The 144,179-nt window shown below is 43.8% G+C and overlaps 1 protein-coding gene, 1 long non-coding RNA gene and 3 pseudogenes across 2 annotated transcripts; 1 reads left to right on the forward strand and 4 right to left on the reverse strand.

Moving 5' to 3' along the window:
* Nucleotides 1-2,039: 2,039 nt before the first annotated feature.
* Nucleotides 2,040-15,194, reverse strand: LOC139701599 (urocanate hydratase-like; annotated as a pseudogene).
* Nucleotides 15,195-17,509: 2,315 nt separating this feature from the next.
* LOC114089969 (carbohydrate sulfotransferase 13) lies at nucleotides 17,510-22,702 on the forward strand. The gene is given in 4 exon segments (XM_027931980.2): nucleotides 17,510-17,600; nucleotides 20,743-20,825; nucleotides 21,876-22,344; nucleotides 22,347-22,702. Coding segments are annotated over 4 exon segments (999 nt in total).
* Nucleotides 22,703-32,782: 10,080 nt separating this feature from the next.
* LOC139701600 (vomeronasal type-1 receptor 105-like) lies at nucleotides 32,783-33,705 on the reverse strand (annotated as a pseudogene).
* Nucleotides 33,706-41,364: 7,659 nt separating this feature from the next.
* LOC139701499 (uncharacterized) lies at nucleotides 41,365-76,720 on the reverse strand. The gene is made up of 3 exons (XR_011704032.1): nucleotides 76,589-76,720; nucleotides 42,783-42,912; nucleotides 41,365-41,427 (listed from the first exon to the last, which is right to left on the reverse strand). It is a non-coding gene; the product is annotated as an uncharacterized lncRNA (long non-coding RNA).
* Nucleotides 76,721-104,341: 27,621 nt separating this feature from the next.
* LOC114082477 (vomeronasal type-1 receptor 94-like) lies at nucleotides 104,342-105,260 on the reverse strand (annotated as a pseudogene).
* Nucleotides 105,261-144,179: the final 38,919 nt, after the last annotated feature.

Genomic DNA, 144,179 nt, shown 5'->3' on the forward strand with positions numbered 1-144,179 from the left:
ATGAGTGGATAAAAAATGTGGCATTTATACACCATGGAGTATTACACAGCACTAAAAAATGACAAAATCATGGAATTTGCAGGGAAATGGATGGCTTTAGAGCAGATTATGCTAAGTGAAGCTAGCCAATACTTAAAAATCAAATGTCAAATGTCTTATTTAATATAAAGAGAGCAACTAAGAACAGAACAGGGAGGAAGAGCATGAGGAAAAGATTAACATTAAACAGAGACGAGTGGGGGGAGAGAAAGGGAGAGAGAAGGGAAACTGTATGGAAATGGAAGGAGATCCTCATTGTTACACAAAATTACATATAAGAGTTTGTAAGGGGAAAGGGGAAAAAAACAAGGGAGAGAATTAAATAACAGCAGATGGGGTAGAGAGGGAAGATGAGAGGGAAGGGGAGGGGGGATAGTATGGGATAGGAAAGGTAGCAGAATACAACAGTCACTAATATATCATTATGTAAAAATGTGGATGTGTAACCGATGTGATTCTGCAACTTGTATTTGGGGTAAAAATGGGAGTTCATAACCCACTTGAATCAAATGCATGAAAGATGATATGTCATGAGCTTTGTAATGTTTTGAACAACCAATAAAAAAATGCAATAGTGAAGCTCCAGAGAGGCATTTTTTACATTCATGTTTCACAATTAAATAACAACTCGGAATTCCACACCTGGCCTCCTACTCCAACAGAAGACCTCGAATTCAGGATACTCAGTGATCCTCTAGAAGCACAGAAGACTTTGCAACAAGATGGCCTCAGTTAGTGAATAGCTTCTGCCCAAGGTATCAGAATAAGACTCCTGATAATTCTTCTTTTTTCATCTGCTTGCTAATAAAAGTTCTTCTAATAAAATAAAATAAAATATAAAATAAAAAAAAATAAAAAGGGGCTGGGGATGGGTCTCTGTGGTGAAGCACCCCTGGTGTTCCATTCCTAGTACCAAAAACACACACACACACACACACACACACACACACAAAGACTCAATATCAGGAATGGGGAAAAACAAATAGCTTACCAAATGAGATATGTAGCGCTCAATTTTGAAAAGAGAAAAGAATAGGGGATCTCATAGACTCCATGAAATGGGAGGATTGAACTAGAAGCGATCCAATAATAGAAAACAGGAGAGGAACGGAGTGGGTGCTTTGGTGGATATTGGAAGCATTAATGCATGTCCTGGAATAAAAAAAATAAATAAATCAAAGAATTCATAAGATTAAGGGTGTATAAAAAGGACACTGTAAAAAGATTGGGGAAGCCTCTGCATCCGAAGGGCTTGGGATCAATAGGCTCTGTAGCCTGCAAAATGTGGTTTTCAAACCAAAGATCCCATAGGCAGAGGGTGAGAAAAAAATATATATATATAAGTGGTATCTAAGGGGGTGCAGATGTTCCCCACCCCCACCCACCTTGTAATGGGGGAAAATGAGAAATTAATTTCATGAAAAGGATCCTTTTGCACTTCCTGAATTAGTGGATGTTGGAAATTGGAATAAATGCCAAAGATGCACTTATCCAGGTGTGTGTGTGTGGGTGTGTGTGTGTGTGTGTGTGTGTGTGTGTGTGCGTGCTCTGGACCTTGAAGGCACATGTCCAGAGCCCAGGAAAAGAAACTTATGAAAGTCCCTGGATCCTGGGGTCCCCACCTCTGGGAATTGATCCTCAGGCAAAGGAACCAACCACAGCAAAAGCGTCCCAAGGATTGAACCCAGGGGTGCTTAACCCCTGAGCCCCGTCCCCAGCCCTTTTTCTATTTTATTTAGAGGCAGGATCTCCCTGAGTTGCTTAGGGCCTTGCTAAGTTCCTGCAGCTGTCCTCCAACTTGCAATCCTCCTGCCTCAGCCTCCTGAGCCACTGGGATGATAGGCTCTTTTTGATCCCCACCCCCCAGGAACTTCCTATATTTGAGGGTGGCAGTACCATGTTGATTTGCTGGCAATAGTTCACAGGGGGTTCCTGTTCCTCCACATGTCTCCCCAGCCACCTGGTCTAAGGTCCCAGTCTTCTGTATCCATCTCTCTTTCCTAGGGCAAGGTGGTGGCCACTGCCCCTCCCAGGGGCTCTGACATGGTCACATGTGGTCCCGTGTCTGTGCCCTGTGAATGCTCATACAAGCAGGATCCCAAATCAGCCTCCCCCAGGAACATCCAGTTCTCCCCTTGGAACCCAGAGGGATGCCTCTCCAGGTGGTGCTTGGCCGCCTCGCAGATCCAGCGGACATTGTCCATATATTGTAGTTTCACAGACTCCGTCTTTGCTGTAGAGAGGAAGTGGGGTGGCGTGGGCAGAGGGCACCCCTGCCGGAGTCTTGGGCCCTCCTGGTCCAGGTTGCTTGCTACAGATGCCTGCTCTGACTATGTCCCCAAAACCAGGAGTCGAGGCCAATCGTACCCTGGAACCTCTGACATGGTAAACCTTTTTGTCTACCACGCCGATTTTCTCAGGCCTTTTGTCACAGTACTGCAAAGCTAACGAATGCACTGGCTTCCTGCTAATTCCACCTATAGGATCCTGACCCGCACAGCGGAGGACATCTCCTGGGGACAGTGTGTACCTATGGCCGACCTCCCCACCCCAGGACATTACCTCCCTCAGCGATGGCCTTCTCCAGCACAGATGTGGCTAGCTGATCCATGACAGCCAGGGCCTTGGGGTCCCTGGATGTGCAGACCCAGCGGAAAGGCCCGAATCCCTGGGAGAATATGTCCCTGTAGAGACAAATGTCTCTTCAATGGTGTGTGTGGGGGGTTCCCAGGTTGATGGCACCTCTGGCCAGGGACAGGGGTGCGACTCCGGGGAACACGCCAACCAGAGAGACCGGAACAAGAACAAGCAGCATTCATCTCAAACTGCTATCGGTGATTTTGGTCCAAAAAATTCCACGTGGTTGCTGTAAAATCATGGGAAAACCCATCACCAGGTGTGAGAGCTGAGAAAAGAGCCCACGTGGGCTTCAGTGCTTGCCAGGCTGGGTGGGGGCACCTTCCCAGGGGGCTATCCCCCTGCATCCTTCTCCAGGCTGAGCCCAGCTCCATGCTGAACTCGAGAAGGTGACCTTCACCTTTTTGTTTTAAAAAATATTTTTCAGCAGGACAGGGTGACCCACATCTGTCATTCCAGCAGCTCGGGAGGCTGAGGCAGGAGGATCCCAAATTGGAGGCCAGCCTCAGAAGTCTGTGACAAGGACAAGGACTGAGGATGGTTCTGTGCTCGGCCCTGGGAGAAAACTCTGCAGGGCCGCCTGGGGCTGCCTGTGCCTGCGGTGACCTCTCTCCAGGGTCACGAATTCCCACATTTGCCCCCAACAGCACCACAGAAGCCCACTTAAGGGAGAGGCTCTTGAAGTCTCCGGGGCTCCGAGAAAGGGACCTCACTGTCCTGCCCCTTGGTGCCCGCCTGTCTCCTCACCAGGTCCTGACAAAGTCTCTCGGGGCTTGGTTCCTTGTCATCATGGGAACCCTGTGATCTAGTACCTGGTCGCTTTGGGGCTACATGAGGGTCTCACAGCACATGACCTTGAGGGTGGTTGGTTGGACCCAAACGCCACATCCCAGGCCCTGAAAAGGACTGGGCTGGCACTGGATACCTGGAACTGGTGGCCACCCCGTCACTTACCCCATAATGTGCTGGACGTAGGAGGGGTAGCGGAATTCTGTCTTATTGGCCCCCTTCTTCTCCACATCTGCTCCTACGGACAGAATGCACATCCCCAGGGTGAGCATCCACATGGCCACCACATGGTGACGTCAACAAGGGGCTCAGGGAAAGGCTGGGGAAGGATCATCAACGTGATTCTTTTTTTAAACAAGTCTATGTACAAATACAGCCAATAAACCCTGTGTTTACATATATAAATATAATGCAATAATTTAAAAAAGTAATAATAATAACAGGGTGAGGTTGCGCACGCCTGTCATTCCAACAGCTCAGGAGGCTGAGGCAGGAGGATCGCGAGTTGGAGGCCAGCCTCAGCAACTTAGCGTGGCCCTGAGCAACTCAGGGAGACCCTGTCTCTAAATAAAATATAAAAAGGGCTGGGGACGGGGCTCAGTGGGTAAGCGCCTCTGGGTTCAATGGTTCAATCCTTGGTAAATAATAATAATAATAATAATAATAATAATAATAATAATAATAATAATAATAACAACAGATAAATGGAGGTCTCAGCCTCCTGAACTGCTTGGATAACAGGCGATCGCCACCTAGCGGGCCCCCCGTGCATCTTTGAGCACCTTTGGACCCTCTGCTCTGCACATGGATCTCCTGTCTTAGAAAGAAGTTTGCATCTTGAAAGAGGGAAATTGCAGGGTCAGGGACAGGAGCTCATCCCTGAGTGTTCCACCTGCTCTCTGACCAGCAGTTAATGTTCTTCAACTATGTGGAGAAACTGAGGCCCAGAGAGGCCCAGATGCACACCTGGCAGGACCAGCTTCTGGGAGAAAGGCCCTGGTAGAGGCTTAGGGGAAACTCCCAGGGCGCTGGCTCGGTGGCAGGTGCAGCAGGAGGAGGGGACCCTCCCAGCCCTTCCCTCTGGCCTACCCGCTCGCTGAGCCTCTAGGAGGAAGGCGTTGCAATAGTCCCAAAAGAAGAAGTTCTCCTGGGCCAGCCAGTTGATGGCCTCCTCAGGCTGCAAGGGAGGGGCCTTGGCTCCACCCCGTGTCCCCGCCCTCCAGGCCCCGCCTACCGAGCCCTCTGGGTCCTTCCAGGGTCCAAGCCCTGCAAGATGCCAACGCCCCCAAACTCCCCTGACTCCATGCATGTGCTGGGGTGTCCCCATTGTCTGTCTAAACCCTCCTCACCCAGGTGACAGCCCCCAAGCAAGTTCCTCCTTGTCCCCAAGCTCATAGGGGACCAGAATCAGCTGGATATTGGGCAGGGATTTTGCAATTTTTTTTTCTGGTCTCAGGAATGGAACCCAAGGGTGCTTAACCACTGAGCTTCGTCTTCAGCCCTTTTTATATTTTATTTAGAGACAGGGTCTCCCTGAGTTGCTTTTGCTGAAGCTGGCCTCCAACTTGAGATCCTCCTGCCTCAGCCCCCGGAGCCGCTGGAATGACAGGTGTGTGCCACCGTGCCCGGCCACAAATCTTTTCGTTTGTCCCCAAGCATTCCCTGAGTTAGGTGAGCCCATGACCCCATCTGACAGGAGGCAGAGGCTCAGGGATGTTAAAGTCCTGCCCAGAGTCCTGCAGCTGGCCACTGCTGAACCAGGGGACAGCCTTTCATAGTGGGCAGAGGAGGTGGGCTGTCCCTGCCCGAAGGTCTTGGAGTCCCCCCCTCCCCAGCAGCCCTGGGCCTCCCCCACCTCTCCTGGACCAGGCCTTTGAACTCAGCAGGGTTGGAGGCCATGAGCCTCTGAGCCTCTGTAAAGCCCAGCTTCACCGGATAGTAGCCGCCATTGAAGGGGTTGTGGCAAGATGTTTGGTCTGAACCTAGGTCCACCAGGAGCTACCCTGTGGTGTCCAGTTCACGGAGGAGGCACTCCCTGGGGGAAGGGGTCAGTGGTCAATGCAGGGAGGGTGTGGCTCCTTCCTTGGGGATTGGAGGCTGGGTTGGAGGCCGTCCAGAGGGAGCTGCACCCCGGTTCCCACCCATGCACCCTGCCAGCAGAGCCCACCATCCCCTGGTGAGGACCAGTGGGAAGGCTGCCAGGGACTTGGGAGAGGACGAGGACCATCCGTCTTTGCAAATATCTGGCCAGCTGAGGGATGCCAGCTGCATTGGGTGCGGGGTGGGGGGTGTTCTGTGGAGTTCCTGAGGGTGCCCAGCCCACCCCTCGCTCACCAGAGATCCACCACGTTGCCATGGTAACCGAGGCTGAGCACCACCTTCTTTTTGCTCGCTTCCCTAGAAGGACCCCAGAGCAGAGCAGATGGCAAAACCGAGCGGCCCACAGCACAGCTGCCCCCCCCCCCTGTTACCGCTGTTGACCGGTGACGAGTTCTTGCTTCCCCAATGTTGAAGAATAACACCAAAGAAGCATGCCGAGGCAAGGTCAGAGTAGAAATTAGAAGTTTATTAAAGGACAGCAGAAAAGACTTCTCCCGGAGGAAGAAGGGGACCCAATAGGTGGAATCCGTGGAAGGGATGTTGTCTCCCCTTTTTATAGTTCTTTCAGTGATGGAATGTAGGTGGGAAGGACCGAGGGGTGGGACACAGGTGGGCCAAAGAAGTAATCTGGTCAGGAAGGACTTCTGAGTCAGCACCTTTTTGCTGGGGGCTGTTCATTAACCTTTCTTTGAGGTGGACTTTGGCCTAGGGCCTTTTTGGGACTTCATTAACATTCCATGAGTTGTCCTGTGTTTTCCCTGAGTCACTCTCCGCATGGTCTCCAGCATGGTCTCCATTTTAGATTTCACTCGATATTAGACCCATATTACACCCGATTTACCTAACTACACTGACTACCTAACTTTAAATCTGGCTTCACCCCCACCCCGACAAACTCGCACCCCTCCCCTGGGACTCTGTCCTCTGTTCAGGACACACAGTATATATATATATATATATATATATCCCCTGAGCCCCGTCCCCAGCCCTTTTTTCCCTTTTTCTATTTTATTTAGAGACAGGGTCTGGCTGAGTGGCTTAGGTCCTCAGCTAAGTTGTTGAGGTTGGCCTCTGACTGGCGATCCTCCTGCCTCAGCCTCCTGTCTCTGGGATGACACGTGTGCACAACTCCTTCTGAGGTGGCTCAGTGATTTAGGGCATTATGACTCTCAGCACTCTCACAGAGATCGCTATTGCCCTCCTGGGTGTCCTGAAATTATATGATTCCCTAAAGACAATTCTCAAGATTGTTTGGGGGAAACAGGAGGACAAGAAAAATCAAAGCTGATTTTGGCAAAAGGAAGATGAGCATGGATCATAGGCCCTGTGGGCAGCAGAGGTGTCAAAAGCAACAACAGGCGTGTCTTGAGCTGTGGCCCTACTGAGTGTGTAGACTTTCTGTACTCTAGACAGAGAGAAGCCTGTGGCAGCCAGACACCTCCTCTTCCTCCAGAGGGCGCTGTGGTGCACGCCTCTCATTCCAGCAACTCAGGAGGCTGAGGCAGGAGGACCTGCAAGTGTGAGGCCAGCCTCAGCAATTTAGAAAGAGACTGGGATGTGGCTCAGTGGTAGAGCACTCCTGTGTCCCCTCCATGGTACTGCCAATAGATAAATATCCCTCCCATGACGTGCCAACTGTGGCTGGTCCCCAGGCCACCCAAAGCAGCCCAGTCCAGCCCCCTGCAGCCCAGTACCCAATCCTCACCTGAGTCTCTGGATGCACTGGTCCAAGCTGTCAGTCACTTCCATTAGCCACCCTTGCTGGTGATGTTTGACAAAAGCTGCTTTATCAACCTGGCGCCTTGAGACACAGGGCCACTCAATGACAAATCGCCCCAGCATGTCACCCTCCACTCAGAAGGTGCCCTCGCCCATGCAGACCACTTGCTCTTGTAATAGTCTCAGGAGACACAGCGAGGTCCCTGCATACTGTTCCTCATCCTGGCTCCCTTCCCAGCAGAGCCCAGCTTCTGTAGAGGGTGACTCCACACAGTCCTGGGGACAAACCCACCCACGGTAATCACAGAACACTAGCCACCGGTCCCCTCCTGCTTCCTGCGTAAGAACATCTGTGTGATCCAAGACCGACCAAGGAGAAAAAAAGAAGGGGTTTCAGCTGGGTGCGGTTCCCCATGCCTGTCTTCCCAGGGGCTCTGGAGGCTGAGGTAGGAGGATCGCAAGGTGGAGGCCAGCCTCAGCAACAGTGAGGCCCTAAGCAACTCAAGGAGACCCTGTCTCTAAATAAAATGCAACATAGTGCTGGGGATGGGGGTCAGGGGTCAAGAGCCCCTGGGTTCAGTCCCTGGTAGAGAAAAAGAAAAAAAGAAGAAGGAGGAGGGGAACAAGAGGAGAAGGAGGAAGAGGAGGAAAAAGATGAGGAGGAGGAGGAGAAGGAGGAGGATGAGGAGCAGGAGGAGGAGGAGGAAGAGGAGGATTAGGAGAAGGAGGGGGAGGAGGAAGAGGAGGAGGAGGAGGAGCAGGAGGAGGAGAAAGAAAAAGAGGAGGAGGAGAGGGAGGAGGAGCAGGAGGAGGAGGAGGAGCAGGAGGAGGAGGAGGAGGAGCAGGAGGAGGAGGAGGAAGGGAAGGAGGAGAAGGAGGAAGAAGAAGAGGAGGAGAAGGAGGAAGAGGAGGAGGAGGAGAAGGAGGAAGAAGAAGAGGAGGAGGAGAAGGAGGAGGAAGAGGAGGAAGAGGAGCAGGAGGAGGAGGAGCAGGAGGAGGAGGAGGAGGAGCAGGAGGAGGAGGAGTAAGGGAAGGAGGAGAAGGAGGAAGAAGAAGAGGAGGAGAAGGAGGAAGAGGAGGAGGAGGAGAAGGAGGAAGAAGAAGAGGAGGAGGAGAAGGAGGAGGAAGAGGAGGAAGAGGAGCAGGAGGAGGAGGAGCAGGAGGAGGAGGAGAAGAGAAGGAGGAGGAGGAGGAAGAAGAAGAGGAGGAGGAGAAGGAGGAAGAGGAAGAGCAGGAGGAGGAGGAAGAAGAAGAGGAGGAGGAGGAGGAGAAAGAGGAAGAGGAGGAGGATGAGAAGGAGGAGGAGGAGCAGGAGGAGGAGGAGGAGAAGGAGGAGAAGGAGCAGAAAGAGGAGGAAGAGCAGGAGGAGGAGCAGGAGGAGGAGGAAGAGGAAGAAGAATAGGAGGAAGAAGAAGAGGAGGAAGAGGAGGTGGAGAAGAAGGAGGAGGAGGAGGAGGAGGAGGAGGAGGAGGAGGAGAGCAGGAACAGGAGAAGGAGGAGAAGGAGCAGGAGGAGGAGGAAGAGCAGGAGGAGGAGCAGGAGGAGGAGCAGGAGGAGGAGCAGGAGGAGAAGGAGGAGGAGGAGCAGGAGGAGGAGGAGGAGAGAACAGAGAGTTCACCTCTGCAATCACTGCGATGCAGCCCAGGGTGACCGCCACCTTGGCCTGAGCCCCACTCATCCCACCCAGCCCCGAGGTGACGAAGACCTTCCCAGCCAGGTCCTCGACGCCCAGGTACCGATGCCCAGCATTGAGCACCATCAGCTGCAGAGAGGACAGGTAAGGTCCCCGCTGCCCACTCCCAGTCCGTCCACATCCTGGGACCCAGCCCCCTTGGCCACAAGTGCCCCGATCCTCACCACGGTGCCGTGGATGATTCCCTGGGGTCCAATGTAGCAGTAGCTGCCAGCTGTCATCTGCCCTTACCTGACCACAGAGAAGCAGTGGGGGGAGGGCGCTGAGGCAGGTGACAGACACAACTTCCCTGCTTTTAGAGGCTTCAAGTGAACGTGGGACTGTCCCCAGGGGTAGCCACACATTCTCCTTTAATAACAAAAAGGTGCTGGTGGCTCATGCCTGTTATCCCAGCAACTCAGGAGACTGAGGCAGGAGGATCGCAAGTGGGAGGCCAGCCTCAGCCAGTCAGTTCATTTTCTACAGCGATTATCCTAGAGTGACATTCCCCAAGCCACAAAGATGTACCAGGGCAGGATGGTCCTGTGGCATTATTTATGACCCACACCAGGAGGCGAGAGGGTAAGTGGATCATGATGTCCTGGGACAGGTGACAGAAGGACACTTGAGACCCAGGTATTCTGGAAGGTACAGAGTCCCTGACGTCCTGCCAAGGGCAGAAGGTCAAGGTGCAGGGGCAGCCTGCAGTGGTCCACCTACCTAACGAGATGCTCACACAGGGGACACCTGAGATGAGCCAGGAGCCACAGTTGACTGGGGAAGGACAGAGGACGGGAGAGAGGTTTCCGTGACAATGATTCATGATCACGCCCTGGGCAGGCACAGGAGGAAGCAAAACTCTCCTGGGGCCACAGTGACATCCTGTACCTGTCACCAGGTAGAGGTCTGTCCTCTCATCACGGTCATTCCTTAGTGTCCCCAGGCCACCAGTGCAGGGTCCCCAAAGACACCCAAAGCCTCCTTATATAAAACAGGGTATTTTCCAAGAGTCCACACACAATCCTCCTGGATACCTTTGAACAATCTGCAGGTGACACAGCACCCAGTAGAGCTGGCGGCATAGTTGATATATTGTTCCATTTAAGGGATGATGACAAGGGACAAGTCTGTACGGGGTTATCACAGAATTTTTTTTTCTTTTTTTTGGTACTAGGGATTGAACCCAGGGGTTCTGAACCCCTGAGCCCCATCCCGAGCCCTATTTTGTACTTTATTGAAAGACAGGGTCTCACTGAGTTGCTCAGGGCCTTGCTTTGGCTAAGGCTGGCCTCCAACTCTTGATCCTCCTGTCTCAGCCTCCTAAACTGCTGGGAAAAATGATTTTTAGAGGAAGGCTGGCTCATGGGGGAAAATGCCACAGGAATAAGCTGAAACTTACATGGTGACCCCCAGGGCAAAGAGCTTCTCATACTCTGTCCTGAAGGAATAGCTGGGGATGACCTGGAACAGAGAGAGGGGGCAGACGCTGGGGACCCACAGGCTGGGGGCACAGCAGAGAGCTCTCAGAAACGGTGCCCGCATGGCGTCCCGGGCACTGGGCTCTCTTCTGTGCCTCCAGGACCCCTCTTTTGGAACCCACTATGCCATTGGTGATGACCAGCCTCGGGGCACCAGGGCTGCTGGGGAAGAGGCCCAGTGGGTGTCCGCTGTACATGACCAGCGTTTGATCCTCTGTCATCTTCGACAAGTAGGACATTGTCAGTGAGAACTGGGAGAAGAATAAGAGTGTGAGTGTCTGTGTGTACCTACCCAATGCTGGGTCCCCAAGCCACATCCCAGTGGCCCTGACCTCCAGGTTTCTATTATACTCCAGGGACTCCTGGGGCCTCCAAAATGCTTCTGCTACCCGTTATTTATTTTGGGGTACCGGGATTGAATTCAGGGGTGCTTAACCACCAAGCCCCATCCCCAGTCCTATTTTGTATTTTATTGAGAGACAGGGCCTCCTTGAGTTGCTCACGGCCTCGCTTTTGCTGAGGCTGGCTTCCAACTTGTGATCCTCCTGCCTCAGCCTCCCAAGCCCCTGGGATGACCAGTGTGCACCACTGTGCCCGGCTCCTGTTCATTCTTAGAGCTGAAAAGTCCACTGTCCTGAGTGGGAGTCTTGGGCATTAGGGATTAGGGCCTTGGGGGTCTAAACTCTTTCTAGGTTGGGGTGGGGATGAGGCCACATGGCCACAGTACCTTAGCCCAGTTGCTGAACACTTGTCCATTTCCTCCATAGGTGGCCAGCTCCTGGGGATACTAAGGAACAGAAGGCATTGTGTGAGAGAGGCCTGGGAAGGACCTGTGGGGCTGTGGACAGGGAGAAGAAGGACACTCATTCTTTGGCCTGGCTCAGAGAGGCAAGGAAATGGGGTGAGGCCCTGGGACACCCATGTCTGTAAGAACGTTGGCTTGTGTGACTGGGGTCAGGGCTAGGGATATATTAGGATAAATATAGCACAAAATCTGTTCCTTTGTATTTTCTTATGTGGCTGTCAGAAAACTGAGCAGGGCACATTGGTGCATGCATGTAAAATCCCAGCTACTTGGGAGGCTGAGGCAGGAGGATTGCAAGTTGGAGGCCAGCCTCTCAAGAAACCCGAAACCACTCCAAATTACAGGCATCCTTTGTGTGACTCTTGAGGTCATGGAGTTACAGCTTTCAGGGGGTTCAGGGACCCCTGCATTTGTCTGGCAGCGTCTGCTGAATCGATACTTAAATTCCAAGCACACAAGGTCACAGTGTGTCCCTGGCACCAGGCCATGGTGTCCCCAGCCCCTACGTGAGCCACAGTGGGGTCCAGGTAGTTCATGATCATGTGCATGATGGTGGTGGCCACTCTTGTCCGACTGGGGTACTGCTGGATTGGGTAGGCCCTTCAAGGAAGGTTCAGTCACCGGGGTGGGCAGGCCTGGCTCCCCTTCCTGCTGACCTGCAGCATCCACCAACCCATGGTCTTTGGATGGAATCCACCCGGGGCCCTCGGCCCCTGAGCCCCATCCCCAGCAAGACCGGGTCTTGCTGAATTGCTCAGGGCCTTGCTAAGTGGTCGAGGCTGGCCTCCAACTGGTGATCCTCCTGCCTCAGCCTCCCCGATACAGCCACCATGCCCGGCCCTGTTGCTCCCAAATCAAACAGGAAGGACGGTCTGTGCCCATCAACACACACCTTATCTGGATGGTGGGGCAGAAGTGGTACATGTAGATGTGCCCGTACAGCTGGAGCTCCTGGGCGAAATCCGGGGCCAGCAGCTTCTGGATGTCGAGTGGGAAGTAGCGTAGGGCATTCCTCAGGGCCAGCTGAGCAGGGGACAGGGAGAGGCAGCTGGGGTGACGGGCTTTCTTCCCTTCCCACCTGGAACGGCTTCGCTCCTTCCCACTGACCCACCCTTGGACCTCCAAAGCCTCACCCTTGGCTCATAGGCACAGTCACCTCCTCCAGGGAGGCCTCCCTGATTGCATCACCTCTACCGTCATGCAGACAGAACAAGCTCCTCCTGCTCTGGCTCATCACAGACCATCTCTTGGCCTCAGGACTCTTAGCTGGAGGCTGGTGACTGGGAGGTAGGGAGTGAGGCTGCAGTCTGAAGGGGAAGGCAGGTGTCCTCCACCCAGTGCCTGCTGTGTGAGTGGCACAGAAGCTAGCTCCCTCTCCACTGGGCAGCCTCAGGCCAGGCACTGGGAGGAAATCCCCGATGCCAGGGCAGAGCCTGAAGCCAGGACCAAGAGGTCAAGGGAAAGGAGAGCCCCAGAGAGGCCATCTTGCCCAACTAGGGAAAGAGCCCAAAGCCCCATGCTCTCCAATCACTCTTTTCCCTTCTGCCTGCCGCATTCCAGGTCTGCCCCAGGGCCTTTGCACTTACCCTCCTCCCCATCTTCTCTTCAGGTCTCAGAGCAGTAATCTTCCCCACCCCTTTTTTTTAATCCCCACACCTCTGAATGTGAGGAATTTTGGGGGGATACTGGGGATTAAACCCAGAGGCGCTGAACCCCTGAGCCCCGTCCCCAGCCCTGTTTTGCATTTTATTTAGAGACAGGGTCTAGCTGAGTTGCTTAGGGCCTCATTAAATGGCTGAGACTGGCCTTGAACCTGTGGTCCTCCTGCCCCAGCCCCTCAGATTACACCCGCCTCTGGTTTCTTTAATTTCACTTTCTAACAAAAAAAGTTTACTTCCTTATATGGATTTCCCAACTTGCCACTAGGTGGCCACGAGGTCCAAATCCCATTCTAAAGGCCACGTGGGCTTCATTCCTGGGCTGGACTTGACATTTCACTAAAGCCCTGGACAAGAAAGACCAGCTTCTAATTCCATAATGTTAATTTGTATCAAATATGTTTTTTGGGGGGTCGGGGATATTGGGGATTAAACTCAGGGATGCTAACCACTGAGTCCCCTCCCCAGCCCTATTTTGTATTTTATATAGAGACAGGGTCTCGCTGAATTGCTCAGGACCTCGCTGTTGCTGAGGCTGGTTTTGAACTCGCGATCCTCCTGCCTCAGCCTCCCAAGTTGCTGGGGTGGCAAGTCTCCCTGATTTTATTTTCTTTTTAAGGACATAGAGACATCTTGGGCATCTCAGCTGTACTGATTGCATGTGGAAGGAGAGTTAAAAAAATAATAATAACCCCAGTCACAGCGACTTGGGAAGCTTAAGAAGAAACTTTTATGATATGCCATTTGCTTAGCTTATAAAATAACCTTTTAAAATTGTTGAAAACCAATGAAACACATTAAAAAATAAGCCCAAGTCAATGTGTAAAGGAGGTGGTGATGAGAGTCACAGCATTTGGGGACCAGCTGAAGGCTGCTCACCCCACACCTAGCTGTGGCCCCCATCCAACTCACAGCCCCACAAGTGGACTCCATTCCCAGGGTTTCATGTCCTTCAAACCAACAGTGACACACAGGAGCAAAGCCATGGGGCTCAGCCTCCCAGCTCCTGGGTGTCTTTCTGCCATCATAAGTCACTGCAGAGGCTGATCACCATCACACAGCCACCACTAGCAGGTCCCTCCGGGCCTCAGTGGCTGAAGGTCCAGACACCGGCTCCCAGCAGGTAGGGGACCCAAGGGTAAAAAAGATCAACTACCCGCTGGACACCTGGGAGCTGAGCCAGATGGGCGGAGCCAAGTGGAGCCACGCCCCTGGGATACCAGCCCCGCCCCTGGAGTAAAAGCCCCGCCCCAGCAGCATCAACCCGGCCCCTGTGGTGGCAGCCCCCCTGCTGCATCAGCCCCGCCCCCTGAGGCATCAGCCCTGCCCAAGGCCCGAGCTCCCCAGGATCCTCCCTCCAATCCCTTCCCCTGCCTCTTTCCAGCTCCTCCCAGCCCCTACCAGACCACAGCGACCCTCAGCTACCCTCCAAGCACCACCCTGACTTTGGGTGGGGTTCAGGGGAAAGCTTAATGGGCAGCCAACCAAGGGGTCTTTGTCTGGAAAATGGTAGGGTTCCTCTTTTCATCTTTGTGCTAATTTGTTTTCCACCTCCCTTACAGAGGCCCTAAGCAACTTAGTGAGACCCTGTCTCAAGAAAAAAAAAAAAAAAAAAAGGGTTGGGGACTGAGCTCAGTGGTTAAGAGTCCCTGGTTTCAATCACTGGTACTACAAAAAAAAAAAAAAAAAAAAAAAAAAAAAAAAGAAAGAAAGAAAAGAAAAAAGAAAAAAATTGTAAATAAGTAGGTGGAAAACTCTATATAGGGCCACACCACTGTCCCCAGCCCCCTTGTGCCCCCGGGTAGGATGCTAGCGGCAGCTTCTGTGCGCATGCTGCCTTCAGCAGGCTCCAAAGGCCAGTGTTTGGGGCAGGGCAAGGTACACAGGCCCGTTGCTAGCTCTGGGCCATTTCACACTCAGCCCGTTTGTCCTCCCACTACAGGTGGCCTGTGTGCCACCACTTGCTGGCCCGGTGACCTTGAGCTTCAAGATCCTCATCTGCAAAGGATGATGGTGATTCCTGGCCCACATGGCCTGTCCCCCGCTCCTCTGAGAGGGCCCAGCGGCTGGGTGAGGGACTGAGTAGGGGGCAGGAGTAGAGGGTCTCCATGGGGACATCCGAGGGCACCTAGGGGACACCAGGCCCCCTCAGGCTCCAGCTGAATTCTTACCTGCTCTTCTGCAGGGCTGAGGCCAGGGGTCTTGACAGGGGCGTGGGGCACCCCAGGCCAGCATCCCCAGTTCTCTGGCAGGGGTCACAGGGGCAGGCCCGAGCACAGTGCCTGGAGGCTGGACATGTCTGGCTGAGAGTCAAGGCCAGTGCTGTGGAGAGGCCAGGAGGAGACTGGGCAGTCAGAGGCCAGCAGTGTTGGGACCTGTAGCCTCAGGGCCACCTCCTCCAGCCCCTCATTGGACCCAGGGCTAGAGGAAGGAGCCACCTGCAGGTCACAGGGGCAAGTCCTCTGGTCCCTGATTGATAGGCGGGCTGCCTGGGTGGTGACGGGGGGAGGGGCCAGCTTCCTACTGGGGACAGGGGGTCCCCTGGTCCTTTCCAGTGGGTTCGCCTGGAGGGTGATGCTTTGTGGAATATGACTCTGGGAAGCTGGTCGGACTCCAAGTGGGGGTTGCTTTGGCAATTTTATGGGGGTGTGACACCACTGTCACAATCCATGTTGAGTCCCAATGGTCCTGGGAAGGGACACCTGGGTGTGACTCCAGCTCAGCTCCTGACCAGGCACGTGGCCTTTGGCCCTGTCCCTATGTATTAAGTGGGTGGTAATTAACTGCTCAGGTTGCAGGGACAGGAAGTGTCCAAACACCCTGTGAAGGGAACAACAATAAGGTCACTGGCTCTCACCTTCCAGGGCTTGTTTTTTTTTTTTTTTTTGGTCCCAGGGATTGAACCCAGGGTGCTTAACCCCCTGAGCCTTGTCCCCAGCCTTTTTATATTTTATTAAGAGACAGGGTATCACTGAATTTCATAGGACCTTGCTAAATTGCTGAGGCTGGCCTCCAACTCATGACCCTCCAGCCTCAGCCTCCCAAGCTGCTGGGATTGCTGGTATGCACCACCGTGCCCGGCTAAGCTGCCCATCTCTAATACACTTTATTTTCTTCATGTCACCATTCATATCCATCTGTCCCTATTTTCTATGTCCTCGTATATAACATAAAGTCAATGAGAGCAGACGCTGTGACCGTCTCGTTCTTTCCACTGGTGCCTGTGCATACAGGGGGTTGCTACCTGTGGAAGGAATGAAAGAGGGGCAGTGTCTGTTGGGGGACAGCAGATGTGGAAAGGAACTTCTCAGGGAAGTTCCCGAGACTCTGGGCCTCTTGCGAGGCCTCTTAACCTTCCTCCCCCCAGAACCTTCTAGTGGGTCTCCCCATCTCCAGGACCATCTCTGAACACAGAGAGGCGAGATGTTGTTCTCAACTGTGGCCACCATTTGGCAGCCTGGAGCCAGGACACGCAGCAGGACTCCAGGGGCTGGACCTGGTACCTGGGAGGGCAGGTGGGGAAACTAATGAATGGGGTTAGGTTATAAGTGGGGTGGCAGGGGACATTGATGGCTTGGAAGCTCTGGGTCCTGGACCAATCTGGGGGTGACCGGGAGGTCACCAAGGCTGGAAGAGTACATGATAAGGAGTGTCTGGTTCTGTCTGTGAGTTGGGTTTCCTGTCACTTGAGAACCATGATCACCAGTTGAGGCCACATCTTCAAGCCACCACAACTATTATTTACTCCATCTTCTGCCTCTTCTTTATTTTGGGTCCCAGGGATTGAACCCCGGGGCCCTCAGCCACTGAGCCCCATCCCCAGCCCTGTTTTATATTTTATTTAGAGATAGGGTCTCCCTGTGTTGCTTAGGGCCTCGCTAAGTGGCTGAGGCTGGCCTCCAACTTGTGATCCTCCTGCCTCAACCTCCCAAGCCACTGGGACTACAGGTGTGGGCCACTGGCCCGGCTCCTGCCTTTCTTTATCTTTCCAGGCAATTTCTGAGATCTTCCTGGTGCCTGAACTATTGAGTGACACAGATGAGGCACAGCAGGATAGGGGGGCATGTCCCAGGGGGTCCCTTCCCCTTCCAGAGGCTGGGCAAGATCTGCAGGAGCCGGAACTCAGGCAGGATGCTGCCATCTGGTCCGGAAGGTAGGGGACAGGATGGTCCATGGGGGAATAAGGGACACTCTTGTGCCTGATCCTGGGGATGGGGCTCCTGTAGGACTCAGGTTCAGGGGCCACTCCCTTAGGCTCCTGGGCTCACCCCAGACCAGCCCTGGGCGCTGTTGTAAGGAAACCAAATGCCAAGGGACAGTAGCTAGGAGGGACCTGCTCCTCCCACTTCACCACTGGTGAAGACTTCTTGTGACACCCCAGGGCAGGGACTTTCTGGCAACGAGTTCCCACCCGCCCAGCCTCTAACCTGGGCGAGCTGCTGACCTATTCCGTGGGGGCAGAGTCCGAAGACTTGTGTCCCCACCTGCCATCGCCCGCCTCCCCAGTCCCCAGGCTCCTTGGAATGCACCACCCGGACAGGCAGGGCGGGTCCTGGAGCCTGGCGCCAATGTCCCCGCGCTGTGTAGGCCTGTAGCCCCTTAGTGGTGCAGCATGGGTTGGCGCTGCTCCTGGAGGCGGCGCGCATTGGTGGTCGCGGGTCTGGGCGCTGCACTGCTGCTACTGCTGTGCACCCTGCGCCCTGGTGAGTGACAGCCCGGGTGACAGCCCGGCTCCCGCCACCCCTCCATGCTCTGGGTCCCAACCCCCAACCCCACAGCATCCTGTCCCCTGGAGATCGCGGGGTCACCTACTGCCCCTTCAGTGGCTCTGAAGGCAGGAGGAGGTGGAGAGCATTTGGCCACCCTGGAATGCAGTCCACCGGAGGTAACCGATGGGAGCAGGACTGTAACCGTGAGGGGACACTGGACTCTCTTCAGTCTTCAGCTGTCTATTTGAATCCTTGGCCCTGCCTCCTGGAGTCCCCTGCAGTCCACACCCTAGGAACACTTGGTGCTTCTCTGGACCCCCCTCAGGTCTGGTCTGGCTGGGAGAACTGGGCGGCCAGTCCCCACTGTGCAGTCCCCAGCCACTCCCTGGCCAGGAACAGGACAGCGTGTCTACTTGGAGTGCTCAGAGGTCCTCCTTGAAAATCTCCCAGCAGCCCATTTCATAGAGGAGGAAACTGAGGTCAGAGTGGACCACAGTGTAGATGGTTAAGTGGTAGCTATGTAGTCTGTCTGGAGCTGGGGGTTACTCAGTGGCCTGATCTTGGTGACTGTCATTTCCCTGTATGTGTGTGTGGAGGGGGGATGTCTGGGGTCTCTTCTGGCCTCCCACATCCCCACTGTGGTCTCTATGAAACCCTTGGACCCTCCAGATAGCTGTGTACCTCAGGGAGGGAGGGACAGCAGGACTCTGGGATCAGGGTGACCCAAAGAATGAGGCCCAGGGAATATTTACCCACAGAGGGACAGAGGGCCCGGGCTGGTGGCCTAAAGGCCACTCAACAAGCCCTTTTAAGTGAGGCTGTGTCTAGGAAGGTGTAGGTGTCTGTCACAGCCCACAGCAAAGGCACAGTCAGCCCACACCCGGGTGCCCTTGGGGATAGTACTGAGCTCCTGCAGCTTTGGGATGAGGACCTGCCTGCTCTGGCCCTGCCTCACCTCTCTCTGGGACGGAGGCCAGGGCTGGTCCAGGGTCCAGGTGTGCAAAGCCAGGGGGAACCCTGGGGTGCCCACCGGGCCTCTGCCCACTCCCCCAGCCCCTCTGCGACTCCCTCCATGACTGGATGCAGCTGGGGCCTCTCTGGGCCCAGGAAGGAGCTGGAATCACCTATATATAGGGAGACAGGGCCTTCCTAAGTGGCTGAGGCTGGCTTTGAACTCAAGATCCTTCTGCCTCAACCTCCCAAGCCACTGGATGACAGGAATGCACCACCCTGCCCAGCTGTTTTTATTTTTTACTTTGAGACAGATCTCATCAACTTGCTGAGGCTGGCTTCCAACCTGTGATTCCCCTGCCCCAGCCTCCCAAGTCACCAGGTCACCTTCTGAGTTCTGACCCTTCTGACATCCCTCCTCCCACCAACTGGGAGACTGGCTTGTGTGGGATAAGGAAGACAGAGATGACACTTGCTGTGGCACACAACTGTAATTCCTGTGACTAGGGAGACTGAGGCAGGAGGATTGGGAGTTGGAGGCCAGCCTCAGCAACTCAGTGAGACCCTGTCTCTAAATAAAACACAAACTATGGCTGGGGATGTGGCTCTGTGATTAAGGCCCTGTGTTCACGGAGATGTCCTTCCACATCTTCCTTCCTGGAGAGGGTGAGGGAAGGGGCCCAGGGACCTCAGGTGCTGGGGACAATGGGCATCCTGAGCCTGAGCAGAACAGGGTCTTGGAGACTCCGTTTGGGAGCCCTGCAGTGTAGGTGCTGCTGGTCAGCCAGGCTGTGGTGTGGCTGTCTGCTCGCAGCGTCTTGCAACACTTCCACTAGCCACAACTTATTAACTGGAAACTGGGTGGTGTGACCTTTGCCCACAGCATGGGGAGTCTCCAGATAACTTGTCCCCTACCCATGGTGGCCTCTCCTGGTCTCTTTGACATCCCTGCTCCCTCCTCCAGCCCCTCCCCCGCCTCCTGTTTCTCCATTTTCAAAGCAAAAACGCCCTTCTCTCCCCAGCATGGTTCCTGGTGGCTGCCATGAGTCACCCAGGCCTTAGCTCAGGTCCAGGCCTGTCGCCCTAGGAGGGACATGGAGCTGAGGACACTGGCCCAGGCTGTCCAGGTAATGGGAGTGGGTCCCCTGGTGTGGCCCTGCTGGAGGGTCTCCGGGGGAGCTTTAGGACACCCCTCTTTAGATCCTCTGTCCTTTCTATCCCTGTCTGTGGCCAGCCTGCCCATCTGGGTCCTGTGGTCTGGGTGCTGGGCGGGCATGGGTGTGGGTAGGGCTGGACCTGCCCTGTAATCAGTGGCCACAGCTATTTTGGACTTTTCTCTGATGCCTGACCACTTGTCCCCACTGCCTGCTGGCCCTTGGGGACTGCTGCAGGCTGTGATCTGCCCAGGAAATAACAGGCCCTGGGCAAGGGCGGGGCATCTGGTCCAAATTGCAGGGCCCTGGAATAGACGGGCTGCTCTCCAGAGCTGCCCGCTCCCAGCTGTGGCCCTGGACACACCCCTTCACTAAGTGACCTCAGGCTAGAGGGGCAACTCTCATCTGCAAAATGACAATAAGAACCCGCCTTCTCTCTAGGTGGTGAGGTTCCCCCCTACAAGCTCAGCCCAGGGGACAGCTGCTGTACCTGGCCAGCAGCCGTGGCTACCTGGGGCCTCTCTGACTCTGAGGGACCAGACAACATGGCTGCCCTCTCCTGGTGAGTGTGTTGTTCTGGGAAGGCAACCACAGGTTCCCCAGAGGTTCCTGAGTCCCAGTCTGGTGATAGAAATCCAAGTTCTAGAACCATCCTTGACCCCCAAGGGTCTCAGGCAGGTCTCTGCCTCCTCCCAGTGCCCTGGTCACAGGGGAGTCTGGCTTTTGTTCCAGGGACACATGGCATAGTCTGGGGTGTTGAGGGAGCCTGAAAAATGTGTTTTGAGACAGGGTCTCGATAAGTTGCTGAGGCTGCCTCAGCCTCCCAAATAAATAAAAAGGGCTGGGGACGTGGCTCAGTAGTTAAGTGCCCCTGGGTTCAATCCCTGGCACCAAATTATTCTATAGTGTTAGGGAGACCAAGAAACGTAGGAACGAGATTATGTTCCCAAGTCCCAGATGTGTCCAGACCCCCGAGTCCACGGCTTGCTCACCCCATACAGCACTGACACCTCTTCTCTGTGTCCCCACAGCATTTGAAAACATGTCCCTGGGCTCCATTTGGCTTAGAGGGGAGAAGAAGAGTCCCCTGCAGTTACTCTGTGACCTGGAACAGGTAGGTGGACAGAGCCAATCCCACGGCTGCATCCCCAGCTATGGGGACCCAGAGTGCCTGCGTGTACCTGCTGGCAAACAGGACTGGATCCGGGGCATGGGGGTCATGCTCCTTAGCTCAGGCTTTGTCCAGTGAGTGACAAGGGCAGGTCTTGGGGATACACTGAGACCCCTGGGGTCTCCACCCACCCTTCCTGCAATCCCTCATCCCTCCAGCCCCATAATTTTAGGAGCCCCACCCTCTTCTTGGCCTCCAGCAGAGGACCATGGGATCCACTGCGCATGCTTGTAAGGCCGTTGCCCATACTCAGCTCCCAGTGCGCACTGTGCGCACACCCCCACCATCTCCCTGTGCGCTGCTTATTGATTTAGGATGGAGTTACAGCCGGAAAAGCCCATTGTAAGTTGAAAATATCCTTTGTTTTGTTTATTTATTTATTTATTTTTATTTTTTGCACCAGGGATTGAACCCAGGGGTGCTTAACCACTGAGCCCCATCCCCAGCCCTTTTTAAACTTTAATTTTTATTTAAGAAAATGGTTTGGCATCGGGGATTGAACACAGGGACACTCAACCACTGAGCCATGTCCCCAGCCCCTTTTAAATATTTTTAATTTAGAGACAGGGTCTTGCTCAGTTGCTTAGGGCCTCGCTAAGTTGCTGAGGCTGGCCTTGAACTCGTGATCCTCCCGCCTCAGCCTCCAGGGCGCTGGGATGACAGGCGTGCGCCACCGCACCTGGCACAGCAAGGCCACTTGGACATCATTCTTCTCTTGTCCTGTCCATTCTGAGCGCCTCTCCTGATACTTGAGGGTGTCTCCAGTGCACGCGATTGGTCCCGTCCTTCTCAGAGCCTCAGCAGGGTTAGGTCCCATTGGGCCCGCTCCAAGTCCAGGTCTGATTCTCCTGCTGGGATTGGTGGCCGCGATCGGTGCCAGGCCCGGGGTCTAGTCCAGGTTCGCGAGTCCCTGGGCGCGCCTCATCTGGTAGCCCCAGGGCCCAGGAGCTCACTGGGGCCAGCAGCTCTGATGCGTGTCCCTGTCACCCGCAGGGCCCGCTCTCGGCCCTAGCGGAGGTGCACCGGCAGCATGCCGACCTGCTCCGCCGAGCCTGCAGCTGTCACATGCTCCGGCAGCGGCTGCTGCAGCCAGAGGACCTGCGGCACGTGTTGGTGGACGATGCGCACGGGCTGCTCTACTGCTATGTGCCCAAGGTGGCCTGCACCAACTGGAAGCGAGTGCTGCTGGTACTGAACGGCTGCGCCCTTGGCGACGCGCGCGCCATCCCCGAGCATGAGGCGCACGCGCCGGGCAGCCTGCGCTCACTGGCCGAATTTAGCCCCGCGGAGGTCAACCAGCGCCTGCACGCCTCTGTGCTGTTCATGCGTGAGCCCTTTGAGTGCCTGGCGTCCGCCTACCGCAACAAGCTCTCGCGACCCTACAGCGCCACCTTCCAGCGCCGCTATGGCATGAGCATCTTGCGACGCCTGCATCCCTGCGCCCAGCCTGAGGCGCTGACCCGCTGCCCGACGTGCGCTTTGCTGAGTTCCTGACCTACGTGCTGGACCCGCGCACGCGGCGCGACGAGCCCTTCAACGAGCATTGGGAGCGTGCCCACGTGCTCTGCCACCCGTGTCGCCTGCACTATGACATCATGGGCAAGTTCCAGACGCTGGCCGAGGACCTGGCTTTTGTGCTGGGCCTGGTGGGCACCCAGGACCTGAGCTTCCCCGCGCTGCGGGCGTTGCCTGCGCGTGATCTGGCTGCGCGCCTCTTCCAGGACATCAGCCCCTTCTACCAGCGGCGCCTCTTCGATCTGTACAAGATGGACTTCCTGCTCTTCAACTACTGGGCCCCCTCCTACCTGTGGCTGCGCTAGGGTCCCTGTGGTGGCCGCAAGAAGGGCAGTGCTTTCCCGGCAGGGCCTGGGACGTGGCGGCTGCGTGGGGGTCTGCGATGGGCCCGAGAAAGACTCCCCCTTTGAGAACCACTGCAAACACATTTACTGAGCCAGCCACCCATCTGGGTGCAGGTCCCCCGTGGCCAGATTGGGGTACTGCCTGGCTCAAGTGGCTGTAGACCTGTCACCCTGCCTCTGCCTGTTTCTTCTACCTGCTCCAGGTGACAGGTACCTTCCCAAGCCGCTTGGGTGGCCAAGAGTTTATAATCCATTTTTTCGTTTTTAGGCTGCAAGTGGCCAATTTGAGGGTCAAATCTGACCCAATCCTGCTCATGGGGCCATAGAGCAGAATGCTACCTTGTGGCTCTTGTGGCCCCAACTAGTGCCCTTGCCCACCTAACCCACCTGGGCAAGGACAGACCTGGCCAAGGGGAGAAGATCTCCATTGGGCCAGTCTCAGGATCCAGAGTGAGCTGCCTTCCACTCCGCGGGTCACAGATAGGTCCCTTGTGGCTGGCCCCGCCCTGAGTTCCCCTTTGATCTCAGTCTTTACAGATGCTACATCTTTCTGGGTGCCAGAGGAGCCCTGGGCACACCTTGGTGGCAGATTACATAGGACATTGGTGGGGCTGGGGGTGGAGGAGTTCTGTTTTAGAAATAAAAGTGTTTTGTTACTTTTTGATTGGATGGAGTTTTTCTGCCTCTCTGGTGCCTTTGCTGAAGGGACCTGGGGCTGTCAGATCTTGGGAAATCCCCGAGTTTCCCTTGCTGCTGAGTGGCCTAGGAAATCCAGATGGCCATGAGGGTTTGGAGTACAGTGGTCGCAGAACCTGACTTAATCTGCAGCAGTCCCCAGGTGTGCAGAGGGGGTGCCCTGGGGCAGCAGGAGTGCTAAGTGCAGGTATGAGGGTCCATCCAGTGACAACTTGGAGACAGTCTCATCTTTCACTATGACCAGGCTAAAGATTCAACACCAAACCAGCTCAGCCAAGCCCTGTCCTTAGAACCACTGTGTGTGTGTGTGTGTGTGTGTGTGTGTGTGTGTGTGTGCATGTGTATGATTGGGTACTTGTTTGTCGGGCCCTTGAAGACTGCAGGGAACCAGGAGGTTCTGGAAGATTCTTCCTGGTGTCCTCTTTGGCTGTCCTCAGTTCTTGATCCTTTCTGGGTGGAGCCAGGTCATCTGGCCACTGCCCTCTCAAGGCAGGATCCTCAGTGGATGACCCAAGAGAGTCTTGTGCTCAGAACTGGGTGACACAGGAGGTGCTCGGGTGGCCTTTCTTTTGACACCCCCTTTGCTGGTAACTATTAAGACAGTCCTCCTTTCTTCAAGTGACAGACAACAGGAACTAAAGGTCACATGGCCTTTTTTATTTTTTGGGAACCAGGGATTGAACTCAGGGACACTTGACCATGGCGCCCCGTCCCCAGCCCTGTTTTGCATTTTATTAAGAGACAGGGTTTCACTGAGTTGCTTAGGGCCTTCCTTTGGCTGAGGCTGACTTTGAACTCACGATCCTCCTGCCTCAACCTCCTGAGTCACTGGGATGACAAGCGTGGGCCACTGAGCCTGGCAAAACCCCTCTTAATCTGTCTTGTAGATCATTCCAAATCAATATACAGAGTTGGTTCTTCACTTTTAAAGTCTACACAGTATGTCTGAGTAGGTATAAATATCTGTAGTTTCCTACTAGTAGTGTTTGGTTGTTTTGAGGTCTTTCACTATTTCTGACAGTACTGGAGTGACTAGCGTGTCCTATCATCTTGACTTCCATGTGTATTTGGATCAAGTCCTTAGTGACATTTGCTTTATTTCTCTTTTTTTCTGGTTCGGGGGATTGAACCCAGGGGTGCTTAACCACTGAGCCCCATCCCCAGCCCTTTTCATATATAGGGTTTCATGAAGTTGCTTAGGGCCTCACTTAAGTTGGTGAGGCTGGCCTCCAACTTTGGGTCCTCCTGCCTCAGCCTCCGGAGACATGTGCTTTCTTCCTGAGCCTTACACCAGTCCTGCAAGATGATACATAATGACACCACTTCTACACACCAGAAAAGAGAGGCTCTGAGACAGTGACCAGTCCACGCAGAAGTGGGATTTCAATGTACAAACTTTATTACTATGTACACATGTGGTAGATGTGGTTCTTGGGGAGGCAGAGAGGTCCTGGTCTCCCGTGGCCATCAGGGCATTCCCCTCACGACAGACTCTGCAGCTTCTGCCCAAAGCATGCCAAGGAGAAGGTGGCTGAGAGGAAGGTCACCACAGACCTGGGGGCATTAGGAGAAGCCCCTTGATGGCTGATTTGCTTCCCTGAGCCAGGGGTCATTAGTGTCGCTGTGCAGAGGGAATGGCGGTTGTCCGGCTTGCTTGGGGAAGTGGAGGCTCAGTAACTTGTGTTCCCAAAGGTGGCACTGGGGTGGCTGTGGTGGCGATGGGTAGATGCTGGCTGATGCGGTGTGCTGTGGAGCCCTGAGCCTAGGGAGCCAGCCACATCCACACCTCACCCCGGGAACACAGCCAGTGGGGTCCAGGGGTGGCAGAGGGGGCTCCCTCGGGGTGGTTTTAACAAGAGCGGCTATGACCTGTCCTCATCTCTCCCACCGAGCCTGATGACCTGCTGGCTGCCCAGGAAGGCCAGAGTGCACCACAGGCTCACCTCCTGTGGCCACCAACACCCAAGCCCAGATCTGGCAGGTCCCTGTGGCCTCCTGTGCCCCCTGCCCGGCGCATGGCCAGGGGTCCTCAAGTGCTACCCATGCATGAGGTGATGGGCAGGGACACCTCTCTTCACCAGACCCTTTATAGGCCACCCTCTTTAGTAGATACATGTGGGGACATGTTGGCTGGCACTTCCACCCAGGGAGACCCACCCGCTGCCTGTCTCTTAGGGATTGAAAGTGGCCTGTCCATCTCTCTAGGAGGGACCTTACATTATTCCCTCATGGGGCATCAGCATGTGAAATCCCTCAGCCCCTCCTTCCCCAAGCTCCCTGATGCCCCACCATTTTCGCTCCCTGCCCTTCTCTGAAGGCCGGCCTTCATGGCTCCCAGGGGGAGGCTCAGGCAGGAGGCCAGAAATGAGGGACAAGGTGGGGACCCTCTCCCACATGTAGCCACCAGGCACTAGATAGATCACATTTCACCTAAGGGGGGTTCCATTCAGGGTCTGTGGCAGGACTTGGGAACCTGATGGTCCTGCGGCTCCATGAGAAGGGGACAGTGGGGCTTAGGGGAAGAGGCCGAGGTGCATGCTGTGTGGGAGAGGCCGGGACACCAGGTAGGGCTGGGGCACCAGGAAGCTGGGGTGCAGGCCTTTGTCCCAGACCCTCGGGATCATGATGCATTGTCGCCGGCAAGTGAGCCCTGTTGCTTTTGGTGTGTGTCCTGGGTGGTTCTTTCCTATACTGCGTCCTGGGCTGGCCTGTGGTCACTGGAGGGCTGCCAGGGCGGGACTCACCCTGGGACAGGGATGGACCTTGTGGCCACCAGCTTCTTCTGCACGGGCAACAAGTCCCTGGGGGAGGTGTTCCTGCTGTCCCAGACTTTCAGGGACTCGGTGGTGGGCTCTGTCATCCACAAGAACCTGCAACACGTGTCCTCTTGTGGAGGTGGCCCCCCGAAGGCGCGTTCGCTCTTCTGGAACTTTCTACCTGCCGGGCACCCTTCTGCATGCTTGACCTGGGCACCTCTCTGGAGGCCCCTCAGCCTGGGCTGGGATAAGGTGGGGGACAGTAGGCAACAAGGCAGCTCAAGACTGTCCCCACAGCAGGGCTCCTAGGGCCTGGGCACGGGGGACTCTGCCCCTTGAACACCCCAGAATGCCCTGGTGGTGGGGCTGGGGGCACAGGGGACTTAGGGGTCTGGGCTTTGGGTACTTGTATGGAAAGTTGTTGGTGAATCTGTCTTGGGTCTTGCTCTTGGGTTTCTTATGTTGGGGACACCTCTTGTGGGTTCTCGGTTCCATGGTGCAGGGTGTCAGGACGGGACCCTTTTAGCCATGGCTGGAAGGCAAGGGGTATTCTCTAGAGAAGGGCAGGATGGGACACAGTGCTGCAGAGGCCTTGCTTAATTCTCCCCCTCTGTGGAGGACATGACATCATCACCTCCAGATTTGGGGAGGGACATGGAAGCTCTGAAAGGCCAGTGCAGGGGACAAGAGGGCTTTGGGTGGGTGCTGGAATACGTGGCCTCAGAAAGTTTGGGTGGGCAGAACCCAGAAGTCCCTCAAAGACATTCCATGGTGGCCATACTAGTTGCCTACGTGAGGGGCACGGGCCTAGCACCTTGACTCCTTCGGCTTCCCAGGGGTGGGAGTCCGGGGCAGCCCTCTGACCTCATGAGCATCCATCCTGGATCATCTCAACCACTGGCCACTTGCTGCTCCCCAAAATGACTTGGGGCTATCCTTCCTGGCCACATTGGCTGCCAGAGCTCACCAGGCAGCCCCATCCCCAATTCTGAGCACGACCATGGTGGGGCATGGGTCAGACAGTCCAGGAAGGACAACAGGAGGGTTGCTATGGTTTCCCCAAGGCTGGACCCCTGGCCACAAGCCTCCCTTGGGAGGCTCAGCCAGAAGGGAGGCCCAGCCCCAGGGGGGACCTCAAGCAGATGCCGGGCCACTGCGCTCTGGTTAGGAGAGGCCATTGGGGCGGACGTTGACCATGGTCCTCACTGTCACCCCATGGAGGGAGCCTGCACTCCATGGCTCTGGCCAGGAAGGGCCCATAGAAGCCTCTGAGGTCACAATCAGGGCAACAGCTAAATCCTGAGTTTTGCTGGCCCAGGGAGTGACCGTGGACAGCAGCGAGAGGGTGGAGACTTCACTGTGGCTGACCTGTCCTGGCGGACCTTGTCATGACCCAAGCTCCAGCCCCCAGGTACCACCAGGCAAGGGTCTGGCCTGGGCCTTGGGCTCTGCAGCCTGAATTCCTGTCTTCTGCCTCTCTGCTCCCCAGTTACCGTCATCTGCCAGGGGACAGTGTTAGTACCACCTCAAGGGTTATGGGGGGCATCGGATGTGGTCACACATGTCACGTGCTTAGAATGATCTGGTGTCCTGGGGAGGCCTGGCAAGGCTGAGAATAGCTGGTCAGAGCTGCCTGTCCATCACCCCTGCATGGATGAGGGAATATGGACCAGGTTTGGAGTGTCCTTGGGCTAAGATGGTTCTTCTGGAAGCAGGAGGTAGGAAGAAAGGAGAGGCAGGGAGCAATGGCCCTTTCTGCTCTGAGGTCACTGGGCCTTGCTCAAGAGTGTGAATATGAAGGCTAATGTACACGTGTTGGGGGGGGGGGGCTCTGAGAAGCGGCCCTGAGGACAAGGAACTCACTGAGGGAATCCTTCAGCAGAAGGAGGTGGAAGGACAGGGGGTGTGGGGAGAGGCTGGACCAGGACAGGAGCTGTCCAGCCTGGTCCTGGGCAGCCCCTGCACCTCCAGGAGGGGCCATCTTTTCTTGCGCCAGGTAGTTGATCTTAGGTGTGTGTGGGGGGGTTGTGGAGTAGTGGCCCTGAGCAATGGCCTCCTGGCATAGGGGACCTTGGGTGACCTTACTCTCCTGTTGATGAAGACTAAGAACAGACTGAGAGGGAGACAGTGAGTGGGAGGGGTATAGGTCAGAGCTGTTAGGAGACTCCCAGGAGATTGCTTTCCCCTCCCTCCCTCCCTCCCTCCCTTCCTCCATTTATGTTTCTTTTCTCTCTCTCTCTCTCTCTCTCTCTCTCTCTCTCTCTCTCTCTCTCTCTTTCTTTTTGGTACCAGAGATGGAACCCAGGGGTGCTTAACCACTGAGCCCCATCCCCAGTCCTTTTTACTTTTGTATTTTGCGACAGGGTCTTGAGGAGTTGTTGAGGCTGGCTTTGAACTAGAGATCCTCCTGCCTCAGCCTCCCGAGCTGCTGGGATGCCAGGCCCAGGCCCCCAGCCTGGATCACCAGGAGACTTTTAAAGGGAAGTAAAATGAGATGTTTCAGGGAACCTCACCAGGGCTGTGCAAATCTTCAACTTAACTTTAGGTTTGCCCGTTTCCTCTCTGGGCCAGAGGATCCTGCCAGCTTCCTAGACAGGGGCTTGAAACGTACTGCAGGAAAGGGCATCTTTGGTGACACACACACTGGCTGGGGTAACGGGGGATCAGACACTCCCTTGGGCAGCCCACTTGTTTCAGTAAATAGATTCTGGAAACTTCTTCTTCCACCATTTTCCAAAATGTCACTCCACTTCTTTCATTTTTAATGGTTGAGTAGATTCCATTATATGGACACACCAAAATTTGCTTAATCATTCACTCATTGAAGAACATTTTTGGTCCTTCCCACACTGGGGCTCTTGAGAATAAAGTGGGTTGGGTGTGGTGGCTCAGAACTGTAAACCTAGCTACCTGGGAGGCTGAGGCAGGAGGATCGCATGTTTGAGGCCAGCCTCAGCAACTTAGCAGGACCCTGTCTCAAAATAAAAATTTAAGAAAGACTGGAGGTGAGGTTCAGTGGTAGAGTCCCCCTGGGTTCCATCCCCAGTACAAAAGAAAAAAAAATCAATAAAGAGATGTAAATGTTCATGCACAAACATAAATGAGCACAAGCCTTCATTTCTCTGGGATAAGTGTGTATCCATTGAGTTTTCATTTCCACTATCAAAAGGTAGGATTTTAGGGCTGGGGCTGGGGCTCAGTGGTACAGCACTTGCCAAGCATACATAAGGCATTGGGTTCAATTCTCAGCACCACATGTAAATAAGTAAACAAAATGAAGGTCCATCAACAAATAATAAAAAAGTATTAAAAAATCATGGAGGATTTTCAGAGAATTCTGAAACTAGTATCACTCTAAAGCCAAAAGAAGACAAAGACCCACAAGGGAAAGGAAACTTTTGACCAATATCTTTCATGAACACAGATGTAAACATTCTTAAAAAAAAAAAAAAAAAAACTATTGGCCAATTGCATACGAAAACACATGAAAGAGAGAGTGCATCATGATCAAGTGGGGTTCATCCCAGGGATGTAAGGTTGGCTCAACAAACAGAAATCAATCAATATGACTCACCACATCAAAAGACTTAAAGGCAATCATCACATGATTATCTTAATAAATGCAGAAAAGGTATTTAACAAAGTACAGCACCCATTCATGTCAGAAAACCTAGGGATAGAAGGAACATCCCTCATAATGTAAAGACTGTGTATGAAAAAACCCAAGCCAATTGTGAATGGAGAAAAATGAAAGCATCTCTTCTAAAGGCAGGAGCAAGGCAAGGATATCCACCTTCACCACTCTTATTTAACACGGTCCTTGAAACACTAGCCAGAGCGATTAGGCAAGAAAAGGAAATTAAAGGGATACAAACAGGAAAAGAAGAGCTTAAATTATCTCTGTTTGACAACAACATGATCTTATATTTAGAACATTCCAAAAAATCCTACCTGATTTACAGAACTCATAAATGAATTCAGCAAAGTATCAGAATGAAAAATCAACAGCAGATTCATCATTGGAGTATAGGAATATGAGTGTTTTAAAAGTGGCCACCCTCCCCACAAGTGAGCTACAGTTTCAGTGCAATCCTTATCACAAGGCCAGTGATATTCTTCATGGAAGCAGAAAAAGATCCTAAAAATTCATATGGAGATGCAAAGACCTGGAGTAACCAAAACCATCTTGAACAAAAGGAAGAGGACAGAGGACATCACAGTACCTCGTTTCAAAACTTACCACAAATCCATAGTAGTTAAGACAGCAGGATATTGACATTGAAACAGACACACAGACTAACGGAACAGGCCAGAAATGCACCCACACACCTACAGTCAAATGATTCTCAAGAAAGTCTCCCCAAACCTACAGAGGATAAAATACTGCCTCTTTATTAAATGGTACCAGAAAGACTGGATTAACATGGTAGACTGAAAAACGACCTGCTCTCTCTCAAGCCACCCCGGATCACACTAAGATGGGTCAAAGACCAACATGTAGGACCTGAAACTGTAGAAGGACATGGGTACATGTAGGTTTTCTGGTAGGACCTCCAAAGCTCAGAAAACAAAAGCAGAACAAACACTAGATCTTCAGCTCCCTGCCCAGGGCACGTGTGATCTCCAAAGGGCTTAAGGGTCTCCTCACAATGACCCTGCTTGGTGCAGCACACAGGCCTCTCAACAGGCAGCCCTTAGCAGGCAGCCCTCATCCCTGGCATCTCTGCCATCCTGAGCCCACTCAGCAGCCCTGATGCCCTCTACCAGCTGCATCCACCTCTTCTGCTACTAGCAAGGACTCTGACATTGTGCACACTAAGCAGCATTGTACGAGCAGTGCATCTGCAGTTTCTTCTCTGAGGAGAGTCTTCTTTGAAAAAGTTGACACCTCTGAGCCTGCCATGGACGGCTTCTTGCTGATTTCTGATAGACCCTAAAAGCATCTTTCTTACCATCCTTGTGCAAAGTACTTGGCTTCTTTTAAAATAGTGACATCTCATTAGTGACCCTCTCCTCCTTGACAGGACTTTACAAGTGCTTCTTTTCTGACCAAACGGTGGAGGCTTCCATATCTTTCTGATCTGCTTTTTTTTTTGCTTCGAATCCTCATCATGAATCTGGCATAAAGAAGCCAGCCATGCTCAGGCCACAGCCTGAATGTTGTGTTAGCTAGAAATGTCCTCTGCCAGTTAAGGACCCCACCATCTTTAAACTCAGCCTGCCCCACAGTCTTGGTAGCACGAGCCAAATGTGAACAAGTTCTTTGCCAGAATTGCACGGGTGGCCTGTCCTGATTTCCAGGAGAACTCTCACTCCTGTCTGAGGACTCATGAGCACAGTCTGTACTGTCCACATGCCAGTCAGTGCCAGTTTGGTTTTAAGCCCACACCATGATCACCCGTGAAGCTCTGCCTGTGGAATTCTAGACTTTCCCTAGCCTGCTCCACCAAACTCTTCCAAACTCCTTTCATAAATCCATTGCAAAGGCTTTTGAAATACATCATCTGTTAGAGTCACAGAAAGGACCACGTCTTGTGTACCACTACTGGGAAGGAACCTTTTGGTTAATTTTTCACGTCTGTGAAAAACACCAGAGAGATCAACAACTTAAAAGGAGGAAATATTCTTTTGTTTTGGTTCACAATTACAGAGGTTGCCATCTATGGCCACTTGGCCCTGTTGCTTTGGGTCTGTGGTAGTGTCGTCCATCATGGTGGGGAGCGTGGGGTGGGACAAGGTTGCTTTCCTCGTGGTATCCACAAACCAGAAGGGAGACAGGGAGGGGCCAGGGTTCAATATTTACTTCAAGGGCAAGCCCTCTATGATCTATATTCCTCCCAATAGGCCTCACATCCTAAAGGTCTCATTTCCTCCCCACAGTGCCACAGGCTGGACATGAGTCCTTCAACACCTGGGCACCAGGCATTCCAGACCCAAATATCACACTGTGCTAAACCAGGCTGTGCCCAGTTGAGATACAACTCACCGTTTTCCCTTGAAGTCCTATTCAGAAAGTAAATATTTGTGTGACAGGTGAAAGTAAGTGTTCTATTACTCATGATGTCTATGCCATCTATATGTATTGAGGTAAATCATCAAAATGCAAACAGCACATTCTATATCAGAACTTTACCAAAAGACAATGTCTAGAGGGCATGAGGGTGCCCGCCTGTCATCCAGCAGCTTGGGAGGCAGAGACAGGAGGATTGCAAGTTCGAGGCCAGCCTCGGCAACTTAGTGAGGCCCTAAGGAACTCACTGAGACCCTGTCTAAATAAAATATAGAATAGGACTACAGATGGGGTTCAATGGCCGAATGCCTCTGATTTCAATCCCCAGTATCCCTTTACAAGAGCATATATATATATATATATATATATATATATATATATATATATATATATATATATATCTGAGTGTGTGACCTGCTGTTTACATATAGATATATACACATAGAAATCAAGTATGTTGTATATGGTGTATATGTACACATAATATATGCATGTACATAATGCTCTGATGAACTGTTGTGCAGCCAGTGATATTAGCTGATCTTACCAGAATGTATTCATGCCTGAACAATTGAGCATTTAAGGACCTCCCCATAGGGACTTGAAAAAATTAATTATGCATTTTTCAGTGCAAATGAACACCAAAGGACTGATTGTGGCATAGGTATGAGCCACAAAGATTTGGATGCAATAAAGAATTTGGTCATTTTTCCATATAATTCTTGAGGAGGAGATGATGTAGTCCAACACAGACATGAGCATGAAGAGTCCCATGAGCAGCAGGATGGTCCTGGTGGCCCTCAGTTCTGGGGAGGCTCTCAGGGACAGGCTGGTGCCATGGAGGTGCTGGCACTTCCTCTTATGCCTACACAGGAGAGCCACGATGTACCCACTGGACAGGGCCATGAGCCCCATGAGGAAGACTTCCCAGAAGGTAAACAGGGTGGACACCATCTGCCGGATCCAGTAACTGATGGGCCAAACAGAGCAGGATTCAGTGGCATACATCTGATCCCATGAGATCCAATTGGGGGTGGCGATGATGGAGACTAAGAGGTGACTGCTAACAGACATGTACAAGACACACAGGAAAATAGGGGTCTCAGGCTGTCCTGAGGGGACCTGGGTTTGAACTTTGCCAAGGGGGAGCCTCTGGAGCTGAGGCTGATGGCTTGTAGGACACTCAGCTGGCAGGAGGTGCAGATGGAGAACCCCCTCATCAGCCTGTGCAGGTAGATGACGGATTTACAGGTGATGTTATCCCAGAATCTCCAGAGAGACATAAAAATATGCGTAGCTATGAAGCCCATTACGGTCAGCAAAAGCAGGTGGATCAGGGCCAGGAGAGCAATGGGTAGGTCTGTGGGCTTGGGCATGTACACCAGAAGGAACGAGAAAACATGGAAGAGAAAGAGAATGGTGTTGGCCAAGACCCCAATGCCAATTTCAGACAGAAAGGCATCCCTTAGGGCAGGAATTCTGTAAAGGCCACCTTTGCTCATCTTACAGGGGGTGGAAGGTGTTCTGTCAGGGTCTGTGGAGAAATGGAAGGGTGATTCCTCATGAAAAGGACAGTGAACTTCATCAGTTAGAACAAGACCGCTTGCCTCAAGGATAGGTGGATTTTTATCTGCACAACTGTGTAGTTCATGCTTTACAAGTTCTGGTGGATTTCAGTGGGAGGATTGCAGACCAGTGGAAAGGAGGCCCCCTGAGCAGAGACTAAATAGATCAGACTTGCATAGGTTAGGGTGCGTCAGTGCTGTCTTGATTACAGTGGATTGTTTTTTGAGGGGTACCAGGGATTGAACCCAGGGTTGCTTAACCTATGAGCCCCATCCCTAGCCCTTTTAATATTTATTTAGAGACAGAGTCTCACTGAGTTGCTTAGGACCTCACTTAGTTGCTGAGGCTGGCCTCCAAATTGGGATCCTCCTGCCTCAGCCTCCCAAGCTGCTGGAATGACACCACTGTGCCTGAAAATTAATTTCTTTGTAATAATTGCTCAGCTATCTCCCATATTAATACAGAGAGAATAAAATATTGCCAGAAAAGAGTACTTTGGCAGTCTCTGTACAAAGAACTCTGATAGCTGTTCAGGTGTTTCCTTTGAATGCTCCAAGATAGCTACACATATTACTCATTCTTAATTATCATGCCAGGATAATTGATGTAGAGAGCAGAGTCTACCAAATATAAGCAGAAAGTTCAATTTTTCTCCCTATTTCAGCACTTGGAATAGGGATGGTAAAAAGAAACATACTTTACATAGATTCAGGGTCGTTCCATTTTAACATCTTAAGAAAAGGAGAAGTGTCCAAACAGTCCCTGAAAGATGGGTCTCCATGGGACTCTAAACTGTCACCTCTCTTTCCAAGAAGCAATGGTATTTCCCCACACTTAAAAGGTAACACATAAAAACTGTACTAGAAAACTTGGTGAGGATGTCCTTACAGAATACATCTGGATGGAGCTGTTCTGAGCAGGTGTGAGTTAATCCCTGACCCTTAGGGCACAGATCAGGAAAAGGGTCACAATGTAGTTCAGTGACAGTCATCATGTGTCTTTCCTGTAGTGTCAGGAAAGATCTTTCTGGCTATCCAGTGGTCTCCATTTTATTAGTCTTTTTTTTTTTGTGTGTGTGTGTGTGTGTGTGTGCGCGCGCACAAGCACGTGTGTTGGAGTTGGAAACCAGAGAGCACTGAGCCACATCTCCAGCCTATGTCCCCCTTTTAGATCAATCACAACTCTATCACTGAAATATACACACAGGGCAGTCACAGTGATGCACACGCGTCGTCCCAGTTGCTCAGGAGGTTGAGGGAGGAGGATAGCAAATTGGAGGCCAGCCTCAGCAACTTAGCAAGGATATAAGCAACTCAGCAAGGCCCTGTCTCTAAAGAAAAATACAAGATGGGCTGGGATGTGGCTCAGTGGATAAGCCCCCCTGGGTTGAAGTCCTTATACTAATGTGTATGTGTGTGTGCATAGATACACATATATATGATTTAGATTTTCTAATGTCTTATAAAGGATGGAATACAGCTATGTCTGTGATATGTTATTTTTATGAAAGGAATTTTGGTGGCTATGAGCACTTCAGAGAAAGAAGCCAAGAGCCACATTCTGGCTGTGACCTCTCCCAGCCCCGCTTCCTGACAAACCTGCCCACCTAGCCTGTCCTGTAGACCAGGAGACAGGACAGAGGCTCTCTCCCCTCAGCAGGATGAGCTGGGGACACTCCTCAAGTAAGGTCTGTCTTAGCAGTGTCAACGCTGACCCGATGCTTGGGTGGCCAATGGTCACATGCAAAAATATCTGCATTTACACACAAGGGCAAGCCAGATACTCTCAAGAGACCTGAAATTCTGTCTGTAAGGACATGGAGCCCAGGGAAAGTGACACGGATTTCTGAAACAGCTCAGATTGAGAGAGGCCACAGTGGGGAAGAGGAGTGATAGATTAGGTGGGCAGATCAGGAAAAGCCAAACATATGTGGAGTAATCAATGTCAAAGAGGGGGCCGGGCTGGGGCTCAGTGGCAGAGCGCTCGCCTTGCATGTGGGAGGCTCTGGGTTCATTCATCAGCACCACATAAAGTAAAGGCCTCTGTCCATCCACAACTACAAAAAAATATTTTTAAAAAATATCAAAGAGAAATCTGAGCATTCACTTGCTATATCTGAAGGCAAAGGCCGGGGAGTCTTCCAAAGAGACATTACACCGTTGGGACATCTTTAATTACCTGCATCAAGGATGCAGTCGCTCTAGATGTTGCACAGGTGTGCAGTTCCCCAAATCACGGCCATCCTCTGATGCATGATGTAATCAAAAGGACCTGTTCAGATCAGGGACCATAACACAGTTGGTGAGGAGAGAAATGGAGAGTGGCTTGGAAGGAAGACACCCCTCAGCAGACCCCAGTGCAGGTTCGGGTGCTTCTGATCTTAGGGAGGGGCTATTAATATCAATAAAATATACTTCAGGGAAATAAATAGTATTTCATTTGGTCATTATTAGCTAACTCACTGTCACCATCATTCTCAGTCTCATCACCTGCTGTATACTAAGCCAAAAATGGACAACAGGTAGTGGAATGGATGTGACAGAACTTTCCTGAACATATGTGAATACACCACAGTGCATCTGAAATCCCAGTGGCTCAGGAGGCTGAGGCAGGAGGATCATGAGTTCAAAGCCAGTCTCCACAAAAGTGAGGCCCTGAGCAACTTGGTGAAACTCTGTCTCTAAATAAAATACAAAATAGGGCTTGAGGCAGGGCTCAGGGGTTGTGTGCCCCTGAATTCATCCCTGGTAAATTCCCCTGATTCTCCCTCAAATCTCACTGCTGTGTACGTCCACAGGACTAGGGTCCTAATTAGAATAAGATACATGCCATGCTTGGATGAAGATATCACAACAGAGTCTGCTGTCCTGTGTAACTAAAAAGGACCAGTAAAAAACATGCGTGAGGTAGCACTTACCATAAGCCTAGAATCCTATTGGTGAATACAATGGGGATAGGTTTGCAAAATGAAATGAATGTGGGAGGTGAGACGGGTCCTGCTTAGTTCACGAGTGTGAGTGCATGGCTCCCTTTTGTCCAGTGAGGAGGTCCCCGGAACAGGGTAGAGGAGCAGGAGGCTTTGGGACTGTGGGCTCCGAGCTCAACCTTATGGTGCAAGTCAAGGAGAAAAACTAGGAAGAGCACTGGGGAGAAATGGTGTGTTCTTCAGTGAGGGCAGGGCCATCACCAGGCAGATGTCAGGGCTGTGTGCAGAGCTGTTCTGGAATAAGGGAACCCCAGGGATAGGGGGAGCAAAACCCTGGAGAGGGCTTGGGTCCACGGATGGTGGCTATTGCTGATGAACTAGGGTAGGGGTAAAAATCGGGGTAGCTCCTTTTCAGGGATGTAAGGCTCCCAGGTTACCCTCTGCCCTTGGTGAGAATTTCTGTGTGTGTGTGTTCATACCAGGGATTGAACCCAGGGATGCTTAACCCCTGAGCCCTGTTCCCAGACCTTTTTGTATTTTATTTAGAGACAGGGTCTCGCTGAGTTGCTTAGAGCCTCACCAAGTTGATGAGGCTGGCCTCCAACTTGTGTTCCTCCTGCCTCACCCTCCTGAGCTGCTGGGATAACCAGCCTGCACCACCACACCAAGCTGAGATGGGGTTTTGAACAAACAGTGCTATTTCCTTCTAAAGAATCTGAGATCATATTTGCAATTTTTTGAGCTATAGAAGTCACATAACCATTCTGTTTGGGTTCTGAAGATGAGATAAGAAAAGCTGAGCATGTTTTTAAAATCTGAAACCGAGACTTCTCACTTACCTGATGACCTGCATCAATAAGGTTTATTTTAAAATCCTTAGATAACATAAATCCTTGGTAACATATGAGTACAAGTCAAGCAAAGTCTTTAAATTCAGAAAATAATAAGAAATTATTCCTTAGGGTTAAAAAGCAATGAATTATTTCTGAGTTATCAAATTTAAATATACCATCCAGGCAAGGTGGTGGTACACCCCTGTAATTCCAGTGGCTTGGGAGGCTGAGGCAGGAGGATCACGTGTTCAAAGCCAGCCTCAGCAACAGTGAGGCCCTAAACAGCTCAGTGAGACCCTGTCTCTAAATAAAATACAAAAAGGGCTGGGGATGGGGCTCAAGGGCTGAGGGCTCCTGAGTTCAATCCCTGGTACCCCCAATGTTCAAATTCAATATACTGAGAACAAACATTCTATTTGTATTCTAAAGAAAACAGTCCTCTGTGAATGCCTGTTACTGCAGGGTTGCTATCCTGGGGCCACTAAAGTCTGGCGGACCCAATTTGTCCCCTCCCAGTCACTTCATAGAAGCCCCCTCCCCACTCCTTGTGCATTCACAGGGCACAACAGCACTTACCCAGACAGACACACAGGGGACAGTGTGACCTGAGAAGAACCTACGTGGCTTTAAGTAAAGGACGTGTTTAGTTCATCTCTCTGAAGGCCTGCAATTTCAGGGCCCGCAGAAAGGTGACAAGAGGCCACTGAGGAGAAGTGAAGATGGAGTCCCTGGTGGCACATTCCAACCTGTGTCTCAGCTTCACTTTATGATCTGCTGGGTGAGAGCCACCTGGGGAGATCAGTGACCAAAGTTTCTCTACATTCCCTGGAGATATCTTCTATCTGGAGGAGCAATGACAACTGGTCAACCAGGTCCCACTGACCCAGTACCAATGTCCCTGATATGGTCTTAGGATGAAATGGCGTGTGATGTCCCTACTGTGGAGGGGGAGATTCCTGGCACCTCCTGTGTGTTTGCAGTGGCTCTGGGGGTCCTCTCCCTGCAGTGCATGGGGGCACCCTCCTCCTGGGTCCCCCCCCTTGAAGTAGTGTGAGTTTTGTGTCCAGGATTTGCAAATCCCAGCTAAGGTTTTCAAGATGTGATTGAAATTGAAAAGTTAATTTAAAAATCAACAGTTATAAGCAGTGAACTCACTCACAGTAACAAAGCAATCCTAGAATTTGAATGAAAAAGTAAAAGACCCCCAATAGCCCAAACAGTTCTCAGCAGAAAGAGCAATGCAGACAGCCTCAAAACATGGGTCTTCAAACTGCACCACAGAGGAACCAAAATAGCATGTGACTGGCCTAGGAGCCCACAGGGACCAAAGTACTAGAGTAGAAGACTTAGGGACAAATACAGTCCTCAGTGATTGACAAAGTTTCCCAAACCACAGCTTGGAGAAAAAGGACAGAAATCTAGACTTCACTGGCAACTGGTCCCCATCTGTCACTTTGCATTAAAGTCAACTCCAAGTGGATCAAAGACCCAGGAATCAGACCAGGACACTTTGAAAGCATAAGGCCAACATTCCATAATGTCGGTATGGGCAATGACTTCCCCAGGAAAACTTCTAACATTCAGAAAAAAAAAAAAAAAAAAAAAACACCACGTCTTCATCAATGGGATGGCTCTCATTTAAAACCTTCTGGGCAGCACAGGAAACCTACCAAAAGGAATAAAATCCTTTGCAAGTTAATCTTACAACAGAAGGTCAAAATCCAGAATCCAAAGGTCCAGAAAAAAAATCCAACCCATCAATGGGGCCAATGGACTAATTGGACGTTTCTCAAAAAGAAGAAATTCAAAGGGTCAGCAATACATGAAAAAATATTCACAAGTTTAGCAATCAGGAAAACGCAAGTCAAAAGTACATTGAGATTTCATCTCGTTCCTGCTAGGAGGGATCAAGATTCTAAGTGATAACAAATACCTGGCAAGGGTGCAGGGGGAATGAGTTACCCACTGCTGATGGGATTTGAAATACGTATGACCATTACGGAAATCACTACGGAGGTTCCTCAAAAGCCTAGGAAAGGAGCAGCCATGTGACCAGCTCTACAACCCTTGGTATTTTTCCAAAAGAATTTAAGTCAACCTACAGATTGGGAGTGGAGAGATCCCATTTCTGAATGGTAAAGTGATCTTCTCACACTGAATTTCAAGATGAAAGAGAGGACAAAACTAGGTATGTGAACCAAATGTAGAATGTCTACATAAGTTGCAAGAGGTTTATGGACGGTAAATCTCATAAGGTTCATGTATGTGATTGAGCTGCATATAATCAGCACAAAGTTACTCAAGTAAGTAAAGTAAGATTAACCTTTAATATGCTAATTCTCTAAGTTTAGAGATAAGGGCACTTTAAAATATTGATCTGCTTTTATCTGTCAAGATAATTTCTTGTGTCAGTAAGGTTTTATTATTTAGGGATTAGGTTCTGTGCCCCTTTTAAAGTCTTTTCTTATTTTTATTTTTTTAAGTTAATTTTTAAGTTGTTGATGGACTTATTTATTTATTTATATGTGGTGCTAAGAATGAACCCGGTGCCTCACACATGCGAGGCAAGTGCTCTATCACTAAGCCCCAGCCCTAAAGTCTTTTCAATAATTACTTCATAGGTGGTTAAATAAACAACTCTTACGTATACATCTGAGAATTGTGTCAGCCTTGTATAAATTTAGTTTGTTTGTTTTTTGGGGGCTGGGGATTGAACCCAGGGGCACTTGAGCCCCCATCCCCAGCCCTATTTTTGTGTTTTATTTAGAGACAGGGTCCCACTGAGTTGCTTAGCACCTCATTTTGCAGAAGCTGGATTTGAACTCGTGATCCTCCTGCCTCAGCCTCCCTAGCTGCTGGGATTATAGGTGTGGGCCACCTTGCCAGGCTCTAAGTTTTAATAGAAAACTTTAAATTTAGTTTCTTAAAAAATATTTTTTCAGGGCTGGGGTTGTGGCTCAGTGGTAGAGCACTTGCCTTGCATGATGCTTGATGCTCTGGGTTCGATCTTCAGCACCACATAAAAATAAACAAATAAATAAAGATCTTGTTTCTGTCTGCAACTGAAAAAAGTATATAAAATATTTTTTTCATCTTTTTATTTTCAACATACATTATTTGAGAAACATTTCTCCTGTAAAGATGGACATGTGTCCTTTACATCTTTTTACTTGACTTCCTGTGGGAGGCTGAGGCAGGAGGATTCTAAGTTCAAACACAGCCTCTGCAAAAGCGAGGTGGTAAGCAAGTCATTGAGACCCTGTCTCTAAATAAAATACAAAAATAGGGCTGGGGATGGGGCTCAGTGATTGAGACATTTACCTTGTTTACATTCCTGGCCTAATTTTGTGAATTACAGTTTCAATAACAACTTAAATTTCAGCCATAATTATATAATGGTATCATTTTGATCTGCTTGATTTACCTGGTACTGTCTGGGCTCCCATTTGTTCCTGGTTATTGCTGCTCAGTGGGCTAAAGGCGTTTCCCAGCTTGGTAGTCCCAGCAGGTCCACATGTGTCCTTGGTCGACAGGCAGGAGGGGGCTTTCCTGGCTCGATCTATTATTGTGGCTGAATTCACCCCTGCAGGTGCTGCCAACTGCCTGTTGTGTCTCTGCCGAAGGCAGAGTCTTGTGGTCTTCTGGAGAAAGAGGCTTCCATTTCCAGGTGCCTGCTGTAGACCCCCTATAGCTCACAGCTGCAGAAATCTCAGTCCATAGATGACTGACTCCATTCCTTGGGGCTTGAGGTGAGGCTGACCTTCTTGGTGGAAGAGTATGACAGAGGAAAGGACGTCTGGACGTGGTCACCAAGAGGCAGAGAGGAACAAGAATGGTGGAATGTGATGGACAGCATTATCCAAAGTCCATGTACGAAGACACGAATTGGTGTGAACATACTGTGTATACAACCAGAGAGATGAGAATTTGTGCTGCATACATGTAATACGAATTGTGATGCATTCCACTGTCATTTATTATTAAATCAATCATAAAATTTTAAAAATATATAAAAAAATAAATGTATCCACACACACACGCATACTCACAAAAAAGAGGCAGAGGGAGAATTTAAACTTAGTTAATAAACTTAATACGGGCATCTGTGTAATTGTGACCTGAATCATTACTGGCTTCTCTGTATATAAGATATACTCATGGTACTCAAGTGTACAAGCCTTTTAAAATGTGGAGCTTAGAACATTTGTACCAATTTGGAGTTCTTCAAAATGAAATTGTCTGTAGCAATCGTCACCTTCAGATTTATACAGAGAAAATCAATTTGGTCGGTATTATGTCATTTAATACGTTGTAATTGGATAAAGGTATTCTAAGTTAATTGCATGGAAATGGAACGAGACCCTCATTGTTATACAAAATTACATATAAGAGGTTGTGAGGGGAATGGGACAAAAAACAAGGAGAGAAATGAATTACAGTAGATAGGGTAGAGAGAGAAGATGGGAGGGGAGGGGAGGGGGATAATAGAGGATAGGAAAGGTAGCAGAATACAACAGTCACTAATAAGGCATCATGTAAAAATGTGGATGTGTAACCGATGTGATTCTGCAATCTGTATTTGGGGTAAAAATGGGAGTTCATAACCCACTTGAATCTAATGTATGAAATATGATATGTCAAGAGCTTTGTAATGTTTTGAACAACCAATTATATATATATATATATATATATATATATATATATATATATATATATATATATATATGTGTGTGTGTGTGTGTGTGTGTGTGTGTGTGTGTGTGTGTGTGTGTGTGTGTACACTGGCTAGAATGAAGCACACTTAAAATGTTCAAAAGATTTTTTTTTTTGTTGTTAAGTTGACTGTGATCTCAAACAGGGATATAATACATCACTAAGTAGAGTTTGGGATAAAAAATATGCTTTTGGTGCAAGTTCTTATGCAAACTGAATATGTTTTTGCTCATGTTTACTTCATTTTGTATTTTCTCTGTACAACTTTGTAACTGTCACCTCTTGGTGTTTGAAGAAGCACTACTACTAATAAACCAACCTGAGTAAGGTTGAGACAATAAGCCATTACTACAGAACCAACAGAATATAAAGCTGACTTCCAGCATGAATAGTGACCCCACTTAAATAGAAGGGGTCACTGTAACATTATAGACACGGAGGTTACAAAAATACATAGAAATGCCTAATAAATAACACAGAAAGCTCTGTCTAAGTCACAAGTGTCTTCTTAGTCAACTTGAGACCTACAGGTGTGCCTCACCTCCTGCACAGGTGCACTTGATCTATTTTTTTGGTTTGTTGGTTGGTTTAACCATGATGAGCTGCTGCCCTGACACATGCTCTGGAGTTCACAATTCACATCCAGCCTGGTAGTGGGTTTTAGTCAAGACCTGCAAAGGAGACAAGCTTAAATGGAGATGGAAAGGCCCTCACCAGGTGCTCCTGATCACCACGAAGGCTACCCAAACTGCTCAGAAGGAAAGAACCCTTTACCATGGAAAGAACCTTTAACCACGTTTTAACGTTAATATGGCTCGGGTGCCTGGCATTGAGAAAGGGTGCAAGAGCCAAAGTGAAAAGAAGACCAAAAGGCCTACAAAGAAAAAAAAATGCAGATTTTATGTGAAATACATAGTGGGGGGGCATAATCAGAACACAAGATTCAGCCTTCACTGGGGTGTAAGGTCCAGTCATGTGCAGTTTAACAATAGCTTTTGATTTGCCCTCTGGATTTTCAAAATTAGCCAGTTGCATGAGTGGTTAGCCTGAGCTCCTCCTATCAGAGTGGGTGCAGTGCTGTATTAGGGTGAACACAGGTGGGCTCTCTGCCCAAGAGCACACAAGGCTGGCATGCAAGATTCTTTCCATTGGGTTCCATGGCACACCCTTCTGCAGATGCCAAGTTCACCTTGCTGGCTACTTCCAAACATGTGCTTGATTCCTTAGGACAGCCAAGGATTTCCAACACTTTGTGGAAGACATTTGTGGCTGTTTTTTTTCTTTAATGATCTCAACTGTCCCTAGGGTAAATACTGTCCAGGTCACACAAGATCCAGATGCAGACACTCACACTTTCTTTCTTCATAGATAGTGACAGTTTTGCCCACATCCTGATGGTGTTACAGTCTGTTGAATTGAAGTTAGAATAAATTACTCAAAAGTCAGACACCACATTCCACCAATCCAAAGTCCATGTATGAAGACACAAATTGTAGTCTACATACATTATATACAACCAGAGATATGAGAAATTGTTCTGTATATGTGTAATAAGAATTGTAAAGCATTCTGCTGTCATTTATTTTTTAAAAAATCAATAAAAAGACAGACAGCATTGTAGTCTCAGCACTAATCTGAATCTTTGAGCAGAACACAGCACGGCAGAGCTGTGTATCCAGCTACTCAGGAGACTGAGGCAGGAGGATCACTTGAGCTCAGGAGTTCAAGACAAGCCTCTATAACACAGCAAGATTTCACCTCAAAAAACAAACAAACAAACACAAAACTCCAATATGTGAATATCATCTAGTATACAGAATTTGTAGCTAATATTGAAGAAGGCAAAAAGAAATCCACCCAATGCCTTCTTCTTTGGTTAAAGTAGACATTTCAGGAGTCAGTAGAAATAGCAGTCTCCTCCCGACTTTGGGACCCATGTCCTTGAGAGTCCCCACAGCACTCTCCACATGCTACCCCAGAAGGAAGGTGATGGCTTGGGTCTCCTCCAGAGGTTGACCTTTTGGGGTTCAATCCAGCATCCTGAATTCTTTGGTTAATGCTCTATCACCATAGGTCAAAACACATGGCCACCTGGCATTCAGCTGCATTTCTAAGCTAGACAGATGCTGGACGGGGGTTGGCATTCCAATCTCCAGCTGTCTGTAGCAATTGCTGTGATACCTGTGTGCCACTTTAACATGACATCACTGTTCTGTCAGAAATACCATTGGCTAAGTGCTATTGCCCAAGACCTGTGGCCTAACTGTCACTCAAATCATGATTTTCTCCACCTATTTCCTCTGCAATTCACTGACTTTATTTATCTGGGTCTTTGTTTCCTAATGTAATGAGGGGAAAATAACACTAATACCTTCAGAGCCTCACTATGGCTACTAAGAGTTAATATATACATGTAATGTGTGTGCACACAGAAGGTAGCTGTTACTCTAATTTTTCCCCATGGCATGCTTCATACATTTGCAGATCATCTTCGTGCAGGAACCAGGCTAATCTCTGAAGCCTTCCAATGAGGCTGAAAGAGGCCTCTAGTTCGAGGTTGCAAGGCCCACAGAAAAAGAACTGGAATGTAACTGAGATCTGTTTACCACCTGAGCTCTCTCCTGTACTGATTCCTGATTACCTACGCTCACTATGGGCTTATCATTCAGAGGCAAATAAAATAATATTGAAAAAATAAATATATGAAAATATGAATGAAAAGAAATACGAGGAAGAAAAAGGGACAATTGTGATTTGAAAAACGTGTGGAGTTAACATTGAGGGAATTGATGATCTTAATTGATGTTTGTTTCTCTAATGAAAGAAAGAATCAAAACACTAATTATATTTAGGCACACAGAGTTGTACTTATGCATATTTTTTCCCTTGCTATGATGAAGAAAAGTAGTTCTTCCAACAAGAATTTTTCCAGCCAAGGGTGAGCACACTTTGTGTAATGTGGACAGTGAATGATATCTGCTTTTGTGATCCATAGTAAGGTTATGCATACTAAATCGGTGAATTAGTCTTTTTTAAAATTTTCATACCAGGGTTTGAATCCAGAACCACTTTACCACAGAGCCCTTTCCCCATTCCTTTTTATATTTTATTTAGACACAGGGTCTCACTGAGTTGCTTTGGGCCTTGCTAAGTTGCTGAGGCTGGCCTCCAACTTGCAATCCTCCTGCCTCAGTCTCCCAAACACATTTGTGGATATTCAGAAGTAAAGTGGGAGGTGAGAAAAGTAGGGGTTATCTGGCACTGTGTAAACATTTCCTCTCCTTCCCCAGTGTGGATTGGAAGAAATTGATGATTCGTTTTTCAGCACAGATCAGCAACAAGGCACTGAGGGTAGCATAGCCATTGCACACCAGCATCTGGACCCCCAGGTGGGTGGGATCCTCGCTGTGCATCTGTCCCAAACACACAGTCTACAAAGTACATGAGCACAAAGGGTCCCATGAGGAGCAGGATGGTCCTGGTGGCCCTCATTTCTGGGGAAGCTCTTGGGGACAGGCTGGTGCTGTGGAGGTGTTGGCACTGCCTCTTATGCCTGCACAGGAGGGCCACCATGTACCCACTGGAAACGGCCATGAGCCTGAGAAGGAAAATGTCCCAGAGTATTCCTGTCATGGAAAAGAAGGTCCTGAAATGGTGACCTGTGGCGGTGACAGTGCAGGACTCAGAGACAAACCTGAAAGTTGCTGTGTCATTGGAGGTACCACCCATGGAGACCCAAATGCGACAGTGAAGAACATGTTGAACACCCAGAGGGTGAGCAAGGTCCACACACTGCACTGTGGGGACATGTGCTTGGACTTGTTCAGAAAGGAACTTCTGGGGTTGAGGGTGGTGGCCTGCAGGACACTCAGCAGGCAGGTGGTGGTGACAGACAGGCTCCTCATCAGCCTGTACAGGTAGATGATGGCTTTACATATGAATTTTTTCCAAAAGTCCTGAACCCCCAAAATGCCTAGGTTCAGGTGTGCCCTGATTATGAGCATCAGCAGATGAATCAGGGCAAGGTGAGCAATGGCCACATCCGTGGGCCTGGTCCTGCACTGGAGAAGGAACATGAGGACATGGAAGAGGAGCAGGAAGATGTTGGCTGTGATCCCAATGACAATTTGGAGGCAAAAGGTATTTCTTACAGCAAGAAAAATGTAAAGTGTGCTGGTTTGGGTCATTTTTTTTATTCCCTGGGGAGAAGAAGCAGATGGTCAACACCTTAGAATAAAAGGAAGGTCAACTCCTCCTTGCCACCATCACCAGCTTCTACATCCTGACTCCCAAGACTGCCTTCTTCAAAACATGGGGGTCCCCTTGACACCCCCTCCCCAGTCCTCTCAGTGCTCAGACACAGCATCTTCCATGGGTCTCTTTGCTTTCATGGCCAGGGTCAACATTGATCTTCCTGGGCATGTGCAACCACCTGACCAAAAGATGAGTATGTGGCATTTGAAGGGGACTCCAGTGCGACAGATTGCAGGGACGTCCACAGAGAACTCTCAAGGAAAGGGTGTCAAGGGGACAGCCTCATACAGCTCTGTACCTCCAGTGTCTGGGTTGTTCATCACCAACTTACAGACCAGATATCAAAATGTTGACTCTGCAATCAGAATTCTTGCATTTATTGATTAATATATATGTTTTGGTACCAGAGATTGAACCCAAGGTTGCTTAACCAATTATATTATTTTATATATATTTAATTATACCAGAAAACCACACCTAAGTGAACAGAACCATCAGTTATTAGCATGATCATATTCTAAAATTTCTTTTCTTTCCATTCTATGGCACATGGAAAAAAGGGTGAAAAATAATCACAATTTAAACACTTTCTTTTTGTACCAGGGATTGCACTCAAGGGTGCTTACCCACTGAGCCACATTCCAGTCTTTTTTACTTTGTTATTTTGAGTTAGGGTCTCACTAAGTTGCTTAGGGCTTTGCTATGTTGCTGAGGCCAGCCTCAAATCAGTAATCCTCCTGCCATGGCCTCCCAAAATTACAGGTTTGTGCCACTACCTCCTGCACAATTTCAGCTATATTTGGGGTGATAATTTTCAGTGTTTTAATTAGGAGATGGGAATCCAACCTCATGCTGAGAGAGGAGTTTCCATAGAGAGTGAGCTTTCATGTCTTCTCTTAGCTAGGAGTGATATTTCTCCAGAGAAGGGAGAGGAAAAATTACACCAGACAATTTGGTAATGACATCCTTATGAAATATTTTCCTATAGAGAAAAGGTATTTACTTTATTTCAGTTTTAATGTTTACATTGAGACCCATAACATATTGCCACATTTTATCATCTGAAAAAGAAGAAGGCAAGAGTATAAGTTATTTTCACAGCTACCTAGAAAATTAAAGTTGGATAAAAATCAGTTTAAGGGTGAGCAAAATGTCAGAGGGTCAAGACAATTTAAGTCCTTCAAAACTAGTTAAATAATTGCTTTGAAATCTTTGAGGAAATGCCATTGTCTAAAATTAAAATTAAGTAGTCATATTAGGAAAATTACAGCTCTTCCAAATGATTAAATTATTAAATATATATATATTTCTCCATTCACATCTTCAGCAAAAGAAGATGTGCTCCCTTGGTATGCTCAAGAAAACAAAAGAAAAATGCTAATATAGTGGTCTAGGAGTCTCCACATTTTAAAAATCACAGATGGTTATTAGTAGGCACAGTGCTACATGGTTTCTCTGACTTCTGTGTAGCTAAATATAGAAATGCTTATTTCTGGATGTGTATTTGAAGAAAGTTATAAGATATACCCTGACATTTTGATCCCCAAAGTCCCTTAAAACAACATAAACTGGATATATAACATTTGAAGATGCCTCTTAAAAAATCACAGAAAATGAAATAACTAGAATTCCCTTCTATCATGTTACGAAATACAAATTTTCTTTAATTTGGTTTAACAAAATAAAATGTGCAGCATCAGAATATCAGGACGAATAGCGTATCGGGTCCTCTGTGGATGGAGGGCTCAGGACTGGGTTTCAGCATGGCCCAGGGGACACAGCCCTGCCAGCATTGTCATGGGAGGGAGGGACGGATTGTTGAGTGAAGGGAATTGTATTTTCAGAGGAGCTTGACCTGAAATCCAGTGGAAAACTTTTTTCTATAGGAGAAACTTCCTAGTTAGAGTTGGAAACCTTTTTTCCTGTCTCCTCAATGCTGTTGAAAGGAAGTGGCAGTGTCAGATGCTGTCACGGGTCCCCTGTCACAGGCATTAGCTCCCTGCAGCACCAGGACACAGCAGGCAGAGATGTATCTTGCTGTGTGCACACTGTGCAAGTCACACACATGTGTATCAGTGAGACCCACAGTGCCCTCCATGGTTCACAGGTAGATGTTTTATAAAGAATGCAATGTTGATACTTCTGTGATGATTTATCAGTTTTATTAAAAAACATTCAGAAAAAGTGGACATTTCATAAAAGCAAGTTAAAAAGAATCCTCTGAGCCTGTGCCCTCTCGGCTGTGCCTCACCCCACTCACAGCTGCCAGGATCACTCAGTCTAGGAAATTGGGGTGCAGACACAGGGCCTGTCCATCATCAGGATGGCCCAGGATGCCCTCCTCAAACAGAGCTCTGGGGAGAGAGGGGCTGCAGCAGGTCCTGGCTGCCCTGGTGTGCTGAGCCCCAGGTCATGACTTGAACCCTGGAGGAAACAAGCCATCCTTAGAGTGGAGGATCTGAACACAATGACATACAACAGAGAAAGATAATGTGGAAAAGAAGTTGAGAAACAGTTCTCATTTGAAGAGCTCACAAAGGGAGGAACAAGAAAAGCTTAAGTTTAGAGGGTGAAACCTAAATGGACAAAAACGTGTGAATGGAGGTTTGTTTCTTTAAGAAATCATCCCTAGGGTCCCTTAGAGCTGATGGAGTGAGGTCCCTTTGAGGGAGATGTAACACAGCAGTGACTCCTCTCCTGTCCTGACCAGGGAAGCCTTCACTTAAACATTTTGCATCTTGCCACTGTTCAAATCATGGACAACCCTGATATCTATCTATCTATCTATCTATCTATCTATCTATCTATCTATCTATCTCAACAAATGGGCCAGACACTAGTGATCGATAACAAAGTCGGAGAAGCCTGGCCATTGGCAAGGACAGCAGTGGATGAGGAGGAGGCTATCAGTGGAGCCCAACACCAGCTTGGGGTGCCAGAGCTGTGTGTGGAGAGACACAGGCTGCAGGGATGGGGGACATATCTGTTTTCTCGGGTGCAAGGTTAACACAGTCACATGTGTTGTGTAACCACTGGGATGCATGTTTTCATTTAGTGATGTGCATTACCTACAGAAAGGGAATATTTGGTTTTTGTTTCATCCAGATAAGTTCACCATGACTTCCCCACTAACATCTCCGTTCTACCTGATGTCCTGTTGAGGGGACACCATGGGAACTTTGGAAGCCAGGAAGGGGCAATTGCTACTCTAACCACTTGGTTTTAATAGTAAACAACTGCAGCCCCTGGTCCCTGCTCCAGCTTGAAACCCCTGGCACCGGATTTAGCCCTTCACTTTGGTGATTCATGAATATTGTTAGTTTTTTTTTTTTTTAAATAAGAAATGATTATCTCAAGTAATTCACTTCAGGTTCTCATCTATTTCTCAGATGGAAGTGAGTTTAACGTATGGCTCTATCAGATCTATATTTTTTGATGTTTCCTAGAGCATGATGGGTTTACTTTTGTGAGGTGAAAACTGAGACAAAATATATCAGCATAAGACAATGCTATTTGATGTTTTGTAGGAATGTGAGGCTCAACTCCCTCTATAAGTCAATGATCCGCACAGAGAACATCATTTCATTCTGATTAATTGAAAAGTACTTCAGTGTGTATAACTTTCTCACTCATTATCTCAGGTAGTAAAACTGAATGCTGAAAAAATATTTTGAACTGATTTATGGAGACAAGAGAATGAAAGTCAAGAGTGTAAAATAAAATTATTTTCCTTGGTGAATATTAATATGAGCTAGTAAGATTATAGCAGAAGATAGCAAGACAACTTAGTAATGTGAACTTTGAGATCTGATAGAGCCATACATTAAACTCACTGCATCTGAGAAATCGATGAGAACCTGAAATGAATTACTTGAGATAATCATTTCTAAGTCACCAAAGTAAAGGGCAAACTGTAGTAAGAAGAGAATTTCTCTTTGAAATCTAGAGAAAACAGTCCTCTGAGATGTTGAGTGTGGGTAGAGCTGAGGACATAATTCAGAACTACCAAAGAACCTAACATACAATTGGACTATTTTAATTCTTCATCACAATCACAGAAGCCCACTCACAAACTGGTGCTGCACCTTAGCAATAGAAAAGCACTTACCTAGGAAGGTAGCATGGGGAGTCAGGAGACCTGTGCTGATCCTGCACCATTTTAAGGAAAGGAGGTCTTTAACTCACCTCTCTGTAGGCCTTTAATTTTAGCATCTGAAGAAGGTGACAAGATGCCACTTGGGAACGCAAAACTGTGGCTTCCCCAGTGGAACATGTCACTTACTTTTACTTTGGTCTCTGCTGGATAATAGAAACTGGGGGAGAGTCGAACTCAAAACTTTTCTCAAGTCCCTGGACACACTCATGTGAGGATCTCACAGCTCCCAGTAATGTGGACTATACCCATATTCTCATTTTTTAAAACCTATGTTCAAATTAGCTCAATCCTATTCCACATATTGTAATGTCTCTCCTCTGGGGTGAGTGATTACTGAAAACTCCCATGCATTCCCAGTGGCTCTGAGGGTCCTCTCCCTAAAATGTGAGGCTGTCATCCCTGGTCCACTCTCATAATGACCATTTGGTTTGGGGTATTATGTCTCCTAAGGTTTCCAAACTCAGCTTCAGGTTTGCATTTCTGTTTCAGGTTAAGAAAGATATTAAAATATTAAAATATCCATTCTGGCCATGAAGACAAAATATATAATTTTGAAAATAAAGCTCACCATGCAGAGAAGATGTTATAAGATATGTGAGTAGAATTTCCAAGAAATATGAGATAACATGAAAAGACCAAACTAAAGATTTATCAGGATAAATGAAGGCAGAGATTTAAACCAAAGGAATGCACAAGTTTTCAATGAAATAGTATCAGAAAATTTCCCAAACCTAACAAATTAAGTGCAAAATCAAATACAGGAGGCTTACAGGACCTCAAATATGCAAAATTAAAACAGACCCACACAAAGGCACATTATTATGAAAATGCCTACCATACAAAATAAGGATAGAATTTTAAAGGCTTTCAGAGAAAAACGAAGTGTCACATTTAGAGGGAAGTCAATCTGAATCTCAGCCTGTTTTTCAACCAAGACCCCAAAAACTAGTATGTCTTGGAATAATATATACTGAGCACTGAAAAAAGTGGATGCTAGCCAAGAGTACAATACCCAGCAAAATAAAATCTCAGAATTGACGCTGAAATAAAAACCTTTCATGACAAACATAAGTTAAAGAAATTTACAAGACTAGAAAGAATGCATAACAAAATATACTCAAATATTTCTTGAAGGAGAAACGAAAAATGTAAGTGAGAAATAATCAAAGGGAAGGAAGGACAAACTAATTCAAATGAAAAGCCAAAAATAAAGTAAAATGACTGAAAATACAAATCATATCTCATTAAAAACTTTGAGTTCTCATAGGACTCAGCCAATTCCATGACACTTTCAAGGAAGAGTTAACACCAACACTCCTCCAATTATTCCAGGCAATAGAAGAGGAGGGAACCTTTTCAAACTCAATCTATAAGCTGGTATCACCCTGATACCAAAACCAGACAAAGACACCTCAAGAAAAGAAACCTCAGACCAATATCCCTGATGAACTTAGATGCAAAAATTCTTAATTAAATTCTGGTAAACTGCATATAAAACCATTTAAAATATCTAGTGAACTAAGACCACGAGGGGTTCATCTAAAGATGCAAGTTTGGTTCAACGTAACGGAAATCAATAAATGTAATACATCACATCAATTGACTTAGAGACAAGAATCATATTATCTCAATAGATACACAAAAAAACTTTGATAAAGTACAACAAGCATTCATGTTCAAAATTCTAGAAGAACCAGGAATATAAGGAACATATATTTTAAAATCTGTATATGCTAAACCCAATGCCAACATCATCCTAAATGGAAAAATTGAAAGCGTATTCTCTTGAAATTCTGGTACAAGTAAAGGATGCCCTGTTTCACCATTTCTTATTCAACATCATCTTGAAACTCTCGCCAGAGCAGGTTGACAGAAGAAAGAAATTAAAGGGACATGAAGAGAAAAAGAAGAACTCAAATTATCCTTATTTGCTGATGAAATGATTCTATATTAGAGAAATCAAAAATCTCCACTAGAAAACTTATAGAACTCACAAATGAATTTAGCAAAGTAGTGGAATGTAAAATCAACACCTATAATTCAATTGCATTCCTATGTATCAGTGATGAATTGCCTGAAAAAGAAATTAGGAAAACTATCCAATTCACAGTAGCCTCAAAAAAATATTTGGGAATCAATCTAACAAAAGAGATAAAAGACTTCTAAAATGAAAACACAGAACCCTAAAGAATAAAATTGAAGAAGACCTTAAGAGATGGAAAGATCTTCCATGATCTTGGAGAGGCAGAATTAACATTGTCAAAATGGCCACACTACCACAAGTGCTACACAGATTGAATGCAGTTCCTATTAAAATCCCAGTATCATTTTCCATAGGAATAGAAATAATCAGTTATGACATTCATTTGGGAAAAAAAAAAAAAAAACAAGAGGCCCAGAATAGCCAAACCAATCCTTAGCAAGTAAAATGAAGCAGGAAACATCAGAACACCAGACCTTAAATTATACTACAGAGCTAGAGTATCAAAAACGGCATGGTGTATGTGCACCAAGCAGACAGGTAGACCAATAATAAGAACAGAAGACACAGAGACGAATCCCCAGAAATACAGTGACCTCATATTAGACAAAGTTGCTGAAAACACACATTGGAGAAATGATAACTTCTCAAAAAAAATGGAGTGGGGAAAACTAGAAATCCACATGTAGCCACATGCAATTAAACCTCTGTCTCTCAACCTGCACAAAACCCAACTCTAAGTGGATCAAGAACTTAGGCATTAGACAAGAGACCCAGAGACCCAAATCTACCTCATGTTGGCTTAGGAACCAACTTCCTCAATAAATCTCCTGAAGCGCAAAAAAAGTTCAATCAAGAGTAAATCAATGGCATGAAACCAAACTCAAAAGCTTCTTTACAGCAAGGGAAATGATCAAGAATGGGGAGAGAGGGTTTACAGAATGGGAGAACATCTTGGCCACCCACATCTCAGTCAGAGCACTAATCTCCAGGATATAACTCAAAAAACTGAACACCACAAAACCAATAACCCAATCCATAAATGGGCAAAGAAAATGAGCAGACACTTCAAAGAGAGAGAAATACCAATGGTAAACAAATATAGGAAAAAATGTTCAACATTTTTTGAGTTTTTTGTTTTTTCTAGCAATTAGAGAAATGCAAACTAAAACTCTACTGAGATTTCATCTCACACCAGTCAGAGTGGCAATCATGAAGAATACAAATAACAATAAGTGTCGGTGAGGATGTGGGGGAAAAGTTACACTCATCCATGGCTGTGGAATTGCAAACTGTTGCAAATCTGGAAAGCAGTGTGGAGATTCCTCAGGAAACTGGGAATGGAACCACCATGTGTCCCAATTACCCCTCTCCTCAGCATACACCCAGAGGACTTAAAATCAGTGTACTATAGTGATTCAGGCACATCAATGTTCACACCAGCTCAACTCACAATCACTCATGTGGAACCAACACATGTGTCCTTCACCCAATGAATAGGTGAAAAAATGTGCTACATACACACCGTGGAATATTACTCAAACTAAGAGGAGTGACACGCATTGCCAGTCAGTGGATGGAAGGGGTGACTGTCATGCTAATGGGAGTTATTCAATTTCCCCAAACTAAAGGCCCAATGCTTTCTCTAGTATGCGGATGATATCTCACAATAAGTGAGGGGTAGGAAAGAATGGAAGTACATTGGATTTTTCAAAGGGGAATGAAGGAAAGGGAGGGGCAATCTGAATATAGAAGACAGTAGAATGAATTGGACTTTACCTTCCTATGTGCATACGAATAAATGACTCACAAAAATTTTTGTGAAATTCAAAAATAACTCTTATTTGTTAGGGGTTGCCGCAGTCTGGCTGAGCACAAATGCCACAGTCTGGCTGGGCACACAATCACGAGCCACCACACAGCTTGTAGATTCAAACAGCAACTCTTTATTCCCGAACTCACACCAGCCATCTACAATCACATTCTGGGGAAATCCACGTTCTCTGCCCAAATCCACATCCACTGGGCTTCTGTCTCCCAAAAAATACTGTCTGAATCCCGTGAGAACTCAAGGGGAAATCAGGCAGCAGGATACACCCTATTCCCAGCAGGAATAATTTTAAACCTTAAACATGGAACCTAAACCGGGAACGCCCTAAACCCGATTATCCTAAACCGGGAACATCCTAAACCCGGTTCTGCCCTGGTCCTTGAGCAAGGTCACCTACATGCAATGTCACTGCAAAATGTCCTATTTCCACGAGTCCTTCCACTAAGCAACATGGGGTACGCTGGCAAGGAAATTGTCATACCTACTTGGCTAATGGCTCCCAGCATCTCCCCCCTTCTGATTAATTAAATAACAAGCAATGTGGCTTAAGGACCGTGCCTGGTAGGTTGTCCAATTCAACATATGGTTCTTACCCGTCATCGGAAAACTGACCTTTAGGCGTCAGCCTCCTGTCTTAGGTTGATACCACTGCAACTGGATCATACCCGTCACTGACTACCGTCCAACATATAGCCATTGGCCCCCAAATTTTAGACCATCACTAGCAGAAGGGAGGAGGATACAGGAATGCCACGATACCAAGCCAATTGACGGCTCCTTGGGAAAAATTGCATCACTGGTGACACCATCAGCAAAGATATGCCAGCACTACCACAATTAACATGGGGTGCGCTGGCAAGTAAATAAAAATTGCATCACTGGTGACACCATCAGCAAAGATATGCCAGCATTACCACAATTTGCTGCACCAAATGATAGTTACATAGTCCAGGCAAGTTCTGTAAGCAGTTCAAAGCGGAGGAATCTATCAATATGTCCATTTCCTCCCAAAATCCGTTTCCTCCCAAAGTAAGTTGACTCCTTGATTGAGCATTACTTGTTGAGTTATATTCATTGATGTATCAGTTTATACAGTTTACTGTGATAGCTATCATAGAAGCTGTAGTTTGGTTTTATCTTTGTCTTCACCGGCACTGGGATGAAGATAGGAATTCTGGCAATGATGCTAAAGAGACATTATCCTGAAAAGAATTATTAAATATAATGAAAAGGAAAGGTGAATGTAAACAAACAGATCTGTTAACCTACTTTAAAAACAATCCTTAACAGCTTTTTACCTAATTTAAATTAGTAAACAAACAGATCTGTTAACCACCTTTAAAAATAATCCTTAACAGCTGTTTACCTAATTTAAATTAAACCATTTACATCACGTGAATAAAAAAATAGCAATAATTCAAATCCATTTTTTCATGAGTGCTCCTCATATAAGAAATATGGACATACGCACATATAGACATACAACACAAAACACAAATGTGCACACAAATGTACAACACATAAGAAAATAGTAAATGCCTTGTAGCTTTACCTGGGTGAAATCTCCATTGCAATGTTTAAAAACTCCACAGTCAAAAAAATAAAACTGATCAGAAAAACATTAACCTAGGTTTGTATGAGCTCAAAAAATAAAAATAGAACCTTATGATGTGGAGAAATGCGATAATAAAATAGCTATTGAAAAAAGCATCCTGGTTAATCATTGTCGCAGATGTAAGAATGGCCAAGCTGGAGTTCTGGATATCAGCTGTTATGGATTTGAGTCAAATCATCTTCTTTTCGATCTGTAGAAATTGTTTTAGTTAATCTCTCTGGAATCCAAATTGGCTGCTGTTCTCCCTGTGGAAAAAAACAAACAGACCCCCGACTCCAGACAATCACTGGGTCAGGACCTTTCCATTGTCCTGTTAGAATATCTTTCCAAAGTACTTTAGGCTTATGTACATTTTTTGGATACATATGCCTTTCCGCAGCACTAAGTCCTGATGAATCCAAATTTAAAAAGCTTAGAGTAAAAAGCGTTATTTTAAGTTTAACTTTGGGGGATATATATCCCCTTCCAATTCCCTCTTTTTGCTTTAATAAGTACGTTTTAATAGTTTGATGAGCTCTTTCAACTATGCCTTGTCCCTGTGGATTGTATGGGATTCCTGTTATATGAGTAATACCAAATGATGAGCAAAATTGTTTAAAAGAGGTAGAGGTATAGCCAGGACCATTATCGATTTTTAACTGTTTAGGAATGCCCACAGTGGCAAAATTTTGTAAGCAATGAGCTATAACATCTTTAGTTTTTTCTCCGGCATGAAGGGAGCACATCAAAAATCCGGAAGAAGTATCGACTGTAACATGTAAATATTTTAATTTTCCAAATTCTGGCGAGTGTGTGACGTCCATCTACCAAATATGGTTAGGTATCAGTCCTCTAGGATTGACTCCAAGATTAACTTGTGGTAAAAATGTCACACAATTTTGACATTGTTTTATTATATGTCTGGCTTGTTCCTTAGTTATTTTAAAACGCCTTTGTAAAGTATTAGCATAAACATGAAACCGTTTATGAAAATTTGTAGCTTCTTCAAATGTAGAGAAAATATGTATGTCATGTGTAGTTTTATCTGCTAAATCATTGCCTAAACTAAGGGCTCCAGGCAATCCTGTATGTGCCCTAATATGTCCTATAAAGAATGGATCTTTTCTGTCCAGATTAGACTTTGTATAGTGGAAAACAAAGAGAAAACAGTAGAAGAAGGGGAAATCCTACCAGCATCTTCAAGAGATACTATAGCATTAACTACATACTGACTATCAGAAAATAAATTAAATACAGAATCTTTAAACTTCACAAAAGCTTGTAAAACTGCATTAAGCTCTACCTTTTGAGCTGATTGTTTGGGTACTAAAAATGTAAAAGTTCGATCTGGGGTAACTACTGCTGCTGTACCATTATTAGACCCATCAGTGAATATATTTGGAGCATTCATGATAGGTGTTTTTCTTGTCATTTTAGGAAAAACTACAGGATGCTTAGACCAAAAAGACAACAAAGGATTAGATGGTAAATGATTATCAAATGAAACATTAGATTTACACTTGATTATTGCTCAAGTATTTAACTCATTAGCTAACTCATCAATTTGATCCATAGTATATGGAGTAATAATTTTATTGGGAGAAATTCCAAACACTCCCTACGCTGCTTTTATTCCTTTGAGTATTAATTGTCCTACAGCCTCAGGATACCTAGTAAGAATAGTGTTAGGAGAATAAGATAAATGTATCCACAATAATGGACCTTCTTGCCAAAATACTCCTGTAGGAATATTATTTGTTGGTAGTACAATAAATAATAAAGGCAAACTTATATCAATTCTATCCAAATGTATATTTTCCATATATGTTTCAATAATTTTTAATGCCTTTCTTGCTTTAGGAGTTAACATGCGGGGTTAATTTGGATCTGATGGACCTTTTAGAATATCAAATAAAGGTCCCAACTCTCCTGTTGGTATACCTAAATAAGGCCTTATCCAATTTATGTCTCCCAATAACTTTTGAAAGTCGTTAAGTGATTTGAGTTGATCTACTCGTATTTGAATTTTTGGTGGACGGACCATGGTTGAGGATAATAGAACTCCTAAATAATTAATTGGAAAATTTAATTATACTTTATCTATTGCTATTTCTAGATTATAATTTTTAATAAGTTTGTAAGTGGCATAACATTCCAGTAAAATGTTTTATCTTTATGTGCCAATAATACATCATCCATATAGTGAAATATTTGTAGTTCAGGATTTTGATTTCTAAGTGGCTGGATTGCTTTGTTAACATATATTTGACACATAGTTGGACTGTTAGCCATCCCTTGAGGGAGTACTTTCCATTCATATCTCTGATCAGGACCTTCATGATTTAATGCAGGGATAGTAAATGCAAAACGTGGACTATCCTCGGGATGAATTGGAATTGAAAAAAAAAAACAACAATCTTTAATATCTAAAACTAAAACATAACAGGTTTTTGGCAAAGCAGACAATTGAGGAATCCCTGATTGAGCAGGTCCCATAATAACCATCTCATTATTAATGGCTCTTAAATCTTGCAATAATCTCCATTTACCAGATTTCTTTTGATGACAAAAATGGGAGTATTATGGGGAGATATGGAAGGTTGTATATGTCCTTCTGCTAATTGTTGTTTGACCAGATCATGGGCTACTTGTATCTTTTCTTTAGTCAAGGGCCACTGAGGAACCCACACTGGTCTTTCTGATTTCCAAGTAATTTTGATTGTCTCAGTGGCCCTTTCTGAAAATCCAACCCATGTCTGTCTGTTCCTTGATCTATTTGTATTGGTGCTGCTATACCTTGCCCTTGTTTTCCTAATCTTTTTTCTTTCCAAAAGCCTTGTCTAACCCTAGTAGTGGGTGCATTAGGATTGATGTTATTTGTTAATGTCACACCTAATTGATCTAGGACATCTAGTCCCCATAAATTTATAGGAAGATGATCCAATACATATGGCTGTATAGTTCCTTCACATCCTTCAGGATCCTTCCAATCTAATATCATAGAACTTCTATGGGGCTTAGTCGCCACTCCTAGGCCTCGAAGAGTTTGAGTGGCTTGTTGTAATGGCCAATGTTTTGGCCATTCTTGACGAGATATGATGCTAAGGTCAGCTCCTGTGTCCAGTAGCCCATTAAACTCATGACCTTGAATATTTAGTTTTAGCATTGGGCGAGAATCTAAATTTAAAGACAACATAGCCCAATCTACACCTGTGGAGCCTAATCTCCTGGAACCTCTTTCTACACTATAACTAGGAAATTTATTACATAGGCTGGGTATTATTAACAACCGTGCTATTCTATCTCCAGGTGAAATTACTGATATACCTCTTGGAGAACTAGCTATAATTTTTATTTCACCTACATAATTGGGATCAATTACTCCAGGACTTATCATAAGTCCTTTTAATGTAGATGAACTACGTCCCAATAATAAGCCTACTGTTCCTTGGGGAAGAGGTCCTTTTACTCCTGTGGGAATGATTTGAACTCCCATCTCTGGAGTTAATACTGCTCTGGCAGAGGCGCAGATGTCCAACCCTGCGCTCCCTCGGGTTTGTCTGATGAGGGATTTAATGGACAATGTGTCCTGGGCACTACCCTGATGGTGTTGCTGGGTTCCTCCACTGCCCCGTAGATTTGTGGTTGTGGGCCCCAGAGCATTGGGCCCCCCTGTCCGTTTTTTGGCAATGGAGCCTGATGCCTTTCTCCATGATATCGTGGATAAATACCTGGTCTTTGTCCGTTTTTTGATAAGGGAGTACCCTCTATGGTGGTTTGAGAACGGCATTCATTAGCCCAATGTCTCCCTCTACAGCATCGTGGGCAAATACCTGGTATTCTATTCCTTTGATACCTACTTTTGATAAACCCTCCTCCTATGGGGCAATTCCTTTTAAAATGTCCTGTTTGTTCACAATCATAGCATGTTTTTGGCCTGACATCTAAAGCCTGTTGTACTGCAGCTGCCAAGACTTGCCCTTGTTCATTAATATCTCTACATAATTTAATATATGTGTTTAAATCTTCATGTCTCCATGGTCTAATAACCTCTCTGCAGCAACGATTTGCTTGGTCATAAGCCAGTTGTTTTATTAATGGCATTGCTTTTTCTGTATCCCCAAAAATTTTGGCAGCCGTTTGAATTAGCCTATCTACAAAGTCAGCGTAAGGTTCATTAGCTCTCTGTATTACCTTAGATAACTGACCTTGTAAATCTCCATGTCCTTTTAAAGTCTTCCATGCCCTAACTGTGTCTGCAGCAATTTGTGCATATATAGCAGGATCATATTCAATTTGTTGTCGTTGACCCTCATAAGGTCCTTTTCCTAACAACATATCTAGATTTCTTTGAGGGTAACCGGCTGCTGCATCTCGCCTAGCTGTCTCCATGCAAAATTCCTCATTGGCAACCTTCCATAACAAATATTGTCCTCCATTTAGTACAGATTTACACATGCTAGCCCAATCTTCTGGCGTCATGTCCAAGTTAGTAATGGACTCGACCATGCTTACTGTGAAGGGAGCTTGGGGACCATAGGTTGTTACAGCCTCCTTTAACTGCTTCACTGTTTTAAAATCTAAAGCATGGTGAATTCGCTGCCCTCCTACCTGTTCAAGTACAGGGCATGCTAATCTTTGAGGTCCTGTCTCAGGATCCCATTTATCAACTACGGGGTTTGAGGGCCACTCAGCTGTCTCCATCGGTGGCGCTGTTGGTTGAATTACACCCTCTTGTGATAAAACGGAGTTAGTAACAGCCTCCTGTTGTGGCCTTTTTCCTAACAACCCCTTTTCCTTTAAATTTTCTTCCTCTGTCTGACTAGCTCGAGAGACCGTCTCTTTTGCTTGATCTAAAATGTCTTTCTCCATGGTCTGAACCTCTAACAATTTACTTAACATCTTTTGGGTTTGTTTTTTACTAATTTCTAATCTACTATAAAGATAATGCAACCCAATAAGATAACACAAAACAAAACCGAAACTGAATGAAACAAAAACGGAATAAAAAATCATTGTATCAATTTTCTCTTCCTGAGGGCCGACAAACTTCAAACCTTTAGTCAACCATTTTTTCCAGTTTGCCTGAGAAATTTCTAGGGACAGGCAACTTGAAATAAAAACAAAATAAATCAAAACAATAACACATTGTTTTTTGAATTGGTCACCCATTCTTTCGCTCTTCCTCAGGGGCGAGCAATTTCACTTACCTCCAAGCTTTAGACGTTCCCCGTATGAACCACCAAATGCCGCAGTCTGGCTGGGCACAAATGCACGAGCCACCACACAGCTTGTAGATTCAAACAGCAACTCTTTATTCCCGAACTCACACCAGCCGTCTACAATCACGTTCTGGGGAAATCTACGTTCTCTGCCCAAATCCATCCCACCCCATGTTAATTGTGGGAGTGCTGGCAAGGGGTAGTGTTTGATGTCAGTTCATGGTTTGGCACCCTGTGTCACAGGCTGGCTCATGTACTGTCAAACTTTCTACATTCAAGTCCTAACTCTCAGACCTTGATACTGAGGTAACATTGGAAGACAGAACCTTTACCAATATAGTTACGGTACCTTCACACGAGTTCACATGGCTTTGTCCTAAAACGGTGTGACTCATGTCCTTGTAAGAAGAGATTTGCACACAGACAACGCTCAGAGGGGAGACCAGAAAAGGACACAACCACAGGTGGCCATCTGCAAGTCAAGAAGAGAGGTCACAGGATAAAGCAAATCTAAGGACACATTCATCTTGGATTTCAGACCTTTTGAGCACTCAGTTCTGTGGTATTCTAATCTGATAACTCTAGCAAACCAGTACACACAGTGATGCTAAATTTGTAAAATGGAGAATGGATTTCTCCTTCCCAGAGGGAGGATATTTAGGAAATTCCTCTGATGTTTTGGTAAATTTTATGTAAATATAAAATTATTCCTAAATAAACCTTTTATATTAAATACCTGAATGAAACAAGGTATGGTGGTGCATAACAGTTATTCCAGCAGTTTGGGAGGCTGAGGCAGGAGGCTTGCAAGTTGGAGGCCAGCCTCAGCAACTTAGTGAGGCCGTAGGCAACTCAGTGAGGCCCTGTCTCTAAATAAAAATGGAAAGGGCTGGGGACGGGGCTCAGTGGTTAAGTGCCCCTGGGTTCCATACTGATACCAAAAATAAAACAACAGAAAACCAACCAACTAACAACTGGAATGAACACCCTGCAGCCAAAATCCAGGAACATAATCAAGAAAAAATAATTCGAGAATGATATTTTCAGAAAAAATACACTGAAGGAGTTGTCAAGGAAAGGGTGCATCTAGAAAGTTTTTTTTTAAAGGTGTTAAAAATGACAAAGTGAGAGGAGTTTCACTAAATGGATCATGCACAATTACATGGACTTTAAGAAAATCTTCCAGAACTTTGTGGACCATTCAGGGGCTGTTACATATGTGTAAGAGATATAAGGTTAGGGAAGTCAGAAAATAAAACCCAAATAAGCAAACGAACAAACCAAAAAACTAAATAAATAACAGCCAAAACATTTCCAAATGTAATTGAAGCTGTAAATCCATAGATCAAAAAAATTCCATAAATCCAAAAAGCATGAACAAGAAGAAAATCCATTAAGACACACAATAGTGACATGGCTGGAAAGGAATCAGGACAGAAAAAAAAAACATAGGAGCAGGCTGCGGGTTGAAGACCTATTTCTTCTCAGAGTGTAAGAACTGGAGGCCAAGCCATGGGGGTATCCTCTGGCTGTTCCCAGAATGGAAATCATTGATTTCAGCAGACATGGAGCCCAGTTTTGACAGAAATCCTGTTCTTCTGGTGAGATCATCTGAAACCATACAAATTCTATGTTTCTGACACCAGATCTGCCATCACTATTGGGTACTTTTCAGATGAAAATGGGCAGAAACGCACACACACACAATGTAAATTCAGAAATTTCACTACTGTTGTGGTTTGGATGGTAGGGATCCCACAAAAGCTCATGTGGGACCAAAGCAAGAAGGTTGACCAGGAAATGCCTGAAGTGAGGCTGGACATCATGGCAGAAACATTGTCAGGACATTGTCACCATGAAGCAGAGATGGGGGAGACACACACACACACACACACACACACACACACACACACACACACAGATGTAGAGATCCTCACTTCGACCCTACGAAGGCCACCCTTAGTGCCCAGCTCCTCTAGCCACACACCACCTGCCAACAGCTCTGCCCACTTAATCCCTGTCAGTACTTTAATCCACTGGTTGGGTTAAGGCTGTGTGAAACTCTATCATTTCACCTATAAACATTTTGTATTGTGTCACTCATAAGCTTTTTGGGGACAGAGCACATCTAAACCATGACAGCACTTTTGCTACAATGTGTCATCTGTTTTGTCTTTGAATTTGTGGAAATTTTAGTTGATGTGTCTCATAAGGGTTTGAAAAAATTTAGGCCATTATTTTGTGTAAATAACCCCCCTCCCCACTTTTTTTTCATTTCAGGTTTCTTTTAATGGATCAAGGACCTGGGAATAAAACCAGAGACCCTGAATCTAATAAAAGAAAAAGTAGGCCCTAATCTCTATCATGTGGGATCAGGCCTCAACTTCCTTAATAAGACTCCTATAGCACAAGAATTAAAATAAAGAATGAGTAAATGGGATGGAATCAAACTTAAAAGTTTCTTCTCAGCAAAAGAAACAATCTGTGAGGTAAATAGAAAACCTACATCTTGGGAGTAAATCTTTACCCCTCACACATCAGACAGAGCATTAATCTCTAGGGCATATAAGGAACTCAAAAAGCTAAGCACCAAAACACCAAATAACCCAATGAACAAATCGGCCAAAGATCTGAACAGACACTTCTCAGAAGAGGATATACAATCAATCAACAAACACGAAAAAAATGTTCATCATCTCTAGCAATTAGAGAAATGCAAATCAAAACTACTCTAAGATATCATCTCACTCCAGTCAAAATGGCAGCTATTATGAAGACACACAACAATAAGTGTTGGCCAGGATGTGGGGGAAAATGTATACTCATACATTGCTGGTGGGACTGCAAGTTGCTGCAGCCAATATGGAAAGCAGTATGGAGATTCCTTGGAAATCTGGGAATGGAACCACCATTTGACCCAGCTATCCCACTCCTCGGTCCATACTCAAATGACTTAAAAACAGCATACTACAGGCACACAGCCACATAAATGTGTATAGCAGCACAATTCACAATAGCTAAATTGAGGAATCAATTTATCCATTGGATGAATGGATAAAAAATGTGGCATATATAAAAATTGGCATACTACTCAGCAATAAAAGAGAATAAAATCATGACATTTACAGGTAAATGGATGAATTTAGAGAAGATAATGCTAAGTGAAGTTAGCTAATCCCCCAAACACCAAATGCCAAATGTTTTCTCTGATACAAAGAGGCTGATTCATAGAGGGGTAGGGACGGGGAACATGGGAGGAATAGATGAATTATAGATAGGGCAGAGGGGTGGGAGGGAAGGGAGAGACAGAAGGTTAACAAGGATGGTGGAATGTGATGGGCATCATTATCCAAAGTACATGTATGAGGACACAATTTGGTGTGAATATACTTTGTATACAACCAGAGATATGAAAAACTGTGTTCTATATGTGTACTAAGAATTATAGTGCATTCTGCTGTCATATATAAAAAAATAATAAATATTTATGTTTTTAATTATAGTTGGACACCATACCTTTATTATATTTATTTTTATGAGGTCTGAGGATCAAACCCAAGGCCATGAACATGCTAGGTGACCGCTCTAGCTCTGAGCCAAAACCCCAGCCCTCATTTCAGCTTTCTAAATATCCATAGGTTAGAAAGCTTTCATATAATATACTTCAGATCACTGGATGTTCTAAATCATATATATATATATATATATATATATATATATATATATATATATATATATATATATATATATATATAGATGCTGGGGATTGAACTCAGGGCCTGGTCATGCTAAGCCCAGACTTTACCACCAACCTACATCCACAGTCCTAAAAATTTAATTTGAATTTCTTATTCTGACTATGGATACATAGTAACCTGTTTTGCAGTTCCCAGAAGCTTTCTTCTACAGTTTCCAATCTATCCAGTCTAGTAAATGTGAATTATTTTTTGTACCAGGGATTGAACTCAGGGGCACTCGACCCCTGAGCCCCATCCCCAGCCCTGTATTGTATTTTATTTAGAGACAGTGTCTCACTGAGTTGCTTAGGACCTTGCTGTTGCTGAGGCTGGCTTTGAACTTACAATCCTCCTGCCTCTGTCTCCCGAGCTGCTGGGGTAACATGCTTGCACCATGGTGCCCAGGTAAATGTGAAATTGCACATTGGAGATACTATATTTTTAGTTTGTTGCAGTTTCATTTTATACGTTTAATTTTCCATTTTTCTCAGGACATAACTAATCTTTTAATATATTGTACCAGGATGAACTATTATTACATTGATTACAGGTCTTTTTATAGCAGAGCATTATCATCTAATTCCAATACCTGGAACATCACAATGTATACTTAAAATTCTTGTGTTTATTTTAGGTTTGTAGGTCATGGGCTTCCATTTTTTTCCAGGTCTCATAGATTTTTATATAATTTTGTGTAAATTACATAAGAAACTGGGCTGGTGTTGTGGCTCGATGGTACAGTGCTCACCTAGCATGTGCAAGGCCCTGGGTTCAATCCTCAGCACCCCATAAAAATAAATAAATAAAATAAAGATGATATTGTGTCCAACTTAAAAAAAATAAATTACATAATAAACAAACAAACATTTTGATTGTTCCTTCCAGAGGAAGAGAGAGCCTTTTTTCCTGTCTCCATTGATGAGGATGAACCTGACGGATGATCACTCAGGTTCCCAACAGAGTGGAGTCCAGCTCAGACTCTGCCTCAACTACAAGTAGGTGCCACCTGCCTGCTACTCCCTCAACCCAAGCCTCCAGATCTGCCTCTGGTTTTTCTGTTTTGTTTCAAGAGCACTTTCATGTGATGCAGTATGATTCCTGAAATTTTCTGTATGGAAATCATGGAATATGTGAGCAGGAAATTCAGTAAACCAGGTGGTCCATGTGAAAATGGAGTGGGGAAGAGGGCATTTGTCAGAAGTCACAGGGAGAGGATCTACAAAGCCTCAGGAGGATCTAGGGACCTCTCACCCCCAGAATCCAGGCAGCACAACATGTGGAAAGGGTACAGGCTTATTTTAACTTTCAATCCAAGTAAGAGAGCTTGGAGTTGTCTACAAGATTGGGATGCACTTTTTTTTTTTTTTTTTTGTCAAGGGAACTCATAAGAAATTTTGAGCACCTCTCCCCAGATGCTTGTTATCCAGAACGGAATCAAATCAAGGGGAGAAGTGAAATGTTCCACTGGGGACTCCATAGTTCTGTGCTCCCCAGTGGGATCTTTTCACTTAGTAGAGACACTAAGATTGCAGGCGGCAGAGAGATGGGCTCAGAGCACCCTTTCCTTAGAACCATGCAGGTTTTGCTCAGATGCACCAAGTGCTCCGCATCCATCCAGGTAAGTGCCTCTCTGTTCAACAGAGATAATGAGTGAGTACCTGAAGCTTGTAGGAGTAGGTTGCAAGGGGCAAATTGTGTCTAGGAGTGATGTTTTTGGTAGCTTGAGACACCCAGCTCTCACCCCTATATTTAAGAAGACTGAGGTGCTCTGTGAAATCTGAGGAAGGAGATCTTCCTAGGTTGCATCATCCTTTGTGACACAGAAAGTTATGTGCTATTTTCAATAGGAAGTGCCAATTATCTCAGGCTTCTACTTAATTTTCTTCTAGCAACTACAGCAGTGCTCATGTTACGTATGTGCTTCCCTGTTTGATATGGTATTTACTCCTAAACCAATAATCAGGGATGTAATAAGTCGCCTGTCTGCTTTGTACTAAATATACTCAGGTTTCCTTCTCTCACCTTCCTGAACAAATAGAATATTACTGATCTGTGATTAATAGACTCTGAGGCATTAAAAACCATACTTTTATATAGCCCAGAAGGTAATGAGGGCAACCTCACATTGCCACAGAAATCTATCGAACTTTCCCATACAATCTTTCTTGTCCTACATTTAATAACACAATTTAGAAGTGAATAGTGCCACTCCGTACTGTGTGCTCTGCCCATGAGCAAATTCCAAGTGAGAGGTCAGTGGACCTGTGTCACCTTCCCGTGAAAAGACCAGTGAATCTGATTGTGGTGTCCTTCTCCATGCCCCAACGACAATGTAACGAGAATTGTCCATAGCTAGGTAAGAAGAATATTTGTGTCCATTAATCTTCTTTATTTTCATTATTCACTTAAACATTATTGTTGCCCTTTCCCTAATAATGAAAGTATCTGAAAGGCCTTTGATTATGTATGCCACATTTTTTATCCATTCATCCACTGAAGGGCATCTAGATTGGCTCCACAGTTTAGATATTGTGAATTGTGCTGCTGTAAACATTGATATGGGGTCATGGCCAACGCTCTTCTTCTTCTCATCCACATCTCCTGGCACATTACTGGGCACAGACCTAAGACCACTGACCTGCCCATAGGTCTCCTGGTCCTAATCCACCTGGTATTTCTGCTCACCAATGGCTTCAGAGCTGCGAACATTTTTACACCTTAGGGGGCAGGTGTAAATTTCTGTCGTGTAAATTTCTCATCTACCTGTACAGGTTGATGAGGGGCTTCTCCATCTGTGCCACCTGCCCCTGAGTGTTCTCCAAGCATCACCCTCAGCCCCAGGAGCTCCTGCTGGGCAAAGTTCAAACTTAAATCCTCACATCACAACCTGCGTTTCCTTCTCTTCCTGTGGGTCATCTATTCATCCTTCAGTAGCCACCTCTTCATCTCCATTGCTGCTACCCCCAATTGGACCTCAGACAACTTTATGTACGTCACTGAATCCTGCTCCTTCATTCCCATTATCTTCTTTCTCCAGCACAGGTTGTCTACCACGATGACCTTCAGGGAAGTCCCCTTTATAGGAATAATGGCCCTCTCCAATGGATACATGGTGGCTCTCCTGTGCAGGCACAAGGGGCAGTCCCGGTGTCTCCACAGCACCAGCCTGTCTCCAGTGTCATCCCAAGAACTGAGGGCCACCCAGACAATCCTGCTGCTCATGAGTTGCTTCGTGGTCATGTGCATCTTGGACAGCATTGTCTCCTATGCAAGAAATACACTGAAGGATGATCCAATATTTTACTGTATCCAGATCCTCGTGACCCATAGCTATGTCTCGTTCAGCCCTTTGGTGTTCATTTGTACTGAAAAATGAATAATTAGTATTTTCAGATATATGTGGGAGAAGACAGTAAACATTTCAGTAGCCAGTGGTGGATAAGTTCTGTTAAGGTGAGAAACTGTGCTGAATTTGGAGTGATTTATCACGAGAGAGTGTGTAGAGTCTGGTTTAAATGCAATGCAAAGTCTCGCTTCCTCTGTGAAACCATCCACTTGGGCATATGTGGATGGCAAGTACATCAAAGAGAACCAAACCATGTGCATCTCCGGGATATTATGGGGCTGTCATGTTTCTCAATGGATCCTTAATAGGGGCCTGTGAGTTGAATGTCTCTTGTCATAACCTGGGTTATTCTAAACTCTTTTTAGATACACAACAGTTCCAATGCTTCTCAGATATTGCATCATCTCCATTATCTGTATTTTTCCAAACTACATTTGTAAACATATTCTACCATAAAATATCACATGATCCAGCACACACACAGTACTCTCTCTCTCCCCCCCTCTCTCTCTCTCTCTCTCTCACACACACACACACACACATACACACACACACACACACACACACACGTTCTACATGCAGGGAGTCAAACACTCATGTGCACATCATTGCTTCTAAAACCATGCTTTAAATATTCAAACATAGAAGCAACTCAACACCTACAACCATAAGAATATGTAAAAAATATGCAATGGCCTTTGCAGACTCTGTAATATCATCAACTCTTAAAATGGAAGAATATTCTGGAACACAGGCCCACCTAGCTGAGTCCTCAAGTTACTCAGTGAAGCCAGTTTAGTCGCAAAAGAACATACATTGTATAAATGTACTTAAAGAAGGTGGGAGTTGGAGTGGGTAGAGTGACAGAGCAGGAACACAAGGGCGTACCAGAGACCAAGACAGGGAGCAGCAGGGCACTGTCCCTTGGTACATGGAGAACCTCTATTCAGTTAGGAAGTGAATGCTGTCATGGGTGGTGGTGACTGTTGTGCAATAATATGAATAGATTCAAGGCCACTTGACTCTATGCTGAAAAGTTGTCAGAATGTTTATGGAATATATATATTTAATCCTCACAAAAGTGTTTTTAGTTATCAACTCAGTAGTGGAAAACATTCTTTCTGAAACTATAAAGTAAGGGATAAGACTCTAAATGTGCCACAGGGTCATTTGGTGAGCTTTGAAACATCAGAGCTTATTTGTCCCAGTGATTGAAGATTGGTTTTGAAAAGCTCACTTGTGATCTCAGCCTCTCCAAGGAGAGGTTTTTTCCATGCAGATACTGATAGGCGCCACTGTGGGCCGCTCAGTCTTCAAAAGACGTTCAGCATTGCAGTGGGTAGCTCCCATGTTGAGGCTTCCTGGGTGAGAGGTGCATGCAGTCAGAACACCAGGTTTAGACAGTAAATCACACGTGGGAGTTTACCAATCATGACAGCAGTGCTGTGAAAATTATGCACTTGTCATATATTATCTTTAATTAGAAAAATTAGCCAAATATAAAATACTCTCAAATCAAATGTCTTTATAAAAAAATGTCAGTAGTAAAGGAAGCAAAGAATATGAGACTAAACATTTTAAAAATCGGAAAAGGAACATAGAAAAGAGGAGAAAATGGGACCAAAGGATTACAGGACAGAACAAAGTGGCTGTTTAAATTATTATGAATAGGTGTTAAGTCTGAATCAATGAAACTCCTCAATCAATTGATATTGGGCGGCTGAGATCACAATAATAGCAACACAATCTTAAGACTGCACATCAAGGTGTAGCTGTAAACCAGGACAAAAGGACCCAAGAGACATGCAGAACATCCCACCAAGGGCAGAATACACTACTCTGATGTGCTTAGAGTGGCGCTCCCAAGAGGACACACACCAGGTCACAAACAAGCCTTGTAGATCTTAAGGACACTGATATCCTATCAAGTATATCAACAAGCACCATAGAGTGAAGATAAAATTAAAGATTGAAAACTGTCAATACCAAGTACATGGAAATTAAACAACACCATTTAACCAGTCATGCATGGAGAACTCACAAGTGAAATCAGAAATTTCCTTGAGAAAAACGAGGATCAAAGTGCCACCTACTAGAACTTGGGGGGTGCATCAGGAGGATGTCGCAGAGACGTGAAGCACCATGTCTCCATTCACATCCAGATTGAAAAAGAGAACCCTAGACACACACAACATCGGAACACTGAGGTTGGAAACTGGAACAAAGCAACGATTGATGGAGAAGAGTGAACCAGTAACACAAGACACCCCACCTCTCCAAAAAAGGAGCCCAGAGACCCGGGACTTCATGATGGAGGGCTACACATTAAAAAATTAGCTCAAAACCATCTTGATCTCCTCCAAATTCAACACGTTGAAAGCATAATCCATGGTGAAGCCCTGGGGTTTATCCATGGGACACAGGTGGCTCAGTACATGTGGATCAATTATAGGGACACCCAGTAGCATAGAAATTCCAAGAAGGAGAGACACTGTCTCATGAGTGACATGTTCACATATGTATAAACACTAAAGATCCCACAGAATTTCTTTCAGGATTCTGATAGGCATTTAGTAGAACACAAAGGCAACATCCCAAGAATTCTGCTTTGTTTCTTTACAATTGCCACAAATTATGTGAAAATAAAATTCAGAGATCAATCCCCACAATAAACCATTATAAAGAGCAAAATACTGAGGCATGAACTTTACCAGGGAAAGAAAACAATTGTACCCTGAAAACTATAATGATGCAAGAAATTAAAGCAAACATGAATTAGAGGAACCACGCATCGTATTCATGATGTGAGGAATCAATATCAAAATATCAGAGTTACGTACAGATCAGATGAAATCCCTTATCCAAATCTCAGGAGGATGTTTTACAGAAATAGGAAATGAGGTAGCTAAAATCCACATGCGACCCTACAAGATACCGAATAGGTAGATCAACCCTGATAAACAGCAAAGCTGATGGAATCCCACCCAATTTTTAAATATATTATGAAGCCATAGTAATTAAAACAGTGTGTTAGGGCTGGGGATGGATCTTGGAGATGTAGCACTTGCCTAGTGTGCATGCACAGGTCCTGGGGTTCATCACCAACACTTGAAAAACACACATGTGTACAAAAGAAATAAAAAGGAAGAAAGAAAAAAAACATCGTAGTGGCATAATAGTAAACCTATAAACTAGTGGAACAGAACAGGGTGTCTTGGTAAACGTCCTCATACAATGTCATGAAGACATCTTTCAAAGCACTGCCAATGTAGCATGAATAGTCTTGTGAACAGATATTTGTGTGCAAAAGAAAAATAATGGATGCTTGTCCTACGGCACACACACAGATCAAGTCGAGATGGATTGAAGACTTAGATGTGAGACCTGAATCTGTGCCAAAAGAAACAGTTGGAAATCTTCATGTCATTGGAATAGGAAACGATTTCTGGGATATCACACCCCAAAGTACAGGCAACAAAGTCAGCAATATGATGACATGAAACTCAAAATCTTCTGTACAGAAAGTTAAACAGTTAGCTGTCAACAGACAACATACAGGATGAAGAATACAGTTTCAGATCATATATCAGGAAAGAGGTTCATTTTCAACGTTTGGGGCTGGGTCTGGAGCTCAATTGGTAGAGTGCCTTGCAAGCACAAGGCCCTGGGTTCAGTCCCCAGCACCACACACACACAAAAAAATTAACCTTTATTAAAACCTCAGAACTTAGTAAAAAAATAATAACCTCATTAAAAACAGCACAAGATATGAATAGATATCCCACCCAAGTAAAAACACATATATGGCCAATGAGCAAAGAAAAGATGCTCAACATTCACCAATTTTCAAGGAAATGCCAATCAGAGCCACCACGAGATGTCCTGTCATGGCAGTCAGGAGGGTGATGATGTGAAAGGAAAGGTCACCATGACTGTGGAAGGTGCCCTGTGCCTGGTTGGATGCCTGTCACAGCCCTTGAGAAATTCTGATAAATATCACCATTGTACTTGTGTTTTGTAAGCAAAGTCAATAAAGAATGGGATCTGAGCAGAAGGGATGGATGGACACATATCTGCTGCTATTCTTTGACACCCAGATCAAACATAGTGTCTTGGGTTCTCCTGGGCATTTATCATGCATTTGATGCTTCCCTTCAATCCACAGGTCCAGGTTCTCATCATTTCTCATTTATCTGAATCCTGGACAACTTCTGTTTTTATTTATAGGATCCTGGATGTATTCTATTTGTGTATGCCCTGTGGATGAATACATCCAGGTTTCCGTATCTGGAAAATGTCATTTTCAACTCTATTCTTGAAAAATGATTTGGTCTTCATGTATAATATTTGGAGGAAAAAAAGTTGTTTATTTGTTTTTGTTTACACTTTTAAGATATGGAGGGGATGTAGGGGTAGAAAGATAGTAGAATGAAACCGACATTATTACTATATGTATATATGTGATTGCATAACCAATACGATTCTGCAACATGTACACTCAGAAAAAAATGAGAAAAAATGTATCCCATCTATGTATGATATATCAAAGTGCATAAATGCATTCTACTGTCATGTGTAATTAATTAAAACAAATTAACAAGTTAAAAAAAAAAAAAAAAGATATGGTCTCGTTGTCTTCTGGGTCCCAGGGTCTCGGGAAGCAATGTGCTTCCACTGTGCTCTAGGGCCCCTGATGTGCTGATTTTGGAGGGTGTGCTCTGCTTTTAAGACAACCTCCTGCTTTCAGGCAGTTTAAATGCAAAGTGTCATTGTCATTTGTGTATATTTTGATCACATCATAATTCAAATAGAAATACTATGGATGAAAGTGACTCTGTACTCTGTGTAAGTTTTTCAAGTTTCAAAGACCTTAGAATGAAATTGGGTTCTATATCAAAACCTCAGCTTACACAGGGTAAGCCTGCATTACTGCAAAACAACTGCTAGGATTTTCTCAGGAAGCATTTCTTATCCAAATCTAATTTCACAAATTACAATCAAATAGAGTCAATCCTGACCCTGTACTCAAACACTTAGGTGCATGACAGTGAGGTTGCAAGGATATTTAAAGAGAAAAAATGTTGGTTGTTTCCCATTTATTGTGACACAATATCCATGAATATAAATTATAAGAACTTGGGAAAATAATATTTATGCCCATTAATCTTAGATTTTTGGGATGTCAGGATTTTTGCTGGGGTTACGGGTGTGAACCACTATGCCTGTCCCCCATTTCTTTACTTAAAAAAATTCTCTCTTTTCCCAGAACTACTGGAGACTTATTTTAAAATATTGGTAATTTCAATATTCTGAAAGAGAAACTATTTACTACTTTTTAAGTTTACAAGGAATTTTGTAAAATTCTTAACCTGGTCTCAGCAAGAGGATTTCCATTCATTTTGACGATATTTGGATATAAGATTCCTTCCAGTTTTTTTGGTTAATATTCTTTCATCAAGCTTGTAAAAAAAACTTAGTCCATTATTTCTTCTACCTCTTACTCCCCCTTTTTTTCTTTTAGTTTTGGATCTGTAGTTATGCAAAAGTTTGAATGTTTATAGCTTATGCACACTTCGTATTAATTAATTAATTAATTTTTGGGGGGTATCAGGGATTAAACTCATGAGCACTCGACCCCCAAGCCCCATCCCCAGCCCTATTTTGTGTTTTATTTAGACACAGGGTCTCACTGTGTTGCTTAGGGCCTCATTCTTGCTGAGGCTGAGTTTGAACTCAGGATCCTCATGCCTTAGCCTCCTGAACTGCTGAGATACAAGTGAGATACAAGTATGACACTGTTTCCAGCTCATATTTATTTTATTTTATTTGTTATTTTAAATTATGCATGACAATAGCGTCTACTTTGACATATTTATACAAACATGTAATAGGTCTTATTCTAATTAGGTTCCAGCCCTGTATTTGTACATGTTGTGGAGATTTACTGTGGTGTATTCGTATATGTTCACAGCAAAGTCAGGTCAGGTTCATGTCACTGTCTTTCTTTTTTCTGACCCTCCTCCCTAAATTATAGAAGACCTCAGAAGAGGACAAGACCTCTCACATTCCTGGATAAGCAGAATTCATATTGTTAAAACACCATACTACTGAAAGCACTCTACAGATACAATGCAAGTATTTTTCATTCCTATTAAAGTCACCATGATGTTCTTCATATAAATTTCCCACTCAATCTTACTGCCACAGACTCTAAGAGGGGATGAGGGATTGACAGCACACGTTCTATGGGTTCAGCACCTAAGGGACCTCCTAAGGCAGTTGTCCCCTATCAACATCTGGCTGAATTCTCTCAACACCACGAAGCAGAGATCACGAGCCCCATTTTACAAATGAAGAAACTGAGGCTTTTTCAAAAGACAAAACCCTGCAGGAGACACTCCTAAAAGGAACTCTCAGGTCCCACAGATTTCTTTTGGGCCTGAGGTTTGTGGAAAAACCCAAGACTTATAGGCATTTGCCCTATGACATTCTTAAAGGCATCTTGCAAAACGAAAGCTTTATAGAAGCAAGTGATTGATTGTGTATGTGTACCTTACATACCACAAATGTATACTTTAAATGCATATTTTAAAATGTATTTTTTATAAGCGGTAAGCCAGATGGGACCTTGTAAGCCTGTAATCCCAATAGCTCAGGAAGCTGAGGCAGGAGAATTACAAATCTAAACCCAGTCTCACCAACTTAGGAAGACCCTGTCTCAAAATAAAATACAGAAAAAAAAATGGCTGGATATGTGGGTGACTGGTTAAGCATTTGTGTGTACAATCCCCAATGCCCCCCACCCCTAAAAAGAGATAAAGAAAAAAAAAGGTGTCATCCACTGTTATGATTTTGGATGCAATTTTATTTTATGATCTCTTTTCAGATAGCAAGGAATACACAGGCTCACACATTTGAATTGAAACTTTTTTTTCTAGAAACCAGAGCACATTACTTGATCTTTCTGTAGTATTAGTTCAGTAGAACACTAACGGAACTCATCAGGTGGGGATGCTTCTGATTGAATTCTATTTCATAGCTTATGAAAATCAAAACCCAAAAAAGAGAAGAAAATGCCCCCAACATTGACAAAGATTCCAGAAGCATCCCGGTAATGACAGTTGCAGGGAGAGGTCAAGGCTGAATTCAGACCCTCATCTCACTTGGGGATCTAAATGTGTATTTTGCTTTCCAAGAAGATGGACCCAAAACACTCTGGGCAGAGTGTAATAATCCTCCCTTTCCTGGCGGGAAAATTTATTCCATGCATCAAATTCACTGAGTTACACTAAAACTAGTTGCTTCTCTTAAGAGGAATCTTGAAGGTTTTCCAGGAACCAAGCTGATGAGCACAGAGACCAAGGCTGTGGTTTCAGGGAGAGTTTACGCGCAGCTCTGGCGCCACCTCGTGTCCAATGAGCAGCTCAGCACGTCCAACAGGGGGAAATGACACTAAACCCAGGGAGCACCAGGTGGGATAGGTTGACAAATGTCCTTGGAAGTTTGGGGGACTCATGGGGACACAACTACAGAAGGCGGCGAGGGCCAGCTCCTGAATGAGGCCTTTATCTCAAGTAGGAGGGTCTCGGGGTAGCTGAGTGACACGGTGAGAGGTGACAGTATGACAACTCAGCAGTGGAAACGTTCCCATGGACGGTGTCAGGACATCAGGGACCCAAAGGAGAAGGCGCCTGTTTGGCGCCTGGCAGCTCTGGCGCCACCTAGTGTCCGACGCCTGCTCAGCGCCTGGACTCTCGGGCCAGACCAGGAACAGCAGGGGACTCTCAGGGGACAAGGGGACTCCTGGCCAGGGTTCTTCTCCTGTGTCCTCACTGTCCAGGGCGGAGCCTGCGACACGGAGTGTTGACTGTTTTATAAAAGACAAAACTGACAAAACTGTCCAACTGTCGCTGTCACCCCTGCGCCCCCACCCCCCGCCATACTGTCCCTTAGAGACCCAAGGGCTGCGCTGGCCTCTGTGCAGCCTGAGAGGCGGTGTCGCCCCTGTCCTGCTCACAGCTGCAGCGAGTCCCCAAGGTCGCCCTGGTAGGGTCGAGGCCGCTCCAGTCCGCGCTTTTCCCTCTTCCCAGGGCCAGGACGCCCTGCCTGGGTCAGTGCGGGGCACCGTGGGGACCAGGCCAGGACCAGTTTCTCGCCCAGAAACCAATTCTCCAAGGCGACATTCCAAGACCCTCCCAGAGACCCCCCGGACGGACGGCAACCCACCTGGACACACGGAGAGTTCCCCGCATCCGTGAGGAGGGACGAAGCAGGCTGCACAGCAGGTCCTCAGCCTCACTCCGCGGCCTCCCATGTGAGTGGGGAACTGTGGCCCAGTAGAACGGACTCTGGGGTCACATCTCGGGCCGCAGGAGCCCCAGGGCCCGCTCCCCGCTGGGTCCAAGGCGACCTCTGACAGGATTTCACGACCCACCTGCCTCTCGGGTTTCTTCACCTAGTGCGCATGCGCCCACCTCGCCCTCAGCTCCCCTAGAGGTTCCTTGTTCGTGCGCTGTGCTCCCCTGGGGAGCCCGGGGTGGGGCGCGCCTCCCACATCATTCCGCTGGCCCCGGCCCCCTCTGCTCTTTGGGGGTGTGTGATTCCATTTAGCCCAGCTCGGCTCCGTCCCCAGCTCGGCCCACTAGCCCTGCTCCATTCAGACCCACTAGGCTCCGCCCCCAGCTCCACCCATTCGCTGGGCTCCCCTTCCTCCGCTCTGCGCCACCTGCTTCCCTAAGCCCCGCCCCACCCAGTCTGCTGGATGGGGCTCCACTCATTCTATTGGGTTCTGACCCCAGCTCTGCCCATTCGCTGGGCCTCGCCCCGCCCACTGCTCCTTAGTGTTGGCCTCCCAGGACCGCTCTGCCCAGCACTTTGGCTCTGCCCAGCTCCTTTTGCTAAACCTGACAGGCGGACAATAATGCTTCTCAATGACTTCTCAGTGACACTTCCACCCCAGAAGGAACTTGGAGAGGAGTCCCCGGCTACAGGTCACCAGATAGCGATGGGAGATGAGGCTGGTGGGAACCTGCCTGTCTTCTGCTGCCAGTTTGCATCCCCAAAGCAGGAATGAAGCCTGCCACTGTGGTCCCCCAGGTGCTTCCTGGGTGCACGTGAAGTTTCACACAGGAAGCACCAGGGTCTAGACTCCTTATGGCATTACAGGACTCAGGTATGATCTTTGCTCTGCGATAGAAAATTTGGACAGAATCTGGGCATGCTGGCCCTGACCTTGGTGGCAGGGGAGGTTCACGCAGGAGGATCACAAGTTCAAAGCCAGACCTAAGCATTGTAGGAAGGTAATGTTGCAGGTAAATGGATGGCATTGGAGAAGATAATGCTAAGTGAAGTTAGCCAATCCCAAAAATACATGCCAAATGTTTTCTCTGATATAAGGAGGCTGACTCATAGTGGGGTAGGGAGGGGGAGCAAGGGAGGAATAGAGGAATTGTAGATATAAAGGCAGAGAGGTGGGAGGGGAAGGGAGGGGGCAGGGTCTTAGCAAGGATGGTGGAATATGATGGACATCATTATCCAAAGTACATGTATGAAGACACGAATTGGTGACTTTATATACAAACAGAGTTATGGAAAATTATTCTCTATATGTGTAATAAGAATTGTAACACATTCCACTGTCATATATTTAAAAAATAAAAATCAGGTAAAAATATTTTTATTTGTCTGTGGACCTTTTTAAAATTTATTTATATTCAGTGCTGAGAATTGAACCCAGTGCCTCACACATGCTAGGCAAGTGCTGTACCCTGCCCCATAATTTTCTTTTTTATTTTGACTGAGTAATATTCCATGGTGAATATATAACCACATTTTATTTATCCATTCATCTGTTGGAGGGCAGTTTGGTTTGTTCCATAGCTTAGATGTTGTGAATTGAGCCGCTCTAAACATGGATGTGGCTGCCTTACTGTATTACAGTGGATTTTTTTATATATATTTTTAATTGTAGTTGGACACAATAACTTTATTTTTTTTTAAATTTTATGTGGTGCTGAGGATTGAACCCAGTGCCTCACATATGCTAAGTGAGCGCTCTACCACTGAGCCACAACCCCAGCTCTCTATACTATGTGGATTTTAAGTCCTTTGAGTATATACTGAGGCATGGGATAACTAATTCAAATGATGGTTCCATTTCACGTTTTCTGAAGAATCTCCATATAGCTATCTGTAGGAGTTGCAACAATTTAAAAAAACCCACCAGCAATGTATGAGTTAAAATTTCCCCCTGCATCCTTGCTAACATTGATAATTGCCATTCTGACTGGATTGAGCTGGAATCTCCGTGTAGTTTTAATGTGCATTTCTCTAATTGCTAGAGATGTTGATCATCTTTCCATTATTGCTGACCATTGGTATTTCTTCTCCTGTGAAGTGATTTTCCATTTTCTCTTTAGGGATCTTGCTAATGGAGTCTGTTCCTATAACAACATGATACTGAGATGGGCCTATATTTTTCTTCCAGTGGACACAGGATTTTTGATCTAATACCTAGGTCCTTGGTCATTTTGAGTTAAGTTTTATGCAGGTTGAGATGACATAGAGGTTAAATTTTATTGTACTACATATGGATGGCCAGTATTCCCAGCACCATAATTTTTTTGAAGAGTTGATCTTGGAAAATTCCTGAAACATGAAAAAAAATTGGCTTAAATATATTTTGCTTCTTTTGCTATCATAATAATGGATATTTTGTTATTTTTATTAACCTGAAACAGAAGTGAAATCCTGGGTCTGAGTTGGAAAATCCCAGAAGATATATTACCCCAACCACATGGTCAGTATGAGAGTGGACCAAGAAGATGGTCTCACATTTTAGAGAGAGGACTATTCAGAGCCACTTGGAATCCATGGGAGGAGCCAGGAACCACCCATCCCAGAGTAAAAGTGTTACAATATATGACGTGGGTTTGAACTAATTTGAATATGGGTTTTAAAAAAAAGAGAGAATGCTTGTAGGCTACATGATTGGGAGCCTTCAGATCCCTCACACAGATGTGTTCAGGGAATTAAGAGAAAAGTTTTGAGTTCGATTCTCCCCAGGTTGCTACTATCCACCAAAGACTAAAAGTAAGAGTCAGGTGACATGTTCCACTGGGGGAAGCCACGGTTCTGTGATCTCCAGTGGGATCTTGTCACATTCTTGCAGAAGCTAAAATTAAAGCCCCACAGAGAGGTGAGTTAAAGACGTCTTTTCCTTAAAACAGTGCAGGATCCCCTCAGGTCCCCTGACTCCCCATGCGACCTGCCCAGGTAAGTGTCTTTCTCCTTCTCAGATGCAGCACCAGTGTGTGAGGGGGCTTCTGTTATTGTGAGGAAGAATCAAAATAACCAAATGATATTTTAGGTTCTAACATAGCTCTAAATTATGCATCCAGCTGTACCCACATTCAACAGCTCAGAGGACTGTTTAGAATTCAGAGGAAATTTTTCTTCTTACTAGATTTTGCCCATTAATTTTGTGACTCATGAAACTTTTTAAATTTTTTAACAACAAAAAATATTTTAAGTAAATCATTTTAGGTTTCTATCCATTTCTCAGACTACAGGGAGTTTATTTTGCTGCTCTGTTGGTTTTCAAAGTGCATAATAATAAGTGTCCTGGTTATTTTCTGCTTCAGCGTTACCAATCCATATTCCTATTCATCCAGGAAGAGATACATGTTAACCCCAGAATTTTATTAAACACACTTGTTTTTTTTTTTTCCTTCTCTTATCTCAAAAACTCAATCCAAAATACTTTAAGCATTTTCTTCTAATATTGAGATAGCGAGAAATAATAATATACACAAAAATAATTGATCAGAAGGAAATTATATGGTTTATTTTTTAAAATATTATACCTATAACAAAAGTTTATTCTCACGTTTTAGAGAAATAGCAAATAGCATTTTCTTATGATGATGTATTTTGTCTCCGTTTTGATCTCACAAAAGTAAACCAATGGTGTTCTGGTTGCCCGAAGGTTTTGAACTAGAGCAGGGACTATGGGTGCAGTTTCTTAATATCACAACCAAGGGAAGTAGTGACTGCCCCTCCCTGGCTTCCAAAGGTCCCATGGTGTTCTCCCTCCAGGTCATAAAGGAGAAAGGGGATGATAGTGGAAAGGTTATGGTGAACTTGATCTGTGCGATAACAACAAATGACATATGCCCTTTCATGTATCAAATGCACATCAGGAAGTAAAGATGCAAAACACAGTATTTACATGATGGTGTCCATGGGACACCTGAGAAAGCAGCTATGTCCCCCTCCCTCCCTCCAGCTGGTGTTTCTCCACACCCAGGCCCTAGAAGCCCAAGGTGCTGTGGGTCTTCTTTCCTCACCGCTGACTGGGGTGCACCAACTTCGGAATTGTTCCCTAGTCTCTGGCCCCTAGATGATGGCATATATCTCTGTGTTGTCCACGACTTAGACAGTGACAGAATGTGAAATATTTAAGTGATGGCTCCTTGGTCAGGGCAGGAAAGGACTAGATTTCCATTCTTGCTTGTTCTCCACTTAGTTTTCTCCTCTAATCTGCCCACTTAGACTTTCCTTGTCCTTCCCCACTGGGTCCTCCCTCACTGGGACCTGTCCCTGAACTTCTTTTCCACAGTATTATCTTTGGACTTAGGTCATTGTATTCAGAACCCCCAGTCTGAGGAGAGCTTGTTTCCACCAGGGTTTAAGTCATGACCTGGGGCTCGGCCCATCAGGGCTGCCAGGAACTGCTGTAGCACCTCTCTCTCCAGAGCTGAGGACAGCTTCTGGGATCATCCTGGTACTGGACAGGCTTCTGTCTGCACCCTGATCTCATGGTTGGACTAGTCCTGGCAGTTGTGAGTAGGGTGAGGCACAGCTGGGAGGGGACAGGCTTAGAGGATTCCTTTTAACTTGCTTTTATGAAATGTCAACATTTTCAGTATGTTTTCTAACAAAACTGATAAATTAGCACAGAAGTTGCAGCATTGCATTCTTTAAAAACATCTACCTGAGAACCATGGAGGGCACTGTGGCTCCCACTGATACACACGTGTGTGACCTGCACAGTGCAAAGATGGTCAGCTGCTTCTCTGCCTGCTATGTCCTGGGGCTGCAGGGAGCTAATGCCTGTGGGGGACCTGTAACAGCATCCAACTCTGCCACTTCCCATGATCAGCACTGTGGGAAAAAATAAGGTTTTCCAGCTGTAACCAGGAAATTTCTTCTATAGAAAAAAGAGTAATTTTTCAGTTGTTTTCAGGCAATGCTCACTGGAAAACCCAGTTCTCTATCTGTGTGTGCAAGTCCATGGCCCCTCCTGACTCCATCCCTCCCTACCACTACATTGCAGGCAGTTTGGCCACCCCCCTAGCAGGGCTGAAACCAGAGTCCTGTGCCCTCCATCCACAGATATATCAGGTAGCCTGTTTCTCCTGTTTTTATGATGCTCTCCATTTTATTTTCTAATCTGCATTAAACTGGATTGAAGACAACCCTGTATTTCATAACTTGATAGAAGGGAATCATCATTATTTTATTTTCTGTAATTTTTTAAAGGCATCTTCAAGTGATACATATCTGGTTTATGTTGCTGTAAAGGTATTTTGGGGTCAAAATGTGAGTGTACATCTTACAACTCACTTCAAGTTGCACACAGGAATAGGCATCATCTACCAATACCTACATGGAAAACAGAGAAACCATGTAGCACTGTGCCTACTAATAACCATCTGTGACTCTTCAAATGTGGAGACTCCTAGACCATTATATTAACATTTTTTTTTTATTTTTTGTTTTTCTTGAGCAGAATAAGGGAGGGAATCTTCTTTACCCGAATGTGTGAATGACAAAAAAAAAAAAAAAAAAAAAAAAAAAAAAAAAAAAACTTCTTACTAAATGAATCATTTGGAAAAGATTATATTTTTCTAATGTCATGAATTAATTTCCACTATTTACAATGACACTTCTGCAAATATTTCAAAGCAATCATTTAACTAGGCTAAAACACTTAAATTGTCTGGAATCCTTGCTGTTTATTCTCACACTTCATAACTGATGTTATCAAACTATAATTTTCTAGGTAGCTGTGGGAGTTACTGCTAGTCTTACTCACTTGTTTTTAGATGATAGAATGTGGGGATATGTTGCTCACCTCATTGTAAATGTTACATAGTTCATAGCTATAAAGCAGAATTAAGATGGAAATAAATAAAATACCTTCATTATATAGGGAGCTATACCATGAAATTGTCACCATCAAATTTTCTATTACACTATTTTCTCTCTCTCTCCTCTAGAGAAATATCATTGTTGACTCAAAGAAGATATGAAATCTTGTTCTCTTAAGTAAACTCTATTATCAGAGTGAGTTTGAATTCCTTTCTCCTAATTAAAACACTAAAAACTCTGACCCCAAAAGTACTTAATATTTTCCTGGTGTGCGGGTTCATTGCGTGCCTATTACCCCAGCAGCTTTGGAAGCTGAGGCAGGAGGTTTGCAGATTCAAGGGCAGCCTCATCAACCTAGTGAGACCCTGTATCAAAATAAAAATAAGGGTCTGGGGTTGTGACTTAGCGGTAGAGCGCTCGCCTAGCATGTGCAAGGTCCTGGGTTTGATCCTTAGCACCACATAAAAATAAAAAAAAAAAGATATTGTGTCCAACTACAACTAAAAAATGAATATTAAAAAGTAAATATAAAACATTTAGGGATGTGGCTCCATGATTAAGCACCTTTGAGTTTAATTCCTGGTTAAAACACACCCCCACACATAAATCATGATTACTTTTCCCCATTTTCCATATGCCAAAGAGCGGACAGATAAGAAATTTTGGAATTAACCCCTGTTAAAATGGATGTTTCTGCCCACTTAGTTATGGTTTTTCTGGCATAATCAAATATATATAAAACAATATCAGTGGTTACGCAAACCTGGGTTTAATACCTGGTACCAAAAATATATAGAAACAAATTCAAGAAGTCTGCGTTCAGAGCTAATATTTTTAATATTTTGTCTCTAAACTGGTGATGAGCAATCCAGAGCAGAGAACACTGAAAATATAGAACTGTATGGGGCTTCATCCAGCATCCACACTCTTTGAGAGTTCTATGTAGTCATTCCAGCCATCTGCCCCACATGAACTCACTTTGGATGCTACCTACTGAGCTTTTTATCAGGTTGCTGCACATGCTGAGACAAATTAATCATGGCCCTACCAATGAAAAACAGTGGAGATAAACAGAAAAGATGTTATGCTTGCGTATTTAGAGTTTGGAAAGGGAGCATTAAAAAAAGTGCCCAAATACTTTGAGGTGGGCTGACTTGGTGGTTGGGGAGGTTGAAGCTGGTCACCACTGTGATTGATGAGAATTTTATCTTTATTTGATCCTCAGACATGGTCTCTATATGTCCTTTCACGAGAAAAAAAAAAAAGAAAAATAAAATGACCAAGAGCAGCACACTCTCCATTTTTCTTGATGTAAGAAATGTCTTTTCTTCCAAAATTGTCCTTGGGGTCACAGCCAACATCTTCCTGCTCCTCTTCCACATCCTCATGTTTCTTGTCCAGCGCAGGATCAGGCCCATGGATATGGCCATCGCTCACTTGGCCCTGATTCATCTGCTGATGCTCATAATCAGGGTGTTCCTGGATGTAGACATTTTGGGGGTTCAGGGTATTTGGAACGACATCATATGTAAAGCCGTCATCTACCTGTACAGGCTGATGAGGAGCCTATTGGTTAGCACCTCCTGCCTGCTGAGTGTCCTGCAGGCCACCACCCTCAGCCCCAGAAGCTCCTTTCTGGCAAAGCTCAAGCACACGTCCCCACAGCACAGTCTGTGGTACTTTCTCTTTTTCTGGGTGTTCAACATGCTTATTAATGTTCGTATTTTAGTCTCTATTGGAGACCCCTCCAATGACACATTAGATATTTGGTTTTCCATTGAATCCTGCAGTGTTTCCCCCACAGGTCACCACTTCAGGGTCTTATTTTCCCTGGTAGGAATACTTCGGGATGTCCTCCTTCTCGGGCTCATGGCCCTCTCCAGTGGGTACATGGTGGCTCTCCTGTGGAGACATAAGAGTCAGTGCCAGCACCTTTACAGCACCAGCAGGATTGCACAAGCCTCCCCAGAGCAGAGGCTGTGATTGCGGCTCAGTGGTAGAGTGCTCGCCTACCACATGTGAGGCTCTGGGTTCAATCCTCAGCACTACATAAAAATAAATAAATAAAATAAAGATATTGTGTCCAACTACAATTAAGGATTACAGCCTTGTGCATCCAAGCTCAGCAGAATTTTCCAAATTCTCTCCTCTCTTTTCGGGCAGCAACACAGCTGCTCTGTTATAAAAATAACTGAATTGATTCTTCCAAGTCACATGCATTAAAAACCGTATGATCATAAAAGTAGAAGACAACATTTCTAGAGAATTCATTTTGTACCACAAACACTTCCAATGTTGATACACATACTTTTTTTTTTACATCAATAATACCTCCAGGTATACATAATGTGCCTATTTATGTTGATAACTGAGATGACTGGACCTCAGCATCGCAGAGTGCCTAAGCTAATACTATTGTAAATGGCAGCTCATATACACACACTTACAAGTCTGACTGCAGAATTCACACCAACATTTTCTTGTTTATATATTTTAAATGTTTGGTGTGGCAATAAATAAGCCAGAATTAACATGGTGTTGACATGCAGTAACTCTGTGCATATGGGATCTGTGATACTCTATGCTTAGGAGGGGCTCATTTCCTTTTTCCTATAATCAGGCCCCCTCCAATTCACCCAAAACTGTAGAGCTACAATTATGTACCTGACCAATGAGATTGGGCTCATGAAAATCAATTATGACTCTGTCTTCACCAGAAAATCTCAGACATGAGAATATACGAGGAAAATATTTTTCTAAGATAAATGGCAATTTTTTTTTTACTAGGGATTGACCCCAGGGGTGCTGAACAGTGAGTTACACTACAACACACTTTTTTTTCATTTAGATATAGGTTGTGCTAAGTTACTTAGGGCCTTCCTAAATTGCTGAGGCTGTCTTTGAAACTCCAATCTTCCTACCTCAGCCTCCCAAGCACCTGGAATTTCAGGAGTGTGCCACTGGGCCCAGCTGGCAATTATCAATATACAAGAAAGCAGAAGTATCACTATGAATGTCATTGTGGAGGCCCCAGGGGCACATATAACCCAGCCAAGACTGGGAGATGTGAGGACAAGGGAGAGCATGGGGATGGGTTCTGGGTGGAGTGCGACAGGAACTAAAGGGGTTTGTTTGTTTGCTTGCTTTATTTTGTGATGGAGATTGCTCAGTGGGTAAGGGCACCAGCACCAATTACACCCAGTCTTTTTCTTTGTGTATTTTGAGAGAGGGTCTCACTAAGACACCCATGGCAGTATCATCCTTGTGATCCTCCTGCCTCAGCCTTGCAAGCACCCAGCATCTCAGTCACTGTGATATCAGGCAGGCATCACTGTACTCAGCACCAGAATTCACTCATCATGTGAAATAAAGTTATTGTTTGATGAATCCTCTTTATTTTCCTGATTGCAGGGTTGTCCATTGGGATTGATGAATGACATATTTGCAAAAAGGACATTTTCTTGTCTTTTTTCCTAAGATTCTCACAGAATTCTTTCCTCCATAAGATGAACAAAGCCAACAGACTGTACAGTAATATTCACATAAGAAACACCGTGTACACCTTGATTGGCATTAGATTAGATGGCCAATGCCCTTCTTCTTCTCATCCACATCTCCATGCACATTACTGGGCACAGACCTAAGCCCACAGACCTGCCCATTGGTCTCCTGGCCCTCATCCACCTGGTAATGTTGCTCATCAAGGGCTTCATAGCTGTGGACAGTTTTACACCTCAGTGGGGCAGGTGATATGACCTGACATGTAAATTTCTCATCTACTGTACAGGTTGATGAGAGGCTTCTCAATCTGTGCCACCTGCTTGCTGAGTGTCCTCCAAGCCATCACCCTCAGCCCCAGGAGCTCCTGCTTGACAATGTTCAAATAAAAATTCTCACATCACAACCTGTGTTTCCTTCTCTTCCTATGGGTCATCTATTCATCCTTCAGTAGCCACCTCTTCATCTCCATTGCTGCTACCCCCAGTTGAACCTCAGACAACTTTATGTACATCACAGAATCCTGCTCCTTTAACCCCATGACCTTCTTCCTCTGGCACAGCTTGTCCACCCTGATGACCTTCAGGGAAGCCTCCCTTATAGGAACAATGGCCCTCTCCAATGGATACATGGTGGCTCTCCTGTGCACGCACAAGAGGCAATCCAGGCATCTCCACAGCACCAGCCCATCTCCAGTGTCATCCCCAGAACAGAGGGCCACCCAGACAATCCTGCTGCTCATGAGTTGCTTCATGCTCATGTCCATCTTGGACAACATTGTCTCCTATGCAAGAATCACACTGAAGGATGATCCAGTATTTTACTGTATCCAGATCCTCATGACCCATAGCTATGCCTCGTTCAGCCCTTTGGTGTTCATTAGTACTGAAAAAACGTACAATTAGTATTTTGAGATATATGTGGGACAAGACAGTAAACATTCAGTAGCCAGTGGTGGATAAGTTCTGTTAAGGTGAGAAAATGTGATTTCTTTGGAATGATGCACCATGGCAGAGTCTATATCCTGTTTTCTTTAAATACAATACAGAGTTCTTCTTCTTTTAGAGCTGTATACTTGGATATGTAATTGGCAAACACATAAAAGAAAATCAAGCCATCTTTTTCTCTGAGATATTACCAGGGTTTTATATTTCTCATTGAGTCCTCCGGGGGGGGGGGGGGACTCTGAGGTGGATGTGGCTTTTCATGACCTGGGCTATTCCAAACTATTTTTAGGTGCAATAGTCCCAATGTTTTTTGATAATTGTATTGTCTCAGTTATCTATATTTTTTCAAAGTAGACATTTAAACATTTGCTACCATAAAACACCACATCATAGAGCATGCATGTATGCACATGTGCACGAGCATGCACACACACACACACACACACACAGAGAGAGAGAGAGAGAGAGAGAGAGAGAGAGAGAGAGAGAGAGAGTACATGCAGAGTCATTTCCACAGCATCGTTCATAAAACCATGTTTTAAATAATATTATGTGTGTTAAATAAGTTGATTTTTAAAGCTGCCTCAGTATCTATTTTACCTTAAATAAAGCAGGTATATGAGAGCAGGTCTATGTATTTGTGTGTGTGTGTGTGTGTGTGTGTGTGTGTGTGTGTGGTTCTGGGGATGGAACCCAGGGCCTTGTGCATGTGAGGCAAGTGATCTACCAACTGAGCTATGTCCCCAGCTCCCAAACTGCTAGGTCAAAGAATAATCTTAAATAGATACATATTATCATTGAATAGCTACCATTGTAAAATTACTTTAGCTCATGTAATATCTGTGAAATACCATTTTATTTCATTGAGTTGAAATCATTCTAAAAACCTGCAGTGACACCGCATTCTATTGTGTGTCTGTATGAACATGTAACCACAAATTCCACAGTTGCATACAATGATACTGTGTCAATAAACATTGAAATAAAGAATATTAAGTAAAGCAAGAATTTCAGCTAGTTAATGAATAAGAATAAAAGCATGAGGTGTAGAAATATTTTACATTACTGAGCTCTTCAAGGAGTATAGTTTAATAATCTATAAAATCAGGGCACTGAGTGGGGTTGGCTGCAGAGTTCCTTTAGAAACTGTAATCCTGTCAACCTAAAAGTTTTAGGACAGGATGGCGGTGTACAGATGCTGTGAATTGGCATTGATATTCAGGAAGTTGTAGCTCCAATGGAGCTTTAAAAGTAACTAAAACTTTTTTTTTTTTTTTCTGGAAGTGAAATCCCTCCATAGAAATATGAAAAATGAACCTTCTTTGGAGTGCAGATCAAGGAAATTGGCAATGATCTCACATCATCAAAAGCACCCCCTTAGCTTCCTCAAAGTAGAGCCAGGTTAGACCAGAGTACCCCGGTCACACTCTAACTTCCAAATCACACACACCACTGTCAGCGAGCTGTGCATGCCAATCACTTCAGTTGGACTTTATCTCCATATCATGCAATAAGTGACTATTTTAAAGAAATGTATTTAGCTGCACCTGTGCTAATGAGTCGTTTTAGTGGAAAAACAGTCTGGTGAGCATGCTCCCTTTATGAAAACAGATATTTTATAGCATGTCACCTTGTACTTGTGTTTCACCTGGCTCTCATCTGGCTAGCATAGCACACTCCTGGAGATGAGGGGAAAGGGCAGGGTCGGCCACCAGCAGAATGGTTTCAAGTTGATAGTGAGGGCTTAGGACCCTGCAGAGGAGGAAAATCCAGCTAAGTCTCTTTTATTAGATGGATCAGGGTCTGAAGATATAAGGCATTGTTATCATTTCGCAGCTGCCAAAATTTCATACTATCGCATGATACATGACATCATCCAATAGGTCTCCAAACTAGTAAGAAGGGTTCAGGATGCTGCACCTGTACTTGGGGTCTGGGGGGAATGGGAGTGTGGAAAGGAAGGAGAAAAGCTTTCTGTACACTGCAACGTGATCTTGGACACTTAGGTGGACAGATTCGAGCATGAAGAAGGGAGCAGTATCTTTTTTCTGAAACCTGAAGTGGTCATGCCTACATTTTAGGGTGCATATAAGTTGTAAATAACATGATTCATCTCTGTCACTTAGCACTCCATGTCCACCTCCCCACACACACAGGAGAGAGCAGAACTTGGTTTTTTGTTATCACCTAGGTGATTCTTTTTAATCATAGCTCAAGTTTACCATCATTATTGTGTCTATCATTTCTTTCCAGAAATAGTTTTAAAATTTGATCTCTTGGAAGGTGAGCCTGAGCTTGCTTCAGGCAAGTGACTCAGGAAATATGGATAAAGTGGGCTGTATGCTGTATTTTTTTTTTTTGGCCCAAGTTGAGCTGGGAGAGTAAGAATAGCATTATGAAGAAACAGCTGGTGTGTTGGGGGAGACAATGCCCTCACCAGCTAGGTGACAGTGCTGTGTTCATGGATTCTCTGAAACAAATGACACACAGCTTGTGGTCCTCAAAACCCTGGGATACACTTGAGCAAATGAATGGAAGTCCTATTTCGGAGAACAGGGTAAAAATTTTACAAAATGCTTGGTGAATTGAAAGATTTGTCAGCATAGCTTGTGTTGAGAATCTTGACATTACCCATATTTTAAAATAAATTTTCAGAAATTTTGGGAGAAGAAGAGAGTGTTTTTTCCTTCTTCAAAGAAATGGGGACTTAGCAGAGTCCTGCCAACCTGGCAATCCCAGGAAAATCCTCCAAATCCCAAAAGCTAAATTTAAGGACAGAGATATTCTTTTCCCAAGCTCTAGGATTTTGTATTGCTGGATGTTTTTTAGCCACAAATGGGGAAAAAAAAACACCATCTTTACTTTTAAAATATTTAATGTACTTACAAACTCAACATCCTGCACCTGTAATTTGAAATTTCCTAAGTGGCAGAGCACAGGGCCAGGACTTATAGTATATATTGTGGCAGGAAATGTTTCATGAGAAAATCCTAGGATATACTTGGCAGTAATGTGGGGTTACCCTCTATAAGATGAGGTTTTGAACATAGGAGATTTCCTTCTAAAGACTTTAAAACATGGAACAATAAATTAATTGTTTTAATTTTTGTTAAAAATATTTGAAGTTAATTGTTTAAAACCTAAATCAATTAAACAGAGATCAGAAGTCACTTGTATCAACAGTAGTTCTTTTATGAGTTGTAATAATGACAGAAACTGAACTATGTATATTTATTAAAAAATATGAAATTAAGACACGTCATGTGCCTTGTCAAACACATTGAATAAGTCATGTTTAAAATCAGAACACAACATGTTATAGGGAGCTTGCATATTAATGGAACTAGTCAGTAACTATAGCCTTGTTCATGAAAACCTAAAACTTATTAAGGTCTCCTTTGCAAAAATTGGAGACATTTTTTGGTCAGTCTGTAAAGTCATAAGGAGGATAGGAAGGAAATGTCCTCATTGTGCCATATAGGACAGGTCCTCTCACCTGAGAGGGACTCATAGAGCTCAGGTCTCTTTTGCAGATACCAACAACCTCACGAAGATGCCCAAACTTCCTCCTCCTACAGCCTTTCCAGGACACCCCTCTGCCTACTGGTTCTGCATCTGAGGATCCAGAGCCACTTACCCAGATGGAGGTAATGGGAAAATGTGCACCTGAGAAGAATCTGGGCTGGTTTAGGGAAGGGACGCTTTTAACCCATCTCTCTGCAGGGCCTTAATTTTTGTGTCTGTAAGTAAGTAACAATTTCTCACTGGAGAGCACCAAATCATCAGGTCTCCAGTGGGACATTTCACCTACCCCTCCATTTGACTTTGTGATCAAGTGGAGAACAGCTCTCTAGGGAGAACTGGGCTTCCAAATTTTCTCTTAAGTTAATAGATATGTGTATTAGGGGATTACAGTCATTCCAATTATTTAGAAAGTATCAACTTCTTACATTGTGACATAGGCCAAATTTGTCTAAAATCACCTAATATTTTGTCAGGGCACTTTCTGGTCTGAGATCTTCCTGGCACCCCATGTAAGTTGCCGTTTGGCTGGGTGTGTCGGCTACCATGGATGATGGGAATCTTCTCCCTCAGCCCCTTCTTACTGGGAGGACCTGGTTCCTGGGGAGTGTTGGCTCTGCTCTCCATTTTTCAAAGTCTGAGGATCTGGTTTCAAGGTGTGAGTGCAAATTAAATTGGAATTGAAACGTTTTGAAATAAATACTAGGAGTGTAGGTGAAGCTGGAGTCCGGGTGGAGGTATTAACCAGAAGATGAGGCTGGATGAAGTGACGCTTGTCTCACTTATTCAAATGCAATTGAGCTTCATTTCTCTTATTGACTTGACCAACAGAGTCACTTGGAAGTGAATCCTTTGGAAGAACAATATTTTTTAACCATTCCTTTTTTCAAGTACAATTTTATTCCTTAAAATTTATTTTTTTTCAATTCATAGTGATCATGTATAAACTGCTATGAATGCTTGCATACACATTTGGGGGGTAAAACACAGATTGTGATTGTTGGATCATGTGTGTGACTCTCTGTGAAGGATAAGATATTGCAATGCTATTTTCAAATAGCCTGTATCATTTGGCATCTGATAAAATGATACAGGCTATTTGACAATAGCATTTGAATATCTTAAACAAACCTAGTTTTCCGGGTTAAATAAAAAAGAAATTGACATTATTATTCAATTTTTCCCGATTTAAAGGACTTTTATGAGTTCATATTTTCATTGTATGAACTGTTATCCAGGTTATTAATTTTCCAGATGGTGCTTAAATCTGGTATTTTGTCCTAATTTAAAACACTTCATTCAGATAGTTATCCTACAGGAACCACTTAAGACAACACTGAGATAGATGTGGTGCCCAGACTGAACTCATACCAGAACTTCAATTGCTTCTTCATACAAAAGTGAAAGTGATGGGGGACTTCAGGGGAATCATCTTCAAATGATTGTTTCGAATAGGTTTTTATTTTATGTTTTATTTTTGGCATCAGCCATCGAACTCAGGATTCTTAATCATTGAGTTATATCCCCAGCCATTTTTATATTTTGCTCAGAGACACCATCTTACTAATTTACTTAGGGCCACATTAAGTTGCTGAACTTGTTTCTGATCTCGAAATCCTCCTATGTCAGCCTCCCTAGGCAGTAGGATTACAGGCCTGCACCACCACAACCAGGTTGTTTGGCCCAGTTTTGCTGAAATATTTTCAAATTGTTGGAAAATATTTTGACACTTTGAGAGTCATTTCACTTTTCTTTGTAAATTCAGATGATGTTTTTCTCCTAATTGGCTAAAAGTGATTGAAAGGTTTTATGGTGAGTAAATACACAAAGATCAAATTTCTCATTTACCAATGTTTAAGAGTACTCTCAGCAGCATTAAGCACATTCAATTTTGTGGTCATGTATGATCTCCACCATGTCCAGAATTTTTTTCTTCTCCCTAAACGAACTCTATATCCATCAAACAACAATTCCCCTACTGAACCCTCTCCTCAGCTACTGGAAAATGTTATTCTATATTCTGTCTCTATAGATTACATTACCCAAAGTTCCACCTTCTATGTGTGGATTCATATAATGATGATTCTTTTTTTAAAGAGAGAAAGAGGGGAGAGAGAGAGAGAGAGAGAGAGAGAGAGAGAGAGAGAGAGAGAGAGAGAGAGTTTTTAAATATTTATTTTTCAGGTTTCAGTGGACACAACATCTTTATTTTACTTTATGTGGTGCTGAGGATCGAACCCAGCACCCTGCACATGCCAGGCGAGCACATTACTGCTTGAGCCACATCCCCAGCCTAATGATGATTCTTTTTAGAGTGACATTTCATTGGACGTGGTTTCTTCAACTTTCCTAAGGTACCCCATGGTATATCCAGACCACATGTTTATACATTCCTATGCATGTGGATATCAGATTGTTTGCACCATTGCCTGTTATAAATAATGGTATCATGAACAAAGATGTCCAAGTGACAGTTTTGAGTCCTTGCCAATATTTTTTGTTATATTCTTAAAAGCACAATTGATAACTCAGATGGCAATTTATGATGAGAGATGTTTACAAGTTCTTAGGCATGAGAGACTATTTACTTATTAAAACCTACTCCAATCTCATATATTTATAAATGTAGGGACTAATGCAGATAATAAAATTGATATTTACTTCTCAGGGGTTATGCTCACATTTTCAGTCAGAAATACAACGTACTGCCAGGCACAGTGAAATTCTCCTGTAATTCCAGCAGCTCAGGAAATGAAATCAGGAGGATCATGTGTTTAGGCAGCATCAACGAAAGTGAGGTGCTAAGCAAATCAGTGAAACCCTGTCTCCAAAAATATTACAAGATCGGGCTGAGGATGTGGCTCAGTGTTTGAGTGTTCCTGATTCAATCGTCAGTAACTCCCCCACCCGCCCAAAATATAATGACTTTAGTTTATCTCAGAGGTATATGAAAAAATATCTAGCATGTATTTCTCATTCACAAGTTTAAAAGTGATCACATAAAATCCCCCCCTTTGTCTATTCATTCAACACAGAAAGCAGACACACACTATGCCATGATGAATGGTTGCCCAGCCATGTGGTGGCTCATCATGAAAATTTATCCATCATGTAACGATCCAACATTTACTCTCTTTCCCCCACAAGAATTTAAAAAAGGTAAGGCTGTGTTTTTCAGTACAGATGAAAACCAAAGGGCTAGTTGTGGCATAGCCATTGTCCACCATCATCTGGATACAACCACAAATAGAGTCATTTTTCCACATGGTTCTTGAGGAGGAGACAATACAGTCCAAACAGTACATGAGCACAAAGAAACCCAGGAGCAACAGGATGGCCCTCTGTTCTGGGGAGGCTTTTGGAGACAGGCTGGTGTGGTAAAGGTACCAGCAATGCCTCTTATGTCTATGTAAGAGGGTCACCATGTACCCACTGGAGAGGGCCCTGAACCCCATAAGTAAGACATCCTATAGTGTAGTGCATTTGGAAAACAAATGCCTGAGGAAGTAGCTCATAGGTAATATAGTGTAGGAGTCACGGAGGAATATAAGAGTGTGTGTGAGGTCACAGTGGTGTTGTCAACAGCAGATATTGAGAAGTGGACACTAAAGGACATATAGAAGACTCACAGGAAAAGAAGGGCTATCAGGCTGTCTGGTGGGGATTTAGGCTTGAACTTTGCCAAACAGGAGCTTGAGAAAAATAATGTGTGTCCTCATCATATGGACCATGTCACATTCTGTCACTTTGATCCAAAGATCAAATTAGCCCATTCCTGACTCCACATGTTGTGATGCCTGAGACTCCGAGCTGTTGGGAATTCCAAGTGGGCACCACCATCCTGGGCTACTTGCAGTTTTCTTTGTAATTTCAGAGAAAGTTTTCCTCACCCTTGATTATAAAGTAATTGACACATTTTATTATCATTTAAGTACACAAAAGATAATATTTATCATTTATCTGTGATTAAGAGTACTGGTCAGTGGCCTTAAGCAAATTCAAATGTGGGTGCATGGATTCTCGCTACCGTCTCCCCAGTTTTTCTTATTCCTAAAATATCTCTAGTTTCATTAAATAAAAATTCCCCAGGGCACACCCTTCCTCAGCTGCAGGAAAATGCCATACTTCTACATTCTGTCTTTATAAATTATATGACCCAAACTTTTATCTTTTACAGCTATATCTTATAAAAATGTTGATTCTTTTGTGAGTGACAGTCGCTTGACCGAATGATTTCAAGATTCATCTGTGGTTACTTATACATCAGCATCACCTTCATATTTAATGCTACATTTAGTATTTAATGCAAAATTCAGTCTTTGCATATCGTACTACTGAAGATTCCACCCCCTCTATGTGTAGATGAATACAGTTTTGATTCTAATGCCTATGCAAGAGGGTCACCATGTACCCTCTTGACATAATAAATTCAAGACTCATCTGTGGCCTCCTATGCATCAGAATCTTTCTCTTATTTAATGTTGAATGGAACTCCATGATATATCCAGATCTTATCTTCATACATTCATATGCTGGGAATATCAGACTGTCTCTATTACTATTATAAATATGGTATCCTGAGCAGTGGTGTTTAAATAATAGTTGTTGTCCCTATATCCGATTTTTTGTTATATTCATAAACGTTCAATTGATAGATGAGATGGCAGTTTATGATAAGGGGTGTTTACAATCTATTAGGCATAAAGAGATTTATGAGACTCTTGATTTATTAAAACAGCTCCAATCTCTCACACACCTATAAATGCATGGACTGATTCAGAAAAAGAAAGTGATAATTACTTCCTAGGGTTCCTTTCACACATCAATCGGAAATATAAAGTTATTAGGTTTGTTGGAGCAATATGGACAATAATCTGTCATGTTTTCCTCATTTTCAAGCTCAATGCAATCATTTTAAAAAACCACTTTATGCATTGATCCAATACAGAGAGCAAACTCATTCTGCCATGATGCGTTGATGCACAGCGGTGGGGTGGCTCAGGTTGAGAACTGACCCATCATGCAATGATTCAATGTTGGCTGTCCATCCCCCACAAACGTTTCAAAAATGCAACACTTTGTCTTGCTGTCCAGATGAAAACTAAAGGAGTGATTGTGGCATAGCCATTGGACACCATGATCTGGACAGAACGGCACACAGGGTCATTGTTCCACATGGTTCTTGAGGAGAAGACAATGTAGTCCAAACAGTACATTATCACAAAAAATCCCAGGAGCAGCAGGATGGCCCTGGTGGCCCTCTGTTCTGGGGAGGCTTTTGTAGACAGGCTGGTGCCATGAAGGTGCTGGCACTGCCTCTTATGCCTATGCAAGTGGGTCACCCTATACCCCCTGGAGAGGGCCAGGAGCCCTATAAGGAAGACATCTCGTAATGAACCCAGTACGGTAAACAAATGCCTGAGGAAGTAGCTCATGGGTAAGATAGTGCAGGAGTCACTGAGGAATATAAGGCCCTGGGAGGTCACAGTGGAGTTGTCAACAGCAGAGATGGAGAAGTGGGCACTGAAGGACATATAGAAGACCCACAGGAAGAGAAGGGACCTCATGCTGTCCTGTGGGGACTTAGGCTTGAAATTTGCCAAGCAGGAGCTTCTGGGGCTGAGGGTGAGGGCCTGCAAGACACTCAGCAGGCAGGTGGCAGAAATGGACAGGCCCCTCATCAACCTGTACAAGTAGGCAACTGATTTACATGTAACATAACCTAAGAGCCCCCCCCCCCTGAGATGTAAAGGTGTCTGCAGCTAAGAACCCCATGTTGAGCATCATCAGGAGATGGGTTAGGGCCAAGAGACCAATGATCCAGACCATGTTCTTGAGCCTCTTGTCGCACAGGAACTTGATGACGTGGAACAGAAAGAGGAGGGCTTTGGCCAGGATCCCAATTCCAACTTCAGAATAAAAGGTGCTTCTTAAGTTAATAATGCCATGCACCATGTGGTTTTTTCTCATCTTTTGGGGTAAGGAATCATGGATTACATGTCTTAGGGAGAAAAGTAAGAAAATGCATTATCACAAATATTAAATTGCATCCCTCTCAGTCAACACTGTTGCCAGGAGGAAATTTGTTGGCCTATCCCAATGCCCCCTTTCCCCTCTAACTGATGTTTTGCTGACACACACTGGAAACCATTCTTTCCTGTCTTTTCCCATCAATTACCAATCATGGTTGGATTACATTTTACGCAAAGCACGAAGTGATTTCCTTTGCATTAAAAATTGTCATATCTGTCATACATTTCTCATTCACAAGCTCCAAAGTTAGAGAAAATATTTCCAGGATACAACCTTGAATTTTTCTTGGTGATATCTGACTGTGAGGGTGGAGTATGTGTCCTTCCTGTAGTAAGGACTATGTACTTTTGGGTCAATTGAAATTATGGGGGGTTAATTTGAAATAAAACTCTCCTAAGCAAAGAGCCTCAGTGTCTTAGGCCATGCGTATTTATGTTAGCTTCCTGTTACCTTTATTCTGGTTTGTTCATGAACACATGTAATTTTGTTAATATATTCACAGAAAAAATGCTAAGTATTGCAACCTCTCAAGACAGATGGCTTGAATATACCTAAACAATCTTCTATTTAAAGCATAACTCTTCAACTTTGAGAAGCCCATGAGCCTGGGCTCTGGGCTCACCTCATCTATAAGCTGAACAAAACCTCATTATGTATGTAACACGAGATACCATGCATGAAACAGGATGGAGCACATTTGCCATACAGAGAAGGCTTGCTGCACAGTAGGATCTCTGTGTAATTGTTCAATTTTTAAACTTCTGCAGATCCTCATTCATAGAAATCTCCTAATAGTTGATCTTCTCTATCACCAACTGAGAGAGTCTAAAAAATTACCAGAATTACAATGTGTGGGGAATCTCTGTTCAGAGAAAATTGAGTGGAATTTAAGACTATTTGAGTCCTCTACAAAGCTACCTATGTTAATTATTTTTATTATCAAATCACAATTTGACCTATGTGATCCACGTCCAGTATCAAATATTAGCAGAAACATGTTTGAATATTTTTTCTACTTAAATATGTGCAAAGCTGTGTGTGGTGGAGCACACCTGTAATCCCAGCAGCCCAGCAGGATTGTGAGTTCAGTGCCAGCCTCAGCAACTGTGATGCACTTAGCAACTCAATGAGACCCTGTCTATAAATAAAACACAAAATAGGGCTGGGGATGGGGCTTCCTTGTTCAGTGTCCCTGAGTTGAAGCCCCAGTACCAAAACAAAACAAAAAAAAAAACCTTAAATATGTGGAATCATTGTGGTAAACAGAACCATAATTAAAATAGATACACATTCACTCCACTTGAGGAATTTATTACAGTGTAAGTATCCAACCTAACTTTGAAAAATGAGTCTTTTTGGAGTCCAATTTTTTCATCTTCCTTCAAGAATGCAATGAGGTTTCTCCCGACTCATGGGGTCCACATGTAAAATTGATACTTGGGTTTATTATATTGATGCCTCACACATACCAGATACATTTTCTATTACTGAACAACATTTCCAGCTCTTATTCTAGAGAATTTTGAAATGACTTACAGGCAGAATATTTTCCTGGAAAACATATGTATTTACTTTAACCCAAGCATCTCCTATAAGTAATCATTGAGACTTAATTTGTGTTTTCACATACTGAACCATAATTACACCTGAAACATACTCTTAAGGCTAAATTAGTTCATGAGCCTATGGATGTAAGAGACACTAAGTAAATTCCAGCTACTCAGGAGGCAGAGACAGGGGGATGTCAAATTCAAGGCCAGCTAGTAAATTAGTGAGACCCTGTCTCAAAATAATAAATTAAAATTGGGCTAGGGATGTACCTCATTGGTGTGGAGCCCTGGGTTTAATTCCTGGTACAAAACCCAAAAGTGCTAAAAAAAAAAGCGGACATCTTAAAGATGTGTGAACATTGGGTACCACGTGAGAATTGAGAGTGTAAGTACAGGTTTCATTAAGACGTTGAAATGCAGATTTATTTATTTTTTATTTTAACCTTTAGCTGACATAATATCTGGACTTAGAGATTCTCCTATTAGAGTTCAATACATGTTTACATTGCTTGCTGAACACATGGGGGAATTAACATTTTGATTTTCTCACATTGTATAATTTCTAAGTGTGCAGAATCTCAAAACTCTTATTTTGTCACATGTAATCACCTGATGTAGACTCTGGTGACCACATTGAGCTATAGACATGAGAACTGCTGACCCCAGCTGTGCAGCTGTGCCCAGGTTCCCCTCACTCCTCCTCTGACTGCTCCTTCCACTGCCCCTTCCCAGATTCTACTGAGCTGCACTTCTATGTGGGAAACATGTTTACATTCCCTACATGAGTGAGGACATGCAGAAATTGACAGAAAGGCAAATTCTATAAACCATTAGAAAAAAGGTTTTTTTTTTTTTTTCTGAAATGTAGTGAACAGTAAAATGAAGATTTTATTTTTTATTTGGGGATTATAGGCATGCACAACTGTGCCCGACTTCTGTCCAAAGTTTAGATCACATACTGATGTATTTGTATATCATATGCATCAGATACGTATACCTTATTCACTTAAATATTATAAGATATGTAAGTATTCTAAAGGTAAGTATACAGCTATGTCTGTGTTAATATCTCCTTTATATTAGAAACATTCTGGTGATCAGGAGCCCTTCATAATACAAGCTAAAATAAATCACCAGGCATGTCCTCTCCCAGCCATGAGTCTTGCCACTCAGTACAGAAGAGTATAGAGGCTCAGGGACAAGATGAAAACTTCCTACCCCCCTGCAGTGTGCTCAAGGGGCCTCCTAACTAAGGCTCTTATCTCAGTGGTGGTACTTGGAAACATACTGTTCGAACAAAAACAATCATGTTTTTTTTTTTTTTTTTTTTTTTTTTTTTTTTTTTAACAAAATAAAACAAACTATCCTAAGAATTAACGGACAGTCCACAGAGGGGTTCATAAATCACAGGGAAAGTAACATGGGTTGGGCATGGTGGTGCACAACTGTAATCCCAACAGATTGGGAGTCTGAGGCAAGAGAATTGCATTATTGAGACTAGCCTCCACAACTTAGTGAGGGCCTAAGCCTTATAGCAAAAGCCTGTTTGTAAATAAAATATTAAAACAACTAGGGATGTGGCTTAGTGGCTAAACACCTCAGGGTTCAAACCTTGGTAACAAAATAATAATAATAATAATAATAATAATAATAATAATAATAATAATAATAATATAATAGCAGCAAGGGGGCATAATTTGTTTTGTCTTTTCCATGTACTTAACCCCCCCCCACTCACAACACCTACTGAATGTTACCTAAAGATGAACAATTGAGTTCTGGAAGGGGGCCTGTTCCTGCTTCAGTGAGTTTGGGACTGAAGGGAAATTGGGCAGCAAGTGTTACTTTGCATCACATTTCTAGCTGGGAAACTATGAAGAGCACTAGGGAGAAACAGCTTGTACATCAGGGAGGGCACAACAACTACCAGCCAGATGCTATGCTGGGTGAAAAGCCACTGTGAAATGTATAAGCTACAGGAATATGAAGGAGAAGAATCCTGTAGAATATTTGGGTAAATGAGCGATGGCGATTCCTGAAAAATCTGGTTGATGATCATCCATAGTTTCCATCAATTGGAAAGATTTAAGTAAAGCTCAGGGTTCCCAGCTGTGACTACATAATAACAATAGCTTGAAACCTGTCTTCAGGTTTAGTATAAGGAAAGTTACTTTTGTAACAGAAACAAGAAACTCCAAAGGAGCTTCATCACAGACACTAAGCTGTCCTTACTGGGAAACCAAAACATACTTGCAGGAGGATCTGTTTCCCTGATGAGGTCAATAATGACATGAGTCAAGTTCAATTTGCTTAAAGAAGAGGAAAAAGAGATAGGTTCACACTTATTCTGTAACTGCGTTTGCATGAAAATATGAACTTAAAAAATAAATGTGAGCAAAGACACCTGAACAGAATGAGGATCAACTTTTCCCAATATTCTCCCTAACAAAATGCCTATCAGACACAACCATTATTAGGGAAATGGAAAGGAGAATTTTAAAATGAATAATAAAAAGAGACCAGATGAATGGACCATATATTCTTCCTGCTCAACTATTGAAAATTATATTCCCAGATCTTTTCGGGGCAAGGAAAAGGAAACCACTATCAGGTTAACTTGTCTTTTCATGTGAAGGTGACACAGGACCACTGCCCTCTCACTTGAAATTGGCTACTGGGCAGAACACACAATCTGGAGAGGCATCATTCATTTTTAATTAGTGAGATTAAATGTAGGACAAGAAAGATTTCATGAGAAATTACAACACATGGTTGTGGTAATATAAGGTCACCCCTGTTAATTTTGGGTTTATACAAAATCACTTTTTAATTTCTCAATGTTTAGAAAGTCACATATCAATGAGAATTCCATTTGTTTCAGAAGATGAGAGAAGCAAAGCTGAGCATACTTAATAAAAGGAGACAGGGAAATTATTACTTCTGTGATTGTTTGTATAGGACTAAATAACACAAAACAGGAGATAGCACAGATAGCATATGCCACTGTCATTCTCAGCATCACATGTAAATAAGTAAATAAAATGAAGATCAATCAACCAATAATAAAAATATTAAAAAATCAAAGAGGATTTTCAGATAATTCCAAAACTAGTATCACCCTAAAGCTAAAAGCAGACAAAGACCCATCAGGGAAAGGAAACTTTTGACCAATATCTTTCATAAACACAGATGTAAATATTCTTAAAAAATATTGTCAAACTGTATACAAAAACAAAAGAAAGAGAGAGTGCATCATGATCAAGTGGGGTTCATCCCAGGGATATAAGGTTGGCTCAACATACAGAAATCAATCAATGTGACTCACCACATAAAAAGAATTAAAGACAATAATCACATGATTATCTCAATAGATGCAGAAAAGGCATTTAACAAACTACAGCACCCATTCATGTCAGAAAAACTAGGGATAGAAGGAACACCCCTCAATAATGTAAAGACTGCATATGAAAAACCCAAGCCAATTGTGAATGGAGAAAGCTGAAAGCATCTCTTCTAAAGTCAGGAGCAAGGCAAGGATGCCCACTTTCACCACTCCTATTTAACATGGTCCTTGAGACGCTAGCCAGAGCGATTAGACAAGAAAAGGAAATTAAAGGGATACAATGAGGAAAAGAAGAGCTTAAATCATCTCTGTTTGCCAACACCATGATCTTGTCTTTGAAACACTCCAAAAAACCTCACCAGATTTCTAGAACTCATAAATGAATTCAGCAAAGTATCAGAATGAAAAAATCAACAACAGATTCATCATTGGAGTATAGGAATGTGAGTGTTTTAAAAGCAGCCACCATCCCCCCCCCCCCCCCCCGTGAGCTACAGTTTCAGTGCAATCCTTATCACAAGGCCAGTGATATTCTTCATGGAAGCAGAAAAAGACCCTAAAAATTCATATGGAGATGCAAAGACCTGGAGTAAACAAAGCCATCTTGAACAAAAGGAAGAAGTCAGAGGACATCACCATACCTTGTTTCAAAACTTATCCCAAATCCACAGTAGTTAAGACAGCAGGATATTGTCATAGAAACAGACACACAGACTAACAGAACAGGCCAGAAATGCACCCACACACCTACAATAAAATGATTCTCAAGAAAGTCTCCCCAAACCTACAGAGGATAAAATCCTGCCTCTTTAATAAATGGTACCAGAAAGACTGGATTAACATAGTAGACTGAAAAGCGACCTGCTCTCTCTCAAGCCACCCTGGAATCACACTAAAATGGGTCAAAGACCAACATGTAGGACCTGAAACTGAAGAAGAACATGGGTACATGTAGGTTTCCTGGTAGGACCTCCAAAGCTCAGAAAACAAAAGCAAACACTAGATCTTCAGCTCCCTGCCCAGGGCACGTGTGATCTCCAAAGGGCTTAAGGGTCTCCTCACAATGACCCTGCTGGGTGCAGCACACAGGCCTCTCGGCAGGCAGTCCTTAGCAGGCAGCCCTTACCCCTGGCATCTCTGCCCTCCTGAGCCCCCTTGGCAGCCCTTCTCCCCTCTCACAGCTGTGTCCACCTCTTCTGCTACTAGCGAGGACTCTGATATTGCATACACTAAGCAGCATTGTATGAGCAGTTGCACCTGTAGTTTCTTCTCTGAGGAGAGTCTTCTTTGAAAAGTTGACACCTCTGAGCCTGCCAAGGATGGATTCTTGCTGATTTCTGATAGACCTTCAGAGCATCTTTCTTACCATCTTTGTGCAAAGTACTTGGCTTCTTTTAAAATAGTGTCATCTCATTAATGACCCTCTCCTCCTTGATAGGACCTTTGCAAGAGCTTCTTTTCTGGCCAAATGGTGGGGGCTTCCATATCTTTCTGATCTGCTTTTTTTTGGCTTCCAATCCTCATCATGAATCTGGCTTAAAGAGGCCAGCTGTGCTCAGGCCACAGCCTGAATGCTTGTGTTACCTAGAAATGTCCTCTGCCTGTTAATGACCCCATCACCTTTAAACTCAGCCTCCCACACAGTCTTGGAGCATGAGGCAAATGTAAACAAGTTCTTTGCCAGAATTGCATGGGTGGCCTGTCCTGATCTCCAGGAGAACTCTCACTCCTGTCTGAGGCCTCATGAACACAGTCTTCATTGTCCACACACCCGTCAGTGCCAGTTTGGTTTTGAGCCCACACCATGATCACCTGTGAAGCTCTGCCTGTGGAATTCTAGACTTTCCCTAGCCTGCTCCTCCAAACTCTTCCAGGCTTCTTTCACAAACCATTGCAAAGGCTTTTGAACCACATCATCTGGTAAAGTCACAGAAAGGACAGCTACCTGTGTTCCACTACTTGGCAGGAACTTTTTGGTTAATTTTTCACATCTGTGAAAAACATCAGAGAGATCAACAACTTAAAAATGAGGAAATATTCTTTTATTTTGGTTCACAATTACAGAGGTTGTAATCTATGGCCACTTGGCCTTGTTGCTTTGGGTCTGTGGTAGTGTTGTTCATCATGCTGGGGAGTGTGTGTTGGGACAAGGTGGCTTTCCTCATGGCATCCAGAAAGCAGAAGGGAGACAGGGAGGGGCTAGGGCCAATATTTGCTACAAGGGCAAGCCTTCCATGATCTATGTTCCTCCCAATAGGCCTCACGTCCTAAAGTTCTCATTTCCTCCCCACAGTGCCACAGGCTGGACATGAGTCCTTCAACACCTGGGCACTGGGCATTCCAGGCCCAAATATCACACTGTGCTAAACCAGGCTGTGCCCAGTTGAGAACCAACTCACTGTTTTCCCTTGAAGACCTATTCAGAAATGCAGACATTTGTGTGACAGGTAACAGTATGTGGTTCCATTACTCATGATGTCTATGCCATCTATATGTATTGAGCTAAATCAGCAAAATGCAAATAGCACATTCCATATCAGAACTTTACCAAAACACAATGTCTAGAAAGGGCACGGTGGTTTCCGCCTGTCATCCAGAAGCTTGGGAGGCTGAGGCAGGAGGATTGCAAGTTCGAGGCCAGACCCGGCAACTCACTGAGACTCTGTCTAAATAAAATATAGAATAGGGCTATGGATGGGGCTCAGTGGTCAAGTGCCTCTGAGTTCAATCCCCAGTATCCTTCCCAAAAAAGAATATATATATGATCTGCTATTTACATATAAATATATACACATACACATCACATATGTTCTATATGGTGTGTATGTACACATGATATGTGCATATACATACATGCTCTGATGAACTGTTCTGCAGCCAGTGGCATTAGCTGATCTTACCAGAATGTATTCCTGCCTGAATAATTGAGCATTTAAGGACCTCCCCATAGGGACTTGAAGAAATTAATTATGCATTTTTCAGGGCAGATGAACACCAAAGGACTGATTGTGGCATAGGTATGAGCCACAAAGATCTGGATGCAATAAAGAATTTGGTCATTGTTCCATACAATTCTTGAAGAGGAGATGATATAGTCCAACACGGACATGAGCATGAAGAGTCCCATGAGCAGCAAGATGGTCCTGTTGGCCCTCAGTTCTGGGGAGGCTCTTGGGGACAGGATGGTGCTGTGGAGGTGCTGGCATTGCCCCTTATGCCTGCACAGGAGGGTCACCATGTACCCAGTGGACAGGGCCATGAGCCCCATGAGGAAGACTTCCCGGAAAGTAAACAGGGTGGACACCATCTGCTGGATCCAGTAACTGATGGGCCAAACAGAGCAGGATTCGGTGGCATACATCAGATCCCCTGAGGTCCAGTTGGGGGTGGCGATGATGAAGACTAAGAGGTGGCTGCTAACAGACATGTACAGGACACACAGGAAAAGGGTTTCAGGCTGTCCTGTGGGGACCTGGGTTTACACTTTACAAAGGGGGAGCCTCTGGGGCTGAGGGTGATGGCCTGCAGAACACTCAGCAGGCAGGAGGTGCCGATGGAGAAGCCCCTCATCAGCCTGTGTAGGGAGATGATGCTTTACACGTGATGTCATCCCAGAATCTCCAGAGAGACATAAAGATGTCTGTAGCTATGAAGCCCATGATGGTAAGCAACAGCAGGTGGGTGAGGGCCAGGAGAGCAATGTGTAGGTCCGTGGGCTTGGTCCTGTGCCCGAGAAGGAACCAGAAATCATGGAAGAGGAGGAGGACAGTGTTGGCCAAGATGCCAATGCCAATTTTAGACAGAAAGGCGTTCCTTAGGGCAGGAATTCTATAGAGGCCGCCTTTGCTCATCATATGGGGGGGGGGAGGCGTGCTGTCAGGATCTGTGGAGAAATGGAAGGGTGATTCCTTATGAAAAGGACAGTAGCCTTCATCAGTCAGAACAAGACCACTCACCTCAAGGAAAAGTGGATTTTTATCTGCACAATGGTGTAGTTCATGCTCTACAAGTTCTGGTGGATTTGAATGAGGAGGATTGAAGACCAGTGGAAAGGAGGCTCCCTGAGCAGAGACTAAATAGATACAACTTGCATAGGTTAGGGTACATCAGTGCTGTATTGATTACAGTGGATTGTTTTTTGAGGGGTATCAGGGATTGAACCCAGGGGTGCTTAACCCCTGAGCCCTGTCCCTAGCCCTTTTAATATTTATTTAAAAACAGAGTCTCAGTGAGTTTCTTAGGACCTCACTAAGTTGCCGAGGTTGGCCTCCAACTTGGGATCCTCCTGCCTCAGCCTCCCAAGCTGCTGGAATGACACCACTGCACCTGACAATGCATTTCTTTGTAATAATTGCTCAGCTATCTCCCATCTTAATACAGAGAGAATAAAATTTTGCCCAAAAGAGTACTTTGGCAATCTCTGTACAGAGCATTCTGATGGGTGTTCAGGTGTTTCCTTTGAATGCTCCAAGATAGCTACACATATTACTCATTCTTAATTATCATGCCAGCATAATTGACATAGAGAACAGAGTCTACCAAATATAAGCAGAAAGCTCAATTTTTCTCCCTATTTCAGTACACACAATAGGGAAGGTAAAAAGAAACATACTTTACATAGATTCAGGGTCGTTCCATTTTAACATCTTAATAAAAGGGCAAGTGTCCAAACAGTCCCTGAAGGATGGTCTCCATGGGACTCTAAACTGTCACCTCTCCTTCCTGGAAGCAATAGTATTTCCCCACACTTAAAAGGTAATGCATAAAAACTATATTAGAAAACTTGGTGAGAATGTCCTTACAGAATACATCCTGGACGGAGCTGTTCTGTGAGTTAATTCCCAACACCCAGGGCACAGATCAGGAAAAGGGTCACAATGTAGTTCAGTGACAGTCACCATGTGTCTTTTCTGTAGTGTCAGGAGAGATCTTTCTGGCCATCCAGGGGTCTCCATTTTGTTGGTCTTTTTTTGAGTGTGTGTGTGTGCATGCACGTATGCTGGAGTTGGAACCCAGATAGCACTAAGCCACATCCTTAGCCCATGTCCCCCTGTTAGATCACTCACAACTGTATCACTGAAATATACCCAAAAGGCAGGCACTGTGATGCACGCGTGTCATCCCAGTGGCTCAGGAGTCTAAGGCAGGAGGATGGCAAGTTGGAGGCCAGCCTCAGCAACTTAGCAAGGCTCTAAGCAACTCAGTAAGTCCCTGTCTCTAAAGAAAATACAAAGATGGGCTGGGATGTAGCTCAGTGGTTAAGCCCCCCCTGGGTTGAAGTCCTGGTACTAGTGTGTGTGTGTGTGTGTGTGTGTGTGTGTGTGTGTGTGTGTGTAGATACACATATATATGATTTAGATTTTCTTAAATATTATACTCTATGTTTTATAAAGGATGGAATACAGTTATGTCTGTGATATGTTATTTTTACCAAAGGAATTTCGGTGACTACGAGCACTTCAGAGAAAGAAGCCAAGAGCCACGTTCTGGGTGTGACCTCTCACAGCCCTGCCTCCTGACACACCTGCCCACTCAGCCTGTCCTGGAGACCAGGAGACAGGACAGAGGCTCTCTGCCCTCAGCAGGATGAGCTGGGGACACTCCTCAAGTAAGGTCTGTCTTAGCAGTGCCAACGCTGACCCGGTGCTTTTTGGGTGGCCAATGGTCACATGCAAAAATATCTGCATTTACACACAAGGGCAATCCAGCTACTCTCAAGAGACCTGAAATCCTGTCTGTAAGTACATCCGAGCCCAGGGAAAGTGACATGGATTTTTGAAAAAGCTCAGATTGAGAGAGGCCACGTTGGGGCAGAGGAGTGACAGATTAGGTGGGCAGATCAAGAAAAAACAAACTTATGTGGAGTAATCAATGTCAAAGAGGGGGCTGGGCTGGGACTCAGTGGCAGAGCATTTGCCTTGCACACGGGAGGCTCTGGGTTCCATGCTCAGCGCCACATAAAGTAAAGGCCTCTGTCCATCCACAACTACAAAAAATATTTAAAAATATATCACAGAGAAACCTGAGCATTCACTTGCTAAATCTGAAGACAAAGTCCGGGGCATCCTCCAAAGACACATTACACTGTTGGGACATATTTAATTACCTGCATCAAGGACACAGTCGCTCTAGATGTTGCACAGGTGTGCAGTTCCCCAAATCACAGCTATCCTCTGACACATGATGTAATCAAAAGGACCTGTTCAGATCAGGGACCATGACGTGGTGGTGAGGAGAGAAATGGAGAGTGGCTTGGAAGGAGGACACCCTCAGCAGACCCCAGTGCAGGTTCGGGTGCTTCTGACCATAGGGAGGGGCTGGTAATATCAATAAAGTATATTTCAGGGAAATAAATAGTATTTCACTTTGTAATTATTAGCTAACTCACTGTCACCATCATCCTCTGTCTCGTCACCTGCTGAATACTAAGCCAAAAATGGACAACAGGTAGTAGAATGGATGTGACAGAATTTTCCTGATCATATGTGAATACACCACAGTGCATCTGAAATCCCAGTGGCTCAGGAGGCTGAGGCAGGAGGATTGTGAGTTCAAAGCTAGCCTCCACAAAAGCAAGGCCCTGAGCAAATCAGTGAGACTCTGTCTCTAAATAAAATACAAAATAGGGTTGAGGATGGGGCTCAGGGATCATGTGCCCCTGACATTGATCTCTGGAAACTCTCCCTGTTCCCCCAAAATCTCACTGCTGTGTACCTCCAAAGGAGTGTGACAGTCTGGATATATGCCATGCTTGGATGAAGATATCACTTCTGCTGTCCTGTGTAACTAAAAAGGACCAATAAAATCATACATGAGGTAGCAGTTATCATAAGCCTAGAATCCTAATGGTGAATACAATGTGGAAAGTTTTGCAAAATAAAATGGACAGAAGGGATGTGGTCGGTGAGACGTGTCCTGGTTGGTTCATGAGTACGTGGCTCCCTCTAGTCCAGTGAGGAGGTCCCCAGAACAGGGTAGAGGAGCAGAAGGCTTTGGGACTGTGGGCTCCGGGCTCTACCTTATGGTGCAAGTCGAGGAGGAAAACTAGGAAGAGCAATGTGGAGAAATGGTGGGTTCATCAGGGAGGTCAGGGCCATCGCCAGGCAGATGTCAGGGCTGTGTGCAGAGCTGTTCTGGAATAAGGGAACCCCAGGAATAGGGGGAGCAAAACCCTGGAGAGGGCTTGGGTCCACGGATGGTGGCTATTCCTGATGAACTGTGGTAGGGGTAGCTGCTTTTCAGGGATGTAAGGTCGCCAGATTGCCCTCTGCCCTTGGTGAGATTTTTTTTGTGTGTGTGTGTTTGTACCAGGGATTGAACCCATGGATGCTTAACTCCTGAACCCCGTCCCGAGCACTTTCTGTATTTTATTTAGAGACAGGGTCTCACTGAGTTGCTTAGAGCCTCACTAAATTGATGAGGCTGGCCTCCAACTTGTGTTCCTCCTGCCTCAGCCTCCTGAGCTGCTGCGGTAACTGGCCTGCACCACCACACCCAGCTGAGATGGGTTTTTGAACAAAAAGTGCTATTTCCTTCTAAAGAATCTGAAATCATGTTTGGAATATTTTGAGCTATAGAAGTCACATAACCATTCTGTTTGGGTTCTGAAGATGAGAGAAGAATAGCTGAGCATGTTTTTAAAATCTGAAACCGAGACTTCTCACTTACCTGATGACCTGCATCAATAAGGTTTATGTTTAAAATCCTAAGATAACATAAATCCTTGGTAACATAGGAGTACAAGTCAAGCAAAGTCTTTAAATTCAGAAAATAATGAGAAATTTTTCATTAGGGTTAAAAAGCAATGATTTCTGAGTTATCAAATTTAAATATACCATCCAGGCAAGGTGGTGGTGCACCCCTGTAATTCCAGTGTCATGGGAGGCTGAGGCAGAAGGATCATGAGTTCAAAGCTAGCCTCAGCAACAGTGAGGCCCTAAGCAACTCAGGGAGTCCCTGTCTCTAAATAAAATACAAAAAAGGACAAGGGATGGGGCTCAGGGGCCTAGGGCCCCTGTGTTCAATCCCTGGTACTCCCCACCTCCAAATTAAATATACTGAGAACAAACATTCTATTTGTATTCTAAAGAAAACAATCCTCTGACTGTGGATGCCTGTTACCACATGGTAGTTATCCTGGGGCCACCAAAGTCTGGTGGACCCAATTTGTCTCCTCCCAGTCACTTCATAGAAGCCCTCTCCCCACTCCTTGTGCATTCACAGGGCACAACAGCACTTACCCAGACAGACACGGAGGGGACCAGGTGACCTGAGAAGAACTTACTTGGCTTTAATTAAAGGACGTGTTTAGTTCATCTCTCTGTGGGCCTGCAATTTCAGGGCCTTCAGAAAGGTGACAAGAGGCCACTGAGGAGAAGTGAAGATGGAGTCCTTGGTGGCACATTCCACCTGTCTCTCAGCTTCAATTTATGCTCTGCTGGGTGACAGTCACCTGGGGAGATCAGTGACCAAAACTTTTCTATTCATTCCCTGGATATATCTGATTTCTGGAGGAGCAATGACAACTGACCAGCCAGGTGCCACTGACCCAGTACCAATGTCCCTGATTTGGTCTTAGGATGAAATGGTGTGTGATGTCCCTACTGTGGATGGGGAGATTTCTGGCACCTCCCAGTGGCTCTGAGGGTCCTCTCCCTGCAGTGCGTGGGGACACCCTCTCTGGGGTCCCCCCTTGAAGTAGTGTGAGTTTTGTGTCCAGGATTTGCAAACTTCCAGCTGAGTTTTTCAAGAGGTGAGTGAGATTGAAAAGTTAATTTAAAAATCAACAGTTATAACCAGTGACCTCGCTCACAGGACTAGTACAAAGGAATCCTAGAATTTGTATGAAAAAAAAAAAAAAGACCCCAAAAGAGTGCAAGCATTTCTCAGCAGAAAGAGCAATGCAGACAGCCTCAAAAACATGGGTTTTCAAACTGCACCACAGAGCAGCCAAAATAGAATGTGACTGGCCTAGGAGCCAACAGGGACCAAGGTCGTAGAGTAGAAGACTCAGGAACAAATACAGTCCTCAGTGATGGACAAAGGGTCCCAAACCACAGCTTGGAGAAAAAAAAAGAGAGAAAATTAGATTCCAGGAGTAGGAGAAGGGAACTGGAACTGGTCCCTATCTGTCACTTTGCATAAAAGTCAACTCCAAGTGAATCAAAGACCCAGGAATCAGACCAGGACACTTTGAAAGCATAATTTCAACACTGCATTATGTCGGTACGGGCAATGACTTCCCCAGGAAGACTTCTAACATTCAGAGAAAAAATACCACGTCTTCATCAACAGGATGGTTCTTGTTAAAAACCTCTGGGCAGCACAGGAAAGGAAGAAAATCTTTGCAAGTTAATCTTCCAACAGAAGGTCAAAATCCAGAATCCAAGGGTCCAGAAAAAAATCCATCCCATCAATGGGGCAAATGGACTAATTGGACGTTTCTCAAAAAGAAGAAATTCAAATGCTCAGAAATACATGAAAAGATATTCAGGAGTTTAGCAATCAGGAAAACGCAAGTCAAAACTACATTGAGATTTCATCTCATCCCTGTTAGGAGGGATCAAGAATATAAGTGAAAACAAATACCTGACAAGGGTGCAGGGGGAATGAATTACCCACTGCTGATGGGATTTGAAATGCATAGGACCATTACGGAAATCACTACGGAGTTTCCTCAGAAGCCTAGGAAAGGAGTGGCCATGTGACTGGCTCTACAATTCTTGGTATTTTCCAAAAGAATTAAAGTGAACCTACAGAATGGGAGTGGAGAGATCCCATTTCTGAATGGTAAAGTGATCTTCTCACGCTGAATTCCAAGATGGGAGAGAGGACAAAACTAGGTATGTGAACCAGTTGTAGAGTGTCTACGTAAGTTGCAAGAGGTTTGTGGACGGTAAATCTCAAAAGGTTTGTGTATGTGATTAAGCTGCCTATAATCAGCACAAAGTTACTCAGGCTTTTTTTTTAAGTAAGATTAACCTTTAATATGCTAATTCTCTATGTTTAGAGACAAGGGCTCTTTAAAATATTGATCTGCTTCTATTTGTCAAGATAATTTCTTGTGTCAGTAAGGTTTTATTACTTAGGGAAACTACATCAGAAAGGCATTAGGTTCTGTGCCGCTTTTAAAGTCTTTTCTTATTTTTATTTTTTAAGTTATTTTTTAGTTGTTGATGGACTATTTATTTATTTATATGTGGTAATAAGAATTGAACCCAGTGCCTCTCACATGCGAGGCAAGTGCTCTATCACTGAGCCCCAGCCCTAAAGTCTTTTCAATAATTACTTCATAGGTGGTTAAATAAACAACTCTTATGTATACTTCTGAGAATTGTGTCAGCCTTGTCTAAGTTTAGTTTGTTTGATTGTTTGGTGCTGGGGATTGAACCCAGGGGCACTTGACCACTAACCTCGCTCCTCAGCCCTATTTTTGTGTTTTATTTAGAAACAGGGTCTCACTGAGTTGCTTAGCATCTCAGTATTGCAGAAGCTGGATTTGAACTCATGATCCTCCTGCCTCAGCGTCCCTAGCTGCTGGGATTATAAGTGTGGGCCACCATGCCAGGCTCTAAGTTTTAATAGAAAACTTTAAATTTAGTTTCTTAAAAAATATATTTTTTTTCAGGGCTAGGGTTGTAGCTCAGTGGTAGAGCACTTGCCTTGCATGATGCATGATGCTCTGGGTTCGATCTTCAGCAGTATATAAAAATAAACAAATAAATAAAGATATTGTTTCGGTGTGCAACTGAAAAAAATTATATAAAATATTTTTTCATCTTTTTATTTTCAACATACATTAGTTGTGAAACGTTTCTCCTGTAAAGATGGACATGTATCCTTTACATCTCTTTACTTGACTTCCTGTGGGAGGCTGAGGCAGAGGATTCCGAGTTCAAACACAACCTCTGCAAAAGCAAGGTGGTAAGCAACTCAGAGAGACCCTATCTCTAAATGAAACACAAAAATAGGGCTGGGGAGGGGGCTCAGTGATTGAGTGCCCCTGGGTTCAATCCCCAGCACCAAACAAACAAAAACAAACAATCAAACAAAACTCAGACAAGGCTTCCATGTTTTAAAAGTCTATTCATTTACACTTTAAGAATTTTTCTGTTTGTATAATTTTCACAAAGTAAGCTCTGAGGGTTACATTATAAAATACATGACTTTTCACAGTCTAACAGTATCCATATTTTACTAACATCAATGAAGCACAGAAACCTAAACAACTCTCTAGATCTTCTTACACTTACTTATCATTGTTAATGGTGGTTTTTAAAATCCTAAAATGTTTTACAAAAACCTCATGAAGACAGACTGTTTTATATAACTAAATAAAAATATCAGTCTTCCATTGTTCCTTTTTTTATTTTTGGATACTCCAACGTTCCTTCTTTTATCATAGGAATAAATGAATGAATGAATAAAAAATACTTAACAACTAAAAAAATTTAAAAAAAAAGAGTTCTTGGGCTGGGGCTGGGGCTCAGGGGTAGAGCACTTGCCTCACACATGTGAGGAACTGGGTTCAATCCTCAACACCACGCAAAGATAAGTAAAACAAAATAAAGGTATATAGAAAAAATGAGTTATTTTCTTTCAGAAGTTGAAAATTGTTGGGCATGTTTACTCCATCTCCATGATCTCTGAGGAGAAACCCAATGTAATTTCAAGGGTGTTCATCTCTCTCTGTCTGATTTCAAGATTTCTTTTTTTAAATTTTCTCTGCTTTTATTATCAGAAGTTGAGTTATGGTGTTCTTGGCTGTGGATTTCATTGATTGGTCTTATTTGGGATCCATTCAGCTTTTGCTTAATTTGCAAAGCTTTTAGTCATTATTTTCTAGAATATTCTTGTAGCCATTCTCCGTGTATTCTCTCCTTCTGGGAGACTCTATATGCATGTCTCATGTTTTATTATTTATTTAAAAAATATATTAAAAAATCTCTACAAACACACACTCTCACAAAAAGAGAGAGAATTTGAACTTAGCTAATAAACTTAATTAATAAGGGCATCTATCTAATGTGACCTGAATCATTACTGACTTCTCTGTATATAAGATGTACTCATGGTGCTCAAATGTACAAACCTTTTAAAATGTGGAGCTTAGAACATTTGTACCAATTTGGAGTCCTCCAAAATGAAATTGTCTGTAGAAGTTGTCACCTTCCAATTTATACAGAGACAATCAATTTGGTCGGTAATTATTCATTTAATAATTTGTAACTGGATAAAAGTAATCTAAGATATATATATATATATATATATATATATATATATATATATATATACACAAATGGATATGTTATATGTGTGATTTCACATTACATAAGTAATATATATATATATATATATATATATATATATATATATATACACACAAATGGATATGTTATATGTGTGATTTCACATTACATAAGTAATATATATATATATATATATATATATATATATATATATATATATATATATATAATTTTGTGGGAACTCTTTATCCTAGGATGAGGATTTAAATGCATTTTTGGAAGGTATCAAGGAGAGTCTGATTTGTGTATGTTGAGAGCCATCTTAGTCTTTCTGATTGTTTCCTGTTTCAGATGTAAGATTGTACTATGTTCACTGATATTCAGATAGATTCAGGAAATGTCAGAATTTTACAAAATGATATTTAAGTAAAAGGAGAAGATCAACTTCAGAAGTAAAGCACTTTTCCTAAAATCTGTCAAGAGCTCCAGCTAACCTGAGGTAAGTCTCTGCCTCTCACCCTACTCAATGTTAGGATGGCTCGGACACAAGCCAGAATGAAGCACACTTAAAATATTCAAAAGAGATTTTTTGTTGTTGTAAAGTTTACTGTGATCTCAAAATAAACAGGGATATAACACATCAGTAAGTAAAGTTTCGGATAAAAAATATGCTTTTGGTTGAAGTTCTTATACAAACTGAATTCGTTTTAGCTCATGTTTACTTTATTTTGTAATTTCCCTGTAAAATTTTGTAACTGTCACATGTTGGTGACTGGAAGAAGTCCTACTACTAATAAACCAACTTGAGTTAGGTTGAGACAATAAGCCATCACTACAGAACCGACAGACAAAATATAAAGCTGACTTCCAGCACGAACACTGACCCCACTTAAATGGAAGGGGTCACTGTAACATTATAGACATGGAGGTTAAGACCAGTGCTCCTACTTCAAGACTGGTGGATCTCCCCAGCTAGATGTTTGAAACCAAAACATGGAGACCAAAGTTAAGGACAGAAAAGCAATATGTTGTTCCTTGGCCTATCAGGTCAGGCAAGATTCAGGGAACAACAGGATCCTTTAAGTTCCCTACCACTCCAGTGAGTCACCAGACCACCCAATCACAGGGACTAAAAGGACCCTAGAAAACAGGAAGCCAACCAGTGCACATGCTGCAAAAAGAAATGTCACTGGAGAAGGAAACATCCCTGTTCCTGCTACCATAGAAAACCACCTTTGGTCAGCAAGACCCTGACCCATCCTGGTAGATGGCACAACTGGTCAAGGAAAAGCTCAAGAAGCCAAGAGCTTCTCACAGACTCCTGACATTGATCCCTGATAAACCCCGGCTGGCTCTAACCGTAGAGAGGGAAAAGGTCCATTTTGGTATCAGTTGATTTTTCTTTTCTCATTTAAGTTGTGACACTTCTTCTTCTTGTTATCATGGATATCTTGGTCTTAGCCACCTGGGAAGAGAGTATGACCAAAACACAGCCATACATTGGCATTTAACAGATGAGACAATCATCTTTTTATTGTTTCTTGAGATGTACATTTGGGTCAGTCCTTTCCAAAGTAAGTGAAATTGGAAGGGTACACATGATGAGTTTTTACATATAAATGCCTAATAAATAACACAGAAAGCTCTGTCCGAGTCACAAGTGTCTTCTGAGTCAACTTGAGAACCTACAGGTGTGCCTCACCCCCTGCACAGGTGCACTTGATCTATTTTTTGGTTTTTTGGCTGGTTTGACCATGATGAGCTGCTGCCCCAACGCCTGCTCTGGAGTTCATGATTCACATCCAGCCTGGTACTGGGTTTTAGCCAAGACCTACGAAGGAGACAAGCTTCACTGGAGATGGAAAGGCCCTCTCCAGGTGTTCCTGATCACCACGAAGGCTACCCAAACTGCTCAGAAGGAAAGAACCCTTAACCATGGGCCATTTCCACATCAAAACGTTAATATGTCTCGTGTGCCTGGCATTGAGAAAGGGTGCAAGAGTCAAAGTGAAAAGAAGACCAATAGGTCTAAAAAGAAAAAATAATGTAGGGCTTGTGTGAAATATAAAGTCAAGGGGGTCCATCTTCAGAACACAAGATTCAGCCTTCATTGGGGTGTAAGGTCCAGTCAGGGGCAGTTTAACAATAGCTTTTGCATTTGCCCTCCCCAGTTTCAAAATTAGCCAGTTTCATGGATGGTAAGCCTGAACTCCTCCTATCAGAGTGGGGGCAGTGCTGTGTTGGGGTGAACACAGGTGGGCTCTCTGCCCAAAAGCACACGAGGCTGGCATGCAAGTTTCTTTCCAGGTGGGTTTGGTGACACACCCTTCTGCAGACGCCAAGTTCACCATGCCCAGCTACTTCCAAACACGTGCTTGATTCCTTGAGGCAGCCCAGGATTTCCAACACTATGTGGAAGACAGTTTTGGCTGTTTTTTCTTTAATGATCTTAACTTATCCCTAGAGTAAATACTGACCAGGTCACACAAGATCCAGATGCAGACACTCACACTTTCTGTCTTCATAGATAGTGACAGTTTCACCTACATCCTGATGGTGTCACAGACTGTTGAACTGACGTTAGAATAAACTGCTCAAAGACAGACAGCACATTCCACCATCCTTGCTAATCCAAAATCCATGTGTGAAGACATGAATTGGTGTCAACATACCCTATATACAACCAGAGATATTAGAAACTGTGCTGTTCATGTGTAATAAGAATTGTAAAGCATTCTGCTGTCATTTATTAAAAAAAAATCAATAAGAAAATACAGACAACATTGTATCCTCAGCACTAATCTGAAACTTTGAGCTGGACACAGCACTGCAGAATTGTGGTTCCAGCTACTCTGGAGGCTGAGGCAGGAGGATCACTTGAGCTCAGGAGTTCAAGACCAGCCTCTATAACACAGCAATATTCCATCTCAAAAAACAAAACAACAACAACAACAACAACAACAAAAACAATATGTTAATATCATCTACTCTACAGAATTTGTAGCTAATAACGAGGGAGGCAAACATAAATCCACCCAATGCCTTCTTCCTTTGGTTAAAGTAGACTTTTCAGGAGTGAAGAGAAATAGCAGTCTCCTCCTGCCCTTGGGACCCGTGTCCTTGGGAGTCCCCACAGCACCCCCAGAAGTGCAGCTAGAATCTCCACATGCTACTCCAGAAGGAAGGTGATGGCTTGAGTCTCCTCCAGGGGTTGACCTTTTGGGGTTCAATCCAGCAGCCTGATCTCTTTGGTTAAGGCTGTGTCACCATAGGTCCAAACACATGACCACCTGGCATTCAGAAGCATTTCTGAGCTAGATGGATGCAGGGTTGGGGGTTTGCATTCCAGTCCCCAGCTGTCTGTAGCAATTGCTGTGATACTTGTGTGCCGCTTTAACAGGACGTCACTGTTCTGTCAGAAATACCATTGGCTATGTGCTGATGCCCAGGACCTTCGGCCTGTCAATCAAATCCTGATTTTCTCCACCTTTTTCCTCTGCAATTCACTGACTTCATTTATCTGGGTCTTCGTTTCCTTCATTGTAAAGAGGCGACAGTAATACTAATAACTTCAGAGCCTCACTATGGTTACTAAGAGTTAATATATACACATAATGTGTGTGCACACAGAAGTTAGCGGTTATTCTAATTTTTTCCTGTGGCTTGCTTCATACATTTGCAGATCATCTTCGTGCAGGAACCAGGGTAATCTCTGAAGCCTTCCAATGAGGCTGAAAGAGGCCTCTAGTTCAAGGTTGCAAGGCCCACAGAAAAAAGAACTGGGATGTAAATGAGATCTGTGTTTTAAAGACACCTGAGCTCTCTCCTGTACTCTGACTCCTGATTATCTACACTCACTATGGGCTTGTTGTTCAGAGGCAAATAAAATTATATTGAAAAAATTAATACATGGAAATGTGAATGAAAACAAATATGTGGAGGAAAAAGGGACAGTTGTGATTTGAAAAACTTTTGGAGTTAACATAAAGGGAATTGATGATCTTAGTTGGTATTTGTTGCTCTAATGAAAGAAAGAATCAAAGCACTTATTATATTCAGGCACACAGAGTTGTACTTATGCATTTTTTTTCTCTTGCTATGATGAAAAAGTATTTCTTCCAACATGAACTTTTCCAGCCAAGAGTGAGCACACTTTGTATATTATGGACAGTGAATGATATCTGCTTTAGTGATGCATAGTAAGGTCATGCATACTAAATTGGTGATTTAGTCTTTTTTAAAATTTTCATACCAGGACTTGAACCCAGGGTCATTTTACCACGGAGCACCATCCCCATCCCTTTTTATATTTCACTTAGAGGCAGGGTCTCACTGAGTTGCTTTGGGCCTTGCTAAGTTGCTGAGGCTGGCCTCCAACTAGCAATCCTCCTGCCTCAGCCTCCCAAACTGCTGGGATGAGAGGCATGCACCACCGCACCTGACATGATTTAGCATCTTTCAAAAGAACAAGTGTTTATGTTCCAGGTCCTTCATCACCACGTGGTGTTAATGTGTTAAACATAACACATTTGTGGAAATTCAGAAGTAAAGTGGGAGGTGAGAAAAGGAGGGGTTATCTGGCACTGTGTAAACATTTCCTCTCCTTCCCCAGTGTGGATTGGAAGAAATTGATGATTCGTTTTTCAGCACAGATGAGTATCAAGGCACTGAGGGTAGCATAGCCATTTCCCACCAGCATCTGGACCCCCAGACGAGTGGGATCATCCCTGTGCATCTGTCCCAAAGAGGAGGAGAACACACAGTCCACAAAGTACATGAGCACAAAGAGTCCCATGAGTAGCAGGATGGTCCTGGTGGCCCTCAGTTCTGGGGAGGCTTTAGGGACAGGCTGGTGCTGTGGAGGTGCTGGCACTGCCTCTTATGCCTGCACAGGAGAGCCACCATGTACCCACTGGAGGCGACCTTGAGCCCCATGAGGAAGATGTCCCGGAGTATTCCTACCAGGGAGAACAAGATCCTGAAGTAGTGATCTGTGGGGGTGACAATGCAGGACTCAGAGACAAACGGGAAAGCTGCTGTGTCATTGGAGGGGTCTCCCATGGAGACCAAGACGTGGACATTGAAGAACACGTTGAACACCCAGAGAGTGAGCAAGGTCCACACACTGCACTGTGGGGACATGTTCTTGGACTTGGCCAGATAGGAGCTTCTGGGGCTGAGGGTGGTGGCCTGCAGGACACTCAGCAGGCAGTTGGTGCTGACCGACAGGTTCCTCATCAGCCTGTACAGGTAGATGATGGCTTTACATGTGAAGTCGTTCCAAAAGTCCTGAACTCCCAAAATGCCTAAGTCTAGTTGCGCCCTGATTATGAGCATCAGCAGATGAAGCAGGGCCAGGTGAGCGATGGCCACATCCGTGGGCTTTGTCCTGCGCTGGAGAAGGAACGTGAGGATGTGGAAGAGGAGCAGGAAGACGTTGGCTGTGATCCTGATGACAATTTGGAAAAAAAAGGCATTTCTTACAGTAAGAAAAATGTAAAGTGTGCTGCTTTGGGTCATCTTTTTTCTGGGGAGAAGAAGCAGATGGCCAGTGCCTTAGAATAAAAGGAAGGTCAGCTCCTCCTCAGAACTATCACCATCCTCAACATCCCGACCCCCAAGATTGCCTGCTTCAAAACATGGGGGTCCTCCTGTCCTCTCAGTGCTCAGGCACAGCATCTCCCCTGGGTCAATGTGCTTTCATGGCCAGGGCCACCATGGATCTGCCTGGGCACGTGGATTGAGCTGAGCAAAAGCTGAATATGTGGCATTTGAAGGGGACTCCAGTGCGGTAGATTGCAGGGACGTCCACAGAGAACTCTCAAGGAAAGGATGTCAAGGGGACAGCCTCGTACAGCTCTGTCCATCCAGTGTCCTCTATTCTGGGTTGTTCATCACCAGCTTACAGACCAGATATCAAAATATCAAAATGTTGGCTTTGCAATCTGACTTCTTCCATTTATTGATTAATATATATGTTTTGGTACCAGAGATTGAACCCAAGTTTGCTTAACCACTTATATTATTTTACATATATTTAATTATACCAAAAAAACCCACATGTAAGTGAGCAGAACCATCAGTGATTAGCAGGATCATATTCTAAAATTTCTTTTCTGTCCTTTCTTTGGCACATGAAAAAAGCATGAAAAGTAATCACAATTTAAATACTTTCTTTTTGTACCAGGGATTGCATCCAAGGGTTCTTATCCACTGAGACATATTCCAGTCTTTTTACTTTGTTATTTTGAGTCAGGGTCTCACTAAATTGCTTAAGGCTTTGCTGTGTTGCTGAGGCTGGCCTCGAATCAGTTATCCTCCTGCCTTGGCCTCCCAAAATGCTGGGATTACAGGTTTGTGCCACTACCTCCTGTACAATGTCAGTACGTTTGGGGGTCATAATTTTCAGTGTTTTAATTAGAAGATAGGAATCCAATCTCATGCTGAGAGAGGAGTTTCTATAGAGAGCAAGTTTTCATGTATTTTCCTAGCTAGGAATGATATTTCTCCAGAGAAGGGAGAGGAAAAATTATACCAGACAATTTGCAATGACATCCCTATGAAATATTTTCCTATAGAGAAAAGGTATTTACTTTATTTCAGTTTTAATGTTTACACTGAGACTCGTAACATCTTGCCGCATTTTATCATCTGAAAAAGAAGAGGGGAAGAGTTTATGTTATTTTCACAGCTACCTAGAAAATTATAGCTTGATAAAAATCAGTTTAAGGGTGAGCAAAAATGTCAAAGAGTCCAGACAACTTAAGTCTTTCAAGCCTAGTTAAATAATTGCTTTGAAATCTTTGAGGAAGTGCCATTGTCTAAAATTAAAATTTAAGTAGTCATATTAGGAAAATTACAGCTCTTCCAAATGATTAAATGATTTCAAAAAGTATATATATTTCTCCATTCACATCTTCAGCAAAGTAAGATTTGCTCCCTTGGTGTGCTCAAGAAAACAAAAGAAAAAATGCTAATATAGTGGTCTAGGAGTCTCCATATTTTAAAAGTCACATATGGTTATTAATAGGCACAGCACTACATGATTTGTCTGACTTCTGTGTAGCTAATTATAGAAATGCCTATTTCTGTATGTGTATTTGAAGAAATACACATTTTGATCCCCAAAGTCCCTTAAAACAACATAAACTGGGTATATAACATTTGAAGATGTCTTTTAAAAATCATAGAAAATGAAATAACTACGATTCCCATCTATCATGTTATGAAATACAAATTTTATTTAATATGGTTTAAGAAAATAACAAGAGGAAGTGAGGGGAAAGGGAAAAATAATACAAGGGGGAGAAATGAATGACAGTAGAGGGGGTAGAGAGAGAAGAGGGGAGGGGAGGGGAGGGGAGGGGGGATATTAGAGGATAGGAAAGGCAGCAGAACACAACAGACACTAGTATGGCAATATGTAAATCAATGGATGTGTAACTGATGTGATTCTGCAATATGTATATGGGGTAAAAATGGGAGTTCATAACCCACTTGTATCAAAGTGTGAAATATGATATATGAAGAAATTTGTAATGTTTTGAACAACCAACAATAAAAAATTAAAAAAAAAAGAAAAAAAGAAAATAAAATGTACAGCATCAGAAAATCAGGAGGAATAGCGTATCGGAGTCCTCCGTGGATGGAGGGCTCAGGACTGGGTTTCAGCATGGCCCAGGGGCCGCAGCCCTGCCCACACCTTCGTGGGAGGGAGGGACAGATTGAGGAGGGAAGGGAACTGTGTTTTTAGAGGAGCTTTACCTGAAAGCAAGTGGAAGAATTTTTTCTATAGGAGAAAGTTCCTAGTTAGAGCTGGAAACCTTATCTTTTGTTCCCTCAATGCTGTTGAAAGGAAGTAGCAGAGTCAGATGCTGTCACGGGTCCCCAACAGGAATTAGCTCCCTGCAGCCCCAGGACACAGCAGGTAGAGAAGCAGCTGACCATCTGCACAATGTGCAGGACACACTAGTGTGTATCAGTTAGAGCCACAGTGCCCTCCATGGTTCACAGGTAAATGTTTTATAAAGAATGCGATGTTGCTACTTCTGTGCTAATTTGTCAGTTTTATTAGAAAACATCCTGAAACATGTGGACATTTCATAAAAGCAAGTTAAAAGGAGTCCTCTGAGCCTGTCCCCTTCCGGCTGTGCCTCACCCCACCCACAGCTGCCAGGACCACATAGTCTAGGAAATCAGGGTGCAGACACAGGGCCTGTCCATCATCAGGATGGCCCAGGATGTCCTCCTCAAACAGAGCTCTGGGGAGAGAGGGTCTGAAGCAGCTCCTGGCTGCCCTGGTGTGCCAAGCCCCAGGTCATGATGTGAACCCTGGAGGAAACCATCCTTAGATTGGAGGATCTGAACAATGACATACATCAGAGAAAGATAGTGTGGAAAAGAAGTTGAGAAAGAGGTCTCATCTGAACAGCTCACCATGGGAGGAACAAGCAAAACTTAAGAGGACAGATTATAGGATGAAACCAAAGTGGAGAAAAAAGTGTGAACAGAGGTTTGTTTCTTTAAGAAATCATCCCTAGGGTCCCTTAGAGCTGATGGAGTGGGGTCCCTTCGAGGGAGAGGTAGCACAACAGTGACTCCTCTCCTGCCCTGATCAGGGAAGGCTTCATTTAAACATTTTGCATCCTGCCACTGTCCAAATCATGGACAACCCTGATATCTGTCTGTCTATCTATCGGTCTATCTATCTATCTATCTATCATCTATTGATCTATCTTAACAAATGGGCCAGACACTAGTGATCAATAACAAAGTTGGAGCAGCCCAGCCATTGGCAAGGACAGCAGTGGATGAGGAGGAGGCTCTTGGCAGAGCCCCACACCAGCTTGGGCTGCCACAGCTGTGTGTGGAGAGACACAGGCTGCAGGGAGAGGGCACATATCTGTTTTCTCAGATGCAAGGTGAACACAGTCTCATGTGTTCTGTAACCACTGGGATGCATGTTTTCATTTAGTGATGTGCATTAGCTACAGAAAGGGCATATTTGGTTTTTGTTTTACTCAGATCAAGTTCACCATGACTTCCCCACTAACATGTCCATTCTCCCTGATGTCCTGTAGAGGGGACACCGTGGGACCTTTGGAAGCCAGGAAGGGAGAGTCACTACTCTTACCACTTGGTTTTAATAGTAAGCAACTGCAGCCCCTTGTACCTGCTCGAGCTTGAACCCCCTGGCACTGGATTTAGCCCTTTACTCTGGTGACTCATGAATATTGTTAGTTTTTTAATAAGAAATGATTATCTCAAGTAAATCACTTCAGGTTCTCATCTATTTATCAGATGGCAGCTCTATCAGATATCAAAGTTCATATTACTAAGTTGTTTTGCTATTTTCTGCTTCAGCCTTACTAGTTCATAGTAATATTCACCAAGGAAGAGAATTTTATTTCACAGGCTTGATTTTCATTCTCTTGTCTCCATAAATCAGTTCAAAATATTTTTTTTTGATGTTTCCTAGAGGTCAAAACTGAGACAAAATACATCAGCATAAGACAATGCTATTTGATGTTTTGTAGGAATGTGAGGCTCAACTCTCTGCATAAATCCAAGATCTGAACAGAGAACATCATTTCATTTTTGATTAATTGAAAAGTACTTCAGTGTGTATAACTTTCTCTCTCATTATCTCAGGTAGTAAAAGTAAATGCTGGAAAAATATTTTGAACTGATTTATGGAGACAAGAGAATGAAAATAAAGCCTGTAAAATACAATTCTCTTCCTTGGTGAATATTAATATGAACTAGTAAGATTGTAGCAGAAGATAGCAAGACAACTTAGTAACATGAACTTTGAGAGCTGATAGAGCCATACATTAAACTCACTGCTGTCTGAGAAATAGATTGGAACCTGAAATGATTTACTTGAGATAATTACTTCTTATTAAAAATTAACAATATTCATGAGTCACCAAAGTAAAGGGATGACTGTAGTAAGAAGAGAATTTCCCTTTGGAGTCTAGAGAAAACAGTCCTCTGAGATGTTGAGTGTGGGTAGAGCTGGGGACATAATTCAGAGCTGCCAAAGAATCTAACATACAATTTAATTCTTCTTCACAATCACAGAAGCCCACTCACACACTGGTGCTGCAACTCAGGAAGAGAAAGGCACTTACCTGGGCAGGTAGCATGGGGAGTCAGGAGACCTGAGCTGATCCTGCACCGTTTTAAGGAAAGCACATCTTTAACTCACCTCCCTGTAGGCCTTTAATTTTAGCATCTGAAGAAGGTGACAAGATGCCACTTGGGAATGCAGAACTGTGCCTTCCCCAGTGGAATATGTCACCTGTCTCTGACTTTTACTTTAGTCTTTGCTGGATAATGGAAACTGGGGGAGAGTCAAATTCAAAACTTTTCTCATGTCCCTGGACACACTCATGTGGGGGTCTCATAGCTCCCAGTCATGTGGACTATACCCATATTCTCATTTTTAAAAAACTTAAGTTCAAATTAGCTTAAATATATTCCACATGTTGTAATATCTCAAATTCACAAGACTAAAAAGATTGCATTACAAAACATAATCAAAATATTTCTTGAAGGAGAAAACAAAAATATAAGTGAGAAACAAGCAAAGGGAGGGAAGGACAAACAATTCAAATTAAAAGCCAAAAATAAACCAAAATGGCTGAAAATACAAATCATATCTCATTAACAACTTTGAGTTCTCATAGGACTCAGCCAATTCTATGAGACTTTCAAAGAAGAACTAACACCAACACTCCTCAAATTATTCCATGCAATAGAAGTGGAGGGAAGCTTTTCAAACTCAATCTACAAAGCTGGTATCACCCTGATACCAAAACCAGACGAAGACATCTCAATAAAAGAAACCTCAGACCAATATCCCTGAGGAAGTTAGATGCAAAAAATCTTAATAAAATTCTGGCAAACTGCATATAAAACCATTTAAAAATCTAGTGCACTATGATCAAGAGGGGTTCATCTAAAGGATGCAAGTTTGGTTCAATGTAACTGAAATCAATAAATGTAATACATCACATCAATCGACTTAGAGACAAGAATCATATTATCTCAATAGATGAAGAAAAATCTTTGATAAAGTACAGCAAGCATTCATGTTCAAAATTCTAGAAGAACCAGGGATATAAGGAACATATATTGTAAAAGCTATACATGCTAAACCCAATGCCAACATCATCCTAAATAGAAAGGTTGAAAGCCTATTCTCTTGAAATTTTGGTACAAGATAAGGATGCCCTGTGTCACCACTTCTTATTCAACATCATCTTGAAACTGTAGCCAGAGCAGGTTGACAGAAGAAAGAAATTAAAGGGACATGAATAGCAAAAGAAGAACTCAAATTATCCTTATTTGCTGATGACATGATTCTATATTTAGAAAAACCAAAAATCTCCACTAGAAAACTTCTAGAACACATGAATGAATTTATAAAAGTAGCAGGATGTAAAATCAACACCTATAATTCAATTGCATTCCTATACATCAGTGATGAATTGCCTGAAAAAGCAATTAGGAAAACTACCTCATTCACAGTAGCCTCAAAAAATATTTGTAAATCTATCAAGCAAAAGAGATAAAAGACTTCTACAATGAAAACACAGAACTTTAAGAATAAAATTAAAGGAGACCTTAGGAGATGGAAAGATCTTCTATGATCTTGGGTAGGCAGAATTAACATTGTCAAAATGGCCATACTACCAAAAGTGCTACACAGATTGAATGCAGTTCCTATTAAAATCCCAGTAACATTTTCCATAGGAATAGAAATAATCAGTCATGACACTGGAAAAACAAGAGGCCCAGAATAGCCAAACCAATCCTGAGCAAGAAAAATGAAGCAGGAAACATCACAATACCAGACCTTAAATTACACTACAGAGCTACAGTATCAAAAACAGCATGGTGTATGTACACTAAGGAGACAGGTAGACCAATGGTAAGAACAGAAGGCACAGAGACGAATCCACAGAAATACAGTTGCCTCAGACTAGAAAAAAGGCGCTGAAAATGCACATTGGAGAAATGATAACCTCTCCAAAAAATGGAGTGGGAAAAACTGGAAATCCACATGTAGCCACATGCAATTAAACCCCTATCTCTCACCCTGCACAAAACCCAACTCTAAGTGGATCAAGAACTTAGGCATTAGATCAGAGACCCAGAGACCCAAATCTACCTGATGTTGGCTTAGGAACCAACTTCCTCAACAAAACTCCTGAAACGCAAAACAGTTCAATCAAGAGTAAATATATGGCATGAAACTAAACTCAAAAGCTTCTTCAAAGCAAGAGAAATGATCAAGAATGGGAAGAGAGGGTTTACAGGATTTGAGAACATCTTTCCCAACCACATCTCAGAGCACTAATCTCCAGGATATAACTCAAAAAACCCCGAACCCTACAAAAAACAAATAACCCAATCCATAAATGGGCAACGAAAACGAGCAGACACTTCATAAATACCAATGGTCAACAAATATAGTAAAAAAATGTTCAACATTTCTTGAGTTTTTTTTTTTTGTTGTTGTTTTTTCTAGCAATTAGAGAAATGCAATCTAAAACTATACTGAGATTTCATCTCATGCCAGTCAGAATGGCAATCATGAAGAATACAAGTAACAATAAGTGTCGGTGAGGATGTGGGGGATAAGTTACACTCATCCATGGCTGTGGAACTGCAAACTGGTGCAAATCTGGAAAGCAGTGTGGAGATTCCTCAGGAACCTGGGAATGGAACCACAATATGTTCCAATTACCCCTCTCCTCAGTCTACACCCAAAGGGCTTAAAATCAGCATACTATAGTGATACAGGCACATCAATGTTCACACCAGCTCAATTCACAATCACTCACTGTGGAACCAACACAGGTGTCCTTCACCAGATGAATGGGTGAAAAAAAATGTGCTACATACACACCATGGAATATAGCCAAACAAAGAGGAGTGATATGCATTGCCAGTCAGTGGATGGAATGGGGGACTGTCATGCTAATGGGAGTTATTCAATCCCCCCAAACTAAAGGCCCAATGCTTTCTCTAGTATGCAGATGCTGTCTCATAATAAGTGGTGGGCAGTAAAGAATGGAAGTACATTGGATTTGTCCAAGGGGAATGAAGGAAAGGGAGGGGCAATCTGAATATAGAAGACAGTAGAATGAATTTTGCATATGAATAAATGACCCATGTAATTCCATATCATGTACAACCAAAAGAGTGGGAACCTGGGAAAAAAAAACTGGAAGCCCATGACCTACAAACCTAAAATAAACACAAGAATTTTAAGTATATTTTACGATGTTCCAGGTATTGGAATTAGATGATAAGGCTCTAAGAAGACCTGAAATCAATGTAATAATAGTTCATACTGGTACAATAGATGAAAAGATTAGTTATTTCCTCAGAAAAATGGAAAATTAAAGGTATCAAATTAAAATGCAAAGAACTAAAAATATAGTATCTACAATGTGCAATTTCACATTTAGCTGGGCGCGGTGGTGCACATCCATCATTCCAGTGGCTCGGGAGGCTGAGGCACGAGGATCGTGAGTTCAAAGCCAACCTCAGCAACAGCAAGGCCCTAAGCAACTCAGGGAGACCCTGTCTCTAAATGAAATACAAAAAGGGTTGGGGATGGGGCTCCATGGTCGAGTGCCCCTGATTTCAATCGCTGGTACAAAAAAAAAATCACATTTACTGGACTGGATAGATTGGAAACGGTAGAAGAAATCTTCTGGGAATGGCAAAACAGGTTACTAGGCATCCATAGTCAGGGTGAGAAATTCAAATTAAAGTTTTAGGACCATGGATATAGGTTGGTGGTAAAGTCTGGGCTTAACATGACCAGTCCCTGGGTTCAATCCCCAGCAACTAAAAGTGTATATAAAAAAGATTTAGAACATGAGTGATCTGAAGTATATAAGCATTCTAACATATGGATAACTAGAAAGCTGAAATGGATGCTGGGGCTGTGGATTAGCAGTACAGTGCTTGCCTAGCATGTTCAAGGCCCTGGGTTCAATCCTCAGCACCACATAAAAATAAATAAAAATAAAGGTATGGAGTCCAACTAAAATTAAAAAATAAATATTTATTATTTTTATTTATATATGACAGCAGAATGCATTTCAATACTTATTATACATATAGAGCACAATTTTTCATATTTCTGGTTGTATATAAAGTATATTCACACCAAATTGTGTCTTTATACATGTATTTTGGATAATAATGTCCATCACATTCCACCATCATGTATAACCCCATGCCCATTCCCTTCCCCTCCCTCAATGTCAGAAAACCAGGGGGTCCATGTGAAAATGGAGTGGGGAAGAGGACTTCCATCAGACATTACAGGGAGAGGATCTACAGAGCCTCAGGAGGATCTAGGGACTTCTCACTCCCAGAATCCAGGCATCACAACATGTGGAAAGGATATGGGTTAATTTAAACTTTGAATCCAAGTAAGAACTTGGAGTTGTCTACAAGATTGGGACACACATTTTTGTCAAGGGAACTCAGGAAATTTTGAGCACCTCTCCCCAGATGGTTGTTATCCAGAACAGAATCAAATCAAGGGGACAAGGAAAATGTTCCACTGGGGACTTCATAGTTCTGTGCTCCCCAGTGGGATCTTGTCACCTTAGTAGAGACACTAAAATTGCAGGCTGCAGAGAGATGAGCTCACAGCACCTTTTCCTTAGAACCACGCAGGTTTTTCTCAGGTGCACCAAGTGCTCTGCATCCATCCAGGTAAGTGCCTCTCGGTTCCACAGAGATAGTGAGTGAGTACTTGGGGCTTGTAGGACGAGATTGAAAGGGGCAAACTGGGTCTAGGAGTGAGATTTTTGGTAACTTGAGACACCCAGCTCTCACCCCTATATTTAAGAAGACTGAGATGCTCTGTGAAATGTGAGGAAGGACTTTTACCTAGGTTGTGTCATCCTTTGAGATACAGAAAGTTAGGTGCTATTTTCAATAGGAAGTGCCAATTATCTCAGGTTTCTATTTAATTTTCTTCTAGCAACTACAGCAATGCTCATGTTACATATGTGTTTTCCTGTTTGATATGCTATTTACTCCTAAACTAATAATCAGGGATGTAATAAGTCTCCTATCTGCTTTATACTAAAACATACTCAGGTTTCCTTCTCTCACCTTGCTACACAAATAGAATATTACTGCTCTGTGACTACTAGACTCTGAGGAATTAAAAACCATAATGTTATATGGCCCAGAAGGTAATGAGGGCAACCTAGCATTTCCACAGGCATCTATTGAATTTTCTCATGCAATCTTTCTTGTCCTACATTTAATAACACAATTTAGAAGGGAATGGTGCCACTCCACAGTGTGTGCTCTGCCCATGAGCAAATTTCAAGTGAGAGGTCCTGTGCCACCTTCCCATGAAAAGACCAGTGAATCTGATTGTGGTTTCCTTCTGCTTCCCGAATGACAAGGTAACAGAATTGCCCATAGCTAGATTAGAAGACTATTTGTGTCCAATAATCTTCTTTATTTTCATTATACACTTAAAAATTCTCTTTGTCCTTTCCCTAATAATGAAAGTGTCTGAAAGGGCTTTGATTATATATGCCACATTTTTTTTATCCATTCATCCACTGAAGGGCATCTAGGTTGGCTCCACAGTTTAGCTATTGTGAATTGTGCTGCTATAAACATTCATTTGGCTGTGTACCTGTAGTGTGCTGTTTTTAAGTCCTTTGGGTATAGTCCAAGGACAGGAATAGGTGGGTAAAATGGTGGTTCCATTCCCATATTTCCAAGGAATATCCATACTGCTTTCCAGATTGGCTGCACCAATTTGCTGACCCACCAGCAGTTTATGAGTGTGCCTTTTCCCCACATCCTAAACTCATTCTGTCCTGGTGTGTGTTTTCAGGTCATTTTTCACGCAAATGCACTTCCAGAAAAAAAAGTGAACCTATCTGCTTTTCTTCTTCCTAAAGCAAACCAGACTTGACTCACATGATCAGGGCAACGGATCCTCCTGCAGGTAAGTTTGGGTTTCCCAGTGATGACAGCTTAGGGTCTGTGATGAATCTAATCTGCTGTTTCCTATTGTTGTTAGAAGACTAATTTTTCTTTTAATGGTTCTGAATACACACTTTAAAATATTCTTAGGGTCTATCTGTAAGTGTGAACCCCGAGCTGCTCTTGAATTCTTCCAAGTTACAGAAACAATGAATTATTTTTATACTTATTTTCTGGAAATAGCTGCCATTCATTCACCCAAATATTCTCCAGGATTTTCTCCTTCTTGGTCCTGTGGCTTATATATGTCACAGTGGCTCTGCACCCAGCAGGGCACCTGCCTGTGGGTGCTGTGCCCTCCCTGATGTGCAAGCTGTTTCTCCTTAGTGCCCTTCAGAGTTTCCCTAGCTAGATTTCTGCCACAGAGAACTTCCTGCCCATTTTTTCCTGAGATCCTAACCCACTTAAAGTAGGATGAGTCCCCCTCCCAGATTTCACTTGTCCATCTTACTTTAGCCATGAGAACCATGGTAAAATTGAACTACATTGAAACCGTGAATTAAAGTGTGCTCATTTGCTGCTGCTGGTATTATTATTATTTTGGTACCAGGGATGCAACCCAGGAGTGCTTGACCCCTGAACCACAACCCCAGAACTTTTCACATTTTATTTAGAGACAGGGTCTCCCTAACGTGCTTAGGGCCTCTTTAAGTTGCTGAGGCTGGCCTCAAACTTGTGATCCTTCTGTCTCAGCCTCTCAAACTGCTGGGATTATAACTATGCACCACTGCACCCAGGCCACTTTACAACCCCTGTGACTTATGTCCCTCTCTATGAAAGGTGCGGTCTTTCTAATGTTGTTTGATTTGAACAGCGTGTTAACCAAATACCATCACATTGCTAAGAGCCACAGGTTATAGGAGGCCCCTTGATTATCCTGTAGGGAAGAAGAAAGTTTCATCCTGGTCCTGAGCCTCTGGGCTCTTCTGTGCTAGACAGGGGTGAGTGGCAGGAGTGATGGCTGGGAGAGGACATGCTAGACAATTTCTTTTAGCTCATTTTTATAAAGTGTTCTTATTCACCAAAACTCATTCTAGTGTCAAGGAGCTATTAACACAGAGGTAGCTACATACTTTTAAAAATCACATATTGTCTGATATTTAAGTGAATATTTTTTTCTGTATTGGATGCATGATTTGCTGATACATTATGATGTGATCTGAAATTTAGATGGAGGATGGGCACAGTAAGCCCAGGGTTTGGAGGCTGAGACAGGAGGATTGTGAATTCAAAGCCATCCTCAGGAAATTAGCAAGGCCCTGGGCAACATAATGAGACCCTGTCTCAAAATAAAAACGAGGGGGGGTGCTCAGGCTGTGTATCAGTGGTTGAGGACTCCTGGGTTCAATTATTCATAGGAAAAATAAACTCTTTACACACAGGTGGATAGATTTAGAAATACATAATTGCTTCTGGCTCTACACCATTTCTGTTGTTGAAAGTATTTTTTCATATTCCTTCATGCTCTGGAGAAAGGAGACTCATTTTTCATTCTGCTACTGTGCAGGTTTTTTCTTCAGACAAATAAGAATTTCTGGCCATTTTAAAGCAACAATGAACTGGGGTCTTAATTTCTGAATATTTTTGAAAACTCCTGACTTCTTCTCATTCCTACTTTTCCAAAACTTTCATGTTTGCATGACTACATATTTTGAAGTAAGACTGAAAATCATGTCCTTGAATGCTCTGATTTGCAGGTGATTTAAACATGTTACTGAAAGGATTTTACAGTGCTGTGTGCTTGCCTTGAACATGTTTTAACATGAATTAAACACAATAAAAGTAAAGTCTCCATTTCACACAAATGGTATAAGATAACACAATTTTAGAACTAAAATTTAAAATTTTTATTTTAAAATGTTGTACATAAACTATTATACTTAAACATCGATATTTAAGTTATTCTTTAAAGCTTCATCAGTATAAATGTTACCTACATAAAACAGTTGTTATAAGAACAGATGTATGTAATTTTATGTATAAAGATGTAAGGGAATAACATTTGTGCCTGTGATCATGTGTGCCTTGTGGGAGACATTCCTAGTGTCATTTCTGGACTTGTCATGGTAGCAAACCTGAATATACTGAATAAGTGAAAGAATAAAATTTTATTTTTCCTGATCACCACATTTGGGAAAAGAAGAACTTTTTTCCCAATGGTGTAGAGAATTTCCCTTTTAGACAAACACTGCATGTTCTTACTCATGTACAAAACCTAAAAAAACATTGCACACACTCTCCAAGAAATATTGTTCTAGCAGATCATTCAACAAATTCTCCAGCATAAATTTCAGTCTTGGGCATTTGATTCCAGAAAAATGTCACCTTGAACTTTTAATAGAGATAACATCTTAGAGCTCATCTTTCAGGAATGGGCCAGACACGTGTCCTTTAATTAAAACCCTGAAACACCAACTCTGTTTTAAAACAGCACCAAGTCTGTTTTAAATGTAGTTCTATTTACTACTCTGATTGTAAAGTCTTGTAAAGGAAAAAAAAAAAAAAAACTATGCTCTTGGTAATATTTCCAAAATGTTCTAACATAGGCTAGTTATTCTGGCTGGAGGATGAACAAAAATGTGACATGTGTAGCCACCTCATAGGATTCCAAGGACAGTCATAAATTTTCGTGTCCTCAGAACAGGATTGTGCAAATGTTCTATTATGTTGGTTCTTCTATTTTTTTTTTTAAACTGGAGTTTGAACACAGGAGGAATTTACCACTGAGCCACATCTCCACCCTATTTATATATTTTATTTAGACACAGGATCTTGCTGAGTTGCTTAGAGCCTGTGTAATTGGCTGAGGCTGGCTTTGAACTCACATCCTCCTGCCTCAGGCTCCTGACCTGCAGGGATTACAGGCGTGCACCCCCATGCCCTGCGGTAATTTCTTTCTTTTCTTTCTTTTCAGGCAGGGACACAGCTGACCTGTTATTAAAAGAACTGCATTAATTCTCCCAAGTCTTGTGCATGAAGAACTGTATGATAATAAGATTACAAGCCAACATTTCTGGAGAGTTCATTATGTGCCAAGAACACTTCCAAGTTTGGTAGGCACACTTTACTTTTTCCCACATAGTCTCTGCAGAATTCACATAACAGGACTCTTTATGTGGACAGCTGAGATGACTGGACCTCAGCATCCCAGGGTGCTTAAGAAGAAGCTATCATAAATGGGAGCTCCAACTCGCAACTTCATCCAGTCTGACATCAGCGTTCACACGAACATTTACTTGTTTATATATTACAAACATTTGGTCTGGTAGGAAATAAGCCAGAGTTAACATGGTGCTGACATGAAGCAAATCCATGCAGGTCTAGTCTGTGGACAGTCATGTTTGGGAGGGTCTCACTTCCAATTTCTTGTAATCACCACCCCCTGAAATTTGGCCCAACTTGTAGACCTCCTATTATGCACCTGACAGACAAGATCAGGAAAAGGCAAATCATATAAGCTCCTGTCTTGCCCCAGACAACCTCAGACATGAGGTAATAGGAAGGAAATATATGCTAAAATAGATGCCACTTCTTTTGAGCCGTGATTTTTAAAAAATCATTGGATCTTCTTATTTTTCACTTTGGGACAGGGTCTCAGGAAGTTGCTGATGTCCTTGCTAATTTGCTGACATCAGCATGGAACTTGCCATTGTCCCATCTCAGCCTCCGGATCGACTGGGATTACATGAGTGCACCAGGGCACCTGGCTGACAATTCTTTTTTTTTTTTTAATTTTTTTTATTGGTTGTTCAAAACATTATAAAGCTCTTGACATATCATATTTCATACATTAGATTCAAGTTGGTTATGAACTCCCAATTTTACCCCAAATACAGATTGCAGAATCACATCGGTTACACATCCACATTTTTACATAATGCCCTATTAGTAACTGTTGTATTCTGCTACCTTTCCTATCCTCTACCATCCCCCCTCCCTCCCCTCCCATCTTCTCTCTCTACCCCATCCACTGTAATTCATATCTCTCCTTGTTTATTTTCCCATTCCCCTCACAACCTCTTATATGTAATTTTGTATAACAATGAGGGTCTCCCTCCATTACCATGCAATTTCCCTTTTCTCTCCCTTTCCATCCCACCTCATGTATCTGTTTAATGTTAATCTTTTCTTCCTGCTCTTCCTCCCTGCTCTGTTCTTAGTTGCTCTCATTATATCAAAGAAGACATTTGGTATTTGTTTTTTAGGGATTGGGTAGCTTCACTAAGGATAATCTGCTCTAGTGCCATCCATTTCCCTGCAAATTCTATGATTTTGTCATTTTTTAGTGCTGCGTAATACTCCATGGTGTATAAATGCCACATTTTTTTTAATCCATTCATCTATTGAAGGGCATCTAGGTTGGTTCCACAGTCTAGCAATTGTGAATTGTGCTGCTATGAACATCGATGTAGCAGTATCCCTGTAGTATGCTCTTTTAAGGCCTTCAGGGAAAAGTCCAAGAAGGGCAATAGCTGGGTCAAATGGTGGTTACATTCCCAGCTTTCCCAGGAATCTCCATACTGCTTTCCAGATTGGCCGCACCAGTTTGCAGTCCCACCAGCAATGTACAAGAGTACCCTTTTCCCCACATCCTCACCAGCACTTGTTGTTGTTTGACTTCATAATGGCTGCCAATCTTACTGGAGTGAGATGGTATCTTAGGGTGGTTTTGATTTGCATTTCTCTGACTGCTAGAGATGGTGAGCATTTTTTCATGTACTTGTTGATTGATTGTATGTCCTCCTCTGAGAAGTGTCTGTTCAGGTCTTTGGCCCATTTGTTGATTGGGTTGTTTTCTTATTGTTTAATTTTTTGAGTTCTTTGTATACTCTGGATATTAGGGCTCTATCTGAAGTGTGAGGAGTAAAAATTTGTTCCCATGATGTAGGCTCCCTATTTACCTCTTTTATTGTTTCTCTTGCTGAGAGAAAACTTTTCAGTTTAAGTAAGTCCCATTTGTTGATTTTTGTTATCAACTTTTGTGCTATGGGTGTCTTATTAAGGAATTTGGAGCCCGACCCTACAATATGTAGATCGGAGCCAACTTTTTCTTCTATCAGACGCAGAGTCTCTGATTTGATATCTAGCTCCTTGATCCACTTTGAGTTAATTTTTGTGCATGGCGAGAGGAGGGGATTCAGTTTCATTTTGTTGCATATGGATTTCCAGTTTTCCCAGCACCATTTGTTGAAGATGCTATCCTCCCTCCATTGCATGCTTTTAGCTCCTTTATCAAATATAAGATAGTTGTAACTTTGTGGATTAGTCTCTGTGTCCTCTATTCTGTACCATTTGTCCACCCTCCTGTTTTGGTACCAGTACCATGCTGTTTTTGTTACTATTGCTGTGTAATATAGTTTTAAGTCTGATATCGCTATACCGCCTGATTCACACTTCCTGCTTAGAATTGCTTTTGCTATTCTGGGTATTTTATTTTTCCATATGAATTTCATGATTGCTTTATCCATTTCTACAAGAAATGCCGTTGGGATTTTGATTGGCATTGCATTAAACCTATAGAGAATTTTGGTAATATCGCCATTTTGATGATGTTAGTTCTGCCTATCCATGAACAGGGTATATTTTTCCATCTTCTAAGATCTTCTTCTACTTCTCTTTTTAGGGTTTTGTAGTTTTCATTATATAAATCTTTCACCTCTTTTGTTAGGTTGATTCCCAAGTATTTTATTTTTTTGAGGATATTGTGAATGGAGTGTTTTTCCTCATTTCCGTTTCAGAAGTTTTGTCACTGATATACAGAAATGCCTTTGATTTATGCGTGTTGATTTTATATCCTGCCACTTTGCTGAATTCATTTATTAGTTCTAGTAGTTTTTTTGTAGACCCTTTTGGGTCTTCTAGGTATAGAATCATGTCATCTGCAAATAGTGATAATTTAAGTTCTTCCTTTCCTATTTTTATGCCTTTAATTTCTTTCGTCTGTCTAATTGCTCTGGCCAGTGTTTTGAGAACAATATTGAATAGAAGTGGTGATAGAGGGCATCCCTGTCTTGTTCCAGATTTTAGGGGGAATGCCTTCAATTTTTCTCTATTGAGAATGATGCTAGCCTGAGGTTTAGCATAGATAGATTTTACAATGTCGAGGTAAGTTCCTGTTATCCCTAGTTTTTCTAATGTTTTGAACATAAAGGGATGCTGTACTTTGTCGAATGCTTTTTCTGCGTCTATTGAGATGATCATATGGTTCTTATTTTTAAGTCTATTGATGTGGTGAATAACATTTATTGATTTCCGTATATTGAACCATCCTTGCATCCCAGGGATGAATCCTACTTGATCATGGTGCACAATTTTTTTGATGTGCCTTTGTATCCGATTCGCCAGAATTTTATTGAGGATTTTTGCATCTAGGTTCATCAGAGATATTGGTCTGTAGTTTTCTTTCTTTGAGGTGTCTTTGTCTGGTTTCGGAATCAGGGTGATGTTGGCCTCATAGAATGAATTTGGCAGAGCTCCTTCTTTTTCTATTTCCTGAAATAACTTGAAAAGTATTGGTATTAATTATTCCTTAAAGGTTTTGTAAAACTCCGCTGTATACCCATCCGGTCCTGGGCTTTTCTTGGTTCGAAGTCTTTTGATTGCTTCTTCTATTTCATCTATTGTTATTGGTCTGTTTAATTTGTGAGTATCCTCCTGACTCAGTCTGGGCAAATCATATGACTTAAGGAATTTATCGATGTCTTCACTATCTTCTATTTTATTGGAATATAGGTTTTCAAAATAATTTCTAATTGTCTTCTGTATTTCTGTAGTGTCTGTTGTGATATTGCCTTTTTCATCCCGTATGTTAGTGATTTGAGTTCTCTCTCTTCTTCTCTTCGTTAGCATGGCTAAGGGTCTGTTGATCTTATTTATTTTTTCAAAGAACCAACTTTTAGTTTTGTTAATTTTTTCAATAGTTTCTTTTGTTTCAATTTCGTTGATTTCCACTCTGATTTTAATTATTTCTTGCCTTCTGCTACATTTGCTGTTGTTTTGCTCTTCCTTTTCTAGGGCTTTGAGATGAAGTGTGAGCTCATTTATTTGTTGGTTTTTCCTTTTTTTGAGGAATGACCTCAAAGCGATGAATTTCCCTCTTAAAACTGCTTTCATTGTGTCCCATAGATTCCGATATGTTGTGTCTGTATTTTCATTTTTCTCTAAGAATTTTTTGATTTCCTCCTTTATGTCTTCTGTAACCCATTGATCATTCAGTAACATATTGTTCATTTTCCATGTGATGTAGGATTTTTCCTTCCTTCTTTTATCATTGATTTCCAGTTTCATTCCATTATGATCAGATAAAATGCATGGTATTATCTCCACCCCTGTATATTTACTGAGGGTTGCCCTATGGCATAATATATGGTCTATTTTTGAGGAGGATCCATGTGTTGCTGAGAAAAAAAGTATATCCACTTGATGATGGTTGATATATTCTATATATGTCAGTTAAGTCTAGGTTGTTGATTGTGATATTGAGTTCTATAGTTTCTTTATTCAGCTTTTGTTTGGAGGATCTGTCCAATTGTGAGAGAGGTGTGTTGAAGTCACCCATAATTATTGTGTTGTGGTCTATTTGATTCTTGAACTTGAGGAGAATTTGTTTTATGAACGTCGCAGCACCATTATTTGGTGCATAAATATTGATAATTGTTATGTCTTGTTGGTGAATGGTTCCTTTTAACAGTATATAATGTCCTTCCTTATCCCTTTTGATTAATTTAGTCTTGAAGTCAATTTTATTCGATATGAGGATGGCCACCCCTGCTTGCTTACGAGGACCGTGTGCATGGTATATTTTTTTCCCAACCTTTCACCTTCAGCCTGTGTATGTCTTTTCCAAACAGATGTGTCTCCTGGAGGCAGCATATTGTTGGATTTGTTTTTTTAATCCATGTTACCAGCCTATGTCGCTTTATTGGAGAGTTTAAGCCATTAATGTTTAGAGTTACTATTGATATATGGTTTGTACTTCCAGCCATGTTTGATTATTTATCTTCTTCTTTTTTTTTAATTTAGTTTGTTTCTCCATGGTTAGCTTTCCCCCCACCCTCTGTCTTTATAGAGGCACTTCCCACTGATGGTTTTGGTTATTGTTTTTCATTTCTTCCTCGTGTATTGTTTTGCTCAAGATGCTTTGCAATGCTGGTTTTCTGGCTGCAAATTCTTTTAGCTTTTGTTTATCATGAAAGATTTTTATTTCGTTATCGTACCTGAAGCTTAATTTTGCTGGATATAGAATTCTTGGTTGGCATCCATTGTCTTTCAGTGTTTGAAATACGTTGTTCCAGGATCTTCTCGCTTTCAGCGTCTGTGATGAAAAATCTGTTGTTAACCTTATTGGTTTACCCCTGAATGTAATCTGCCTCCTTTCTCTTGTAGCTTTTAGTATTTTCTCTTTGTTCTGTATATTGGATATCTTCATAACAATGTGTCTTGGCGTTGGTCTACTGTGATTTTGTGTGCTCGGTGTCCTGTATGCATCTACAATTTGTATATCCGTTTCCTTTTTTATTTCTGGAAAGTTTTCTGTAATTATTTCTTTCAGCAGGTTACTCATTCCCTTGGTTTGAATCTCTGTACCTTCTTCTATTCCGATGACTCGTAGGTTTGGTTTCTTTATGTTATCCCATATCTCTTGGATGTTTTTCTCGTGGTTTTTAACCCGCCTTTCTGAGTTGGCTAGGCTCTTTTCAAGATGATATATTTTGTCTTCATTATCTGATGTTCTGGCTTCTACTTGCTCCACTCTGTTAGTGATACTCTCAATTGAGTTTTTAATTTGGTTTATCGTTTCCTTCATTTCTAGAATTATTGTTTTTTTTTTTTTTATAATCTCAATCTCCTGATAAAGATGCTTAACTTCTTCTTTTATCTGTCTATGTAATTCATTTTCAAAGTGTTCTTTCACTGTTTGGATTTGCTGTCTCATATCTTCTTTAAAGTTCCATTCCATCTGTCTAAGGTATTCCTTGAGTTCTTTATATGACCATTTTTCTGCTGACTCTAGGTCCTCCTGAATATTTAGGCTGCCCTTCATTGTTTGTACTCCTTTTCTTCCTTGCTTTATTATGCTGCTCATGTTACTTCTTGTTCTGTTTGACTGCTGAGTTACTGTTTACTCTTATAGATTTATTTGATGCTTGAGAGGAAAGATATTAGAAGGGAAGGGAAGAAGTCACTAAAGAGAATGAGAGTAGGCAGGTAGAATTCAAGGAAGGGGGGATAAGAAAATTGAAAAGAAATGAAAAGACAAAAGAAACAAGAATAACAAAGATTAGATAATAAAGAAAGAAAGAAAGAAAAGATGAAAAAAAATTTTAACAAAAATAATAGTGATAATAAAAAATGAAAATTAAAATTTAAAAAATAATAATATTAATAAAATTAAAAAATAGAAACATTGAAAAAAGTTAAAGAACAACAACAAATAAAAAAAAGAAAAAAATGATAATAATAATAATAATAATAATAATAATAATAATAATAATAATAATAAATGCAGTCCTAGAGTTCTATTAACTTCTCTTCCAGTAGGTGGAGCTGTGCCCACTGGGCCAAGCTTCTCCTCTCAATAGGTGGGAACCATTCACTGTGCAGCAGCTCTTTCTCCTAGACTGGGCGGGTCTCCAATCCTGAGTGTCTAGGGCCTTGTCTTGTGTTTCCTCAAGCCAGGCCGTGCTCACCTGTGGCGCTCACCACAATACTGGCTACACGCCAGGTCTGCTGCTCCTGGGAGCCCTGTTTTCATGAACACCTGGGCTCACTCTCCCTGTTTGCCTCCCTCAGACCCTAAGTTTGTAGAGCTTGGGGCTGAGATCCCCCAGCGAATTTGCTTGCCCTCCTGTAGCCACGCCCACAGTAGCTGGTGCAAGAGACCTCAGTTGTCAGCACTGGTGGGAGCGGTAGCCAGGATTTCTGCGCCACTCCTGATTCCCTCGGTCTGGTTATTGCGTTCACAGGAGAGCTGGGAGTGGCCCTTAAGTTTTCCCTACTGTGTGGAGAGAGATGACTAGGGGATTACACACCTGTTGCGCTGGTTTCAATGCAGTTATCTCCTCCGCCCATGACGCCATTTCTCTGCCATGGTGATATCCCATGCAAATGGTGACCGTTTGTTCCCTTTGCCGGGTGACCAATGCAACGGGTGGGTCCTGACTGTCTGTCCCAATCCCCGTTTCAGTCCTGTGGCCACTGCCTATGAAGGCTCAGTTGGCTTTTACCTCTGTAAGTTCCTAAGGGCCGGCCAATTATTTCAGCGGGATCGTTAGTGCTGAGTCACACGAAGCAGGTGAACCGGAGCTTAATTGCCTCCGATTTGGGCTCTGTGTGTGTGTGTTCTGAGGGGCCCAGCCTGTACACCCCAGATCCACGTCAGCTCAGCATTGCCTAGTGATCCTGAGCAAACAGCATTTAGACAGTTTACGGCTCCCTATGCCCGCACAGTTGAAGATGTCAGAGACTTGATCTCTCTGCGCCTGCCACCATGTTACATCTCATCAATGATATTCATGTTGCCCTTACAGCTTCCTGGTATAAGCAAGTTCTTGGGATTATACAAACTGCTGCTTCTGTTTCCAGTCCAGATTTCTAGAAATGAAACCCTGCCGCCGTCGCCTCCATCTCTGGACCACACTCACGAGCGCTGCGCTTGTCTGCGACCATAGCAGAGCCGCCCTGGCCTCTGCAGCTCTTCAGCCTGGTGCCCGGCACCAGGGGCCCAAGCAGCTGCCGCCGCGGCTCTCCGTCCCCCTCCTTCGGAGCACGGGTCCCCTGGCAGGGGGGTGCAGAACGACCCCAGAGCAGGCTCTGCCCGAAGGTGCAGCGGCGAACAGGCCACAGAGACGCTCGAGGCTGCAGTCCAGCCTTCGGAGGACAGGGCTCGGCACGCAGCCCAGCTCCAACCTCTAGGTGCGGCTGCCGGACAGTGTATACAGAGCCATCAAGACAGCAAGCAGAAAGCAAATGGCGGCTCCCGCAGAGTGGATTTTCGGCACAGAAACCACAGCCCCGCCAACAATCTGACAATTCTTAATGTACAAGAAAACTGAAGTATCAATATGTATGCCACTGTGGAGGTCCCAGTGAGATTGGAAGGTGTTGAGATAAGGCGGTGCGTGGAGACGCGTTCTCCAGAGTGTGAATAGAACCTAGTTTTCTTTCTTTATTTTTTAATTTTGTGCTGAGGGCTGCTTGGTGGGTAAGTGCACCAGCACCAAGTTACACCTGGTATTTTTGACTCTGTATTTTGAAACAGGGTCTCACTAAGACGCCCAGACTGGTTCACTCTTGTGATCCTCCTGCCTCAGTGTCTTGTGTCACTGCGATTTCAGGCAGACACCACTGTGCCCAGCACCAGAACTGAGTTTTCTGTGGAATAAAAATACAGTTGGATGAGTCTTTTTTTTTTTTTTCTTCATGGAAGTGGTGTTCATTTGAGATTGATGTAGGAGGTCAGATTTGCAAAAATAGACATTCTTGTGTGTTACTGTGGTCACAATATTTTTCTTTCCCTTGTAAGATGAACAAAGCCAACAGACTGTACAGTAATATTCACATAAGAAACACTGTGTACACCGTGACTGGTGTTGGGATCATGGCCAACGCCCTTCTTCTTCTCGTCCACATCTCCTTGCACATTACTGGGCACTGATCTAAGCCCACTGACCTGCCCATTGGTCTCCTGGTCCTAATCCACCTGGTAATTCTGCTCATCAATGGCTTCATAGCTTTGGACATTTTTATACCTTAGGGGGGCAGGTGGGATGACCTGACGTGTAAATTGTTCATCTACCTGTACAGGTTGATGAGGGGCTTCTCCATCTGTGCCACCTGCCTGCTGAGTGTCCTCCAAGCCATCACCCTCAGCCCCAGGAGCTCCTCCTTGGCAAGGTTCAACCATAAATCCTCACGTCACAACCTGTGTTTCCTTCTCTTCCTGTGGTCATCTACTCATCCTTCAGTAGTCATCAGTTCAAGTCCTGACTTTCCTCACCTATTTCCTCTGCAATCCACTGACTTAATTTATCTGGGTTTGGTTTTATTTTCTGTAAAGTGGGGGATCGTAATACTACTGCATCCAGAGAATCACTACGGAAATTAAGAGTTAATACATGATGTCTGTGTACACAGAGGTGAGCTGCTACTCTTGCTTTTTCAATGTCACATGATTTATAAATTGCATGCCATCCTTGGTCAGGGACCATGCTAAAATCATAATGATTTTAGCAAACAGACAAATAATCAAAAACACACAGAGATCAAGTCTTCCCGTGCAAGAGGTCAGCAAGATTTGTAGGTCTGATTGGCTCAGAACAGACTTGAAACTGATGGAACTTTTTGTGATATTTATAAGACCCTCTCAGATCAAAAAAACAAAACTATTCTTCCAAAATGCATTTATCCAGCAAAGGGTTCACAGTCATGGTCTACTTATGGACAAGTTAAGGTATCTGCTTTAGGTAAGCTCAGTAAGAAAACAGACCATATATCATTTAACTTTCTTTTTTTTTTGCAACTAGGAATTCAACCTAGGTGCATGTGACCTCTGAGCCACATCCCCAGAACTTTGTATTTTTTTTTTTTAAATTTGGACACAGGGTCTCACTAAGATGCTCAGGGACTCACACAGTTGCTGAGGCTAGCTTTCAACTTGAGATCTTCCTGCCTCAGCCTCCTGAGCTGCTGGCATGACAGGTGTGCAACACCTCACCTGGTGTGATAAAGATCTTACAAAGAACAACACAAGTTTCATCTCCATCATCCTCCTTTAGGTTTTTATTTTTTCCAACATCAACTAATTTTTGGAAACTCAGGTGGAAATAACGTGGAATTACACTGTGAGAGGTTATCTGGCCCTGCATAAACATGTCCTCGTCCTCCCCGGTGTGGATTGGAAGAAGTGGATAATTCATTTTTCCTGTACTAATCAGCATCAAAGCACTGACGGTGGCATAGCCATTGCCCACCAGCATCTGGAACACAAGGCGAACCGGATCCTCCTTCTGCATTTTACCATAAGAGGAGGAGATCACTCAGTCCAAAAAGTACATGACCACAAAGGAACCCATGAGGAGCAGGATGGTCCTAGTGGCCCTCTGCTCTGGGGAGGCTTGTGTAATCCTGCTAGTGCTGTGGAGGTGCTGGCACTGCCTCTTATGCCTCCACAGGAGAGCCACCATGTACCCACTGGAGATGGCCATGAGCCCGAGAAGGAAGACGTCCCAGAGTATTCCTACCAGGGAAAATAAGATCCTGAAATAGTAACCTGTTGGAGATTCCCTACAGGAGTCAGTGGAAAACCAAACATCTAATGTGTCATTGGAGGGGCCTCCAATAGAGACTAAAATACGAACATTAATGAACATGTTGAACACCCAGAGAATGAGAAAGCACCGCAGACTCTGCTGTGGGGACATGTGCTTGAACTTCTGGGGCTGAGGGTGGTGGCCTGCAGGACACTCAGCTGGCAGGTGGTGCTGACTGATAGGCTCCTTATCAGCCTGTACAGGTAGATGATGGTTTTACATGTGATGTCATTCCAAATATCCTGAACCCCCAAAATGTCTGTATCCAGGAATACCCTGATTATGAGCATCAGCAGATGAATCAGGCCCAGGTGAGCGATGGCCATGTCTGTGGGCCTAGTCTTGCCCTGGACAAGGAACATGAAGATGTGGAAGAGGAGGAGGAAGACGTTGGCTGTGACCCCAAGGACAATTTGTGAAGAAAAGACATTTCTTACAGCAAGATAAATGGAAAGTGTGCTGCTCTTGGTCATTTTCTTTCTTTTTTTTTTTTTCTGGTGAAAAGACATATAGAGTCCATGTCAGAGGATCAAATAAAGATAAAATTTTAATCATCACAGTGGTTACCAGCTTCAACCTCCCCAACCACCTCAAAGTATTTGGGCACTTTTTTAATGCTCCCTTCCCAAACTCTCAATATGCAAGCATAACATCTTTTTCTGTTTATCTCCACTGATAGGGCCAGGATTAATTTGTCTTGGCATGTTCAGTAACCTGGTAAAAAGCTCAGTAGGTAGCATCCAAAGTGAGTTCAGGTGGGACAGATGGCTGGAATGTCCACATAGAACTCTCAAGAAAAGAGTGTGGATGCTGGATGAAGCCCCATAAAGTTCTATATTTTCAATGTTCTCTATTCTGGATTGCTCATCACCAGTTTAGAGACAAAATATGAAAAATGTTAGCTCTGAACACAGACTTCTTGAATTTGTTCATATATATATTTGGTACCAGATATTGAACCCAGTTTTACATAACCACTGATATTATTTTATTTATATTTGATTATGCCAGAAAAAAAATATCTAAGTGGGCAGAACCATCCATTTTTAGCAGGATTTAATTCTAAAATTTCTTTTCTGTCTACTCTTTGGCATATGGAGAAATGGGGAAAAGTAATGATGATTTATATGTGTGTGTGGGGTGTTTTAACCAGGAATTA

This window comes from Marmota flaviventris, chromosome 13 (genome assembly GCF_047511675.1).
Source record: "Marmota flaviventris isolate mMarFla1 chromosome 13, mMarFla1.hap1, whole genome shotgun sequence".
Lineage (NCBI taxonomy): Eukaryota > Metazoa > Chordata > Mammalia > Rodentia > Sciuridae > Marmota > Marmota flaviventris.